Source organism: Hemibagrus wyckioides, linkage group LG19, assembly GCF_019097595.1.
Source record: "Hemibagrus wyckioides isolate EC202008001 linkage group LG19, SWU_Hwy_1.0, whole genome shotgun sequence".
Classification (NCBI taxonomy): Eukaryota; Metazoa; Chordata; class Actinopteri; order Siluriformes; family Bagridae; genus Hemibagrus; species Hemibagrus wyckioides.
Window position 1 is genome coordinate 996519 of NC_080728.1, and position 144179 is coordinate 1140697.

Sequence of the window (144179 nt, forward strand, 5' to 3'; positions counted from 1 at the left end):
ACTCTTATTTCATCTGTTCTTTTCACTTCCTGGAATAATTCGTCGATTTGTTTAAAGTAACACTGTAGATCATGCCAGCTGACCCGATCATATATCACTCCGCAGTTCTCTTTGTTATCAGAAGGGCAGTCGCCGGTAGTAGAAGTGGAAATATGCAGTAAAACCTGGTCCTTGGAGAAATTAGTTGCTCTGATGCGGTACACCTGTTGTGGAGATGTACTGTTTTTCCACTTCCGTTTGTAGGCCTCTGGTGAAAAGAAATCCATTCTAACAATGTACTCAAAGTCCTTACACCATTTATGAAACTTTTCCCAGTCACACTGATCAAAAGTTACGATTTCAGTAATGCTCCTCCAGTGGATGTGCCCCGGTCCAGATAACCTGAAAAGGTCTACGTCTGTTGATTCCGCATTGACAAAAACCCGGCTGTACAACCGTTTGACAACGACCAATACTGAATATGTTTATGCTCTAAAATTTTTTGCAAATCTCCCCAAAGTAGATTTCAGCTTCTTTGGTGCATCAGGACAAGTGGCCATAGTTGCGCTCAAAGAATCACCAATATTTCACAAGTAGAGACAGAGTATTTCAAGGGAAAAATGGTGGGTGTGTCTTTATTTTTCAAATTGTGTGTGTGTGTGTGTGTGTCTGTGTGTTTGGCTGTAAATCCATTTAAAGTAATGACTTTAGACCTCCATGACGTTTTAACCGGAAATCCTAATTATTATTTGATTATATGACCAATGTTTGGAAGTCATTACATACTCATTAGTCATTAACATTTGACCTTTTTAATACTTACTTTTAATTACATATCATTAATCATATGGTATCTCTGTAATGGGGGCTATTCAAGTTATAAATGTTGACCACTCTGTTGACCGCCATGTGAAAGTCATTACACATTCCTTAGTCATTTGATCTTTGACCTTTTTGTAGCCCCCCTTTGTTGACCACTCTGTTGATTGACATGTGAAAGTCATTAAACACCTGACCTTTGACCTGACCTTTGACCTGACCTTTGACCTGAGCTGTCAAAACCAGTTACAATATATGAAAGGTAATTCTCTCTGATAGATTTCTCAATATTTCAATTTATCACATACATAACAATACACAGTATTAAAATGCTTATACTACTGTCTTCCCAACAGAAAGACTAAAGCAGGAGTTAAACAAGAATGAAATAGTAGCACAGAGTTACAGAACAGTACCAAAGTAGAGTGAAATTAAGAGTAAATAAATAGAGTAAATAAAGTAAAAGTAAGTAAAATATGCAAGAATAAATAAAATTATATAATTGTTTAATTATATAATTATATTGCAGTAGGTGCAAAATGGGCTTTGTGAAAATAAGCTTAATGCAATAATGGGTAGAATGTGCAATATCATGATTGTCCAGTCTTTGGTCGGTTGAGTGAGTGTGTGCGTGAAGAGTCAAGTCTGGTTGTATCTCAGTTCTTGGTGTGGGTTGAAGGCCAGAATAGCCTGCAGGAAGAAGCTCCTCATTCTCTCTGTGTTGGCCTTTAGGGAGCGGAAAAGTGGTAATTATCCAGAGTGTATTTTCATACAGAAGAAAAAAGCATTATGAGGGGAAAAAAGTTAAATACACAAAGGAGTTGCTTTAATACAGTGGTTTGTACCTTAGATAGTAGAGTCTTATAGTGCATGACTCCGATCCCACTCCAGAGAACAGGCACTGTATAACTTAAATTTAAATTTTAATTCCTTTGGATAGTTATAGTTTAATCTGTACACATGATTAGGTAAGCATTAGATATGTCCCTCAGGTGACGAATGACCACTTGATCAATCACCACAGAAACACCGAGATGTCAGTCACCATACCCTTGATCACATCTTCACTGTCACTAGGTGTTATAGAATGTCATTGTCCTTTTCCTTTGGTTTGTTCCCTGTAAAATACAGTACAGTTAGAGAAGCACCTGTTAATGAACTGCAAATGGAAAAGGTATCCAATACATTTTTACATCCATGTGCTGTGTTTGTATGTTTTCTACTGGTTTCTCTCTCTCTGTTTTATTTTCACTTTCTAAGATTCCACTATTCACACAACAACAACAACAAAAACATAAAATATAACCTTCAATCACTAACATACAAATTCTAATATGTGTAAAAACATTCACATCTTTATTCCAGGCTGTGAAAATAAACAGTGACTTTTAGCTGCTAAGCTCTGTATAGTGTCGTTTCTCATCCTGGTCCTGGAGACACCCAACACTACATATATTGATGTTTCACTTATACAAAAACATTTCAGGTACAGGAATTTTAACGAGCTGAATCAGGTGTATTTGTTTAAGGAGACCTCTGAAATACATCTCACTACAACAAATCAAACCTATCTCCCCTACCAATTCCACCCAGCTGCCACCCTCCCCGTTACATACTGCCCCTCACAGAAGCCCAGGTGAGGAAGGAGCTAAGGAGGATCAGGAGGAGGAAGGCTACAGGCCCAGACGGCATCAGCCCCAGGCTCCTTAATACCTGTGCAGATCAGCTGCGTGGCATATTGTTGTACATGTTTGTCTCTGAAACTGGGAAAAGTGCCACAGCTGTGGAAGACATCATGAGTGGTACCTGTGCCAAAGACGTCACACCCTAAGGATTTTGGGGACTATAGACCGGTATCTGATGAAGCCGCTTGAGAGGCTGGTACTTACTCATCTCTGACCTCTGGTGAGCTCATCAATGGACCCCCTTCAGTTTGCCTACCAACCAGGCAGAGGTGTTGAAGACATTGTCATCTTCCTTCTTAATAGGGCTCTTTCATACCTGGAGAAGGCTGGGAGCACAGTGAGAGTCATGTTTTTTGACTTCTCTAGTGTGTTCAACACCATCCAACCTGTGCTTCTGAGGAATAAACTGGAGTACATGGGTGTGGACCATTGATTGTCTATCTGGAAACTAGAATACCTCACAAACTGACCACAGTATGTAAGGGCTCCTGAATGTGTGTCTTATATGGTTGTCTACAACATGGGAGCCCCGCAGGGAATGGTCCTGGCCCCGCTCCTCTTCACTGTCTACACTGCAGACTTCATGTTCAGCCTGGCATCCTGTCACCTACAGAAGTTCTCTGACGACTCTGCCATCATTGGCCTGATCTCAGATGATGATGATAGGGAACAGAGAACTGGTCCAGGACTTTGTGGACTGGTGCCGACAGAACTGCCTCCAGATAAATGCAGGAAAAACCAAAGAGTTGGTGGTGGATATCCACAGGCACAAACATCCTTCACTACCAGCAGTGAACATTCAGGAAAACTTATACAGGGCTCCAGACTAACTCTTATTACATAGTCGTGTGTGTGTGTGTGTGTGTGTGTGTGTGTGTGTGTGGTGTGAGACTACAGGATTACATTAGTTGACTGACTTTAAAATGTTTATACCTCACATATCAAGAAAACAGAAGTATTTGGTTTGAAAGAATAAGGTTTTTAAAAATATTTTTATGTTATACTGACTTTTCCCTTGTGGATAAATTTTGGATGATAGTTTTTCTATAAATATAACAGAAATCTTAAATGAAGTGTAGTGAGTTAGTTAATAGTTATATGTCAATCATGTTACAACTTAATATAATCTAAATTATATTTTGAACAGGCTTCGACAGCTGTGTTGTTTTAGGTGAAAAACAACATTTATCATGCTTTAAATCCCAGGTGCATCAAGCTGCCACCTTGTGCAAGGCCCTTAACTCTCAATTGCTTAGTTGTTTAAATGAGATAAATATAATTCGCTCTGGATAAAGGCATCTACTAAATGCATAATTGTAAATGTAAATAAAACAGGATATAAGTTGATTGTCATATTATGAAATCTAAATGAAAAAAGAAAAATAATAGTTGACCTAAAATGTGTTCAGTGAGGTAACCTCTAGGGTATTATTAACCCTAGAATGCATATGTTGGTCAGTCACCTGTATGTGCTTAATATTGTACTGTATTCAGAAGCAATTAGACTGGTATAACCCAGAAATTGCTATTTTCAACCTGTTTTATAATGTGTGTATATAACTCTTTTTCTTTTTTTTTTAGTCTCCGGGAAAAATGAATAAGGAAGACATTTTCAAGAAACCTCATCACTGTATTCTTTTAAGGATGACATTTTTGTCCTATATCTATTTTTCTGGTTATTAGCCTGCTAACTGAGAAGAGAGAGATAGAAGAGACTGTGCTCATTCTATTAGTTATAACAATTCCTTCCTGTCTTAAAATTCTTTTTTTCCACATTTAGCAACAAATGGAAAATGCTTTAACAGTGAAACGTGTATATGATTACCCAAAGACACCTGCAGAGAAGGACAAAGTTGCCTTAATATCACTACCTGAAACTCCTACAAAGAATCCACAATCAAAGAAGCAACATCCCAGCCAACATTGCAAGGTGGGACCCATGTGGGCACCATATGAGCTTGAAACATGGGCCCCATACGGGTTTGTCCGTGGGTTCCACGTGGGCCCCATCTAAATTAGCCCATATGAATCTTGAGAATTTCTGACAGAAACTTTAAATTATATTCATAATTGATCCTGATTCTCAATTCTAGAGCTAGCCTCATGGGATATTGTACCAGTTTTAGGTAAAGTTTATAAAATCTAACAATCTATAAAGCTAATCCTGAGTCCAGTACCCATTGAAAAACCTATAATGGGCCCTTGTATATACCACATGGGCTTCACAAAATGGGACCAATATGGGCCTCATGTATGTTGCCCATTTGGGCCCCACATTTGCCCCAGTCAGAATATACGTGAGATTCATATGGGCTAATTTAGATGGGGCCCACATGGAACCCGCGGACAAACCCATATGGGGCCCATGTTTCAGATGCACTGTGTATTCTGACACCTTTTTATCAGAACCAACATTAACTTCTTCAGCAATTTGAACAACAGTAGCTTGTCTGTTGGATTTGACCACATGGGCCAGCCTTGTAACAATGCCTGCGGAACCAGATCACCAGAGGGCGCCATCACCTGAGTTTTGACAGTCTCTAATTTGCTTCCGGTCTCACTCGGGTATTTAAAAAGCTCTGCCTAGGTGTTCACTGAGAAGTATCATTCTCTAAGATTGTGTACCAAGCCTTGTATTTACTATTGTGTCTACTACATGTATGATCCGTGCCTGGCCCTAGTTCTACGATTGTTCTGTTTTGCGATTTTGGTTTTGTTTGCTCAGTGTTTTGTTTCCCAGGTTTTTGACCCTTTTTGCCTGACCATACCAATACCGATACTTGCCTGCCCATTTTGTTATAATAAAGATCTGCTTATGGATTCTGCTACACCTGCCTCCGGTGCATCCTTACAAGCCTTCGCTCCCCACGTGCATCAATGAGCCTTGACCGCCCATGACCCTGTCTCCAGTTCACCACTGTTCCTTCCTTGGGGCACGTTTGATAGATACTGCCCACTGCAGACAAGGAACACCCCACATACAGTGAGGGAAAAAATGATTTGATCCCCTGCTGATTTTGTACGTTTGCCCACTGACAAAGAAATGATCAGTCTGTAATTTTAATGGTAGGTGTATTTGAACAGTGAGAGAAAAGTTATACATTGATTTGCATTTTAATGAGTGAAATAAATATTTGATCCCCTATCAATCAGAAAGATTTCTGGCTCCCAGGTGTCTTTTATACAGGTAAGGAGCTGAGATTACAGTAGGAGCACTCTCGGGGAGAATCTCAGCTCATTAACTGTATGAAAGACACCTGTCCACAGAAGGAAGCAATAAATCAGATTCCAAACTCCCCATCATGGCTAAGATCAAAGAGCTGTCCATGGATGTCAGGGACAAGATTGTAGACCTACACAAGGCTGGAATGAGCTACAAGACCATCGCCAAGCAGCTTAGTGAGAAGGTGACAACAGTTGGTGCGATTATTCCCAAATGGAAGAAACACAAATGGACTGTCAATCTTCCTCGGTCTGGGGCTCCATGCAAGATCTCACCTCATGGAGTTTCAATGATCATGAGAACGGTGAGGAATCAGCCCAGAATTACACTGGAGGATTTTCTCAATGATCTCAAGGCAGCTGGGACCATAGTCACCAAGAAAACAACTGGTAACACACTACGCCGTGAAAGACTGAAATCCAGTAGCGCCCGCAAGGTCCCCCTGCTAAAGAAAGCACATGTACAGGCTCATCTGAAGTTTACCAGTGAACATCTGAATGATTCAGAGGAGAACTGGGTGAAAGTGTTGTGGTCAAATGAGACCAAAATCCAGCTCTTTGGCATCAACTCATCTCGCCGTGTTTGGAGGAGGAGGAATGCTGCCTACGTCTCCAAGAAGACCATCCCCACCGTCAAACATGGAGGTGGAAACATTATGCTTTGCGGGGGTTTTTCTGCTAAGGGGACAGGACAACCACACCGCATCAAAGGAACGATGGACAGAGCCATGTATCGTCAAATCGTGAGTGAAAACCTCCTTCCCTCAGCCAGGGCATTGAAAATGGATCATGGATGGATAACAACAAAGGCAACAAAGGAGTGGTTCAGAAAGAAGCACATTAAGGTCCTGTAGTGGCCTAGCCAGTCTCCAGACCTTAATCCCATAGAAAATCTGTGGAGGGAGCTGAAGGGTCAGCCACAAATCCTTAATGACTTGGAGAGGATCTGCAAAGAGGAGTGGGCCCAAATTCCTTGAGATGTGAGATGTATGAAAACCTGGTGGCCAACTACAAGAAATGTCTGACGTCTGTGATTGCCAACAAGGATTTGCCACCAAGTACTAAGTCATGTTTTGCAAAGGGGTCAAATACTTATTTCACTCAATAAAATGCAAATCAATGTAGAACTTTCTTGAAATGTGTTTTTCTGGATTTTTTGTTGTTATTCTGTCTCTCACTGTTCAGATAAACCTACCATTAAAATTACAGACTGATCATTTCTTTGTCAGTGGGCAAACATACAAAATCAGCAGAGGATCAAATAATTTTTTTCCTCACTGTAAGCTGCAGTTTTGGAGAAGCTCTGATCCAGTTGTCTAGCCATCACAGTTTGGCCCTTCATCAAAATCCTTACGTGTCCATTTTTCCTGCTTCTAACACATCAACTTTGAGGACAAAATGTTCACCAGCTGCCTAATATATCCCACCCACTAACAGGTGCCATGATGAGGAGATCATCAGTCTTATTCACTTCACTGGTCAGTGGTCATAATGTTATGCCTGATTGGTGTAATGGCAATTGAAAAATCTGTTTCATGTCACTCAAGCCACGTTGCTGAACTTGGATCTAAAATTGACATGATTTCTGAAAAGGCTGAAAAGATGTAACTGTAGTGCGATGAAGGACCAACTTACCTCCCTAAAGTCTGAAAACAAACAAGTTTGGGAAAAGCTGGATGATTTAGAGGTTTGCAAAAGGTGGTGGAACTTTGAGATTACTGGTATCTCTGAAGTGGAAGGTGAAAAGGTAAAAATGGCAGTATTGGAAATATTGTGGTTTGTTTTGCCAACCCTAGCAGATGTTCTCCATCTTCCATCGATGTCGTTCACAGGCTCAGCAAGAATGGACTCATTGTCACATTATTGTGCAATTTCAGGGTTCAACTGCTGTCATCAATGGGAAGGAAATCACAGTGGACATTTAAGTGACGGTTATATACAGAGCTTTGTTATTCTCTTGGATTTTGTTATTTGTTATGGTTCCATCCAATTATTTATCCAGTTATTCATTTTATTCATTCATTCACTTCAGTTAAGTCGACATGTTTTTCACTCAATGTTATGGGAATTCCAGACTTAACCAAACATAGTTTTTGTTTTGTGTTTTTTGTAAATCAAAAAAACAGAGACGTCTACTTTTTGCAAAAATCATACTCAAACTTGAAAGATGAGTCTTTTTTGTCAAATCAGAGGGGAGTAAAATTATGTATTGCCATAATTCTAATAATTCTGATGGAGTTCAATAACACTGTACTTGAATCACATTGTCCAAATGAAGCAGAAGATTAATTACTCTTATTTGGTTTGGGAAAAGCATTGTTATACTCCACCTGCTCCATCCTCCCTGGCCACTGAAGATTTTGCCACTTTTTACACAGAGAAGATTGAGATTGAGATCTGCTAGGCCTTCACGTCTGCCCCAACTTCATCTACATTACACAGCCAGGACTCAGCTACTCCTTCACTGAAGCATCTCTCAACCATAGCAGCAGAAGAGGTTTTGCAAATCATCCACTCCTGCAATCCTACCACCTGCCCACTGGATCCAATCCCTTCCACTATGCTCCAGACCATCTCACCTGACCTCTGGCCCTTCATTACCACCGTCATCACTGGATTCATAACATCAGGACAGGTACCAACTGCCTTTAAGCAAGCAAGGGTTATCCCTATACTGAAGAAACCTGCTTTGGATCCCTCTGACATCAATAATTACAGACCGATATCACTTCTCTCCTTTCTTTCAAAAATTCTCGAAAGCATTGTTTATAATCAGCTGTCTGACTATCTCCTGCAGAATAACCTCCATGATCCCAACTAGTCTGGCTTCAAAGCAGCACATTCCACAGAGACTGCCCTTTTGGCGGTCACTGAGAGACTACATACTGCTAGATCAGCCAAGCTGTCATCGGTCCTCATCCTCCTTGACTTTTCTGCAGCATTTGACACAGTTAACCACAAGACTCTCTTGTCCACTCTCAGGAGTCTTGGAATTTGTGGAACAGCATGGAAATGGTTTGCTTCCCACCTTGATGGTCGCTCATATCAGACAACATGGAAGGGATGGACATCTGCTCCACACAGACCCTCTACTGGTGTCCCACAAGGCTCAGTACTTGGTCCTCTCCTTTTCTCCCTCTACACCCACACTCTTGGCAAAGTGATATCCTCACATGGCATTTCATACCACTGCTATGCTGATGACACCCAACTTATCTTCTCCTTCTCTCCCTCAGATACCACAGCTTCTGCTCGGATCTCAGCGTGTCTGGCGGACATTTCATCTTGGACGACAGCTCATCAGCTGAAACTTAATCCCAGCCAAACTGAACTGCTGGTCATCCCAGGTGATTCATCCCCAGCCCAGGATCTTGCATTATCTCTGAACAACTCAATGATCTCCCCTTCAGCCACTGCTCACAGCCTTGGGGTGACCATGGACAATCAACTGTCCTTTTCCTCCCATGTTGCCATTGTGACATGCTCATGTCAGTTTCTTCTGTACAACATTAGAAGGATTTGACCATTCCTATCCACACAGGCTACTCAAGTGCTTGTTCAGTCTCTGGTTATTTCAAGACTGGACTACTGCAACTCTTTACTGGCAGGTCTTCCTCTGAATGCAATTCGTCCACTGCAAATGATCCAAAATGCAGCTGCATGGCTTGTTTTCAACCTGCCTAAGTTCTCCCACACCTCCCCACTGCTGCGTTCCCTCCACTGGTTTCCAGTAGCTGCACGCATCAGATCCAAAGCACTGATGCTTGCCTACAAAGCCAAGAATGGACCAGCACCATCTTACCTCAAAGATCTTATTACTCCTCACACTGCACCTTGCTCCCTCCGGTCCACTAGCACTGCCCGACTGGTCCCACCATCTCTCAGGGTAAAAGGTAGGTATTCATCTAGACTCTTCTCTGTTCTGGCACCGAGGTGGTGGAATGAACTTCCCCTAGATGTCCGTACAGCAGAGTCTCTGACTGTCTTCAAACAACGTCTTAAGACCTACCTTTTCCTGAGGCACTTAAACTAGCTCTTATCTTTCCCTGTTTATGTATTGTAAAAAAAAAAAAAAAAAAAAAGGCTAATGGTGTTGTATCCTAAGCCTGTGACCTATTGAACCAGTGTTAATGTATTCAATGATAGAGACTTAAAGCACTTTTGTATGTCGCTCTGGATAAGAGCGTCTGCCAAATGCCAGAAATGTAAATGTATTCTTACAAATGTCTATGGCTTTAATAGACCCAATCTCAATACTCTTTTTTTCAGATTTAAATTCTAAATTAACATCTTTAAAGGTAAAATTACCAATGTTTCTTATTAATTTTGGGTGTGGGGACTTTAATGAGGCTGCTGATTTCTTTACTAATTTGCTATTTCTTTTCTTTACTACTTCTAATAAAATAATTTGCGATATATGTTCTAATCTCTCATTGGTAAATATCATTTTATACTATGTTATTGTAGTGTGTTTCTCATGTTCTGTAAAGCTGCTCTATGACAATATCCATTCTTAAAAGTGCTATACAAATAAAATTGAATTGAATTGAATAGAATATCTACAGATTCTTACATAACGACTTTCCTTTTTCCATATTTTGGGTTAATATTTATGAAGGGGAGAAATATTTCAAATATCAGACTGGTGTTAGACCTTTTAGATTATTTAGATTTAGTAAATGAGGAAGCATGCAGAATTTTTTTTTAGATTTTTACAAGGCTTTTGACACTGTTGAGCACAATTTCATGTACAGACCCTTAATCATTTTGGCCCAACCTTTAAAAATATGATGCACACATTTTATAATAATATTTCAAGTAGTGTTTCTTTATCTGGCGGTACAGCTCCTTTTGTTGTCCAAAGAGGAATTTGACAGGGGTGCCCTATTTCACCGTATTTTTATTAGTAGCAGAAACTTTGCTCTCAAATCAAAGGTATCAAGATTTGAGATTTCACGTTACCGTTTAGTCAACTTGCAAATGACACTTGTTTATTTCTGAAGAATAAAGATTAAGTCCCTTTATTTGGAGGCTGTTAAGTTGTTCTCGGATGCCTCAGGTTTATCAGCCAATCACTCGAAAAGAGAAATTATGGCACTTTACCACCAGGATGACTCATGTATATCTGGGATACAGGTTAAACAGGTAGTTAGATACTTGAGTATTGTAATTAGTAAATAAGCCTCAGAGAGAATTGCAGAAAATTTCTCACAAAGATTACAAAAGATAAGAAATATTTTCAATTGTTAGCTCCAAAGAAACTTATCTATTCAAGGTGGAGTGTTGATCTCCAAGGCTGAGGGGATTTCCAGACTTGTATACCTTGCATTATTCCTTTATGTAGACTCTAATGTGTTTTCCACAACTGACACAATTTTCTTTTTAATTTCATCTGAAGAAAAGACAGAGTACGTTTAAAGAGAAACATTAATTAGAAGTGGATCAGGAGGAGGATTAAATGTTTTAGATTCTAACACTATTAACAATGCCTATAAATCTACTGGATCAAGCACAGTCTTGAGCAGGGCCGTGCACAGACATTTTAAAGGGCAGTGGCCCAAAACAAAAAAAGGGCAGTTACAAAATACCCAAATAAAAGACAAGACACCAGGCACTATATAATAATAATTTTCTGTCTTTATTGTAGATATTTTAATGATAAATTATGAATGCAGATCTCTGATAATACCATGAACTTTTTACATGTTTTTCTTTGTCTCTCAGTATCTCTTAATTTCACAGCAAAACCTTTCTGTTTGGTACCATTTCCTGAAAGATTTTGATAACCTCATCTTTTATTATTGAGATGTCCTTCTCAATGGCCAGAAGCAGAAGATCAGAGAGTCATTCTTGTCCACACAGATTACGAAGTTTAGCTTTTACCAGCTTCATCTTTGAGAATGTGCATTCTATAGTACCTGTTGAGACTGGTATTGTTGCAAAGATTTTCAGCAGCATAAAAAGTGTTGGAAACACAACATGGGCATCAAATTCTTTGAATGTTTTCAACATTGCATGGGCACTTTTTTGTGAGCATGTGTATGAAGAGTGGAAAACTCTAAGCTCAGTTTGCAGCTGTTCCTCCTCCTCCTGAAAACCGTAAAACTCACACAGACTATAGGCAGCATTATGTGCTTCATCATTTAAAGTATCTTTCCACTTTGATGTGTCAAGCAAGCCTTTCATTGATGTAAGGATTTTGTCAGTGTTCCCTTTCCCTTGAAATTGTCTCTGGAGTTCCTGAATCAGGGAATCCAAAAAAGTGAAGTACATCTTTCCTCTGTAGTACTCCTCTAAAGTCTGTGACTGTTGGTCCTCTGTTGCTGATGTGGAACAGTACTTAAATTTTGCAGGTACTTTTCACCATCTTGCTTGCCCTGGAATTACCTCAGGCACTTTGATTCCACCTGCCTCTGCTTGAGTGGTAGCATTGTGATATATTTCCCTGAATTGCTCTTCGTTCCTCTGTGTGTTCATTCTGCTAATGAAACCATTTACAACAGTGTATGCTGCTGCCAAGTCCAGGTTTTGCTGCTGAAGAACATTTGAAGCAACTGCTGTTTCCATAAAAATAGTTATCTCCAAACAAAGGAGGAATTCAAAGTTAATGCTATGCAAAAGCATGTTAGCTTCTCCTGCAGCTGGATCAGGTGGCTCAGACTTTGTCAGATCTTCAAGGAATTGTACAACTGCAGGGAGGCATTTTTTGAGAGTCTTCAGGGCTCTTTCCCTGCAGCTCCATCAGGTGTCTGAGAGCTTCTGTAACTCAAGGGGATGCTGGCCTGGATTCATGGTTTGCTGCGTTTGGAAAAATGCTGCATGTTGTTTTGTGGAATTGGCAATGAAGGTGTATAGTTTTTCAACTACTCTAAAAAAAAAAAAATTGAGAAAGTGTATGCTTGACTTTGCACTCTCCACTAACACAAGGTTCAAACAATGAGCATGGCAATGCACATATAAGGCTTTTTCATTTTGTTGTAGTATTCTGGACTGTAGTCCTTTGTATGGTCCGCTCATATTTGCTGCTCCATCGTAACCCTGGCCACAGATGTCATCAACTTTCAGCTGGTTCTCCTTCAGTATGTTCAACACAAGATTTTCAAGCTCTTCTCCTGTTGTAGATTGAATATCACAGAGCTGAATGAAGCGTTCTTTTATGGTCATGTCATGTACATAACATACCACAAAGCACACCTGTTCAACGTGTGAAACATCAGTACTCTCATCAAGCAAAATAGAGAATCTTGATGCTTCCCTCAATTCCTTCAGTATGACCCGTTTCACATATGTAGCCATTGCTTTAATTAGGTCATTTTGTATTCTGTTGGAGAGGAGAGACACCTGTGCTTTTTTGTGTGTTTCTTGTTTTTCCTTTGACACTGTCAAGATGAAGTTTAAGAACAGTCATATTTGGCAAGCAATTCCACAAGCTCTAAGAAATTTCCTTTGGTTGAACTTGAGAGACTTTCATTATCACCTCTGAAGGCCATGCCTTGTTTTGCCAAGTACAGTATAATGTCAATCAATCTGGAGATAATTTCTCTGTTGTTTTGCCTTTCTCTTTCTTTGGCTGCTTGTGCTACATAGTCAGCCTTTTCCAAAGCTGTATCCAATGCCTTTCTTTTAAAAGCATTCCACCGAATCATGCCTAGCATGTGTGCCTCTGTTCTGCTAAGCTCCTTCATTTTCCCTTTAGCCTGCTTCCACTGACATACCCCAACTGACTTCCATCCTGTCCTGCTCTTATATTTTTCATCATTCATAAAAACTCTGCAGCTGAAACAGTACATTGCATTGTTCTCCGGAGAATATTCTAACCAGGGATGTTCCTCATACCACTGGCCCTGAAATGACCATCCTTTCTCATTTTTGGAAAACTTTAAAATTGGATGACATGGTCCTACTGAATTAAAAAATTTTGTGAAGGCCACATTGTACTCTATGTTGTATTTCTTTACATGGGCAGGATCTGATGGATTTTGTAACTGAATCAAAAACTCATAATCTTCTGTTTCTTTATCTCTTGCTGTGGCTGCCTCACTCTCCATATATTCTTGTTCTGCTTCTGCCTCTTTGCTTTCTGCCTCCCTCCCTTCTGTTTCAATCATAATTATCTTTTCTGTCTCTGGCTCACTTCCAAGACCTTCACTTTGATGCTTTTGAGCTGAATCTGAGATGGTGTCAGCATCTTAATTTGGAGAATGAGTAAAAGCCTTTTACAATCATTAATCATATAAATAATAATATAAATATACTAGTTACGTTTTGTGCTAATTGAATTAAATAACTTTTCTATTTAAATAATCCAATATCCTTCATCCAATCACACTCCAGGTGATGGTCAAACAATTCAATTCAGTTTATTTTGTATAGCGCCTTTTACAATGAACATTGTCTCAAAGCAGCTTTACAAAAGAAGAAAACAGAGAAAGGGGAGGGGAAAATGAAAAATAATAATAAAAAATAACTAATTAACTAGAAATAAGAATAAATTATTAAATTCTATAATTAGACTATTTTATCCTATTTTATCCCTAATGAGCAAGCCTGTGGCAACGGTGGCAAGGAAAAACTCCCTGGGATGGAAAGGAAGAAACCTTGAGAGGAACCAGGCTCAGAAGGGAACCCATCCTCATCTGGGTGACACTAAACAGAAAATAATGTAACTGTAGCTAATTAATGTCCTTTCTACAACAGCAATCAATGACCCATGAGGAACTATTAGGTCAGTGTAGTTTCTAAGGTCATTATAAACACTAATTCTTTGCTGTCACAAGCTGACAGATGAAATGGCAGATCTGTGATGGTGTGAAAGTCCCCAATTGGCTCTGTCCATGGCTGTGTCCTGGTCCACACAGATCCATCCACAGCATCAGTGGGCACCATCAAGCGGCGAGACTCAGACCAGGGGTAGGGCAGCGGTCACACTGGAAACTGGCAAACACTGGGACCTCAGGAGTGGGGTGTATAGCACGACAGAGAAGGTAGAGAGAGAAAGAGAAAGATATTAAGTTTTTGATCATGTGATGCTTAAAGACAATGTAGAATTATGTGTAAAGTGCAGGCAGGGACTCCGGCAAGACTAGCTATGACATCATAACTAAAAGGGAGAGCCAGAAGGTCACAGACATGAAGGCTTCCCGGGACATAAAGCATCCAACCACTTCACAGTCAGCAAACCTGAGTGACCATGTGAGGGTGGTAAGATGACAGCATCCAACACATCCCAGTCACCAAACACTCTATGACCATGAACCTTCCAGATCTGCTCCTTTACCTAAGAAAACTATACATTAAAAGCTCGACTAAACAAATGTGTCTTCAGCCTAGACTTAAACATTGAGACTGTGTCTGAATCCCCAACACTAATTGGAAGGCTGTTCCATAACTTTGGGGCTTTGAAAGAGAAAGCTCCGCCCCCTGCTGTAGCCTTTGCTACTTGAGGTACTACCAAGTAACCAGCACCCTTTGATCGGAGTAGGCGTGGCGGATCATAAAAGACTAAAAGATCGCTCAGGTACTGCAGCACAAGACCATTTAGTGCTTTATAGGTTAGTAACAGTATTTTATAATCAATGCGAAATTTGACTGGGAGCCAATGTAGTGTGGCTAAAATAGGAGTGATGTGTTCATATCTTCTGGTTCTAGTTAGGACTCTAGCTGCTGCATTCTGGACTAACTGGAGCTTGTTTCTGCTCCTACTGGAACATCCAGACAGTAAGACATTACAATAATCCAACCTAGAGGTAAGAAAAGCATGAACTAATTTTTCTGCATCATGAAGCGACAACATATTTCTTATCTTAGCAATATTCCTAAGATGGAAGAAGGCTACCCGAGTGATATTATCTACATGAGCTTCAAACCAAAGACCAGAGTCAATAATCACACCAAGATCTTTTACTGCTGGACAAGATGAAACCAAAAGACCATCCACCATTACTCTGTAATCAGAAAGCTCACTTCTAACTGCCTGTGGTCCTAGTACAAGCACCTCTGTCTTGTCCGAATTAAGCAGGAGAAAGTTAGTGGCCATCCAATGTCTAATGTCCTTTACACATTCTTCTATCTTAATAAGCTGGTGTCTCTCATCTGACTTCGCTGAAACATATAGCTGTGTGTCATCTGCATAACAGTGGAAGCTAATACCATGTTTACGAATAATTGCACCAAGGGGTAACATATAAAGGGAGAAAAGCAGTGGGCCTAAAACAGAACCTTGTGGAACACCGAACATAACCTTGGTATGCATGGAGAAGTCACCATCTAGATCTACAAACTGATAACGGTCAGTCAAATAAGACCTGAGCCAGGAGAGGGCTGTTCCTTTAACACCAACAACATGTTCTAGTCTATCAAGTAGAACAGTGTGGTCAATGGTGTCAAAAGCTGCACTAAGATCGAGTAACACCAGTAAGGAGACACAACCCTGATCAGAAGCCAGTAACAGGTCATTGACCACTTTAACCAGTGCTGTCTCTGTGCTATGATGAGGTCTAAATCCTGACTGATACGTTTCATAAATGTTATTTCTATGCAGGTCTGAACATAACTGCTGTGCTACAGCCTTTTCTAGGATCTTGGAGATAAAGGGCAGGTTTGATATCGGTCTATAGTTAGACAGCTGACAGGGGTCGAGGTCCGGTTTTTTAATCAAGGGTTTGATAACTGCTAGCTTAAAAGATTTAGGCACATAGCCAGTGCTTAGAGAAGAATTAATTACTTTTAGAAGGGGTTCAGTAGCTACTGGTAATATCTGTTTAAGGAAAGACGTGGGTAAAGGATCTAGGATGCAGGTTGAAGATTTTGAAGAAGAAATTAGTGAAATTAGATCAGGCTCTTGAAGTGGAGTGAAGCACTCTAAGCTCTGATCAGAAATAGTTATATTATCTAAAGGATTATCTATCAAATAATATGGTTTTAAATTAATAGTCTGAATTTTTTGCCTGATATTGTCAATTTTTTCATTGAATAAATTCATGAAGTCATTGCTGCTAAATGTAGATGGTGTGAAACGTTTCTACAGTGGTTTTACTCCTAGTTAGTTTTGCTACAGTGCTAAATAAAAATTTTGGATTGTTTTTGTTATCTTCGATTAGGGCAGAGAGATACGCTGATCTAGCAGTACTAAGAGAAATTTTGTATCTCAGAAGGCTTTCCTTCCATGCAATCTGGAATACTGCTAATTTAGTTTGACACCATTTACCTTCTAGTTTCCTAGCTGATTGTTTTAAAGCTCGTGTGTGGTCATTGTACCAGGGTGCTAGTTTCTTGTCTTTAATTTTTTTCCTTTTAAGTGGAGCTACAGTGTCTAGGGTGTTCCGAAATAATGACTCCAAGTAATCAGTCGCCTGGTCAAGTTCTGTGGGGTCGGAAGGTGAACCAGTCATGTGTGATAATTCTGGGAGACTATCGGTAAATCTCTCTGCAGTAACAGACGTAAATATATGCTTCATGCGGTAATGCAGCAAGTTGCGCATCTCGTGACTAAGACACATTCTAAATGAAACTAGATCATGATCTGAGATAGCTTCCGACTGTGGAAGAGTGACTCTGTTTTCTATATTTAATCCGAATGTAAAAATGAGATCCAGAGTGTGACCTCCATTATGAGTGGGTCCTATTACATTTTGATTAACACCTAATGAATCTAAGATGGACACAACTGCTGTTCTCAGAGGGTCTTCTGGCTTATCAAAATGAATGTTGAAGTCTCCGACTATTAATGCTTTGTCTAAAGAAACAACAAGGTTTGAAGTAAAAAAAAAATTTGAGTATGGCCCTGGGGGTCTGTAAATAACAATTAGTGGAATTGAACTTTGAACTCTGAACTCTGTGAACTTATTATTAGTACTTGCGTACGTTAGGTTAGAATAAAGAACTTCGAATGTGTTGAATTGATGTCTGGGTTTTTGTGTGGCACTTAGCTTATTATCATGAATAACTGCGACACCTCCTCCCCTGCCTGTTAGACGCGGTTGATGTATATATAGCTATAGCCAGGCGGACAAGCTTCATTTAATGCTACGTACTCGTTTTGTTTAATCCATGTTTCTGTTAAAGAAAGAACGCTGAACTCCTGATCAGTAATCAGTTCATTAATTATAAGTGTTTTAGTTGACAGATCTTATATTTAATAGTCCTAGCTTCAGATCAAAGGTGCTGGCTGTGCATTCACTATCATCTAGTTTTATGTTAATCAGGTTATTAAAACAAATTTTCTGATTGTTAAAACATTTTCGTTTGGTTCGGGGAACAGACACAGTCTCAATGTTATGAACCCTGAGTGACGACTCTTTGCAGCCAGCAGACGGTCGGATTAACCTGCTTGTCTGCTCCCTGGCCCTGGCCCTGGCTTGTCACCGATTAACTAGATCTGCTCTAAGACTATGTGCTATGCTGCAAGAAATGAGAGCAGCACCCTCCCGAGTGGGATGGACACTGTCCCGTCCTAACAGGCCAGCCTTGCCCTCAAAAGAGCTCCAATTGTCTATGAAGCCCACATTGTTTTCGGAGCACCACCTGGACATCCAGCAGTTCAGCGACCATAACCTGCTGTAAGCTACATCACCACACCGCATTGGGATGGGGCCAGAGCATACTACAGCATCGGACATCGCCTTCGCTAATTTACACACCTCTATAACATTACTCTTAGTAACCTCAGACTGACGAAGGTGTATATCATTAGCTCCTACATGGAAAACTATCTTGGAGAACCTGTGCTTGCTGAGGACCCTAAGATTACCTGCAATGTCCGGCGCCCTGGCTCCCGGAATACACCTAACCTGTGCTGCAGGAGCCCCTAAAGGCCTAGCTAATTTCACATGCCTTAAAATTGAGTCTCCTATAACCAGAGCTCTTTCAGGTTTCTCAGTGGGTTCTTCACTGAGGAGAGCAAACCTGTTGGTCATGTGAAGCGGAGAGGAGTGGTGCTCCCGTGGGCAAGCCTTAGCGTTAGCCTTGGCTGCGCGACTCTGCCGCCGAGTCGTCACCCATTCGCCCCGCTGTGAGGGCTCTAATGCCGGAGTTGGGGGGTTACTTACTCCACCTAAGGCATCCAGACTTCCTCCTACAGACACTACACTGCTCTCACCATCACTAACCCTCTCTAGAGTCTGGATGCGCACCTCTAAAGCTAATATCTTCTCCGTCAGAGAGCTAACTAGCGTACACTTATCACAGGTATATATATATAAAATTCACCCGAGAGAAAAACAAAAGAACAATTAACTGCGATATGCAAGTAAAGATTTAGCAAACGAAACCTGGCAGAGTAAGAAATTTAGGTGAAAGAGAAAAAGAAACAGACGATATAAACTTCGAGTGAAAAACGCCAACACAGGCAAGAACTCGCGGTAAGCGCTTCAAACACAGGAAGTGAACAGTTATCTTATCTGTAACTGCCTGCTCTGGCTGATGATCAGTGGGCTCTCCCTCACTCTCTGAGTCTCCCTCTGCCTCATCTTGAATAAAGGCATTATAAATGCAATTTCATTATTATTGATACTACATTACTGCTATACAACACGCGCACACAGGCACACACAGCTATGCTATATGCTTAATTATATATTTTTAGAAGAACCATACTTCAAAAGTGTGACAAATTGCTTGCTAAATGTTTTGGTAAATGATTGACCTGCTGGCTTGCTGGAGGTTTGAAACCAGCTATGCAAGGAACTTCTAAATACGCGAATATTTCGTAACACCGTTACTAACTGCACTAACAAAAGACCAAGAACAAAAACAATTCATTACCAACAGAACTATAAACAGTGTATTAAAATAATACTTTTAAAAACAACACTATTTTGGTATTTTATATACCTGTGGACTGGGCGAATCCAGTGACTGTGTGACTGACCGCTCGGGACTGAGTGAGAAATAGCGGAGTGGAGTGCGGAGTGACCGGGAGAGACTGCGGCTGCTGGGGGCGAGAGAGAAAAGTAAAACCCGGAGTGGAGTCGAAAAATCTTTAACGTTCTCTAAGGGCACCTCGGCCTGTAAAGGCAAACGGGCAGGGGCTCAAGCCACTAATTTTCAGTTATACTGTTTCATAGACTTATGCATTTTTGTACGATTTTGTATTCCCCTATTGTTATTTAAAATAAAATCTATATATTTAAAAAAAAAACTTCATTATAGACTGCACAACAATCCAGCAGGTGGCGATATTGTGTAGTTAGTATGCGAGTCTCCAGTGAACCGAAAAAAGAAGAATGCAGTACACCAGGCTGTGCTAGTGTCATTTGTGGGGTTTTGAGTGAGGAGTGAAATGTATTTTTTTATCAGTTTTTCTGAGCGGATGCTAGCTCTGTGTTCTGCAACAGCTAGACCTGGAGAAATGGAATAGAACAACTGAAGACTTTTTATTTTTAGCTTTGCATGGCATTTTTTGGAAAATGCAAAAAAAAAAAAAAAGGCTCGTGTTTAGTCCCCCTGTTGAATGAGTTGCATGAATATGCGGAGATGACCCAAGGAAGGGCTCCTTTTGAGCTTTTATTCTATAAAATATAACACTTATAGTAAGAATTAGACATTTTATAATTAGACTGTTGTGCCCAAACTCAAGGAGCCATCAGGATGCAACCTGTGATGAACGTGTTTGGTTAAACTATACTTTAAGAGAAAATTGTGTGATAATTTGGTTAAAGTTTATGTTTATCAGAAGGATCTAGGTAATTTTCTCAGTCACAGTGTTGGAACAGTGATGATGTGTTGTGGCTTTTAGGGCCATACATTATTATTTTATTGAGTTATGTTTTATTTGCTTAAAATAGCCCTTCCTTCTGTGAAGGTGTTGAGGTGAAAATGGACTTTTAAAAGATTTAAAAAATGAAAAAACTACGATTTGTGGAAGAAAGATTTGTGCTTAATCTGTCATAGGTCACATGACGATGCCAACATGGCAGATGTAGTGATGAGTACCAATAAATGTACTAGGTACTCTCAAAATAATGGTTTCAGACAAAAGTGTAAATACATCAGACACTGACAGAGTTTCCAGTACGATCATATATATATATATATATATATATATATATTTTTTTTTTTTTTATTTCTGTTACTTGTTAGTTTTTAAATTTCTATTTTTCTTAAATCTTATTTATCTATTCCCTAATTTTTATGTATATGCACTTAAATGTATTCTATTCTTATTTCTCTTGGAACAAGGACAGTTGAAAAAAAAGCATTTCACTACATGTTGTACTGTGCATGATTTTCTGTGTGATAAATAAAATTTTAATTTGAAATAGGACAAACATAAACCATACCGACATCGAATAAACAGAGTACAGCATTGAATTCTGTCTATTTGGTCTTTTCTGAAATTGTTATATCTGTTATATCAGTACTTGTATATCTTAAGTAGTGTTATGTTTTCAGTTTCACAAAAGTTTATAGCCCAGAAATTTTCATTGTTAATCATCTTTTCCAGTTAGCTGAGTGTTTTGCCACTCCATTCAGTGGAGCATTTCGTACTAAACCCTCATTACAATTATTAGATGTAAAGATTTATGACTGTGCACTGTAAAATTGTCGAGTATAAATAAATACTTTAATCACAGTGTGATTTAGTACATGCAAGTGACAAATATTTGTCAGATGATGTGTGTGATATTGATAATATGCTTATACACAATTGTGATTAGTTAAAATCTTTACATTTCTTAATCAGACCTGGATCATCTCATCAGGTGAACAGTAAATTACTTTCGGACCGGAAATGGGAGCTTCTACTGGAGCTTTCTAGGAAAAGAGTAAGCAAACACTATCAACATAGTGCATGAGCCCCCTCTACTGCCTGATCATGGTAATGTAATATTTTTTGAGGCTTGTTTAACTATGTAAATGATTGTAGCTCAGCTGAATTAAGCACAATTTTAATCTTTTAATCGTGCACACACTTGATTTCGTTGGAGGACTGTATGTGTGTGCATCAAAAGCATATAGATTGGTTACAGCTGTGAATGGTTGGATTTTTAACATGTGATTAAATACTGCATGTTTACCTCAAATCGCATACATTTTAATGTTTATGCTGAGTTTACTCCATAATTGTTATGAAAATAAAACCTAAAATAAGTGAACGTTCTCTATAGGTTTGATTCAGGTTACTGAAAAAACTTCCTGCACCGTTCTGGGAAGTTTTTTGGCTACAAAAAATAACCATTAAAGAACGTTCCTAGAATGTATTTGGTTCCCAAAAATAACCAAATGCGAACCCTATGATAGCGTCATTGGAACGTTCTGTGTTTGCTGGGATGTTCTAAAGCTACTGAAGACAGAAATCTGAATTTGTGTTTGTGAAAGTAACTTTACTGCTGTCTCTTTTTTATGTGATAAAGGATAAATCTCTTCCCTATGTAAGTGCACAGGGAAGATAAATGACTGATAGGATGTTGCACTGTATCTGAGTAAATGTATGAGAAAAACATGAAATACTGATGAGTCTTAGACAAAAGAATTACAGGAGTTTAGATTTGGTCAGACAGGTCCAAAAAGATCCGATTCAAAGAGTCGAGTCGACTCATTCCCAAACGATTCATCTTCTCTAATGACTCCTAATTCCTAAAGCGAAAGAGTTTCTCACTCAGACTCGACTCCATTTATTGGAGTGTTCGGAAAATTAAAAACAAAAATCTTTAAGGCAGAAACGGTGATTAATGTCACACAACAAGGACTAGTGACTAAAGGAGAATGATTTTCTTTATTATAAATGACTTTATATCAGAATAATGCGGATATATTATGAATAAAACTCGTGTAAAATCAGCTGTAGGAAATCTGCTGCGCGTGACTGCTACAGCATGTAGGTCTATATTTCAGTTTCCTCTTTTCAATTTTACATGAAATCAGTATCTAAATTGTTTGGAGATTATAGTTTTATCAGTGTGGAACAAACATATAATGTGTTTTAAAATATATTTGGTGACATTTCTCTCGGTTGCAGTATAGAAGCAGTAGTTATGGTGTTTCTGTAATCTGTAAACAGTATCGGTGATAATCTGTGAAATCAGAGTCAGCAGGACCTGAACCTGAGTCTGTAATGTTAATGAGGGGAAAACAAGAAAAATCAAGTTGTGTAGAATTTAAGCAGTTTCACGTTCACTGACTGAATAATAAGTACATCAAAATAAACATCCAGGATATTCAGAAATAGAAGAAGCGCCAGGCTTAGCCAATCACGACACAGCTGTGAGCTCATGGAGGCGGGGCTTCATTTTGTATTCATATTGTATGGTGAAGCATGGTGTCAGTCAGAGGAGCAGCTCAGTGGAGTTTACACAGGTTTAAGATGATTGCGCTGTTTTCTTCATACAAAATCAAATTAAATGACGTTGCAAATTATCTGCTAGATTTTTTAGCAGATTTAATTCTCATTCATTTTGTGTGTGTGTTTTCTAGGAGTGTGATCTATTCCAGTAGAAGAGATCAGACTCTTCAGGACTCAGCTGTGTGTTTGTAGAAACTTTACTAATATTCAGAGATGGAGACTCCTGATCTGGACACAGATAATGTTTCTCCACCATCAAACAACTGGTAACCTACAACATCCTGGTGTTCTAGTCATTAAACATTCATATCTAAATTGTTTACTGAGTACATATGGAAAAAAATGTATTCAAAGATTTTACAACTAATAAAAATTTAAGTCAATTCTTAACAGAAAAAATATTTTATGTTTATTGTAATTAAAATTAAAATTAAATCCTCATTAAATTAAGAAGTAAGTTAAAACAGTAAAAAGTGTACATAAATGAGTAAAGGACTGTGTATAATGTTGTACAGTAAACTCCAGGGAGAGAGATCAGAATCACCAGCACCCAGCTGTATCTCCATGAAGAGTGATGAGTCTATGCATCATCCTCTGAGGTTTAAAGTTGGAGACTCCTCACTTCTACACAGGTAACATCTCCTCACTGTTAATGTCACTGATAAAGACACACTTAAAGGCAAATTTAACTAGATAAACAGGATGGCAAAATCAGTACTAAAACACTGTAACTGTGATCTTAATGAAGGCCCTAAGTGTCTTTTTTGTCTTATTTAAAGTCTTATATTTTGCTGAATGTTTTTCTTAAAACATTTGTAATTCAGTGAAATTCATATATTTGTTAGTGTGGCTTAAGTGTCCAAATACTTTTTTGGGGCTGGTGTATGTCCGTCATTACAGACTATACCAGTGGTGGACCATCAGGGCCAGTAAGTCCTTCTCTGCTGGCCTAAACAGCAGTGATCTGAATCACTGACTTGCATTTTAATATATTTAATATATTTTTCCATGAATGTGTATTAAATTATTCCCAATAGTCTATTCTCTACATTTCATAGCTTTTCTCTCAGTTGCGCTGCTTCCAGTAGTGTATATTTATCATAAGAGTATTTATCCAATCATATTTCAGACAGTGGCTGACATCATGTGTCGCCCGGCCGTAAGGCCTCCAGAATTAATAGTGCAGGCGCCCGGAGCTTAAAATAAGTGGCAATGAAACTGTTCCATTAACCAATCAGATTTGGAGTTTGTGTGACTGAGGCCATCTAGCAGGCATACGATTACGTCAGCAATTTCCCGTCCTTTGATTGGATAATTGGAGTAGTCAGAGGCAGTGACCCGCCCATATACAGTGTTTCTATATTCGCTGCGTCTCATTTCGGATGCTGCGTCCTCCGGAGATTGCAGTTTGCTGCATACGGCATCAAGAATGTCTTTATAGAGAAAAGTAACCGTAATAAAATGGACTATTCCTTGTGAGGTGTGAAATACTTTAGAATAATTTCTTTTTTACTTTGTTATTTAATGGGAGAGTAGTATTTATTGCCGTGGCATCCAGGGGTGATTCTAGAATTTTCATTTAAGGGGGGTTCAGCCCCCAATGAGGGTATAATAGTAAAAAAATAAATAAATAAATGAAATAAAATAAAGGTTTGGCTGACAGGGTAGGATGGTAAACTGCAGCATTCCACTGTATTGTACAGATGTATATAAAATTTGAGTACTGAACAAGCTAAATACGAGTCTTCCTGATCAGACACACACACACACACACACACACACACATACACTTGTCCTCTGATCCCCGCTCTAAAATGCGGATTGAAGAACGAGCTGAAAGACGGGGAGAAGCCGAAGTCTGCCGCCGTTTCCATATGAAATTTAAAGGGGACTGAGGAGATCACCAATTTGTGTAGAGTTTATGGAGAATCACAGAATCACAGAATTACAGGAGGGCTGAGTAGAAAATGTCAGGGGGTCATAATGATGGTATAGAGGTGGATTAATTCAGGAAGGACACCAGTGAAGGCCTAGGTGTGAAATGCACGGTCCGCCACTGGACTAGACCACCACTTATCATTTAGCCAGTGACAGGATACCTTCCTCTGAGAGCTTCTTGTTATATTATTAGTAGGGCTGGGCAACGATTAAAAATTTTAATTGCGTCTCTCTCTCTTTCTCTCTCTCTCTTCGCTCTCTCTTCGCTCCGTCCCTTTCTCCGTCTTTCTTTGTCTGTCCATTGTAGTTCTTTCCTGCTTCCTTTCAGCCCCGCGGCAGTCTTACGCTTATCCCAAATGCTCTCATTGGTTCTGACGTGTCATAACGTTTATCCCAAGCCAATACGGATCAACATCCCAGCCCTCCCATCACCCGTGGTTTGTCTGTGTGTGTATTCAGAGCCGCTGAGCAACAGACTTTTAAAATAATTTACAAAATAATAAAAACTGCGTTATCGCGCGATAAAATAATTGTCGGCATTAATTAATTTGAGTTAACGCAATAATAACGCGTTAACTTGCCCAGCCCTAATTATTAGTAACATTTATTTACATAGCTTATTGCCATGAATCAAACCAACTGATTAAGATATTTTTGTATGAACTTTAAAAAAATGTTGAACAGGTATATTTTGCAGTAAGAAGTATTTTAAATGGACATAAGCAGCATGTTAACAGTGGAGTCGAGGTAACTGATTTAACCCAACATGGGTTTACTGACTAGATTTATCACTTATTATTGTCAGATTTCCTTTATTTACATGGATTCTATTATTTATCAGCACATTGTTCATGACAGTCCCACACATACCCTGATGACTTCAACAAGGGGTGTGCCATGAAACAGACATAAAAATGGCTTATTCAGCTGATGTCCTCAGCAAGAATGAAAAAGAATTTTATTAAAAAAGGGAAGACTTTGCTATTGAAGGTGCTATTAATTTTGGAAACAGAGACCTGACACTGTATTGGACTTTATGGGATTAAAAAAAGAATATTTTTATGGCATTCATATACATGTGGGAAATATTAAAGTTCTTTACTCTGAAACAACAGCTGCACTAATAAGAAATGTCTACAGCACACTGGTCCTGCATCGTTCTGCAGCAGGACAGATTCATTCACCGCTTTTACTTTGGCAGCATCAAAAATTTATTCCTAACACTGTCCAATCCCCAACAGCTTTCAGGTTAAAAGTATCCGTCATGTGTTTTCTTCATCCTTTATACAAACTACTTCAGTTTCTGCTTATAGATTTAAGTTTCTGTAACACTTCCATGTCTTGTCTCGGTGCTGTGTGTGAAATGGATTGATGAACGGCTGGATTACACTGTGTGATTCACGTGGATGTGTGGAGGAGCATAGAGAGAGAGATGGGGAGTATATTTCATCAAACTGATTTTGACAGGTCTGACAGCCAATCAGAATCGTCCACGTCACAATGTCCCGCCCCTTTCAACCAATCAGAATCGTCCACGTCACAATGTCCCGCCCCTTTTCAACCAATCAGAAAAACGTATCCGTCACATTATCCCGCCTCCTTCTCAACCAATCAGAAAAACGTATCCGTCACAATATCCCGCCCCCCTTTCATCCGATGAGGTTGATTGTTGGGGTGGGGTTACATATTCCCTTAGTCATCAGAATCTTAATCACACACACACACACACACGTGTGCACAAACCGTCAGTACGTGACACACACACACACACAGATGCACAAACCCCCCTGTACGTGACACACCTACGCACATAAACATATGAACAAGTATGTTTCTACTGATAAAACATAGACGTTATAAGTTTATCTCCTGAAGGTTACGTATTCCATAATCACCCCACAATCACCCACACACATACAACCCCTTAACCCATACCTTGACACACACACACACACGTGCACAAACCCAATGTTTATAAAAATAAAGTTTAATTTGTTTTTAGTCTATTGATTATTTAAAAAAATGTTTATAAACAAAGTTTAATTTGTTTTTAGTCTATTGATTATTTGAAATTATTATTTAAAAAAATGTTTTATAAATCGTTGGGTCTCCCTGAACATGACACACACACACACACACACACACGTGCACAAACCGTCAGTATGTGACACACCTACCTACATAAGCATGTGTTTTCTACCGATATGGTATATTGTATAAGTTTATGTCCAGAATATTCCCTTAGTCAGCTTTGGGTCTCCCTGAACGTCACACACACACACACACACACACACACACACACACATGTTCACAAACCGTCTGTACATGACACACCCATTTTCTCCCCTTGAAATACTTTATGTTTCCACATACAGAATATCGTAGATTCATTGAGCGCAACTATGGCTACTTGTCCTGGTGCACCTAAAAAACAGAAATCTACTACGGGTAGATTTTCAGACATCTTAGAATGCGAAAATGTTCAATACTGGACATTATCAGAAGACTGCACAGTCGGTTTTTATTTCAATGTAGATTCAGTAGACGTAACGCTTTTCAAGCTATCGGTACCGGGACGGATTCACTGGAGCAATGCCACGGAGATGGTGGCTTTTGACCTGGGTGACTGGGTGAAGTTTCGTAAATGGTGTAAAGACTTTGACTACATCATTCGGATGGATTTCTTTTCACCGATGGCCTACAAACAGAAATGGAAAAACTACACATCTCCGCATCTGACATACCGCATCAGAGCAACAAATTTCTCCAAGAATCAAGTCTCACTACATATTTCTACCACCGCTAAGGCCAAAGCCTACACATCTGAAGACGGAGAGATCTGTGAAGTGAGTTTTGAATGTGCCAGCTGGCATGATCTAGATCAGTACTTTAATCAAATCAGCAAATCATTCGAAAAAGTGGCGAGAATCAAAGAAATGGAAGCATTACGTGTAAAACTAGAGGAACTTTTAAAACCTGGTTAGTGAAATCAACCAAACGATGAGAAACCATAATATCGACATGGAGTTATCCTATAACCCTATAAAAAATAAAATACGTATTATATGCCAATTATCGCACACATTCAGCGCTAATGGAAACCTGGCCTATATGCTGGGTCTACCCCCAGACGGTATATTAACGTTTGAAGCTCCAGAAGCACCCAATCCTGTTGATATTCGTGCAGGATTTTACACCATGTATGTTTATAGTGACGTCATAGAGTATCAAAGAGTCGGTGACAGCTTTGCCCCATTACTGAGATGCATACAAATAACGGGAGAAAAAAATAAAATAGTTAGTATAGCGTATGATAAGCAACACTACACACGTGTAACTAAGAACCACATTACAGATATCGTGATCGAAGTCAAATCGGATCAGAACAAGCATATACCGTTTAGTTACGGAAAGTCCATAATTAAACTACACTTCAGACCTGCTAGACACTCGTTCCGCCTGTGAAAATGTTAGATAGGGGTTATGCAGACCCGCATGCTTATGTGAATTACTACGTCAATCAGGCAGGAAATGGACTCCCTGGTTTTCAAGGCGCCCCTGTCATGTATGGGGCGGGTCTAGGAGGCCTGTTTAAAGGGCTTTTTAGGATGGCTATTCCGTTCCTCAAGAGGGGGGTATCTATTGCAAAACCTCATTTAAAAACAGCAGCCAAGGGTATTGTAAGCGATGCAGTGACCAACATTATGAACAAGACGCAAACTCAGAATCAGGAGGGGTCAGGTCTCGCGATGCTTTCACGTAAAAAATCTAAAAGACCCCCGGGGCAACGACACACGATTCCAAATAAAAGACGTAGAGTAACTAACATCAAAACCAGTGTGAAAAAGACCAAGCAGAGAGACAAGAAGCATCCTCCCATCTCCCGCAAAAGAAAGCAGTTGAACATTTTCTATCACCATAGCTTTCTTACACAGTCTATCCACAGAGTGTACAAAGTCCGAGCTGGATATTTTCACATTACCTTATACACAGACTAGTATTGAAAAGTACACTTACGTCGAAATACCACCACTTTCTGCTCTGACGGACAATGGGCCCTTGGAGTTCTTCGTGGCCGGAATCGGTGAAGAATAACTCGATTTGAAAAACACGTTCCTACATCTCGCATGTAAAATCACCAACGCTGATGGGACCAACATAGATGACGATGCTAAGATGGGGGTTGTAAATTACCCCATAGCTTCTATGTTTTCACAAGTCGACGTCATGCTTGGGGACCGACTTATTTCACGATCAAGCAGTACTTATGCTTACCGCACTGCATTTGAATGTCTGCTCAATTATGGTAAAGAAACGTTGGAATCACAATTTTGTACAGGATTATTCTATAAGGACACCGCAGGACATATGGATGCCACTGACCCTGAGGGGCGAAATGAGGGTCTTAAGCGAAGGGTCCGATTCACCGTTGAAAGCAACACGTTTGATCTGATCGGACACATTCACTCGGATATATTTTTTCAAGATAAACTGTTGTTGAACAGTGTGGATTTAAGAATTAAAATGGTTCGTAGTAAAGACGAATTTTGTTTGATGAATGAAGGCAACGGAAGTTTCACTCTAAAAATTATCAACGCAGCCCTGTTTGTCAAGAAAGTTACCGTTTCTCTGCCTATAAGAATAGGTCACGCGAGAGCTCTTGGCACAGCCACGGCTAAGTATCCGATCGAGAGAGTTTGTATGAAAACCTTTAGCTTACCAGCAGGGAGTCACCATTGTTTTCAAGAAAACGTCTTTCTCTGACCTTTACCTAAAAGTTTAATTTTCTGTTTAGAAGACAACGACGCCTTCAGCGGGGCGTTCAATAAAAACCCTTTTAATTTTAAACCTTATGATACAGAGTTTGTGGCTCTGTACGTGGACGGAACTCAATACCCTGCAAAACCGTTTCAACCTGATTTCCGATCCGGTAATGTGGTTTGTGAATTCTATTCTTTAATTCAAGCATCTACGAAAGCAACTAAAGGATCAAGCGCTGGCTTTAAACAGAGAAGAGTATTCGAACGGATATACTTTATTTGCATTTAACCTCAACCCCGACGATGATTGTGGTCAACATTTGTCATTAATAAAGTCGGGGAACATGCGACTGGAACTCAGATTTCGCGTCCCCCTACCGAGAACAGTGAATCTCATCGTCTACGCCAGTTTTGACAGTATTCTTGAAATAAACAACCGGAGAAACGTGCTCATCGATTACCAGTACCTCATGGATACCGAGGAACTAACAGCCGTTATGAGAAGTTGCTGTGAGATAGATAAAATATTTCGAGGTGTGATGGCCTGTGATGAGCTACCTGTGAGTACTATTAAAAATTTTCCGGTGCTATTTATTGTTAATACACATCCGAGAAATATGCCTGGGGAAAACTGGTTAGCTTTGTGTCCTAATGATGAAACCTCCGGAGAGTTTTTTGACTCGTACGGACACCCGCCAGACTATGAACTCTTTCCTGAATCTATTCACTACTTTTTGAGAAAGAACTGCCGCGAAATAAAATATAACCCTATACAGGTTCAAGACTTTACTTCAGTTTGTTGTGGACAACTGTGTATTTTTTCTATGTCACAGAGCTAAAGGTTTTTCTTTTAACCGTATTATGTCTAAGTATAGTGATGATTTAAAACGTAACGATAACGCAGTCGTGTCTTTTGTTAAAAAAATATACCCTAGATCAAATAAAGAAAGGCACACATATAGATGTGTGCAGTGTGTTAACTCTTTGGAATTGTTTCATTCACACGTGTAGTAAAGTATTTAATCACGACGCACCACACGATATTTCTTCATGATTGTTATTTTTATTGAAATAAAGTATTTAATCACAATGTATCACATGATATTTTTTATGATTGTTATTTTTATTGAAATAAAATGTTACAAATTACATTTAAACAAACATAGTACCTCGAAAGTCATTTCAAAAATCAATCCATTCGGGGGGGGGATGGGGGAATTAAAAACAGGGGACAACAAACTGTAGACTTTTCTTCTTCTTCTTACAGGGGGTGGGGAAGGGGTCAATGAACTGTAGTCTTTTCCTCTTATAGGGGTTGGGGAATGAGACACGGGTCGAGAAGGATACGGATCCTTAGAACTTTTTATGTCTGATATTTTACGCTGAACACCTCCGTTAGGTATCGTTGAAAATGGTATATTTAGACCAGCTACTGTATGCAGTAATTCTGTCCATCCTAAAGGTCTCCGGTCGTCAGAAACTTTATGAGGGGTGGTGATATTTCTAAGTAGATCCACCATGTGGGACCCTTTGATTGTGTTTCCGTTAAAAATAAATTCATCAGCGTCATTCCACGACGCAACATCGTCGGATTTTAAGATTTTCTCCATAATGTACGAAGCATTTCTTTTGCCCTTCGTGGGGACATTGGCAAGCACTTCTTGTACAATTCCATCTTCTTTAGGTTGTGAATCTTCAATAGGTGTCGATCCCGCTGTTTTATTATCAGGTAATTGGGGGAGGGATAGAATCAGCTGCGTTGTTTCGTGATCTCCGAGTTTAACCAAGTTTAAAAAATTTTGCAGGGCCATCGCGTAGAGTTTTGCCTTCTCATGTTCGTTCAGATCCGTTCTTGACAAAACTTGACGTATCCCAACGTCTAAGTTGTTTTCAGCAGTCTTTCTTAAGTTTTCTTTCTCCGCAGTGATGTTTCTAAGCTTATCAATCTGATGCTGTGGAACTAAATACATTTTCTCAGCTGTCTCCATGTTAACTGGTGCTAGATGAGATTAAACTGCTTATAAAAGGCACTGCTATGCTAAGTAGTGGGAGAAGAAACCCACCAGATTGGTTAATAACTTTCCTCTTGGTTTCTACAGACGCTCTTTTATTAGCAAAAAGTTTGATCCATTTTTTCCGTTTTTTTAATTCCTTGTACTGCTTTGATGTTAGTGGTATGTTCCCTCTAAGAAGATTCAATGACAACTCACAGATGGTGTGAATGAGATCAGTGGGTGCTTCACGTAATATATATTTTCTCTGAGTGGGGGTTGACTTGTGTAATGTTTTCAACAGCGGAAGGTTTTTTTTTAACCGAGCAGATATTTTAAAGATATTTCTTCTTCTTCTTCTTTGGAATAGAATCAACCGGACCATAGTCACAAGTCTTCTGGTGTGACAGTTTTAAAGCTGATAATTAAATACCCCCCCCCACTCGTAAAACATTCCGGAAAGACCTGCTGATACATCCATTACGTTTGCCGAGTCAGTATGTCGGTTTGTATTTCATCTCTAGTATTTTAAACAGAACCATATAATACGTAGTAAATACTTCTTAACGGTGTTTGAATTGTGCGTTGTTTTCATCAGCGGAAGGTTTTTGCTCAACCGAGCGGGTATTGTTTTAAACATATTTGTTCTTTTTCTTTGGAATATACACAACCAGGGTTTCTTGCGGAAACAACCCAGACCGTAGTCTAAAGTCTTCTGGTGTATTAGCTTTTAAATCGACAAATAAATAACCGTAAGGTTTAATTGTAGCGTCGTGAAAACTTTCCAGAAAATATTTGCTATTATCTGGATACATTTGCCGAGCTAGTATGCTGATTTGTAATTTATCTCTAGGATTTTTAAAAAGAACCATATAATTTGTGTTTAAGTTAATGATTCTACTACTTTTTCCTTGAAAAAACAAATTCTGTACCAGATAGATAACACTTAGATTTCTGTGGTGTGTGTATTTTGTGAATGCCTTCTCTACTTCCTCGTTTTTACTGGCAGACTCCATTAAATCATCTATCACCAACAAGTTTGTCTTGTTAGTAGGTAAAAGTTCATCATCACACAATGAATTGGGTATTCCTTGAAGAAATTTTATGTTTATTTTGGTCATCAACTCATCGTACAAAGGTTGCCAACAAGAATAAATCCACACAATATTTTCAGGTACTTTTGACAACACTTCTTTACTGTTTTCCAGCAAAAGTTTGATAAAAAAGATTTACCGCTATTACTCGATCCACACACAATACATGAAAATGGCATTTGCAACCTCGCATCAAAAGTAGTCACATTCATATTATCCATGACTAGTGGTCAGATTGCCAGAATCAATCAAAATGATCTTTTTATTATACATACATAGATTCATATACACACTCATAAACATGATCAATCTTAATATCCATAAGTGAGAGTTGTAAATTCAGGTAATAAAACACGTTTGTCATACACAACTCTGAATCTTTTTATTTGTGTTTGATTTCTCAAATGAAAACCCTTTTTATCTCGAATGATTTGTTTGTGCGATGTTATAAGTTGACTGATTTTATCCAGATTCTTCACTCGATCATCCACCAGCTCAGTAAACGATTTCAAATTGACAACTTCGAAACTGGAGTAATTTAAAGTGATACCTTTTGCTTTCATAGATGTTTTTACGTTTTTAGTATTATACCCATAGGTTTTAGGACCGGCACTGACAAACTCGACAATATGATCACCATCCTCTAGCTCGCTGGTAAGACCCCCCAAATAATCACTTAATGGAGGCATCCAATCACCTTCACTGCTTTTAAAAATGACGCTGTCTGTGTCTGTGTATAAACAACGCTGTTTTAAACGATCCAACAGATCGTACAGTTCTAGTCTCGCATATGCTGTAGTAAAAATTCCGATGAATACGTTAGCATTACCTGGTTTAATCAGTCTGTCATCCTTACAGCGCCACTGTGTGAGAGTGACCTCATCTGACAGGAAAGAGAAATGGCTAACATTGAAGAGATCAGAGAACATAAAGTTAAAAAACTTGATCAGAGATGTGTTTAATCTGTCAGGTTTTTTGGCACATTTTACCCCACAGCGAATTTAACGCGAGTTTAGCCACAGATCTTTTTGCGGGGTTGACACTGATATGTTCAGGATTCAAATCGATACCCTCGTTATGCTTGTAATTTTTAATGTATGTGTCTTTTGTTTTCATCGACTACCCATGATGGGTAGCTTGAACTTTCCTGATTGGTTTTGAGAAACATTTTAATATACTTGGTAAAGAGACTGTTAGATCTATTGGGGAAGTGCCAAACCTCAAACACTTTTAAAATTTTGTAACCCTTTTCAACGGCCTTAGCTATTTCGACAGATGCCCAAGTTCCGATAAGAGCTCGGTCTTGTTCTGAATGGCGACACTGCTTTTGCTGTTCTTGCTCACAGCATGTTTTACACAGAGGGAAAAGAAGTTTGCTTCTTACCCTGTAAGGAAGAACAGGAGACCACAGACCTCTAGGCGGTAATACTTTAGCTCTAATTATCCCGAAATAATTCTCTAGAGGTTCAAAGTCACGGTAAATGATGACTGGGTGACCGATTGGGTAGGTTTTTGTCTTATTCACGTAGGGATAAACAGAAGTGAAATCATAATAATCTATTCCCTCCCCTGCTTTTACTGTGTAAAATGTAAAATGTGTAAAAAGGTTTATGCGCTCTGGAAAGTCAAACTCTTTTAGAAAGTTTACCACGTTGTTATCACATTTCTTCATTTCACTCCACTCATGCTCCCAAATTGTTGTGACATGTAAATTGCGTATCTCTTGCAAATACTTAATTTTCTCCAACGTTTTTTGACGGACATCCCCGTAGCTAATGTTGGTGTTAAAGGGGAAGGGGGCCGTTAAGGGATAACACTTTTCACACCCATGATAAAAACAGCCGAGAAACTCGAATGCCTTTCGCGTCTGACCCACTTCACAATACCCATCAACAGAATGAATGCCAAATGTTGCTTCACCTTCGTTCAGAGCGTGTTGAATGGGAAGGTTTTGTGTGGTGGAAATGTATTCAAGCCACTGAATGGATGGTGTTGAGAAAGATTTCTGGCTATTGATGTAATTATCTAGTGGTGGGATAGCTAGTGTGTCTTCATCGAGAAATAATGTCCGGAAGATTTTCATGCATACAGATGCGATTGTTATACATTTAAAGGGATCAACTTCTGTACTTTCTAGAATTTCATTTCTGAAAGCTAAACACCCCTGTCTCAGAATGTCTACATCGTTCATGCAGTATTCACGCATCTCTTTCTTTAAATTAAAGACTTTGTCAGTCACGGTCGCGTACCACATAAAAAAAATCCTCCCTGTCCTTAGGCTATCCACACCGTAAAACTCGGGCTCAGGATATGGTCCTATGTAGTCTTGGTGTTCTATTGTGTTCCAGAAATGAGGAAAATAACCTTTCTTTTTTTCTGAGAACCCCATGGCTTTAGGAAGATTACTTAGCTTCATGGGTAAGAAAGACAGACTATCAATGTACACTATATTGCCAAAAGTATTCTCTCACCTGCCTTGACTCGCATATGAACTTAAGTGACATCCCATTCCTAATCCATAGGGTTCAATATGACGTCGGTCCACCCTTTGCAGCTATAACAGCTTCAACTCTTCTGGGAAGGCTGTCCACAAGGTTTAGGAGTGTGTTTATGGGAATTTTTGACCATTCTTCCAGAAGCACATTTGTGAGGTCACACACTGATGTTGGACGAGAAGGCCTGGCTCTCAGTCTCTGCTCTAATTCATCCCAAAGGTGTTCTATCGGGTTGAGGTCAGGACTCTGTGCAGGCCAGTCAAGTTCATCCACACCAGACTCTGTCATCCATGTCTTTAAGGACCTTGCTTTATGCACTGGTGCACAGTCATGTTGGAAGAGGAAGGGGCCAGCTCCAAACTGTTCCCACAAAGTTGGGAGCATGGAATTGTCCAAAATGTCTTGGTATGCTGAAGCATTCAGAGTTCCTTTCACTGGAACTAAGGGGCCAAGCCCAGCTCCTGAAAAACAACCCCACACCATAATCCCCCCTCCACCAAATTTTACACTTGGCACAATGCAGTCAGACAAGTACCGTTCTCCTGGCAACCGCCAAACCCAGACTCGTCCATCAGATTGCCAGATGGAGAAGCGCGATTCGTCACTCCAGAGAACGCGTCTCCACTGCTCTAGAGTCCAGTGGCGGCGTGCTTTACACCACTGCATCCGACGCTTTGCATTGCACTTGGTGATGTATGGCTTGGATGCAGCTGCTCGGCCATGGAAACCCATTCCATGAAGCTCTCTGCGCACTGTTCTTGAGCTCATCTGAAGGCCACATGAAGTTTGGAGGTCTGTAGCGATTGACTCTGCAGAAAGTTGACGACCTCTTCGCACTATGCGCCTCAGCATCCGCTGACCCCGCTCCGTCAGTTTACGTGGCCTACCACTTCGTGGCTGAGTTGCTGTCGTTCCCAAACACTTCCACATTCTTATAATACAGCTGACAGTTGACTGTGGAATATTTAGGAGCGAGGAAATTTCACGACTGGATTTGTTGCACAGGTGGCATCCTATCACAGTTCCACGCTGGAATTCACTGAGCTCCTGAGAGCGACCCATTCTTTCACAAATGTTTGTAAAAACAGTCTGCATGCCTAGGTGCTTGATTTTATACACCTGTGGCCATGGAAGTGATTGGAACACCTGATTCTGATTATTTGAATGGGTGAGCGAATACTTTTGGCTGTAACGTCCCGTCAGACGTATGAGTATTAGAATCCATACGCGGATGATGTAAAGGGCCAAAGGCTAAGATCTTGGTCGAGGTCACGGAAAAGATAACCAGAAAGCAATGAAGAGAAAGTCAAAACCAATACGCTAGTCCAAAAAACGAAGTCAGAAGAGAACGAGCAAGGTCATACACGAGGAAACGAGACTATCGATAAATCAAGGTTTGGCAGATAACACAAAGGAAACAATGCTTCGCAATGAAACTAAGATAGCGTGCAGCTTATATAGGTCATTGAACCGGAAGTGAGCAGAAAAGTTAATATTCGGGCGATGGCTCCCTCTGGTGTTCAGGCCTCGTGACATTGGCAATATAGTGTATCTCTGTCGAAAATCTGTATAAGAAAAACACAGAATTTTTCCACCTTGTGCAATGATATCAGGGGCGATTCCTTCTTTCACTAAATGATTCAACAAAAGGTATGAATCGAACCCTCTAGCGTTATGCACTATAAATGTGTACCCTCTGTACTTTTTACAATGGAAAGCCCTAAAAAATGCTGCAACACACCCCTCCCCTTCAAACACCCACAACATACCATGACAATTCATACAACATAATAAATTAGCAGTATGAGTTCCTGTTTCCTGTCTAGTCTCGAAATCATAAAAGATGTATTTCATATTTGGCTTTTCTTTCCTTAACGGCTGTATATAACAGAAATGCGCTGTTTCTGAATCCACTTTTTCACCACAGAGTTCACAATGTCTCTCTAAGCACACATGATCTCTCCAGTTAAAGGGGTTCCAATACTCTACGACATTACAGATACTACAATAGAACCCCGTTTCACACAGAGAGTATACACCTCTTTCTGACCAGCGTTTTACTTTATGTATGTCGAAACAACGTTTTGACTTACACAACCTCGAACAATCAGGACATTTAATTATACTCTGTCTATGTTTGTAGCAATATACATCACGACAAATGTTACAGCTAAACTCACACTTGTGAGCTCTGGCTTTCTCATACCCCGAATGACAGAAACGACAGACATGACCACGCCCCAAAAGTCCTGTAATGCTTTTAACTCCGTAATAATGATTGTCAGAATGATTACGGTGTATGATTACGATTTTACACTTCAGATGCTTCTCAAATTTAGATACATCAGCAAATGTGACAGCTGTGTTATCAGTTAATCCTACATCACGGAGGATTTGTCTAGTGATTTTTTCAGTTTGAAGGTCATTATTTTGAGGGTTCAAAAGTTGTGTAACACATAGTGTAAAACACATGTCTTTATTATGAAATATATACAGATGTCTCATCTTCTTCTGTATAGCTTCCGAAGTGAATAATGTGCTAATCTTCCTTCTATATGAACCACCGCGAGGTAGTCGAACTATTTGGATTACTATTTCGAGTGTGTTATCTGAAAAAATTTCACATTTACTTTGAATAGAATTTTCAAGCATGGTCAGAAAAGACTGTAATTCAACGGACCCATTAACTAGTTGAATGCGTGACGATACGTCGATCGTATCACCTCTAATTTCAACCGTTACTATGTCCTTTGGTGAAATCATTTCATTAGCCACTTCTATCAAACTGTTTAAGATTTCTAAAACATAATTATAAAAATCCGCAAAGCCGTCTACAGTTGCGATCGATGAAAAATTTACTCTTCTCCTAATTTCAGTATTATTGAATCGGTCGCGATTAATTATTCTAATATTAGGATCAATTCCGTTACCAGCTTGCACGTTTTCTACATTAGGAGGGGCTATGTTCTCGACATTATCTGTTTGCATGTTTTCTATGTTAGGAGGGGCTATGTTCTCATCATTATCTAATTGCATGCTTTCAACACTAGGGGGTTGTATGTTAACACCACCGAATACTTGCATGTCATTACAGCTTTGGGGGTTTATGTTCTCAGTATTAGCTGTTTGTACGTCTTCTACATTAGGAGACTGATCATTTTCTGTTTCAGTCCTGTGTTCATTTACAGTTTGAGTGTTTTGTGAAGCAACGGTATCGAAAAAGTTTACAAAACCCGCATTTAACATAACGAGGCTTTGGTTAAGATTATGAAATCATGTGGAGATAACGGTGTATGATTATGTTCGATTTCTGAAGTAGAGACCTTGTTGATGTTTTGATCTGTGGCTAAAGCCAAACTATCATTTAATTGATTAACCACATCTAATAACTCAGGATTCAAGGGGGTAGAGTAACTTTGTTCATTTAGACTATTCTGTAATGCTAGCAGACTCTGGTTAAGTTCACTGAATATGTCATGTTGAATATGTGGTGTATTTGATACATTATGATCTGAATTATGATTGGAATGCTCAAATTGGGTATTAACCGGCTCAGGACTTCTTAGACTAACATTCAACTGGTTAACAGCATCTATTAATGAGGGATTCGACTGTGTAGAGTAACCTTGTTCATTTAGACTCTTCTGTAATGCTAACAGAGTCTGGTTAAGTTCACTGATTATGTCGTGTTGTTGTGTCTCAGGTGTAATGATGTCACTATAATCTGTAATAGGGGTCTGCCTAACAAGCTGCTGTGATGGTCCTAAACTCTCTTTTAACTGGTCGATGGCGTCTGTTAAATAAGGGTTCAGAGTTGTGCATGAGTTGTGCTATGACAAACTACTAGAAAAAGTTTCATCAAAACCGATATCATAAAATGGTAGATTATTTTCACCACGTATTTTCTTAGCCCCTGAAAACTGTGTGAGATTCACACGCTTCTGCGCTATGTCTATTGTGAAATCTTTTTAACAACTCTATATTCACAGCAACACAGCTATTCAGACATTCAAGAGTATCATATAAAGATTGAAGATATTCAATACCTGAAGTGTTGTCAAGTGTAATAAACAGACATTCAAAGCTTCCAAATTTTTTGTCTCTTAGTCGAAAGAATCCGTTCAGTGTGATGAAACACTCCTCAGGGTATGTAGCCGCTTGATCGACGTTATTTTCTCCTCCGTCGAAAACGTGGCCTATGTCTTCTTTTTCTTCTTGTTCTTCATCAGTATCACTCACTTCTGGATTAGAAAGGATATTATTAATAAATTGTATAAGGGTGAGCTTTTTCAACCCTTGAATGGGTTGGTTACATTTTTAGAATATTCAATATTTATATTTTATGTCATGACTTACCATCCGCATAAGTGGGTTGTTCTAGATCATTAAACACTTGATTCAAGATGTTTTCTCCTTCGAAAACACGGCCTATGTCCACTTGTTCTTCATCAACAAATAATAAATGTATAGGGTAAGCTTTTACAATCCTTGAACGGGTTGGCTACATTCTTTAGAATATTCACATTTTACGATATGACTTACCCGCAATTTGAGGAATTGGCTTAGGTCACGGATATACTAAATCGGTAGGCTGCCCCCAAATTGTTGTGACATGTAAATTGCGTTGATGTTTCAAAACACTCGCCATCTGAAATAATCACTATGCTGTTGTCTAAGACATCATAGGAGAAAGATTCTATTAGTATTCCGAGTTATACATTTCATCTTAAAACAATGTTCTGTGAGACATAATGAAAATACCTAATGCTGATTGATTTCGATTTCCTAGACACTACTGCCAGATATGTATAGTCTGACCTTGTTCTGTAATTAAATGTATCAAATTAAACTTTATATATCTGTTTCCATCTATAAGTAAATAGAACAAGATATTCTTTCTAATTATATTATTCTAATATTACTATTATTAATGACATTCAATCTAATACACATAAATGAAATGATTCAAGTTAGTGAAAAGTTCTCACCTGCAGAAAGGTCCGTGATCTCTAAAAGTTAGATTGGAGAGCGTGAAAGTTCTGTACCCTCTGTCAGATCCTCTAAGTTGTGAAACCACTTGGGAGAATATTCTGGACATAAACTTATACAATATACCATATCGGTAGAAAACACGTGCTTATGTACGTAGGTGTGTCACATACTGACAGTTTGTGCACGTGTGTGTGTGTGTGTGTGTGTGTGTCATGTTCAGGGAGACCCAACGATTTATAAAATATTTTTTTAAAATAATAATTTCAAATAATCAATAGACTAAAAACAAATTAAACTTTATTTATAAACATTTTTTAAAATAATCAATAGACTAAAAACAAATTAAACTTTATTTATAAACATTTTTTAAAATAATCAATAGACTAAAAACAAATTAATCTTTATTTTTATAAAACATTTTTTTAAATAATAATTTCAAATAATCAATAGACTAAAAACAAATTAAACTTTATTTATAAACATTTTTAAAATAATAATTTCAAATAATCAATAGACTAAAACAAATTAAACTTTATTTTTATAAACATTGGGTTTGTGCACGTGTGTGTGTGTGTGTGTGTGTGTGTGTGTGTCAAGGTATGGGTTAAGGGGTTGTATGTGTTTGGGTGATTGTGGGGTGATTATGGAATACGTAACCTTCAGGAGATAAACTTATAACGTCTATGTTTTATCAGTAGAAACATACTTGTTCATATGTTTATGTGCGTAGGTGTGTCACGTACAGGGGGGTTTGTACATCTGTGTGTGTGTGTGTCACGTACTGACGGTTTGTGCACGTGTGTGTGTGTGTGTGTGATTAAGATTCTGATGACTAAGGGAATATGTAACCCCACCCCATCAATCAACCTCATCGGATGAAAGGGGGGCGGAATATTGTGACGGATACGTTTTTCTGATTGGTTGAGAAGGAGGCGGGATAATGTGACGGATACGTTTTTCTGATTGGTTGAAAAGGGGCGGGACATTGTGACGTGGATGATTCTGATTGGTTGAAAGGGGCGGGGCATTGTCACGTGGACGATTCTGATTGGCTGTCAGACCTGTCAAAATCGGTTTGCTGAAATATACTCCCCATCTCTCTCTTTGAGCATGATTTTTCTGAGGGGCCAGATATATTTTTTACATGTTTATTCGATATTAACATGATCATTGTGCTTCACTGGGATGAAATTTAAACAGGTTTATTGAATTAATTTGCTTTTATCAATTTTGTACAAATTCTATGAAACTTTAGTTGAGCTATCCCTGTTCAAAGGGTTACACCATTTGAAAGTGTTAGCCTAGCTGAATAACACTGTCTGTCATCTGTCTTAATCCATGATAATATGTGGATAATGTGGATAATGACAGTGAAATGATTACATGTCACTGAATAACATGGCAATAATGAGGGAACATTCTACCTTATCTTATAAATACAGATCTACATTTCTTCTCACTGCAGTAAAACTCCAGCAGGATACTTCACAGACTCTCTCCTTGACATCTCTTGATATCTATAGTGTAGCTCTCTGGATAGTAGCTTTCATACAGAAGTGGGGAAAACTAATGAATTAGATAATTATGTTTCTAAATGAATGCATTAATTTAATGAAAGTATAATCAGTATAGTAACTGTTATCATGTAATAGTACATATACTTAAACAGTTTTTTAAACTTCTCTTTATCTTAGAAACATAAATTATTGGTGGTAAATAATAGAATAGGTTCTTCTTCTTCTTTCGGCTTTTCCCTTCAGGGGTCGCCACAGCGAATCGTCTCTCTCCACCTATCCCTATCTTCTGCATCCTCTACACTTACACCCACTAGCTTCATATCCTCATTTATTACATCCATATACCTCCTCTTTGGCCTTCCTCTTTTCCTCCTGCCTGGCAGCTCCATGTCCAACATTCTCCTACCAATATACTCACTCTCCCTCCTCTGGACATGTCCAAACCATCTTAATCTGTCCTCCCTAACTCTGTCCCCCAAACGTCCAACATGAGCTGTCCCTCTGATGTCCTCGTTCCTAATCCTAATCCAACCGTGTCACTCCCAAAGAGAACCTCAACATCTGCATCTGCTACCTCCAGCTCTGACTCCTGTCTCTGTCTCAGTGATACTGTCTCTAAACCATACAGCATGGCTGGTCTCACCACTGTCCTGTATCACCTTCCCCTTGATTCTCGCTGAAATTTTTCTATCACACAGAACTCCCGACACCTTTCTCCACCCATTCCAACCTGCCTGCACTCGCTTCTTTACCTCTTTCCCACACTGTCCATTACTCTGGACTGTTGACCCCAAGTACTTAAACTCCTGTACCTTCTTCACCTCTTCACCCTGTAATCTTACTGTTCCACTTCCCTCCCTGTCATTCACACACATGTACTCAGTCTTACTACCACTGACTTTCATTCCTCTTCTCTCCAGCACAAACCTCCACCTCTCCGGGTTTTCCTCCACCTGCTCCCTGCTCTCACTCCAGATCACAATGTCATCTGCAAACATTATTGTCCAAGGAGACTCCTGTCTGACCTCCTCTGACAACTGTCCATCACCATAGCAAACAGGAAGGGGCTCAGAGCCAATCCCTGATGCAGTCCCACCTCCACTCTGAACTCCTCTGTCTGACCTACAGCACACCTCACCACTGTCCTGCTCCTCTCATACATGTCCTGCACCACTCTGACATACTTCTCTGCTACTCCTGACTTCCTCATACAGTACCACAGCTCTTCTCTTGGTACCCTGTCATACGCTTTCTCCAAGTCTACAAACACACAGTGCAACTCTCTCTGACCATCCCTATACTTCTCCATCAACATTCTCAGAGCAAAAATTGCATCTGTTGTGCTCTTTCTGGGCATGAAGCCATACTGCTGCTCACAAATTTCCACTACCTTCCTTAACCTAGCTTCCACTACTCTTTCCCAGAGCTTCATTGTATGGCTCATCAACTTTATCCCCCTATAGTTGCTGCAACTCTGCACATCACCCTTATTCTTAAAGATCGGCACTAATACACTTCTTCTCCATTCCTCAGGCATCTCACTCTCTAAAACCCTGTTAAACAAACTAGTTAATAATTCCACTGGTGCCTCTCCTAGACACTTCCAGACCTCCACCGGGATGTCGTCAGGACCAACTGCCTTTCCACCTTTCATCCTCTTCAAAGCCTTCCTGACTTCATCCTTTCTAATCTTATCTACTTTCTGTTCCACAGAGTTTACCCCTTCTACTCTTTTTTCCCTCTCATTTTCCTCATTCATCAGCTCTTCAAAGTTCTCTTTCCATCTCCTCTGTACACTCTCCTCACTTGTGAGAACCTTTCCATCTCTATCCTTAATAACTCTAACTTGCTGTACATCCTTCCCATCTCGATCCCTCTGCCTAGCTAACCTGTACAAGTCCTTCTGTCCATCTCTAGTGTCTAACCTAGTGTACAACTCATCATATGTCTTCTGCTTGGCCTTAGACACCTCCATCTTCACTCTGCACTGTAAGTCCTTGTATTCCTGTCTATTCTCTTCAGTCCTGTCCATGTCCCACTTCTTCTTGACTAACCTCTTCCTCTGAATACTATCCTGAACTTCCTCGTTCCACCACCAAGTCTCCTTATCTTCTTTCCTCCTTCCAGATGACACACCCAGTACCTTTCTTCCTGTCTCCCTGATCACTTCTGCTGTAGTTTCCCAGTCATCTGGCAGCACTACCTGCCCACCCAGAGCCTGCCTCAACTTCTGTCTAAATTCCTCACAACATTCCTCCTTTTTCAGCTTCCACCACTTGGTTTTCTTCTCCATCTTTATCTTTGACCTCTGTTTACAGACCATCAGATTCATCCTACACACCACCATCCTATGCTGTCTGGCTACACTCTCTCCCACTACCACTTTACAGTCACTAATCTCTTTCAGATTGCCTCTTCTTCATAGGATGTAGTCTACCTGTGTGCTCCTACCTCCACTCTTGTAAGTCACTCTATGCTCCTCCCTCTTCTGAAAATCAGTGTTAACCACAGCCATGTCCATCCTCTTAGCAAAGTCCACTACCATCTGTCCTTCAAGGTTCCTTTCCTTAACTCCAAACTTGCCCATCACCTCCTCATCACCTGTGTTCCCCTCACCAACATGTCCATTAAAATCTGCTCCTATCACCACTCTCTCCCCCGTGGGAATACTCTCTATCACCTCATCTAATTCACTCCAGAATCTCTCTTTCTCCTTTAACTCACAACCTACCTGTGGGGCATAACCACTAACAACATTCAACATCATCCCTTCAACCTCTAACTTCAGACTCATCACCCTGTCTGACACTCTCTTCACCACCAGAACATTCCTCACAAACTCTTCCTTCAGGGCCACACCTACCCCATTTCTCTTACTATCCATACCATAATAAAACAGCTTGAATCCTGCTCCTATACTACGAGCCTTGCTACCCTTCCACCTGGTCTCCTGTACACACAGTATATCCACCTTCCTTCTCTCCATCATATCAGCCAGATCTCTACCTTTCCCTGTCATAGTACCAACATTCAGAGTTCCTATTCTCAGTCCTACACTCTTACCTTTCCTCTTCTCTCTCTGTCTACGCACTCTCCTTCCTCCTCTACTTCTTCGACCAACAGTAGCCCAATATCCACTGGCGCCCTGTAGGTCAATGACGCCGATGGCGGTCATTGTTAACCCAGGCCTCGACCGATCCGGTATGAAATTTAGAGTACTGACGATTCACATGGTTAAATTTGGCAATGTTTTACGCCAGATGCCCTTCCTGACGCAACCCTCTCTATTTATCCGGGCTTGGGACGGGCACAGAAGTCACTGGACTGTGACCCCATGGCTAGATTAAATAATAGAATAGGTTAAATTAAAAATGTTATTAAAATAAAGAGTTTCAGATTACAGCTCTTGGGTGTCTTAGAAAACACCCCTCATACCCCAGGAATAGTGAGGTAGTGGTCAGGGCTCTGAGCAGGACACTCCAGTTCTTCCACTCCAACCTAAACACACCATGTCTTCATGAAGCTGCTTTGTGCACAGGTCCAGTGTCATGCTGGAGCAGGGTTTGCACTCTTAGTTCCAGTGAAGTTAAACTGTAATATAATAAATCTAGTGATTACATATGAAAGGAATAATTTAACTAAAGATTCTACTATTAATGTGAAGCTGAAGGACAGTACTGACCATAAAATGTTATATTCTGTTTATTGTAAGTAAAAATAAATCCTTATTAAATGAAGAAGTGAGTTAAAAACAGTAAAGAGTGTATATAAATGAGTAAAGGACTGTGTATAATGTTGTTCAGTAAACTCCAGGGAAAGAGATCAGAATCAACAGCACCCATAAATACCTCTTAATTTGATGTTTTGTTTTTTTAATGCGGTGAAATTTATACATTTGTGTAATTTATACATTTTCATTACAAGTGTGGCTTAAGTGTCCAGATATTCTGTTCAATTAAATTCAATTCAATTTAAAAAACCTTTATTTATCTCCAAGTGGCAACGTAGAGTAGTTTAAAAAATGAAGATCAGTGCAAGTACAAAATACAGTAAAAATAACATAAATAAAATACAGGCTTCCGGGGAGGGTGTGAGGATGTAAGGACGCGTTGAGTTCTGCTCCCGCAACTTTTCATTTTATAACTGCTTTAAATCCCACAACTTATTTCTATTTATTTGCTATTTGAGCACTATGGTTAATGGGCACATGCCTATATTGAAACATGGCAGCTAAACAAACCAAAAAAAAAGGATCAAAAAGCTGAGCTGTGCAGAGAAGGCGATACAGTAGTTAGCATGGCAGCTATCACTAAACTCCTGGAGGAACACCGGGCTGCTCTCTCTGCAGACTTTAAAACTGCTGTTTCGACACTGGAGGTAAAGTTAAACCAAATTCAAGTCACAGTGACAGAACATGCCTCGAAGATTGCTTCGCTCGAGACCCACGCAAACTCACAGGATGAACGTACAAATGCTCTGGAAACTACCTGCGCTAAGTTAGCAGAGAGCAATGCTAAATTGCTTGCTAAAGTTGTGGATCTCGAGTCTCGCAGCCGGCGTAATAACATAAGAATCATTGGGTTACCGGAATCCATTGAAGGTCCTCGGCCCTCTGCCTTCTTCTCTGAGCTGCTCGTGGAAGTGTTTGGAGATGGAGTCCTGGAATCTCCACTGGAATGTGATAGAGCACACTGGTCACTGTCTGATAAACCGAAACCTGGGCAAAGACCCAGGCCCGTTATCGTCCAGCTTCATAAATTTCAATTGAAAGAAAAGATCATTCGTGAAGCTAGAGCGAAGAGAGGAAAGCTTAATTACCGTGGCAGTCCTATTGCTATTTCCGAGGATTATGCTCCGGAGGTGGTGGAACAACGTTCCAAGTACAGAGAGGTGATGTCTGAACTTTACAAACTGGGCCTGAAACCGGCGCTGATGTTCCCGGCTCGGCTCACTATCTTAACAAAAGAGGGTAACAGGAAAACACTTGCATCGGTCGCTGAAGCCAAGGATTTTATTGTATCTTTACGTTCTGCCGACGATTAAACGTCGTGACTGGTGCAGTAATCCTTGGCTGGTTCGGTTGGTGACTTAATTTTAGCATTAGTTAACTGTTTTGATTCCTATATAGACTTCAGTGGCTGTCGTTTGATTGACGCAAGTTAACAAACGTATGTTCTGGACATTTTAGCCTTATTAATGCATCCTGTTAGCCACTATGGAGAGGCTATGTGCATTTTGTGTACCCTCAGGCTCACTTTGGATTTTTTGGTTGCTGTATATGCACCTGTTGACTAGACTTTGCTGCAATGTTTACAGTAGATGCCAAATTTCATATTGGTTCTGAATAGTTTGTTTACTCATTGAATGCTCTATGGGCATGTGTACATATTCAGTTTAAATTTTCTATGCCTAAGTTATAATTCTTAGTTCAACTTTTAGTAATATTTCATTGTTTACTTTTACAAGATGGTGGGTTGACCCTTATGTATGTGGCGGGAATAAGATGTTGGAAGTAATGGAAGCATTGAGCTGTGTTGCTCAGAGAATACTAGTATTTCGGAGGGGTGTTTTTGTGGCCACATCTAGGGTTGTGCTGTTATGTGTGTGTGAGTTATGTGTGTTTTTTTTTCTCTTTTTTTTTCTTTTTATTTATTTATTTACTTATTTATTTATTTATTTTTTTCCCCTCTGTTCTCTCTTCTGTCTCTCTCACTCAGTCTCCTTTCCTTTTCTCCCATTGCAGAAGGCAATTCAGTCTCCAGTCTCCTTGATTATACAATTCATTCTAGATGATTGCTGACACTGCAAGTATGGGTAAAGGTGTAAGCCTGATATCATGGAATACCAAGGGAATGAACAAGGCCATTAAGGTCGGGAAGGTAATGACACAGTTGCAGCATTTGAAAGGGGATATTGTATTTTTACAGGAAACACATCTTAGAACATCAGAAGTCCAACAACTTAAAAAAGGTTGGATGAGTCATGTGTTTCATTCCAAATTTTCTACTAGAGCTAGAGGGGCTGCTATAATTATTAGTAAGACTATACCGTTTGAGCCAGCGCAAACTATTGAGGACATTAATGGTCGTTATGTCATTGTGTCAGGCTTGCTACAGAACTTTCCAGTGGTCCTAGTTTCGATCTATGCTCCGAATTGGGATGATGAGCAATTCTTTATTAACCTCTTTGCTAAAATCCCAAACAGTGACAGTCATCACATTTTGATAGGTGGCGACTTTAACCTGGTGCAAGACACAAGCCTTGATAGGTCATCATCTAAACAAATTAATATATCGAGTTCTGCTAAAGTAGTGCTTAGTTATTCATCCCATTTAGGAATTTCAGACCCCTGGAGGTTTAAAAACCCCCACAGCAAAGCTTTTTCCTTTTTTTCTCCCCACATCAAAGCTTTTCATGGACTGACTTTTTCCTGATTGATAATAAACTGCTACATCTGGTTACCGCTAGTGAGTACCACCCAATTGTTATTTCAGATCAGGCCCCCACATCACTTGATATTAATTTCCCACTTAGTGTTGCTTGCCCACCTCTGTGGAAATTGGGTCCTCACCTATTAGCGAATCACGAGTTTAAGAATTTTGTTGCCACTCAAATTAGTAACTACGTTGACTTCAATGATGCACCTCAGGTTAGTAGTGTTTTTTTATGGGAAGCTCTTAAAGCTTTTGTTCGGGGTCAGATTATCTCTTTCACTTCACACTTGCGTAAAACTGAAAGGGTTAAAAGGCAGGACATTTTGGATAAGATCTTGGAACTTGATGAAACATATGCGGTCTCCCCCTCCCCCTGCCTTTGCAAAAAGTGACTTGTATTACAATCGGAATATGACTGTCTGATGACTCCTGTTGTAGAGAGACAACTACGACAAACCAAGCAGCGTTTTTTTGAACAAGGCAGGTAGACTCTTAGCTCAGCAGGCTCGTGCAGCTAGCGCCTCTAGATTAATTCCAAGAATTATTTCTTCTAGTGGCAATCTTACAGCAGACCCGGCTGTCATCAACAAGGCTTTTCTAGGTTCCTATATTAACCTCTATACCTCAGAATACTCTTCAAGCTCAGCGATGATCCATAGCCCATTAAACTCATTAAATTATCCCAGAATTGACAAAGACACAGCTATGAAATTAGGCAGCCCCATTTCTTCTCAGGAGGTTCAAGAGGCCATTGGACTGATGCAGAATGGGATATCCCCAGGCCCTGATGGGTTTACAGTTGAATTTTATAAGGTGTATTCGGATTTACTAGTTCCAATTCTGGTAAGGATGTATAATGATTCCTTTCAAAAAGGTAGATTGCCAACAACTCTGTACATGGCCTCCATATCTTTGCTCTTGAAGAAAGATAGGGATCCCACTTATTGTGGCAGCTACCGTCCAATTTCCTTGTTAAATGTAGACTGTAAGATTTTAGCTAAAGTTCTCTCTCTTCGCCTCCAGGATATTATGCTATCCATAATTTCTTTGGACCAGACAGGCTTTACAGTGGGGAGACGCTCCTTATTCAACACTAGAAGACTTCTCAACATTATTCTCTCTCCCTCATCTTCTATTCCGGAGGTTATGGTTTCATTGGATGCGGAGAAAGCATTTGATAGGGTAGAGTGGGATTACCTGTTCTTTGCGTTGCACAAGTTTGGCTTTGATCCTACATTCATTTCCTGGATTCGACTTTTGTATGCTTTCCCAACTGCATCAGTGCACACCAATGGTGTTCGTTCTTCACCCATCTTGCTCCAGCGAGGAACTCGTCAAGGGTGTCCACTTTCTCCCTTGTTACTTAATATAGCCATTGAACCTTTGGCTATTTGGCTTCGCAGCCATGATGCATTTAAAGGCATCATCCGCCATGGTCAGGTTCATAAACTTTCCCTTTACGCAGATGATTTGTTGTTGTACATCTCAGACCCAGTGGCTTCTCTCCCTCCTATATTGTCTATTTTGGACCAGTTTGGCTGCCTATCAGGTTATAAATTAAATCTGCAAAAAAGTGAGTTATTTTGTATTAATCAAATGGCTAAATCTCTTCCTCTTTCTTCTTTCCCCTTTCAGTTAGCTTCAGATGGGTTCAAATATCTGGGCATATTTGTTACTAATTCGCTTAGAGATTTGTTTTTTAAAAATTTTATAGCACTTTTGGATAAATGTAAAACAGATATGGCAAGGTGGAGCACCCTTTCCTTATCTTTAATTGGCCGAGCAAATCTCATTAAAATGGTTATTTTGCCAAAATTCTTGTACCTTTTTCAACATATCCCAGTTTGTATTAATAAATCCTTTTTCGTAAATTTGGATCAACTATTGAATAGGTTTCTTTGGAGTAATAAGCCGGCTCGTATTAGAAGGTCGGTTTTGCAGCTTCCCAAATCTGAAGGGGGGTTTAGCACTCCCTAACTTCCGGTTTTACTTTTGGGCATGTAACATCAATAAATTACTCTATTGGGTTGGCCATAGAGGTTGTGCTTCTAGCCCACCCTGGGTACACATAGAGATATCTTCCTCTCGCTCCCTGCTTTCTAATATCTGTTCTCAGCTCCCTCTCAAGTTACATCAAATTTCAGGCAACCCTGTAGTTTTTAACACTATTAAGATTTGGCTTCAATTCAGGAAACAATTTGGTTTACATAAAGCTTCAATACATATGCCAATCTCAAATAATCATTTATTTCCCCCGTCCCTTTCAGGTGGTGTTTTTAATATTTGGGCAACTAAAGGTCTTTTCACTTTGAATGACTTGTATGAAAAAGAAGTCTTTTCCTCTTTTTCTTCTCTGTCAGTTAAATTCGACCTCCCTAATAGCCATTTTTTTCGTTTCCTTCAGGTGAGGCACTTTATTCAGAAGCTATTCCCCTATTTCCCAAATCGGCCCCCTGAATCAGAAATTGATTTAATTCTCACCCTTGACCATGGCGGCTGATATCTGCTATTTACAGTAAAATAGTTTCCTTCACATCAACTTCACTTGACCCCCTTAAACAAACCTTGGAACAAGATTTGGGTACCAATATATCTCAGGACCAGTGGAAGAATATTCTTAGTTTAACTCATTCTTCATCTATCTGTGCAAGACATGCTCTAATACAATGCAAAGTTCTTCACAGAGCTCACTTTACCAATGCTAAACTGGCCAAAATATTTCCTAATAGAAGTGATGCCTGTAATAGATGCAAACAATCTCCAGTGGATCATTTACATACGTTTTGGTCTTGTCCAATGTTAATGGACTACTGGTCTGAGGTTTTCAGAACACTCTCACCAGCCCTTAATATAACTATTGTTCCCAACGCATTGACTGTCCTGTTTGGCCTTGACCCATCTTCAGTTACACCAGGGGGTTTTGGGGGGGTTGTTAAGGGACCTTTGTTGTTTTTGTTTCCTGTTTTTATTTTTTTATTATTATTTTTTTTTCTCCCAGGCATCTTGTCATTCTGTAACTCATGTAACACATTTTCATATGTCTACAAAATTTAATAAATAAATGGGTAAAAAAAAAATAAAAATAAAATACAATTGCTGTATGATGATAAATGGAATAAGTGCATTAGTGCAAAAACTTTGAATACACATCTGTATAAAATATCTGTAAAAGTAAACATCTGTATACAATATAAAATATCTGTAAATAAATATAAACTGAAGAATAAACTAGAAGAAGGTAAAATAGATGGATGCATATATTAATAAATTAAGCTAAAAATGAGAATATTGTTGTGCAGTGTTGTAAATTAACCGAAGACCAGTAGAACAGCGATCACGGAGACTTGGACGTATGTTGCAGGAATCTTTTATTGAAGATTAGAACACACTCAGAAGTGCTGTGGTCATCAAGATCTCCACAGACAGACAAGAAACCTCTGGTATTTATACAGACTTTGGTGGCTGTCCTTCAGGTTGTGTTAAAGCAGACCCCTCTTTTCCCACACCAACTATTAGAGACTATGTTTACGTACTAAGATTTGCGACCCATTTGGTTGCGAGAAAGAATGTTTATGACCTTTCACGACCAGGTTAGTGATCCTTCCTCTGCGAGAACACTAGAAAATTTGTTTCCCACAGCAGTATGTATACATTGGTATGTAGCAGCAACATTAGAGATATTGTCAAGGCAGAGTCCAGATCTCTATATGAATATTTTTCACAGATTGAATATATGAGTATGAGAGTCCATTAGTCTATTTGAAAGAGTGTGGATGAGGGTTATAATGTGGGTTACAATGTGGAGAATGGTGGTTACTGAGCTGAGCGGAGGGGAGGGAGGGACATGGATAGTTGTGAGTTTAGGAGTTGAACAGCCCTGGGAACAAAGTTTGTTCTCCTGCCCTGAATCCTATAGCTGGGGCATCGTAGCCATCGTCCTGATGGAAGCCACTCAAATGCGGGGAACAGGACATAAGAGGGGTCGTGTAAGATCTTGCCAGCTGACCTCAGTGTCTGCTGCTCACAGAGGATGGAGAGGGCTCTGACTGGTAGTCCAATTATTCTGGAACACACCTTGACTGTGTTCCCATCTGCAGAACACAGTCAAGGTGTGTTCTAGAATAATTTTTCTACTTTTTTTGCACTGCTGTGTGTTCAGTCATTGCAGGCTAGACCACCGCTTAACATCATTTATCCACTGACAGGATACCAAGCCATAAGAATCTTCTAGAGTTACACCAGGATTCAGTCAGTAAATCTACAGAGCTGCTGTGTGATCACTGTAAGATGTGAGCAGGGATGTGGAAACTCTCAGTGGATAAATTTTAGATTTAGTCTGGAGTTTCCCTTTAAAGGCCACGTTACACAGTAATTAGCAGCAGTTTTGATAGTTATGATTATTAGTTTTATGATACTTTCACTTAATACAGAAATACATGTAGTGTGACTTTAAATGTGAGTCTAAATGTGCTCTAAATATTTAATACCTATTTTAAAATTAATAGCAAGCTAAATTTAAGGATATGTTTTTGTATTAAACTCTAGGGAAAGAGATCACCACTGGTTGGTGGTGTGTCCATGAAAAGTGATGTGTTTTTTTTATTATTTTACTTAAATAAAAAAAGAGTCTAATATATTAACACACAATGACTTTTTTTTCTTTAATCATGTACTTGGTATTATAGCACAAACTTAATAGTGAGACAGAAAAAGGAACTAAGTGAAAATTTCAGAAGTCATACAGAAAGATAATTAATGTATCTGCAGACTGAAAGAAATGTGTTTTTATTATTGAATAAATGTTATTTTGAAGAAATACAGGTTGCTGCCTCACAGTCCATGTAGGTTTCCTTCAGGTTCTCCGGTTTCCTCCCACCTCCCAAACACATGCCAGTAGGTGGACTGGTGAACATGAATTGCCCCTATGTGTGATGGACTGGTGTCACATCCAGGCTGTAGTATTATACTGGATATAGTTAGAGATTTTATACCTGTGAACCTTTCTGACAAGATTTCTGAAAAACTGTATCTGTATATGTATCTGTTTAGAACACATTACCTGTTCATTCAGAGTGAGGGATTCAGTCACATCCCTAACAGCCAAACAGAAATAAACCTTAAATAACTAATTAAAATGGGATTCATATTTAATACTGTGTTAAATGAATGCTGAAGTGAAAATGATCAACTACATTTTTTGTTCACAGTGTTCTACAGAAGGCAGGAGACAGAACAGAAGTGGTCATCACAGATACAGGGTAAGATCCAAACCAACATGACTGTGACACTGACACACTGGTGTTATAAACCTCTCTGCTGTTATTAACTACAGAGTGATTAGATTGTAGAAAACATACAGTAGATGAAGACAAACACATAGTGAGAACATCATAAAGAACTATCTGTGGTAACCAGTTAGAAAAAAGTGATCTTAAAATCTAATAATTGAAGCCCATGTCTCACCACATCTTCCTGCTTCACCATATCACAGGAACCACCCAGAATCTGCTGCTGTAAATGAAGTCCAGAAAAAGTTCAGATTAAATCTGATGAAGAAGTTTCAGTGTTTGAATGGAGTGATGATAAACCTGGGAACCCAAACACTCCTGAATGACATCTACACAGAGCTCTACATCACAGAGGGAGACAGTGGAGAAGTCAATAATGAACATGAGGTGAGACAGATGGAGGCAGCGTCCAGGAGAACAACAACAGAGGAAACACCAATCAAATGTAATGACATCTTTAAGCCTTTATCTGAACAAGACAAACCCATCAGATCTGTGCTGACAAAGGGAGTCGCTGGCATCGGAAAAACAGTCTCTGTGCAGAAGTTCATTCTGGACTGGGCTGAAGGGAAAGCCAATCAGGACGTCCACCTCATATTTCCACTTCCTTTCAGAGAGCTGAATTTGATGAAGGACCAGAAACTGAGTCTGATGGAGCTTCTTCATGTCTGTTTTAAGGAAACTAAAGAAACAGAAATGTCCAGTTTGGAAAAGGTTCTGTTCATTTTTGACGGATTGGACGAGTGTCGTTTTCCTCTAGATTTCCAGAACACAGTGAGAGTGTGTGATGTAACTGAATCAGCATCAGTGCAGGAGCTGCTGATAAACCTGATCAAAGGGAATCTGCTTCCCTCTGCTCTCATCTGGATCACCTCCCGACCTGCAGCAGCTGATCAAATCCCCTCTGAGTGTGTGCATCGAGTCACAGAGGTACGAGGGTTCAGTGACCCACAGAAGGAGGAGTACTTCAGGAAGAGAATCAGTGACCAGAGCCTGGCCAATAACATCATCACACACCTGAAGTCATTAAGAAGCCTCTACATCATGTGCCACATCCCAGTCTTCTGCTGGATTTCAGCCACTGTTCTAGAGAGAATGTTGGGTGAAGCAGAGAGTGGAGAGATCCCCAAGACTCTGACTCAAATGTACACACACTTCCTCATCATTCAGACAAACATCATAAGAGAAAAATACTCCAAGAAGCAGGAGAGTGATGAAGAAATGCTTCTTAAACTGGGACAACTGGCTTTTCAGCAGCTGAAGAAAGGGAACCTGATCTTCTATGAGGAAGACCTGAGAGAGTGTGACATTGATGTGAGAGAAGCAGCAGTGTACTCAGGTGTGTGTACACAGATCTTCAGAGAGGAGTTTGGGCTTCACCAGAGTAAAGTGTACTGCTTTGTTCATCTGACCATTCAGGAGCATCTCGCAGCTTTGTATGTGCACCTGACCTTCATGAAGGAGAAGAGAAATGTTCTTATGAAGAATCAGGAGAGAAAACAAATTACAATCTCAGCTGTACACAAGAATGCTGTAGATCAGATTTTAGAAAGTCGGACTGGACATCTGGATCTTTTCCTTCGCTTTCTTCTGGGTCTCTCACTGGAGTCCAATCAGAAACTCTTACATGCTTTAGTAACACAGACAGGAAGTAGCTCCCAGAGCATGAAGGAAACCGTTCAGTACATTAAGAAGAAGATCAGTGAAGATCTTCCTACAGAGAAATCCATCAATCTGTTCCACTGTCTGAATGAACTGGGTGATGATTCTCTAGTGGAGGAAATCCAACACTACCTGAAATCTGGAAAACAAAGTGACCTCTCTTCTTCACAGTGGTCTGCTCTGGTGTTTGTGTTACTGACCTCAGCACAGGAGCTAGAAGAATTTGACCTAAGTAAATATTTCAGTACAGATAAGATAACAGAAACTGTTGTTCTGAAGATGATGCCTGTGATTGCAGCATCCAGAAAAGCAATGTAAGTAAATCTGAATATAACTGTTCTACTGTTACAGTGTTAGAAAGAGAGAAACTGAAAACACTCTGAATAATATGGACTTTGGGATGTTTTGACCTTAAAGTCATAAAGGATGGAGATAGATATATAGATAATTAATGAAAATTGCTTGAACAATTAGCCAATAAGACTGAAGGGCAGGTATTAAACATGTGGTCACAGGTGATTACATTTGTGGAGAAAAACAATAACCTTTTTAAATTATGATTCAGTATCTTAAAATGTGTTAATGATGGAACAAGTATAGATTTGGCTACAGGAAAGAAATCAGTTTTAGATCTACCTTATGTCTCAAAGTCTAGCTAGAGTTAGTGATTGGAGAGTATTGAATAGTAATCCAGTGGGAAGTGATCACTTTCCTATTATATGCAAATTAGGGGTTGAAGTAGCTTTAGCAAATAGAGAATTTATACTTAGGTGGAAGTTCAGAACAGCAGATTGGAATGCTTTTAATGGGAAACATGAAATATTAAATAAGTAAATGTAGACATTGAGGAACTTAATGGTAAAGTATGTGGAGTTGTTATTAATACTGCAGAAGAGATTACTGGAAAAAATAAAGGAAAGTATGAGAAGAAAACAGTCCCATGGTGGACAGAAGAATGTAGTATAGTAATAAGAAATAAATTGTACATTAAAAGGAAGGAAAATACAGTGAGGGAAAAAATTATTTGATCCCCTGCTGATTTTGGGACCTTGCGGGTGCTACTGGATTTCAGTCTTTCACGTCGTAGTGTGTTACCAATTGTTTTCTTGGTGACTGTGGTCCCAGCTGCCTTGAGATCATTGACAAAATCCTCCAGTGTAATTCTGGGCTGATTCCTCACCGTTCTCATGATCATTGAAACTCCATGAGGTGAGATCTTGCATGGAGCCCCAGACCGAGGAAGATTGACAGTCCTTGTGTTTCTTCCATTTGGGAATAATCGCACCAACTGTTGTCACCTTCTCACCAAGCTGCTTGGAGATGGTCTTGTAGCTCATTCCAGCCTTGTGTAGGTCTACAATCTTGTCCCTGACATCCATGGACAGCTCTTTGGTCTTGTCCATGATGGAGAGTTTGGAATCTGATTGATTGCTTCCTTCTGTGGACAGGTGTCTTTCATACAGTTAATGAGCTGAGATTAAGAGCACTCCCCGAGAGTGCTCCTACTGTAATCTCAGCTCCTTACCTGTATAAAAGACACCTGGGAGCCAGAAATCTTTCTGATTGATAGGGGATCAAATACTTATTTCACTCATTAAAATGCAAATCAATGTAGAACTTTTCTGAAATGTGTTTTTCTGGATTTTTTTGTTGTTATTCTGTCTCTCACTGTTCAAATACACCGACCATTAAAATTACAGACTGAACATTTCATTGTCACTGGGCAAACGTACAAAATCATCAGGGGATCAAATCATTTTTTCCCTCACTGTATTTGAATTTGATGGTTTCATTAAATATAAAATCAGAACAAAATAAGGTAAGAAAAGTGATAACAGATGCTAAAAGAAATTATTGGAGAAAATTTTGAGGTACTGTAGGAGAAAAGGTAGACAGAAGTGATTTATGGGGATTGGTTAAGAAATTGGGTGACCCTCCAGACTCTGTTCATAACTCAGCACCTAGGAATTCTTTTTGTGGATTCTTGCCCATGTGGGGATTATGGGAAATGAAATAGATGATGAGTTGGTAGAAAAGTATTCAAGAATAAATGTTAATGTCACTCTGGGGAAAACTGAAATGAAGGGGTTAATTGAAAGATTATTTAAGAAAAGATGGCAAGAGTTATGCACACAGGAAGGAAAGGGAAGATACAGGAAATAAAAAAAAGAAGTAGGAAATGTGTGACAGGTTTGTGGCAAAAGAAAGAATGACAGGATAAAATCACAACTCTGTGTTGGACACACAGTATTGAATCAATAAATAAAATACAGGACTGTGCAGCAAATGTGGATTTCCACAGATCTCAGATCATAGAGGTAGTTTAGTCTGTAGGAGTAAAAAAGTTATTATTAAAGTTCTTCCTGAACAGTAATTCAACAATGACCAAAGCTTTATTAGAATATCTTAAGAAAACAAGTCTGATTAGAAGAATTTAGGAATTTAGTTTTTTCAAATTATATTTATATTATATTTATTTTCTTTCATTTGTTGTCACACTCCACTCCAGTAGGTGGTGGAAATGCACCAAAGCTGGTTTTCCAACCTCCATTAAATCCAGATGAAGTAGATAGTTTGGTTTTGCTGAGTGATCGCTAGTTCGCTAATTTTCATTACACACATGATACACCTTTGTTAGTATGGTGTGTATGTACTGACTGTCATTATCCTCTTCTACGATGTTGAATCATTGTTTGAGTATCAGTGTTATGTTCTGTAAAGTTTAATGTGAGAGCTACCGCTAAGTTGCTACTACTTAAGTTGGTAGCCCGATGCTAATATGTGACTAGCTCATTCACAGTTCATGTGGGGATGTGAACATGTGACTGAGTGAATCAGAGATCTCACACCATACAGGCTTAAGTTTAATACACAGTGAATATAATATGTGACGTACAGTATGTACAATATGTTCATTCCTAAAACTACTCAATGCTGAGATTTTGAAATGTGAGCTCATGCAGCACGTGTACATGCTAATTCTTGTGAAACTGCTTTAATTTTATTCACCATTATAGTTTTCTCACCACTGTGAAGTGTATGTATGAAATAATGTGCATGAGAATACAGGACAAATCACATCCCCTATTAACTCAATAAGAGACACAGTGGTTTATTTTTAATACGAGACAATCCCATATTATACAGGACAGGGGGACAACCCTACTCTAGATACTAGCTAGTTAGCTGTAGATAACCACTAACTTTACCCATTTTAATGACATCAACATATGTAAGCAAGAAAGTGAACACATTGACTGAAAGTAAGTAATTAATGTAAATTATTATGTTTTGGGTTTTTCTGTTTTTTCTTTGTTGTGTTTTAACACACCAGATATATCACCAAATGATAGTAAACTCATGGTGTCTCCTGGTGGGCCAGAGGCCCTAAGCTAACATTTATACCACTTACAGGAAGAAACAGCCCTGAGGATGTTTACAACAGATGTATTGATGGTTCAGTTTTAGATGTTGTCTGCAGTGTCCCTTTAATCATATTGTCTAACTGGTGTTTGTACTTTCAGTGTGAGTTCATTATGTTTTATTTTATTTCCTTCAGTATCAGCTGTGATTCACTTGGAGTGAAAAGTTGGTCAGCTCTGGACTCAGCACTCAGATCAGAAACCTCCAGTCTGAGAGAACTGCATCTGACTGTGAAAACACTGGATCTGACCTGGTATAAACTAGGAGTCTCAGTAGTGAAGAGTCTCTCTGCTGTACTGGAGAATCCTCACTGTAAAGTGGAGACACTGGGGTAAGATCATCTCTCTGAGAGTCACAATAACTCAATAAAAGCAGCAGCAGTTATATACAGTGTTGTTTTTAACTTGAAATTTTCTGTAACAGTACAACATGCAGAACAAATAGATTAGTCATTAAAGTAAACCTTAAACATTTAAGCAGTTTCCCCCTTGGATTAATAAAGTTATTTGGATCATGAATAAAAGATTACGTCCGCTTTGAAATAACACGACCGCTCAAAAAATTTCCTTTAAAAACTCCTGAGCGATTGAAGCTGTGGTTGCTCACTCTGCACCTGGACATCAACACAACATACATTCTCCTTCTATTTTGTTAGTAAAGAGCGTTTGACTTATTTGCACTTCCTGGTCTTTACATGTTCGCTTTGTTAACACTGGGTAAACATTCCGCCTATGTCATGCGTAACCTTTTGATGTGATTTATGTAGTATGCAGTGTCGTGGACGCGCATCCTAGAGCTAGTGCTAAATGAGCTTTTGTGGTTAAAAAGTGTAAAATGTTTATTTTTCTAAGAAAATGACCAATTGTTTCACTAGATAAGACCCTTCTTCCTGGGCTGGGATCGTTTAGAGCCCTCTGAAGCTGCATTTAAACTGCATTCTGGAAGTTCAAACTCGTGGCCACCATTGAAGTCCACTATATGGAGAAAAATCCTGAAATGCGTTAAAAAAAACATAATTTCTTTATGACTAAATGACAGGATGACAGAATGACAGGAACATCTTGGATGACGAGGGGGTGAGGAAATTATTTGTAAATTCTGAAAGTGGAATTCTCCTTGAAGTGATAATGATTTATCTCCAGAATCACTTATGCATTAAAAAAAAGGAGTAAATGAAAGAAACGTTTCTACAAAACCTGTGTAAGAAACTACAGACTGCTTCAACCCAGATTCCACTCCACAGAACACATCTGAAAGAGCTCATTCCCCAAAAGGCTTACATATCATATAGGAATATGTTTAATTCAATTCAGTTATATTTATGGTATTTTTACATAGGCTTAAAGCAGCCTTACCAAACATTTAGAACACTTAATCCAATCAATTATTAGTTTGGAAGAGGCAGCAAGATATCAAAAACCATCACTGAACAAAGGGTATATGTGACCGTGACCATTTAGTATCACCGACCATTTCGGTGATAACACCTAGAACAATACCTAGCCAAGGTATACGTGACCATGAGTACCATTTAAGGACATCCGGCTAGATGACAGTATCATCCAGCCATTTTTGCAGTTCTTCTAATAGACTGAAAAGAAAACAATTTTTGATTTCTCAATTTCTTCTGAAACAATATTTTGTCCTAATATCACTGGTTAGATTTTCCTCAGAATTTAGCATCATAACTTAGTGTAACATCGGACCTGGCATCAGGCCAACAGAGGGAGCCATCTCCTGAGTTTTGATGCTTCCACGAAGGAGAACGTTCTTCCGGTTTCAGCCTTCTTATGCAGAGCATTTGCAATGCCACAATGCAAAGTATTGTTCTTAGAACTTACAAAGCCTTGTCGGATTACTGCCAGTTTGGGTTAGGGTTAGGGAGTGAAGCGGCCGCGCAACCACAACCAATGGCTGCCCCTCCCCCTGCTCCCGTTGCGGCTACCCCACGCTGTGAGCCCTTTCGGATGGCGCTTCCTGAGAAATTTGATGGCTCCGCGGGCCGCTGCCGAGGCTTTTTCCGTCAGTGTGAGAATTACTTTGCGTTTCAGCCCGATGCACATCAGGAAGAGATGGCCAAATGTGCCTTCCTCCTCTTGCTACTGACGGGGAGAGCACTGGACTGGGCCTCTGCATGACGTGATGTGGGATCATGACGCTCAAGTAAGGTCTTCCATTACCTATTTTGCGGGGCTGCTAAGGGAAGTGTTTGAGTATCCCTCCGGGGGGAGGGCCCTGAACCCATGCAGCTGGGCCAAATTTCACCCGAGGAACGACAACACCACGATCGCCTGAGGCTGTGTTTTTATTGTGGCGGTCAGGGTTACAGAGTGGCAGAGTGCCCGGAGCTGCCCGCTACATCTAAGGTGGGAAAAATTTTGCATCACTCCTCTTTGAATCTACCTGTAAGGCTATACACTGAGCACATGTCCTATGTTGTCACAGTGCTGATTGACTCTGGGGCGGCCGTCAACCTGATCGACCAATGTCTCGTGGAGAAACTCAACCTTCCCACCATTCGCTGCACAACCCCTGTACGAGTGACAGCCATAGACAGTCAAGCCATCGGGGAAAGATACTTGAACCGCCAAACCATGCCTCTCACTCTGCAGATCGGGCTGTTCCACACCGAGAAGCTGGCACTCTGTTATTTCTTCCCCCAAGAACCCCATTATCCTTGGTTTTCCTTGGCTTGAGCACCATAATCCCAATATGTCCTGGAAGGAGGGGGAATTAGTATGCTGGGCACCTCATTGTATCACAAATTGTTTCCAAAACCCTGTATCACGTGCTTGTTTTGCTACGTCGGTGGAAAGCCCCGAAGGAATAGGAGTGACTAGCATCCCAAGAGAATACAATGACCTCAGCGAGGTGTTCAGTAAGTTAAAAGCTACATGCCCCCCCCTTCACTGCCCCTGGGACTGCACTATTGATCTCCTGCCCAACACCATGCCACCCAAGGGCAGGATTTATCCTCTCTCGCACCCTGAAAGTAAGACTATTGAGGACTACATACAGGAGGCATTAGAGGAGGGCTATATTCGACCATCTACCTCCCCTGCTGCTGCAAATTTTGTTTTTGTCAAAAAGAAGGACAGGGGCTTACAGCCATGTATAGACTACCGGGGACTGAATGCCATCACTGTCTGATACCCCTATCCACTCCCTCTAGTTCCAGCAGCTCTTGAATAGCTCTGTGAGGCTCGCTACTTCACAAAACTAGATTTACGCAGCGCATACAACCTGGTGAGGATTCGAGAAGGCAATGAGTGGAAAACCACCTTTCACATGACGAGAGGCCATTATGAGTATCTAGTCATGCCCTTTGGGCTTACCAATGCCCCAACAGTGTTCCAGGCCTTTATCAATGAGGTGCTTAAGGACTTGTTGGATAAGTACGTCATCACCTATATAGATGACATTTTGATCCACTCCCCCACCTATCAGGACCATGTGCAGCAGTACATGTTCACACTGTACTCATGTGCTTGTTGCAACATCAGCTCTATGTCAAAGCAGAGAATTGCAAATTTCACCGGAGCACCATCACATTCTTGGGGTACGTGATTTCCCGAGGGGGAGTGGAGATGGATGCGAGCAAAATTAAAGCAGTGTTGGATTGGCCTGAACCCACCACCATAAGGGAATTACAGCGGTTTTTGGGATTCGCTAACTTTTATCAGCAATTCATACAGAATTACAGTATGATCGCAAGCCCCTTTACTTCCCTGTTGAGAGGGAAACCTAAGAGACTTTCCTGGACCAAGCAGGCTAGAGCGGCATTCAAGCAATTAAAACAGCGATTCACTACCGCGCCCATTCTCCGCCACCCGAACCCAAATCATCCTTTCGTAGTTGAAGTGGGTGCCTCCAGTTGAGGGATGGGGCAGTCCTGTCACAATGCCATGGGGACCCCAGGAAATTGCATCCATGTGCGTACTTCTCCAGGAAGTTGTCCCCGGCAGAAGTTAACTATGATGTGGGAAACCGGGAGCTGTTGCCAATATAAGCTGTGCTGGAAGAATGGAGGCACTGGCTTGAAGGAGCACAGCACCCCTTTGTTGTACTAACGGACCATCGTAACCTGGAATATCTGCTCAACACCAAAAGACTAAACCCTTGTCAGGCCCGCTGGGCCTTGTTTTTCACTCGTTTTCACTTTACAGTAACCTACCGCCCTGGTACTAAGAATAGTAAAACTGATGTGCTATCCCGCCGACGTGACTCCATAAGCTCCCCAACTCAGCCAGAAACCATCCTCCCTTCATCGATGATCCTAGCTCCAGTTCTTTGGGATTTAAAGGAGATTCAAAGAGCCCACACCAGGGAGCCGCCCCCAGTGGGTACATGACGCCCCCAGCTCAGGTCATCCGGGCATCCATCGCACCATCACCCTGCTAAGAAATAAGTTCCCTAGCTCCTGATGCCAAAGCTTATGTCCAAGCCTGTTCCATCTGCTCTCAGTCCCAAACTAATTGTCAACTCCCCGTAGGCTTACTGGAGCCCCTGCCCATACCTAAACAACCCTGGTCCCACATCATGATTGATTCTGTTACGGATCTACCCAGCTCAGGGGGTTATGACACCATCCTAGTGGTTATTGATCGATTCTCTAAGGGATGCAAACTGGTGCCGCTAAGAGGTCTACCTACTGCTATGAAAACAGCCACGATGTTTTTTCAGCATGTTTACAGAAACTATGGTTTACCAGAAGACATCAGACTGGGGCTCTCAGTTCACCTCTTGGGTGTGGCAGGCCTTCTGCGACCATCTGGGGATTAACATAAGTCTGAGCTCGGGCTACCACCCCCAAACTAACGGGCAGACGGAACGCCTTAATCAAGAGCTCACAAGGTATCTCAGGGGATACTGCAGTCGAGAGCAGCACTGGTGGAGTGAGTTTCTACCATGGGTATAAGGGGAATATGCACAGAACTCTCTTATCAGCTCCTCCACAGGCTTGACGCCATTTCAGTGCACCCTGGGGTTCGAACCACCATTATTCCCCTGGTCTGGCGAACCTTCCGATGTCCCAGCCGTCGACAATTGGGCCCGGCGTAGCCAGGAGGTCTGGGAACGAGCACATGTGCGGCTACAAAGAGCCATCTGTCGCCAGAGGTTTCAGGCCAACCACTGTAGACGCCCACACCCCAATTGTCAGGTGGGACAGTAGAAGAGTTTCTACTTTCCTAGTAGAAGAGTTTCATCAGTTGAACCCCGATCGAACAGCTCCTCGCCCACGGGGTCGCCCTCCACGTAAAACCCCTGGAGGGGTTCGTAGAGGGGTTTTCTCTTAGGTTTCGCTTGTGTGTGTGCACATGTGTGTGTGTTTGTGTGTGTGTGTGTACTCTACATAAACAACTCGTAAATCAAAAAACCTCTTTCAGCTCATTGGTCACTTTTTACAGTCATGTAAGTTCTTTTGAGTGACTGCTGGATTTTGAATTTCTTTTTAAACCCACCCTGTTTTCCCCAGGCCCACCCACTGTTCACCATCTGACACCAATGTTCTGCTCAGTGTTAATTCTACCTTATATAATAAAAATCTGTTGATGAAGAGTGTGTCATTGTGTCTCTCTACAGGTTGCGTGATTGTGGAGTCTCAGATGAAGTCTGTGCTGCTCTGACTTCAGCTCTGAGATCAAACCCCTCACACCTGAGAGACCTGAATCTGTCCTTTAATAATCTAGGAGACTCAGGAGTGAAGAGTCTCTCTGCTGTACTGGAGAATCCTCACTGTAAACTGGAGACACTGAGGTAAGATCATCTCTCTGAGAGTCACATGACCTGTTCCTCAGTAAGACACATGCTCTAATAGTGAGACTGGAGCAGAAGTTTTAGGTTCATCATCAATGTCCTGAGGAGGAAGATTGTTTCTTTTCACTGCACACTGATGATGTTTCACAGACTCTGATGTGACTGCAATGTGTCTGAAATTACTGTGAAATTTACTAAAACATCTTAATTAATCACACAAACAGCAGCTGAGGCACAAACTAAACGTACTGTGTGATCTGCAGGGGTTAAAAGCAGCAGTGACATGGAGATGATGTAAAAAAAAAAAAAAAACTGACTGAAAGAGTGTATGCTTTAATTTGGTGATCTGCTGCTGCTGTGCTCTTCACGTGAAGCCATGAACTTCTGTGACTCTGTATTTCAAATCGTGCTTGAAAACACAACACTGATTGGTCAGTAGTGAACTTCCAAAGAGTGTGATCTGTCAGTCGAGAAGAATATTTAAAGATCAGTTAGTTTTTATGAATCACTGTAAGAGTGAATTCAGGCTAGAAAAAGCTGTTGATAAAGTTTTCCTTGATAATCTGCCTCAGGTATCTGCAGAGGCTAATTTTGAGATCAGTAAGCCTGTAACTTTGAAAAGACACGTCCATGATCTCACTTTGTTGCCAGAAAACTAATCTAAATTATATTAAAAATTGGAGATTGATGAGTTTGTTAAGCAGAGATTATGAATTGCTCTCCAGGGTTTTAGGCAACAGACTGAGAGTGAAGTCTTAGAACAAGTCCTCCATCCTGACCAGACAGATTGTGTCCTAGGAAGATGAATTTTTGATAATATTATTGTATCAGGGATATTTTGGATATCAGTAAGAGTCTTAAGCTGGATTTTGGTCTAGTGTCAGTAGATCTAGAAAAGGTTTTTGACAGAGTCGAGCACAACTATTTATGGAATGTTTTAACAGCATTTGTTTTTGTCCTGATTTTGTTTCCATGACAAAGGTTTTGTACAGTGATGATGAACGTGTACTGAAAGTTAATGGTGACTTATGCTCTCCTTTTAAAGTTCATAGAGATGTTAAACAAGGTTGTGTCTTGTCTGCTATGTTGTATATTTTAACAATAGGGACACTTCTAAACAGTTTGACATCAGATTTGTGTGGAGTATGTATTGAGAATTGTGTTTATCAGCATATGCTGCTGCTGATGTTTTAATTAGTTGTCAGAGAAATGGAAATTTATTGTTGGAAATATTAAAAGATTTTTAAAAATTCTCTGCTACAAAAATAAACAGATTTAAAAGTGAAGCTATATAGGATGGGAGAGTGTGTAATGGAGAGTAAAACCTCCTGGAGTTTTTTACCACTTTTACCAGAGAGGGTTTTAAATATCTGTGAGTGTTTTTAGGAGATGGAATGTTTATGCAGAAAAAGTTGAAAAGGTAAAAGGTCACCTTGATGAATGGAAATTACAAAAATGTCATACATAAAGGCTGAATATTGATCATTAACATCTGCTGTCTGACATCAGCTAGCTTGTGTTGATCCAAAAATATATATTTAATTTTAGTTGATATTTTGGGGGGAGAAATTGCAGTAGGATCAAAAAACTTCTGTGAGTTTACTCATAAAAAGAAAGAGAACGTTGTCTTATACATGTGCAGAGCAGATCAGCAGCCTTTCAACTACAATTTGTACAAAGATTAACTGGTCTCTCTGGTTAAGTAGATTCAGAGATTGTTTATTTTATTTTATTTTTTACAGGTTAAGCTAAAATTGCTCTATATTATACTAGAAAAAACTAAAATTGAACAGAAGTTGTAATTTAGAAATAACGTCTTTTAATCTGGTGTAATCTAGAATTTTAAATGATTTCCAGTATAATAAAACCATGATTAAAGTTAAAGTTGATGGTCAGTCTGCTGTTCTCTGTTCAGCTTCAGCTGCTGATAGTTTAATATCACACACAACAGATACTAAATCTAACACTCAGTCTGATCATTTTAATGACATTGTTCATTAGAATAAACAGGAGATATTAAATCATGTCTTTCTGAATAATAAAATCATTTACAAGCACATCATATTTAAAGTAAGTCTTAAACCAAGATAATAATCTGTTGAAGAGTGTGTCATTGTGTCTCTCTACAGGTTGTATAATTGTGGTGTCTCAGATGAAGGCTGTGCTGCTCTGACTTCAGCTCTGAGATCAAACCCTTCATACTTCAGATACCTGAATCTGTCCTGGAATAATCTAGGAGACTCAGGAGTGAAGAGTCTCTCTGCTGTACTGGAGAATCCTCACTGTAAACTGGAGAAACTGGGGTAAGATCATATTTTAAAACATTAATGATAAATCATGGTCTAATCTTCATCCAGGTCATAATAATAGATAAAGACATTCTGTATAAATAAAACACAGTCACAGTTCTTGTTGACACATGTGCATAACCATACACAGTATGACTTGTCAGTTAAGTAGTATATACAAAAACACACACAATAAACACAAAAAATATATAAGCATGTATGTATATATATATATATATATATATATATATATATATATATATATATATATATATATATATATATATATATATATATATATATATATATGTATATGTGGGGGGGATCATTCAAAACTTAAACATGCATTGTTCTGCATTTATAATTTGCACAAGTGCATTCAGTACACATTATTATATTATTTAAATTTACATATTTAGGTTTACAATAATATATTTAATAAAACCAGGATTTCCACCTATATGTAGAAAAGTCCATAAAAAGTCCAAGTTCTAGTCTTATGTGTTGTCCTGGTATCTAAAGACCTAGTGTGTGTTACTCAGTCCACAATAAGACAAACTGTCTACAATCAGGGTCGTCACTCGAGCTGCAGTAAAATGTTCCTGATAGATCAGTGTCTCATGAGGAAGATTACTGTAGATACGTCTGAAAATAGACTTTTCTACTCATCAATCTTAACATTTGCATCATCTAAATAATTTAAAACATGAAGGCTGATTGTAACACCAAATGAAGCAAAAATATCCTGTGCATCATCTTCAAAATATACTGTGCTTCTTAAACTTTTCTCAGTGGAAACCTTAATTTGCAGTCAGACTATAAATAATACACCATTGTAGCCGAGGACTGAGGAGTTGTGGATTTTTTTTATCTATGATGTGTATAAATGTCTTCTCTAAATCTTCTCAAGAAAAATCTGTTCATGTGAAAGAAAAAAGAGATTTTGTTGAGATGTGTGAAGCAGGGAAAAGTTACTGAAAACACTTCAAAATCAAATTTTATTGGTCACAGACATAACATTTCACTACAGGTTGTACTGTATATAGTTTTTCAACTGTGACTTAAAATTAAAATAAAATAGAATTTAAAACATTAGACTAGAAAATAGAATAAAATAGTTCACAAAGACTATTGTGAATAAAGTGTAGATGTTTGCAATAACTGTATAATAGTATAACACTATAGCTGAGGACTGAGTAGAGGAAACTACCAGACTAATGCTTATCTCTGTGCTGATGAGCAGTATGTAGTAAGTTACTCACACAGATTTAATCGATAATGTTAATGATCGTTAATGCTTACGCTCTCATTATCTCTTCTCATCTGTAAACTCTTCTAAAAGCTATGTGTGATTTAGTCATCAAGCTGATTAAACTGATTAATACATTTAGGGGGCTAGTTACTTAGTTTGCCCACAAAAATACTGGTTGTGGATTTTAAGTTTTTTGTAGATTTTTTAAACGTGTTATAAAAAGTTTACGTAGGCAATTTAGCAAAGCCCTTTACAGCAAGTTAAAATATAAAATATAACTGAAATAAAATATAAATGAAATAATTTGCAGCACATACTTACATTAATGTTTGTCACATAATATGATTTACAAAACCCACAAACAAATAAACTGAATAAATTGTTTTCCTTGATAATCTGCCTCATATACCTGAAGAGGCTAATTTTGAGTTCATTAAGGCTGTAACTTTGGAGGAACTGGAAAAAGGTGTCCAAGTTTGGAGTGTGGTAAAGGACCTGGAACTGATGGGTTATTGATTGACTTTCATAAAACTTTTACTTCCTCTGTTAGAGGTATTTAATGAACGTTTAGCCAATAGACAGCTGAGATCAAGCTGCTGGAGTGCAGGTCTCACTTTGTTGCCAGAAAACTGAATGAATTTTTGATATTTCTGTTATCAGGGATATTTTGGATATCAGTAAGAGTCATAAGCTGGATTTTAGTCTAGTGTCAGTAGATCTAGAAAAGGTTTTTGATAGAGTCGAGCACAACTATTTATGGAATGTGTTCACAGTATTTGTTTTTGTCCTGATTTTGTTTCCATGATAAAGGTTTTGTACAGTGATGATGAACGTGTACTGAAAGTTAATGGTGACTTATGCTCTCCTTTTAAAGTTTATAGAGGTGTTACACAAGGTTGTGTCTTGTCTGGTATGTTGTATACTTTAGCAATAGAGAAACTATTAAACAAGTTAAGAACAGAGTTGTATGGATTTTGTATTATTAAATGTGTTTATTTGCATACAGTGAGGAAAAAAATGATTTGATCCCCTGCTGATTTTGTACGTTTGCCCACTGACAAAGAAATGATCAGTCTGTAATTTTAATGGTAGGTTTATCTGAACAGTGAGAGACAGAATAACAACAAAAAAATCCAGAAAAACACATTTCAGAAAAGTTCTACATTGATTTGCATTTTATTGAGTGAAATAAGTATTTGACCCCTTTGCAAAACATGACTTAGTACTTGGTGCCAAACCCTTGTTGGCAATCACAGACGTCAGACATTTCTTGTAGTTGGCCACCAGGTTTGCACACATCTCACATCTCAAGGAATTTGGACCCACTCCTCTTTGCAGATCCTCTCCAAGTCATTAAGGTTTTGTGGCTGACCCTTCAGCTCCCTCCACAGATTTTCTATGAGATCAAGGTCTGGAGGCTGGCTAGGCCACTACAGGACCTTAATGTGCTTCTTTTTGAACCACTCCTTTGTTGCCTTGGCCGTGTGTTTTGGGTCATTGCCAGGCTGGAATATCCATCCATGATCCATTTTCAATGCCCTGGCTGAGGGAAGGAGGTTCTCACTCAAGATTTGACGGTACATGGCTCCGTCCATCGTCCCTTTGATGCGGTGCGGTTGTCCTGTCACCTTAGCAGAAAAACACCCCCAAAGCATAATGTTTCCACCTCCATGTTTGACGGTGGGGATGGTCTTCTTGGGGTCATAGGCAGCATTCCTCCTCCTCCAAACACGGTGAGTTGAGTTGATGCCAAAGAGCTGGATTTTGGTCTCATTTGACCACAACACTTTCACCCAGTTCTCCTCTGAATCATTCAGATGTTCACTGGCAAACTTCAGATGGTCCTGTACATGTGCTTTCTTTAGCAGGGGGACGTTGCGGGCGCTACTGGATTTCAGTCTTTCACGGCGTAGTGTGTTACCAATTGTTTTCTTGGTGACTGTGGTCCCAGCTGCCTTGAGATCATTGACAAAATCCTCCAGTGTAATTCTGGGCTGATTCCTCACCGTTCTCATGATCATTGAAACTCCATGAGGTGAGATCTTGCATGGAGCCCCAGACCGAGGAAGACTGACAGTCCTTTTGTGTTTCTTCCATTTGGGAATAATCGCACCAACTGTTGTCACCTTCTCACCAAGCTGCTTGGAGATGGTCTTGTAGCTCATTCCAGCCTTGTGTAGGTCTACAATCTTGTCCCTGACATCCATGGACAGCTCTTTGGTCTTGTCCATGATGGAGAGTTTGGAATCTGATTGATTGCTTCCTTCTGTGGACAGGTGTCTTTCATACAGGTAACGAGCTGAGATTAAGAGCACTCCCCGAGAGTGCTCCTACTGTAATCTCAGCTCCTTACCTGTATAAAAGACACCTGGGAGCCAGAAATCTTTCTGATTGATAGGGGATCAAATACTTATTTCACTCATTAAAATGCAAATCAATGTATAACTTTTCTGAAATGTGTTTTTCTGGATTTTTTTTTTGTTATTCTGTCTCTCACTGTTCAAATACACCGACCATTAAAATTACAGACCGATCATTTCTTTGTCACTGGGCAAACGTACAAAATCAGCAGGGGATCAAATCATTTTTTCCCTCATTGTATGCTGGTGCTGCTGTTTTAATTATTAGCTACAAAAATAAACTAATTTAAAAGTGAAGCCATTTTGGATGGAGGACTGTACTATGGAGAGTAAAACCTCCTGGAGGGTGTAACTTTGACCAGGGAGAGTTTTAAATATCTGTGAGTGTTTTTAGTAGATGGAATGTTTATGCAGAAAATTTTTAAGGAGTTGTTGAAAAGGTAAAAGGTCACCTTGATAAATGGAAATGACAAAAATGTTATAATATACATAAAGGACTTATTTTGATCGTTAACAATTTAGTAACATCTGCTGACTGACATCAGCTAGCTTGTTTTGATCCTCCAGCAGATTTATTGGTGAAAAATACATTTAAATTTAGTTGATTTCTTTCGGGAGAAATTGCAGTGGGTTCCAAAAACTGCTGTGTATTTACCCAAAAAAAAGAAAGAGGACGTTGTCTTGTACATGTGCAGAGTAGATCAGCAGCCTTTCAACTACAATTTGTACAAAGTGTTGTGAATTCACCAAAGCAGACCAGGGGACTTGGAAGTAGTGTTCAGCAGGAATGTTTTATTGTAGATCAGAACACACTGCGGTGGTACTGTAGTCACCAAGTCCAGTGAAAAGAAGCTTGCATTACAGTTTTAAAGGCCTTGAGTGGGCAGGCCTTGAAGGTGTGACAATACAAAAGCCTTGAGGCGATACTCTTAAAGAAAACATTGAAACCCTTGGAGTCGACCCCTAACTGTGAGCTGGTTCAAAGTTCCTGATAACCATTTGCTTCAATCCCCATTTGGTGGTGAAAGCTGGGGTATGTAAATGATTATTCAAAGTGAAATGTGTGTTACAATAGATTCTAGAGTGACCTCAAAATATGTTTTCCTACAAAAGATTAACTGGTCTCACTGGTTAAATAGATTCAGAGATTGTCTTTTTGCTGGTTAAGCTAAAATGGCTCTATATGATACTATAAAAAACTAAAATTGAACAGAAATCAAGCTATAATTTAGAAATAGTGTCTTTTAATCTGGTGTAATCAGGAATTTTAAATGATTTCCAGTATAATAAAACCATGAAAGATCTTGTTTCTTTTTATTTTAGTGTTATTAAGGGCTTTGTGTGAAGTGATTAAAGTTAAAGTTGATGGTCAGTCTGCTGCTCTCTGTTCAGCTTCAGCCGCTGATAGTTTAATATCACACACAACAGATGAGAGAAACTAAATCTAACACTCAGTCTGATCATTTTAATGACATTGTTCATTGGAATAAACAGGTGATATTAAATCCTCATGTCATTCTGAATAATAAAATCATTTACACACACATCATCTTTAAAGTAAGTCTTAAACCAAGATAAAAATCTGGTGATGAAGAGTGTGTCATTGTGTCTCTATACAGGTTGTGGGAGTGTGGTGTCTCAGATGAAGGCTGTGCTGCTCTGACTTCAGCTCTGAGATCAAACCCCTCACACCTGAGAGAACTGAATCTGTCCAGGAATAATCTAGGAGACTCAGGAGTGAAGAGTCTCTCTGCTGTACTGGAGAATCCTCATTGTAAACTGGAGACACTGAGGTAAGATCATATTTTAAAACATTAATGATAAATCATGGTCTAATCTTCATCCAGGTCATAATAATAGATAAAGACATTCTGTATAAATAACAGTCACAGTTGTTCTTGTCAATACTGAATAAACCATTTACACTTTCACAGTCTGGGTTTAAAAAATACACTAATGAACTAACAACTTCTCCAAAAACTAATTAGAGTCTGACCCTGTTTCAGATCTGATTACTGACATGTAGAATTAGAAGTAGAATAGAAAAGTCCAAGTTCTAGTCTTATGTGTTGTCCTGGTCTCTAAAGACCTAGTGTGTGTTACTCAGTCCACAATAAGACAATCTGTCTACAATCAGGTTCGTCACTCGAGCTGCAGTAAAATGTTCCTGATAGGTCAGTGTCTGATGAGGAAGATTACAGTAGATACGTCTGAAAATAGTCTTTTCTCTTCAAACATTTACATTATTTACATTAAATAAAAGTCTGATTGTAACAGCAGGTGAAGCGAAAATATCCTGTGTATTTTCAATCATAAACCCCGCCCCCTCTCACTGTGCCCCGCCCCCTGACTGTACCTCTCTGCTACAACTTTGTAGCTGAGGACTGAGGAGTTGTGGACTTAAGGTTTTCAAATATATTTTTAAAAATGTGTAAAAAAGTTTATGTAGACAATTTTAGCAAAACCCCTTTACAGTAAACTAAAATGTAAAATAGAGCAAAAATTAATAAACGAACAAACAAACAAATAAACACAAATAAATAAATATTCTCAATGTAAGCAGAATTGAACACTTTGGTGTCATTTTTGTAATAAATAAATAAATGGACTTTTTACTTTTATAAAATTCTTGTGTGGTCTGTGCTCCAGTACTGATCAAACTCTAGAAACATCCGTGTAGGGGAGAGCGGGGATGGTTGCAACATGGGGCAGTTGCAACAAGGCTTATTTCTCTAATCAGGAATGAGCTAGAGTGACAATACTCATACTGCACATACTCAGTGAGCCCCTTCCCTCATTTGCAAGAAATCAGACTTGTGACCATTCCTTCTAGAAAAAGCAAAATTCAAGGTAAAAAAGTATTTTTTTTCAACCACTGCCACCTGTGCTGCCCGCACCTGCTGGAACTGCCTAAGAGACACCTTCCCGTATTGATTTCTCACTTGAGACCCTACAACCTCTGTTAATTTTATTACTCTTTGTCTTTATCAGTTTAACCAATTTAACTCTGTCTGTTCACAAATAAAATAAAGAAATTGCAGTATGATGTTATATAATGTATTTTTTAATTACATTTTAATGAATGTTTCAACTGTCTCTGTGGACTGTAGCAACCGTCCCCTGTTAGGGGGTCAGTTGCAACATTTCACTTTGTCTGTTAAAGTTTACATTGTTCATATATTATTACACGTACGGATGTTACAACAATGTGGGTGAGTATCTGACAGATTTAAGTGTAATATATTAAGATTTTGGCTTTCTACTAAAAACGGTCACTGAGAAACTGAAGAAAATACAAAAAGTGTTTCAACTGTCCTCGCTCTCCCACCAGTGAAGAGTGTGTTATTGTGTCTCTCTACAGGTTGTGTAAGTGTGGTGTCTCAGATGAAGGCTGTGCTGCTCTGACTTCAGCTCTGAGATCAAACCCCTCACACCTGAGATACCTGAATCTGTCCTGGAATAAACTAGGAGACTTAGGAGTGAAGCGTCTCTCTGCTGTACTGGAGAATCCTCACTGTAAACTGGAGAAACTGAGGTAAGATCATATTTTAAAACATTAATGATAAATCATGGTTTAATCTTCATCCAGGTCATAATAATAGATAAAGATAAAATTCTGTATGAATAAAACACAGTCACAGTTGTTCTTGTTACACACGTGCATAACCATACACAGTATGACATGTAGTGAATACCACTTGTAAATACACCACACACACAATAAACACAATAAATATATAAGCCTGTGTGTGTCTTTCTTGATGTGGACAGCCCTTTAAAGTAGTCAGTGAGAAGCAACACCTATTAACTGATCTAAAGCTAATAAATCTAAAGTTAATTAGATTTAGTTTAACTGAAGAAGCAGATCTCTAATGCTTTGCTATTATTGTGTAAACTGCAAGGTAATGAAATGTGCTTACAAATGTAAATGTCTGTTATTCTGATGAGTGGTAGAAGTACAGAAACAGGTTTGACACAGCCACTGTTTTAAATAAATATTAGTAAAGTAATTATTCACTCGGTGAACCACAGCTGAACCATAAACACTCATATTGGGATTGGGGATCACAGGCAATGGACTAAACCACTGTAAATATTAATATTTATTATTAATATAATAAATAATTATTATATTATTTAAATTTACATATTTAGGTTTACAATAGTATATTTAAATAGAATGTTGCATTTCCAGAAGAAAATGTGAGTGTGATTGCGAATATATTGCTTAAACTATTGTAAGACATGCTCAAATAATAGCTCACAGTTTAAGGTAGTTTATGTGGCTGTAGAGTAAGAATTCAAGCTGTAGGAACAGTTTAAAGACGATGCGTCCTTAAAAAAACCTCTTCCCTCACTCTAGCTGACGTCTCACACACACTCACACACATATACACACACACACACAGTAGCGGTCTGAAGTCCGTGAAAAATCCATTTACAAATCCATATAAAATACTATAATACTTATCAGCATGAAAAGTAATAGCACACCCAAGCAGCATTTCAGCGTTGGAACCATGTTTCTACTTATTAATGTATTATTGGGCGCTACCAAATAAGCTAAGCTGCAGCTTATAATACTACTGAGATCAATGCAGTAATGTTTTACATGCTTGTTTATGGCATCTACAGATGCTTATTTACGGCACCTACCAAAAATCTCTGAGAGAGACCGAACTGTACGGAAACCAGGAAGTGAAGTCCGTAAAAAAATGCATTTAAAATTAATATAAAATAAACTACAATTCTTATCAGTATGAAAAGTAACATCACACTTAAACAACACATGATGAACATTTTAGTGTTGGAACCATGTTTTTAGTTATTACCGTTTAGGACTAGTAGTGAGTCCAGGAAACGGCATAATAATAGTAATAAATAGTGACGATAACGAGTGTGATTGCTTACGCAATCTCACTAATAATAAAGGGTGATGATAACAGGAGTTTAAATAAAACAACCTTCAGGAAATGTCCCCCCGTTCCCACCGGGATTTCCACCTATATGTAGAAAAGTCCATAAAAAGTCCAAGTTCTAGTCTTATGTGTTGTCCTGGTATCTAAAGACCTAGTGTGTGTTACTCAGTCCACAATAAGACAAACTGTCTACAATCAGGGTCGTCACTCGAGCTGCAGTAAAATGTTCCTGATAGATCAGTGTCTCATGAGGAAGATTACTGTAGATACGTCTGAAAATAGACTTTTCTACTCATCAATCTTAACATTTAAATAATTTAAAACATGAAGGCTGATTGTAACACCAGATGAAGCAAAAAATATCCTGTGCATCATCTTCAAAATATACTGTGCTTCTTAAACTTTTAAGTGAAATGTGAAAGAAAAAAGAGATTTTGTTGAGATGTGTGAAGCAGGGAAAAGTTACTGAAAACACTTCAAAATCAAATTTTATTGGTCACAGACATAACATTTCACTACAGGTTGTACTGTATATAGTTTTTCAACTGTGACTTAAAATTAAAATAAAATAGAATTTAAAACATTAGACTAGAAAATAGAATAAAATAGTTCACAAAGACTATTGTGAATAAAGTGTAGATGTTTGCAATAACTGTATAATAGTATAACACTATAGCTGAGGACTGAGTAGAGGAAACTACCAGACTAATGCTTATCTCTGTGCTGATGAGCAGTATGTAGTAAGTTACTCACACAGATTTAATCGATAATGTTAATGATCGTTAATGCTTACTCTCTCATTATCTCTTCTCATCTGTAAACTCTTCTAAAAGCTATGTGTGATTTAGTCATCAAGCTGATTAAACTGATTAATACATTTAGGGGGCTAGTTACTTAGTTTGCCCACAAAAATACTGGTTGTGGATTTTAAGTTTTTTGTAGATTTTTTAAACGTGTTATAAAAAGTTTACGTAGGCAATTTAGCAAAGCCCTTTACAGCAAGTTAAAATATAAAATATAACTGAAATAAAATATAAATGAAATAATTTGCAGCACATACTTACATTAATGTTTGTCACATAATATGATTTACAAAACCCACAAACAAATAAATTGAACTGAATGCTTCTCAGGTGAATGCTACTCCTGTGCTCCAGTAGTGATCAAACTCTAGAAACATCCCTGTGTACAACCAGTGAAGAGTGTGTCATTGTGTCTCTCTACAGGTTGAGTGGTTGTGGAGTCTCAGATGAAGGCTGTGCTGCTCTGACTTCAGCTCTGAGATCAAACCCCTCACACCTGAGATACCTGAATCTGTCTGATAATAAACTAGGAGACTTGGGAAAGAAGCTGCTCTCTGCTCTTAAGGATGATGAACATTACAAACTACAGACTCTGATGTGAGTAATGACCTTTTAATAAAAGTTCAGCCTCATTATCATTAGTTGTACATTTCTCTTTAGTTCCAATAAATATCAGATTATCAGGTTAGGAAATAAAACCAGTTTTAGAAAATGTCACTATATTCTATTTAATGTGAATTTTTCTAACAATTGTCTTTAATGGTGTTTTGTGTTCAGTAAAATGTGTTGATTTAAAATTCATGTGAAGACAGAAAACAGGGATTCAGACAGAGTCTACAAAATGTCCCAAATGAGTGCATGAGAGTGATTGTAAATGAACATTGTGTCTTCTGTCATTCCTGTAAAATTCACCTCAGCTTCTTCCTAAAGTCTGCACTTTAATATAAATGTAGAACAAGAACTAAATGACACAGTAGTGTTCGTTATTTAAAAAAGCTCCTGTGATTGGATAAGAGCAGTGATGTGATGGGTAAATATCTGCTCATTATCCTGTTAGAACTTGTGGAAGTTCTCATTTGTTCTAGCTAAATGTTAGAACACAGATGTTAGTAAGAATGAAGAAATGTTGAATGATTAATTATAAACAGGAGATGATGATGTTTCTCATGGTTTCTCTTGATCATGAAATACCACAGTCCACTTTGTGCTGATTTATTCACATGTTTTTCTTTTATATTCAGGATGTAGGGAATATCTGTGTGAGATAAAGCAGGTGAAAAACCTCTATTATAACACTGAACATGTTCAGGACATTAGTAGAATTCTCATCCTTTTTTGTATAGTAATGATTGCATTGTGGGTAATCAGCAGCAGAATGAACAGCTATTGCTGCTGGTAAGTTGGGCAATTAGCGGTCTACAATAAAAGGTATTAAGATTCTGTTTTTATTGAATTGCAATATATGTTTATAATTCACAGTAATTATAAAGTATCCTATCTGCTGTATAAATCACGTTTTACTGAAATTTATGCTTATTTGTAAGCATATTTTCTACCCTGTGCAGTTAAATATATGATGTTATGGTTATGATATGATAACCATATGATATATGATATGATATTAAATATGATGTAACTGACTTATTTTCAATTAAAAAAAAGTGATTGTGGTCTGGATTTTTTTTTTACCTTTTATCACAGTCTTGTAAATGTCAAAGGTTAGTTAAAACATTGGATTTGATGCATTGTTAGGGTTTTTTTATTATTTTTAGATTAATTTTTTCTCTCTCATTTACTATTGGTGGCGGTTTTTGCCCCATTGACTTATAACGACATTTTTTTGACTGCACAGCCATGACACCATCTAATCATGCATTCCTGATTGTTGGTGCTTTTCTCTGTTTGGAAGAAGTAAGATTATAAAGGTTATTTTTACTGTTGGCGACCAAGTGGCCCCATTAATCCTTTACATAGGCTTGTGTATGAAGTGCTTGTCTTTTCTTGATGGAAAAGACAGTTTTAAGTTGTAGAACAGAAGAAAGACTTTCACATTCAGACTCTTGCTCAGCCTCAGTAACATACCATTTCCTGTTACAAGAATTCAACATCACATTTGTGAAAAAATAAACATTTCTTTAATATTAATTTAATTTTATCTCAGCAATTAAGGATTGTATTGTTTATGTGAATAAATCTATCATTATAATAGTTGTCATGCATGGCTAGTTCCACTTTAGTTAGCTAAGTAAGCTAATATAATCAGTAACACTTGAGCAGCAGTCTGTATTAATGTTACTGATGTTATACAGCAACACAATAACCCAAGAGCTCAATACTGTTGATATTTGACCAGTCACCAAGTAAAATGTCTTTTTCCTATTTTTTTTATGTAAAGCAGAATAAGATTACTGCACAAATACTGTAATTGTCCATCACACACCAAAGCATTAGTTACTGAATACTGAAATATTGACTGAGGAGTGTCCAGCATACAGTTATTCTGTATGAGTGACCAAGTCAGACTGTCCCGCTGTAGCGCTTCATATTGTCTTCTGCTGTGATGTTTATATTTCCATAAAATCCAGTAGTGTTGACATCAATCCCAATCCAGATTCAGTATACAGTCTGCTACATAAGCATTTTAGTTGTTAACAATTTTCACCCCTCCCTTTGCAAGACTTTTACACTACTCTGCATGACCACAGTAAGACCCCTACAATTACTGGCTGCACCTGAACCATGCTGCTGATGTTGATGTTCAGGATTCAAGAGGCTTTTATTGTCATTTCAGCCACAAATAAAAAAACACAGAAAAAAAAAAACAACACAGAGCTAGGACCAAAGTTTTTGTCCTTGCCACATACAGTGTAAAGTGTGCAACTAGGTGCAAACAGAGCAAAGACAGTACAGTGCAAAAACAGTAGGTACAAAAGAAAAAGACAACACAAAAACAAGACACTTAGCGCCAAAAAAGAAAAAGAACGTGTAGTGAAATGTAAAAAAATGAAATGAAATAAAAATGAAATGATGTACAGAGTAGCAGTGGTTGAGGTAGTGCAAATAGAAATAGACATAAATATAAACATAACAGCATAATGAAATAATAACAGGTTTTGAGGTAGTTCAATAAATAGTGAACAATATAACTTGTGTGTGTGTGTGTGTGTGTGTGTCCACACAGGTGAAAGAGAGTGTGTGTGTGTGTGTGTGTGTGAGAGTTTTGTACAATTCAGTCCTGGGTGTTGAGGAGCCTGATGGCTTGAGGAAAGAAACTGTTACACAGTCTGGTTGTGAGGCCCAAATGCTCCGGTACCTCTGTCCAGATGGCAGGAGGGTGAAGAGTGTGTGTGAGGGGTGTGTAAGAGTGTGTGTGAGGGGTGTGTAAGAGTGTGTGTGAGGGGTGTGTGGGGTGTGTAAGTGTGTGTGTGAGGGGTGTGTAAGAGTGTGTGTGAGGGGTGTGTGGGGTGTGTAAGAGTGTGTGTGAGGGATGTGTAAGAGTGTGTGTGAGGGGTGTGTAAGAGTGTGTGTGAGGGGTGTGTGGGGTGTGTAAGTGTGTGTGTGAGGGGTGTGTAAGAGTGTGTGTGAGGGGTGTGTGGGGTGTGTAAGAGTGTGTGTGAGGGGTGTGTGGGGTGTGTAAGAGTGTGTGTGAGGGGTGTGTGGGGTGTGTAAGAGTGTGTGTGAGGGGTGTGTGGGGTGTGTGAGGGGTGTGTGGGGTGTGTAAGGGTATGTGTGAGGGGTGTGTGGGGTGTGTAAGAGTGTGTGTGAGGGGTGTGTGGGGTGTGTAAGAGTGTGTGTGAGGGGTGTGTGGGGTGTGTAAGAGTGTGTGTGAGGGGTGTGTGGGGTGTGTAAGAGTGTGTGTGAGGGGTGTGTGGGGTGTGTAAGAGTGTGTGTGAGGGGTGTGTGGGGTGTGTGAGGGGTGTGTGGGGTGTGTAAGAGTGTGTGTGGGGTGTGTGGGGTGTGTAAGAGTGTGGGTGAGGGGTGTGTGGGGTGTGTAAGAGTGTGTGTGAGGGGTGTGTGGGGTGTGTAAGAGTGTGTGTGAGGGGTGTGTGGGGTGTGTAAGAGTGTGTGTGAGGGGTGTGTGGGGTGTGTAAGAGTGTGTGTGAGGGGTGTGTGGGGTGTGTAAGAGTGTGTGTGAGGGGTGTGTAAGAGTGTGTGTGTGGGGTGTGTAAGAGTGTGTGTGAGGGGTGTGTGGGGTGTGTAAGAGTGTGTGTGAGGGGTGTGTGGGGTGTGTAAGGGTGTGTGTGGGGGGTGTGTGGGGTGTGTAAGAGTGTGTGTGAGGGGTGTGTGGGGTGTGTAAGAGTGTGTGTGGGGTGTGTAAGAGTGTGTGTGAGGGGTGTGTGGAGTGTGTAAGAGTGTGTGTGTGGGGTGTGTAAGAGTGTGTGTGAGGGGTGTGTGTCTGTCCTCACTATCCGCTGAAGGGTCTTGTGATCTGAGACGGTGCAGTTCCCAAACCAGGCAGTGATGCAGCTGCTCAGGACGCTCTCCATGGTCCCTCTGTAGAACACAGTCAGGATGGGGGAGGGAGAAGGGCTTCCTCAGCCTCCGTAGGAAGTAGAGGCGCTGCTGGGCTTTCTTGGTGATGGAGCTGGTGTTGAGTGACCAGGTGAAGTTCTCTGCCAGATGAACACCAAGGAATTTGATGTAGTGTATTGATGTAGAGTGTCTTAAAGAGCAGGGTAAATTGCAAGACAGCCAGTCTATTGAAGTCTGACGTATTGGGCACGTTTTATTGCCCAAATTCAGATTTAGCTCTTATATTTTGTTTTAAAACCAGCAACAAGTGATAATCTTATGAAGTGCAAGTCTTGAATTAATACCATTTTGGGAAATTCATCAAAGCAGCAGCAAGGTGAATTCTAACCCAACCCCACTGTGTAGCACTCAGCCTTCACCACACTGATCACTCCATTTTAGAGAGGTTTATTAATAAGTTGGAGGAAGTCTGCATGAATAATACTGTGGGAGATAATTCTGTAATTGAGGATATATGTATGAGGTGTGTGTTTGATGTTGTGTGAAATAATCAGGGGACAGCAGGAGTGAGTTCTCAGGTAAGGTTTATTCGTTACATCGTTTGAGCTTGAGAACAATATAGGGTTTAACGCGGCATGTAGCTCTGTCGTGGGCCTTGCATACAGGCTGCAAGGGCTTTGGAGAACAAGCGGTACCAGGCTTCCCAAACTTGGACCAATCAATGGCAGAGATGCACCCTAGATTATCATGGCCAATCTTCGCTCCACTGGTACCTTGAGCGGCAGTGATCTCATTATGAAGTAAACGCAGCGCGTGCTGGACGGCGATGGTGGTACCAGGTGAAATATCTAGATTACATACGTGGAAGACAGCAGATAAATCAGAAAAGCCGTGAAATGTAGAGCGTAATGTAGGAAAAAAGTAAAGAAGGGTGTTGGCCCCTGAAGAACAGAGAACTTACCCATGCTGTCTCCTGAGGAAGAATGAGGTGTTGGAGAGAGTGAGGCCGAAGACAATCCCACTGGTGGGGGCGGAAACGCCCAATTTTTTAATATAATAATTTAGGAAAGTTTGATTATAATGGTATCCGAGAAGCTGTAAATTTGAAGATAATGGTGTAAAAAAGAACTCAAAAGGCCCAAAAAGAAAATGGGTGGGATTGTCTTGGCAAAGAACCAGTGACGTGTTACATTTGGAGAGATAAGGAAAATGTATATAAAGGCTGTAGGTGGAGTTCCCCTAGCAGAGGTTGTTGGGACGTTCATGCGTGAGCATCTCAATTCTTGTATCAGCGCTGATTGCAAATAAAATCTCTTATCTGCATTCATCTAGTCTGCTTGATTGGCTTATTTAGTTAGGAGTCTTAGCTAATTGAGAGTCTCGCTCAGACTGAGCTGTCGGGTCAGTGTGGAGCTGGAGTCAGATTTGTTTGGTAGTGAGTACAGTAGATTTTTATTCCACAATACTCAGTCCAGATCAGTTAATAGGAATACTAGCAACCTAGCTCAGATTCCAAGCCTAAACAATATGCCATGTTTAGTATGTAAAGACCCCTTAAATTCTGCTCTGTCACAATGCAGAGATAACAGACTGTGCTTTCAGTATTTTTCACTTGACCACATGACAAACAGATGTCCACACAGAGAAAGGAGTGCTATGTTCAGGAGAGGACTACATAGAGCTTAAGAGTGAGCCTCCCACCTCTAGTTTTGAAGCGTTTTTTTAGATTGAGTCTTTAAGTCAGTTGTCCAGTACTGATATTTCCTCAGACAAGACGATCATTTTTCAAAATACCTAGTTTCAACATTTTCACAGTAGTTTCAATTGAGAATGGACTCATGTTTTAAACCTTTATTGATAGTGGATCCATGGAATGTATCCTTAGTGAGGCCACTTGTGAGAGACCATGCAGTGCACTCCATCCAGCTATGAGGTACTGTGAAATAAATAAATACTTAAAGAAATTACCAGTGGTGGTGTCTTATTTTTAAATGAATATACATAATTACAAAAGCAATTAAATGAACAAAAGACAAGATAGAGATGCAAAATGAGGAGTGAATGTGTATGTGTGCATGTGTATATATGTAGATGTACAGGTGTAGATGCAAGAGCACATTACTGCTCAATGTGTGGCCGATGACAGGCCATCACACACTCCCCATCTTTGGGAATGTCACTGGCAGAGCGGGAAATATAGCCCGCAGTCACATTCTCCTTGCCAGGGAAATGTTGGATTGAGAAGAGAAAAGGCTGAGCAACTTCTACAATATTGGGTTACTTCTTCCATCAAGCCAGGCCAATGAAAATATCTATTATTCAGGGCAATGGTCTTACCTTTCCCTAGGTGGCCAGCCCAAGGAATCAAATGACCCAGGATTAGAATGACCTGATGGACACACTGGGGTACCACCAACTGTATCACAGACCCAAGACGAAGGTAGAGTATCCCTTGTTGCAGGAATTATCTCTCCGTTTTGTTATCACTGTCAACCTCATTCCCTTCACCTTCCAACTTTGCCCTGTCCAGGAGAGGGTGAGACTGGCATCTTCCTGTTGTAACTGAGCTATGTTAGTGGGCACCTGAAACTTTAGGAAAAAGTCATGTACAGATTCAGCTAGTGTTTTAGAAGCATTGTATTTAATCTTCTCCCACCTTTTCTGTCGATGAGATTTCCTGGGCTTTGCAGAATCAGAGGTCTCTATATCTACGTCAAAGAAAGGTAGGACACTAAATAATGGTTTCTTTTCCTCTGGTTTGTTTCCATTCGATCTGGTGACTACCAAATTACAGTTGGGTCATATTACATATAAGTCCCAAAGCATTGGCAGGTCATGACCCAAAACCACAGGAAATGTTAGGTTGTCTGCTACACCCACATCTAAGCAGTTTGTTCCTAAGTTTGTTCCTTTACCTTAATGTACACCTCTGCAACAGGGAGCACCATGAACACAGCGTATGGACTTCTGATCACTAAATCAGAGTAAAGTAGGTGGAACATAATTCTGATGAACCAATGTTTGATCGCTACCTGTATCAAGAAGGGTCTTCAACTTTACATTCAAATTCCATTTACCTCCACTGTCATGACCTGTGGCAACCATTCTGACTTAACTGGTGGGGTCCTGCAACTGCTGGGCAGATAACACAGGTGAATAGTTTTGGCAGCACTTTTAGAGCACATTAGTTTGGTATGTCCCTCCTGACCACATAAATAACAAATTGGCATTTTCCTTGAACCCTTAAGAGACCTTAGAGATTCAGGACCTCCTCCAGGAGGCTTACCAACACTAGAGAAGCTCCTAGGGGTTTGTTTGGGAAGGTTTAGTTTGACAGCGTCTCCGGTGGCTTCCCAACACCATGGCTGGCCCTTCTTCTGTGCAGCCATGAACACATCAGTAAGTGCTGCAGCTTGTGAGGCAGTTTTGCAATCATGTTCCCGGATCCAAACCTGGAGCTCAGGAGAAAGTATTCCTAGATACTGTTCAAGTATTATGATTTCACCAATTTCATCAACTGATTTATGTTTAGGTTGAATCTTTGGGGCTCTCCAGGGGTTCAACCTCTAGAGAATGAAACCTTTATCTGTACATTTCTTGATTGATGTCATATTTTCTTAAGATGACAGATTTAACTTCCTCATACTCAAGAGAATCATCCACATCAAAGTGAACATAAACAGCTCTAGCCTGGATGAGATGAAATGCCCAATCTTCCTTCGGCCACCGGCAGGCTGCTGCAGTTGTCGCGAAGGTAATTAAAAAATGCTCAATATCATAAGTTTCAGACAACTTCACAAGTTTAGGGTCTTTAAATTGGCACTGACCTGCAGATCGAGTTTTAGAGCAATCCTTCCCATATGTAGTGGACTGAGACTGTGGGAGGCTAGTGGCAGCCTCCTCCTCATCATCCTCTGGACTTTCTGAGAGGTCTCCCACAGTCAGCAATGGATCAGGAGTTGGAGGTGTGCGAGCCTGCACTTCCAGGTGCAACAGACTAAACTGGTGCTGTAAAGCTGTAAAGTGACGCTCTTGCTGGGCACACTCTTGAAACCTCTGGCCTTTCCTGGAATCTATTTTTGCCATATGAGCCCAAAACAACCCAGTCAAGTCAGCAAGTGTCAGCTCCCTACTTTCAGTCTCTAGCTCACCAACCACTTCCTGTGTTCCATCCTCGGTCAGCCCTTGGAAAACTCCCTCAGGTGGCCTGGAGTTTTTACACCCATCTTCTTTCCTCCCCGACTCATGGCTCATGGAGTAGGATGACAAAATAAACTAAATTATGGTTTGAAACATCTATGCCCCTTACAGGCTATCCCACTTCTGACACCACTTGTGAGGGGCCAATGTGTGGCCAATGGCAAGCCATCACAGCGCTGAAGCTAACTTGCTCAAATACAGTCTAGATATTATGAAGCAATCAACTGTAGACATTGTCATTACTGGCTGTGGAGGCCATCATGTCTATCCAACTGCTATTTACATCCTACAAGTCACCGTATATGGCTATTCCATGACTGTGTCCACTTTGCCTAGAGATCATCCTGGGTACCAGTCAAGTGTCTTTTGATGCAGCTGAGAGAAATGAGTGAGAAGTACTTGTGGCTTATATACACACCCAGTCATAACCAGAGTGAACAGCGCTGTGAGCTTTTGTCCCCTTTCTCTAACACTGAAAGGTGGAGAGGTGAGTCAGTGTTAGGAAGAGTAGGCAATGTAAAGCTCCAGAGCATGACACTGAAGCTGCAAACAGAGCATCTGGTTTGGGGTAGTCTTTCCAGGTCTTAAATCCTGTCTGTGGGCAGCACATGGTTGAGCCAACCATGTCGAGGTCAGGGTCAAAGTAGATTATGATGGGCAAAGTAATCACACCACTTTGGGGAAATGGTTCTGTCCCACTAAGAGTTATGAATCCCGTCCATCACAGAATTGTGTTGAGAAGAAACACCAAGATGTTGCATTGAAAGATCCGCTGAAGTCTGAGCTAATTGTGTTAAATTAGCAGTTTGCTGAAAATGCTAGCCTCACTGGTATACCCAGATCTAGTAAAGAGACGAGTGAAGAGATGACCTAATTCCAGGCAGCATTGACATATAGTCTATAGAGGTCTCAGTGCACTCGAAAGACAGTGCACTTGCTTCATGTCAATGAGAAGTCTGAGTAAATCTTCTCAAGAGACAAATTAGACTGTGGGGAAACCAGATGCTACATCCACTATATTCACTTGACTGATGATAAATCTTTCTGCCTGTCATACAGATGAATACCACCAAGCCAATTTACCAAGCTAAGAACTGCTATGAATGAGATGGAGGTGAAAGGTATCATCTGCAAGTTACACAGTGATTATGCATCTTCCCTTATATTGGTTTGGGAAAATAATGGTGACTTAAGGATCTACACTGACTTCAGGTGGCTAAATGCACAGACAGTCAGAGACACCTATCCATTTCCCTACCAGTGATGTATTAGATGTTCTCTGTGGAAGCGCCCTTTTCTCCACTGTGGACCTGTCATCAGGTCATTATAGTGTTCCTCTAAAAGCACAAGAAAGCCTTCTCTTCTTCAGGGTCTCTACAACAGTCCTGCCACATTTACGAAGATGATGATGTCCATCTTTGGAAATGAGGATTTCAGTAGTGTTTTGTGTTACCTGGAGGACCTCATAGTGTTTGCCACTTCTGAGTCAGTGGTCATCAAATGCCTATAAATGAACTTTTGCCATCTGTCCAGACATAACTTAAAATTGCCCCCAAAGAAATGTTTCTTTTTCAAAAATATGTAAAGTTTCTCAGTCATATCATTAGTGAGCAAGGCATTCACACTGATCCAGGGAATTAACAAAGTCCAAAGAGTGGATTTAATAGAGCCAGATGGAAAACACACTGTCCATAGAAGATCAGGTCGTTCTTATGTATGGTTCTGTGTTACAGAAAATTTATTAAAAGATCAAATCTAAGCCACTATTACGTCTGACGGCTGGGTCCAGCAATCAGACTACCATAGGGAAAGGGCAAAAACCTAAAGCTTCAATCTGAAGTATGTTCCTGAACTCAGGAATGTTGTTGCTGATGCCTTGAGGAGGAAACATTTGTCAAGTCCTGCATTCTGGCATTTGGCAGACGCTCTTATCCAGAGTGACATACAAAAGTGCTTTAAGTCTCGATCATTGAATATATTAACACTGGTTCAATAGGTTACAGACTTAGGATACCATTAGCCTAAAATTGGACCAGTTTTTTGAACATATAACAATACATAAACAGGGAAAGATAAGAGCTAGTTTAAGTGCTTCAGGAAAAGGTAGGTCTTAAGACGTCGTATGAAGACAGTCAGAGACTCTGCTGTACGGACATCTAGGGGAAGTTCATTCCACCACCACGGCGCCAAAAGAGAGAGAAGTCTAGATGAATACCTACCTTTTGTCCTGAGAGATGGTGGGACCAGTTGGGCAGTGCTAGTGGATCGGAGGGAGCGAGGTGCAGTGCGAGGAGTAATAAGATCTTTGAGGTAAGATGGTGCTGGTCCATTCTTGGCTTTGTAGGCAAGCATCAGTGCTTTAAATCTGATGTGTGCAGCTACTGGAAGCCAGTGGAGGGAACGCAGCAGTGGGGTGATGTGGGAGAACTTAGGCAGGTTGAAAACAAGCCGTGCAGCTGCATTTTGGATCATTTGCAGTGGAGGAATTGCATTCAGAGGAAGACCTGCCAGTAAAGAGTTGCAGTAGTCCAGTCTTGAAATAACCAGCGACTGAACAAGCACTTGAGTAGCCTGTGTGGATAGGAATGGCCGAATCCTTCTAATGTTGTACAGAAGAAACCGACATGAGCGTGTCACATTAGCAACATGGGAGGAAAAGGACAGTTGATTGTCCATGGTCACCCCAAGGCTGTGAGCAGTGGCTGAAGGGGAGATCATTGAGCTGTTTAGAGATAATGCAAAATCCTGGGCTGGGGATGAATCACCTGGTATGACCAGCAGTTCAGTTTTGCTGGGATTAAGTTTCAGCTGATGAGCTGTCATCCAAGATGAAATGTCCGCCAGACATGCTGAGATTTGGGCAGAAGCTGTGGTATCTGAGGGAGGGATGGAGAAAATAAGTTGGGTGCCATTGGCATAGCAGCGGTATGAAAAGCCATGTGATGATATAACTTTGCCAAGAGTGTGGGTGTAAAGGGGGAAAAGGAGAGGACCAATTACTGAGCCTTGTAGGACACCAGTAGAAAGTCTGCATGGGGCAGATGTCAATCCCTTCCATGTTACCTGATATGAGCAACCATCCAGGTAGGAAGCAAACCATTCCCATGCTGTTCCACAAATTCCAAGACTCCTGAGGGTGGACGAGAGTCTTGTGGTTAACTGTGTCAAATGCTGCAGAAAGGTGGAGGAGGATGAGGACCGATGACAGCTTGGCTGATCTAGCAGCATGTAGTTTCTCAGTGACTGCCAAAAGGGCAGTCTCTGTGGAATGTGCTGCTTTGAAGCCAGACTGGTTGGGATCATGGAGGTTATTCTGCAAGAGATAGTCAGACAGCTGATTATAAACAATTTGTTTGAGATTTTCTTTTCCAACTCTTTTTATTAGACAATGTTAACAAGCAGACATACAGTGTGAAGATAACAAGAGACATATACTGTATAATAAAGGTACAGTTGTATGTCAGGTCCCGTATTCCACCCACCCTTCCCGTCGCAGGACATCCCCCAATGAACAAAGACATGCAGACATACACTCATAGCATTCACATACACACATCCAGTATTAGTACTTAAAATAATGATGAATAGGAAAATAGTTGTATGAAGCAAGATATATTAAAAATAAATAAATAAAAATAAATAAATAAATAAATAAATAAATAAATAAAAATAAATAAATAAATAAATAAATAAATAAATAAATAAATAAATAAATAAATAAATAAATAAATAAAAAACTTCCCTGACCTTCCTCTAAGTCTTGGGGATGGTCAAGTGAGGTAGTTACTTTCAGAAAGAGGTCCCATGTCTTATGGAACTTCCCAACAGAGCTCCTGAGAGAAAATCTAAGGTTCTCAAGTTGAGAGAACCTCCTTGACCCAGTGTTTATGTGATGGGGGATGGACAAGCTTCCAATGGAGCAAAATTAGATTTCAGGCTAGCAGGGTGGTAAATGCAATGGGGCAATAATGTGTAGGCCCTGCTTAGAGTGTCAAAAATGTGTGTCCAGAATGATGTTAATTTAGGGCACAACCAGAGCATGTGGACATGATTAGCTGGAGTTAAACTGCACCTGTTATAGGCTTCATTAACAGAGGGAAATATTCTAGCCAGTCTTGCATTGGTGTAGGGGTTTTTATAAAGAACCTTACACTGGATCAGCCTGTGACGGGCACATATGGAAGACGAGTGTACTAAAGATAGTGCTGTCTCCCATTCATTTTCTTCAAATTTAATGTTAAGACCGTCTTCCCATGCAGCTCTAACCGCAGTGAGAGGTTGTGAAGAGGCTGGCCACATAAGACCATAAAAAACTGAGATGGATCTCTTAGTGGCAGCGCCCACTGTCAGTAGACTTTCTGTTAGATTTTCAGGGGGGTGATTTGGGAAATGGGGAAACTGCTTCTTTACGCAGTCTCTGATCTGAAAGAAACAAAACAGGTGGTGACTCGGAAGGTTATATTTGGATGAGATTTGTGTGAAAGATGAAAAAATACCCTCAGTGTGCAGATTTGGAGGGTTCAAAACTGCAGTTCCTGTTAATTGAAGCTAAAATAGAGGGACCTGAAAGACCAAAGTTTTTCCTAATCTGACTGCAGATCTTCAGAGAGACAGAGACCACTGGGCAGCTACTTAGGTGTGAGAGTGAGAGTGGCAGCTGCAAACACAGTACAGAGGAGAGAGAAAATGGTGATGAGTCTCTTTCCAAACATACCCACATAGGCAAAGGCTCCTGCTCTTCCATTCACCATAGGAGTTTTTGGATGTTGGCTGTCCAATAGTAATGTCTAAAGTTAGGAAGGGCAAGGCCCCCATTCTTCTTATGGGACTGCAAAATTGACCTGCGAATTCTAGCTGGTTTACCATCCCACAGGAACTTGGAGATCAGCTTGTCGAGCCTGTCAAAAAATTATTTGGCTAATAGAATGGGAATGTGTTGAAACAAGTAAAGGAACTTTGGGAGAACCACCATTTTAATTAAGTTTATTCGGCCTATCAGAGATAGTGGCAAAGCCCTCCAGAGGTCAAGGTCCTTCTCTGTTTTCATAACTAGCAGTAAATAGTTATTACAAAACAGGTCTGACAGGGACATGGAGACATGAATGCCCAGGTAATTCATACTGCCTGCTTAAATGGTGCTATAGAGTGTGGGAGTTCCTTGGCTAATGCATTGATGGGCATGAGCTCGCTCTTTTGATAGTTAAGCTTATAGCCAGAGGCTGCTCCATATTGGTCCAGAATATTAAATATTGCAGGAAGAGAATGAGTTGGGTCTGAAACATATAAAAGCAAGTCGTCTGCAAATAACGAAACTTTATGGATCGTGTTGCGATGTGCTATGTCTCTGAAGCTTGCCTCTGATCGTAGCCAGAGAGCAAGGGGTTCTATCACAAGGATAAACAACAGTGGGGACAGTGGGCATCCCTGTCTGGTGCCTCTGTGTAGGAAAAAGGAAGGTGAAAGCATGTCGTTTGTTCGCACTGAAGCTTTTGGTGGAGAGTACAGGAGTCTGACCCAGAGTGCAAAGCCCTTGCCCAGCCCAAACCTGTTCATCACCTCATGAAGAAAAGGCCATTCGACCCTGTCAAATGCCTTCTCCACATCAAGATATACCACAACTTCAGCCAGGTGCATGAATGATGTTGAAAAGTCGTCTGCTGTAATGTGAAGATTGTTGACCTGACATAAAGCCGGTCTGATCGAGTGCAATAATAGATAGGAGAACCTGTTGTAGACGAAAAGCCAGGATTTTGGAAAGAATTTTGAAGTCTACATTTAAAAGCGATATTGGCCTGTAGCTGCTACAAACGGGATCTTTTTCTTTTTTAAGAATAAGAGAAATATTGGCTTCCGACAAGGTGTTTGGGAGGCGCTGAAGGGCAAATGCTTCATTATACTTGTCCCTTAGTCTAGGAGCAAGGAGGTTAGCAAAGGACTTGTACTTGTATTCAGCTGTAAAACCATCAGGACCAGGTGACTTACCACTCTGTAATGACATAATGGCCTCTTGAACCTCAGCTGTAGCGATAGGCCCACCCAGACCCTCCACCAAATCACTTTCTATCTGAGGGAAAGTGATGGCATCTAGCATGTCATCAGGGGATGGAGGGTGGTCAGAGGCATCGAGGTTAGCATAAGTCCCATTGATTTCAGTCAGATCAGTAAGGATCTCTCCCAGGGTGGATTTAATAGTGTGGAATAAAAATCTACTGTACTCACTACTAAAATCTGACTCCAGCTCCACACTGACCCGACAGCTCAGTCTAAGTGAGACTCATAGTTAGTAAGGCCTCAAAACTAAATAAGCCAATCAAGCAGACTAGATGAATACAGATAAGAGATTTTATTTTGTAATCAGCGCTGATACAAGAATTGAGATGCTCACGCATGAACGTCCCAACAACCTCTCCCCGGGGAACTCCAACTACAGCCTTTATATACATTTTCCCTTATCTTCCCAATGCAACACGTCACTGGTTCTTTGCCTAGACAATCCCACCCATCTTTCTTTTTAGACCTTTTAGATTCTTTTTTTACACCATTATCTTTGGATTTACAACTTTTCGAATACCATTATAATTAAACTTTCCTGAATCATTATATTAAAAATTGGGCGTTTCCGCCCCCACCAGTGGGATTGTCTTTGGCCTCACTCTCGCCAATACCTCATTCTTCTTCAGGAGACAGCATGGGTAAGTTCTCAGTTCTTCAGGGGCCAACACCCCTTTCTTTTATTAACTTTTACACCTCACGGATTTTCTGATTTATCCGCTGTCTTCCACGTATGTTCTCTAGATATTTCGCCTGGTACCACCATTGCCATCCAGCACGCGCTGCGTTTACTTCATGATGAGCTCACTACCGCTCAAGGTACCAATGGAGCGAAGATTGACCACAACAATCTAGGGTGCGTCTCTGCCATTGATTGGTCCAAGTTTGGAAAGCCTGGTACCGCAGAGAAAGCCTGCCAGACTGACATCATTGATACAACTACTTGTTCTTCAAAGCCCTTGCAGCCTGTGTGCAAGGCCCGTGACAGGCCAACATGCCGTGTTAAACCTTATATTGTTCTTAAGCTCAAACGACCTAACGAATAAACCTTACCTGAGAACTCACTCCTGCTGTCCCCCTGATTATTTCACACATACCTTATACATATATTCTCATTTACAAAATTATCTCCCACAATAGCCGGAATAATCCTTGATGATGCTTCAGCTCTGGTCTGGTGCGCTAGGAGTTTCCCAGCTTTATCACCAGATTCATAAAAGCACTCTCTGGATTTAAGCAGTAATGTTTTAACTTTGTTGATAGAGGCAAGGTTAAACTCTGTCTGCAATCTGAGATGCTCTTTGTAGAGAGAGGGGTCCGAACTAGCAGCATAGCCGTCGTCAACAGCTTTTAAGTCTTTAAGAAGTTTATCAATGTGTGAGGTTTCAGATTTCTTTATGTGAGAGATAAAGGAGATGAGTTGACCCCTGATAAAGGCTTTCAATGCCTCCCAAACAGTTCCCCTACTCATCTCAGGCAGATCGTTCAGTTAAAAAAATAACGCAATTTGGGAGTGCAAAAACTGCTTGTAGTTGTCTTCCGCCAAAAGGAAACTTCCATAATTTTAAGGGGCTGGGCCACATAACTAAATTTAGATCAAGCGAGGTTGGGGTGTAGTCTGATATTGCAATGTTGTGGTAGTCCAGAGTGAGAACTTTGGAAAGCAGTCTCAAATCAATGTGGAAGAAATCTATGCAAGAGTAAGTATGGTGAACGTGAGAGAAGGAATAAGCTTTGGTTGTTTTTGGTTGGAAACCTGTGCCTCCATGGGTCTGTGAGGCCGCATTGGTGGGCCATAGTGTATAAGGTCCTAGCTGAGTTGGACAAGGGGACTGGCTTGTTAGATGACCTATCCAAAAGCAGGTCCTGAACAAAATTAAAGTCACCTCCCATAATTATGAAATGTTTCTCTAAATTTGGAAAAGATGTGAATAGCTTGGTCACAAATAGGGAATTATCCCAATTGGGGCTATAAACACAGATCAGTAAAATGGGAATGTTTTTAAGTGTCCCAGAAACCATTACATATCATTTGTCCAGATCAGAGCTGCACTTGTTTACTATAAAGAGGAGATTTTTATTAATTAAAATGGCAGCACCTCTAGCTTTACTGTTAAATTTGGAGTGGAAAATCTGTCCAACCCAGCCTGTCTTAAGCTGTGGTATCTCTCTATTACAAAGATGAGTTTCTTGAATGAAGTATATATCTCCCTTAAGATGTTGAAAGTGGGCCATAATCCTTCCCCTTTTGGTGGTGTTGCCCAACCCCTTAACGTTCCATGAAATTACCCTAACTGCACGGTTTGTACTAGACATACCTTAATATATTTAGTGAGTTGGAGGGGAGGAGATAAGGCACCTGGGTGGGAAGGAGGGGGAGAAAAAAAGGGCGGGGGCACATACACATGCAGAACCTATATATACATATACACACACACATAGAAACAGGCCTGAACTTCCCATAAACAATAACAAACATTAAGTGACTGATGCACAATGGTGCTTATAAGCACTGATAGAACTTTCTGAGTTTCTAATAATTCCATGTCCCGAAAGAGTAATTGCTAAACGAATTGGTCATAAGGATATCTAAAGCAATTAACCCAGCAGATTATAGTAAAACACACAAAGTGCTGTAGAACCAGGAACAAGCAGATAACTTGGAATTAAAAGGGGCTGCGCTACCCAGCGCAGCTACAAAAACCAGTCTTACTCTAGTCAACAGTTAGTGGCTGTCAAGGCATAAGTTATACAGTGGCAAGATTAACAGTGATCAGTTTCCACTGTTATATAAGGTTATATAACAGTGGAAGGTTTAACAACTATAAGGTTTTTAGCATCCCCCACAGAGGACAGATGTTTCCTGGAGCCGTCCTTCGTTACAATGGATAGCTTAGCCAGGTAGCGCAGGGAGGGTTTCAGACCGAGGCTATACAGTTCTTTCATAACATCTGAGCATGTTGCTCCGAAATCTCGGGGCAGTAGTCCTCAAAAAGGAATTGGGGAGTCTTTGTACTTCATTTTACCCCACAACTTCCAGGCCTCGTGCAACACCAGTTCTCGGATTTGCAAGCGGAGGAAGCATATCACCACGGGTCTGGGTTTCTCAGAAGGCCCCGGTTTAGCAGCTAGTGCACGATGAGCATGGTCTAGCTCTGGTGGCAAAGTCAAAACGCTGTCACCAAGCACTTTGAATAACATTTGGGAGATAAACACTGTCGGTTGAGGGCCTTTGATGTTTTCAGGAATGCCTATTACCCGTATATTATTACGTCGGCTTCTGCCTTCGAGGTCGATTAGCTTAGCTTTTAGCTTAGCATCCTCTGCGGTCATTGCGATTAGTTTCACCTCGGCAGCCTGCCAACCCAAGTTGACTGAGTTTGCAAACAGTTCCAGTTTTGAGATACGTTGCTGGTGGTCTGTAATGGTACCTGGGAAACTGTGAATCTTGGCTTCGAGCCTTGAATATGAGGTTCTAATCTCCACTAGGATTGCTGTTCTATGCTCCTCAAACATTGGGGCCAGCAAGGTTGCGATGGTGTTAGCCAACGAGTCTTCCCATTCCTGTTCCTCCTTCCTTGTTTTTTTAGACATTTTCTTTCCAAAATAAAAAGGTGGACTAGTACACTGTAACCATAAACCTGTGGGGTATTGCCTTTAAAGCTGTTCAATGACCATGTGGAAACTAAAAAGTCTGGGAGCTTGGGTCAGGGCGACTACTCCATCTCACAGCGTAACCGGAAGTCCCCTCGTTTGAGAATTTTTGAAAGAAAAGTAGAGAAGTAATACTGGTCTGTAGTTACTGATGTCAGAGGGATACAATCCAGGTTTCTTCAGTATGGGGATAACCCTTGCTTGCTTAAAGGCAGTTGGTGCCTGTCCTGATGTTATGGATCCATTGATGACTGTGGTGATGAAGGGCCAGAGGTCAGGTGAGATTCTGGAGCATAGTGGAGGGGATTGGATCCAGTGGGCAGGTGGTAGGATTGCAGGAGTGGATGATTTGCAAAACCTCTTCTGCTGCTATGGTTGAGAGATGCTTCAGTGAAGGATGTGAAGTTCTGGCAGATCTTCTCAATCTTCTTTGTGTAAAAAGTGGCAAAATCTTCAGCGGTCAGGGAGGATGGAGCAGGTGGAGTTGGAGAGTTAAGTAGTGCAGAGAAGATGTTGTTTAGCTTTCGGGGATCTTGTGCAGAAGCCTCAAGCTATTCCTTTCAAGAAGTCTTGGCAGAAGTCATGTCCGAAAAGAATCTGGACAGAAGCATACAATAAAAGGTGAGATCTGCATCCAGTCGAGATTTCTTCCAAATTCCTCTCTGCTGTTCGTAGTTCTCTCTGATTGTTGCGAAGCACATCTGACAGCCAAGGAGCAGGACAAGAAGTCTTCCTGTGTTTAGTGGATAAAGGGCAGAGAAGGTCCATGGTTGATGAAAGAATAGTGAGAGAATAGTGTCTGTAGCTGAGTCTAGGGGTATGGAGGAAAAGGAGTCATAGTCAAGAAGAGATGAAAGAGTGCAGGAAGCTACAGAGGAAGGATAGATAGAGTGACGGTTCCGGCGGATGAGAGGGATGCTGGGAGTTATGTTTGGCTAGGACAGGGAGAATGATAGTGAAGGATACCAAGTGATGATCTGAGATGTGAACTGGGGTAGCAGTCATGTCTGTAGCTGGGGAAGGGCAGGTGAAGACCAAGTCTAGGATGTTTCCTCCCTTGTGTGTTGGAGGGCAGCTGTTGAATGACAAGGAGAATGAATTCAGAAGATTCAGAAGGCCAGAAGACTGAAGCTTGTCGGATATAAGGTTGAAATCTCCAAGAACTGTCAGAGGGGTGCCGTCAGAAGTGAAGATGCTGAGGAGAGGTTGAGTGGAGATGTAACTGAAACTGCATGGAATGCAAAAGAAGAGATGGTTAGATGAGACAAGGGGAGAGGTGTGAAACACCATCTCCAGGACAACAGCAGACCTGTGCCACCACCACTGCCTGATTCTTGTGGTGAGTGAGAGAAAGCATAGGCAGAGGATAGAGGAGTCGGTGTATTAGTGTTCTGTGGGGATATCCAGGTCTCGGTTAGTGCCAGAAAATCAAAGGAATAGTGGGAAGCTAAAGCTGAGATGAAATCAGCCTTCCTTACAGCAGACTGGCAGTTCCAGAGCCCACCTACCACTGCTGTTTGAGACTGAGACAACAGGGGAGGGTAGATGAGATGACACATGACCTTTGCTTTGTGGGTAATAATGCCTGTGTCTGCAAGAGGTAAGAACAGAGATGGGTTTGAGGCACATGTCTGTGGTTTGGTCATGAGGTTGAGTATGTGACCCCAAGTGAGGTTAGGTATGAGTTAAAAATGTAACAGGACAAGAAAAGTATGATAGTAGACACTTACTATTAACAGGTCTTGACCGGGCTGGAGAGCCTTCAATATAAATTGGTAAGCCCTGCCCACAATTCACACCTTAACAGAGACTGAAACTACTCTTGATTAATCACCTGAGACAACTAAGAAGCATAGACCAACACTAAAGGATGAACAAGCTATATAATATAACAGTTCAAATAACTCTAGAACCAACCAAGTTAAACAAATAGTATGAAAAAGTCAGAATCCTACCTTACCAGATGGAATAGATACAGATGAAGAGCTAAAGCACTTGCTGATGACAGTACAAAACACCTTCAAGTACACCAACAACCACCAGGTGGTACTGAGATCCACTAAAAGTAACACATGTGTGATGAAGCTTCAACCACTGGTTCAGTCTGAGCGCAAGAGATTTCAGCTGTGTTGGATGCACACTTGATTGGCGGTGTGAGTGAAGTCATTGGAACAAGCCCAGCTGTCCCTCAACTGCAGAATGTTGACTCCCCCATTCTGCACAGTAGCCTTCTATACCAGAAGGGACAAGTACCATTAGCAGAGTCCTGTACTACCTTGATAGAAATCGACTAATATCTAAATGTAAATGAACAGGTGAGTTTTCCAATATATGTCAGCTCCTGAAATTCTGGAACAAGCTGGTTATTCACAATGGTGTGCTATGCAAGGTGAGAAGAGACCTCAACATGAACAGATGACTTTATCATAGTGCCTAATTCTCTAAAAGCACAAGTCCCCAATAGGTTACATGGTGCAGCAGGTCATCAAGGGAGGGCCCGGTCACTGTCTCTGGCAAGGCAAATATTCTTTTGTGTTGGAATGAAGAGAGACATTGATGACCATGTCAAGAATTGTCAACACTGTATGTTAAGACACCAAAACTCTATGCATGTGCTCCTTTGGATACAGCTGATGGAGCTGGTCTGCATTGACCTTTGTCCTGCAGAAGTCAATCATGGGAAGTCTGTGGATGTACTGTTCATAACCAATCACTTTTCCAAAAAAGCCCATGTAAGAATCAGTCTGCCAAGCAGGTAGCTCAAAGACTTCTTCTCTTCTTCCTGATTTATGGCTTGACCCTAGCGGGTGTTGAAAAGTCACACACAACACCATACCACCCCATGTGAAATGGCACTGCTGAAAGATTCAACCGAACCCTTGGCACAGTTATTAGTACATTGCCTCCTAAGTAGAAAGCAAAGTGGCCTAAGATGCTACAGCTGCTTACCCTCATTTTCCAGTTGACCTCCTCTTTCAGCATGAACTGTCTGATGATGTACTGGTGACCAACAAAGTGTTTGTGACTTGTCTGAGAAAAGATCTGTGGGAGTTAGATATGAACTGAAAATTAAGCTTGTTTACTTAGACACACTTAGTCATGTATCATACTGTATCTCCTTTGTATTATTTATTTTGATCAGTTTTATTATTTTACTGTTTCATCATTTTTTCCTTTATTATTCTAATTACTGGTACTATTTTCAGTAAAATTTACTAACTAAAGAGTAGTCTGGTGGACAATTTTAAGGTTTGTTTTGTCTCACTGAACCCTGTGCAGAGTGTGAATAAATTACACCATCCACCAACCCAAGTGCTCAATGTGTACTGCATAAGGACTAGCCAGCTACTATTTCTAGCAAACACAACACAGATAACAGTAGAGCCATGGCTCCCGTGACAGTATAACCAAAACATTCACAATACATGGACAAATTGATTGAATTGTCTGTCATATACCGAACTCAGTGAACCAATATCCCAGTTCAGGTCACCAATTGCTGAGGCACTGAAAACAGCAGGATGGTCTTCTGGAAAAACTGAAACAATTGAGAACAAAGTCTGGAGTAATACATAAACTTTTTATTTCCATGTCGCCTTCTAATTCCCTGCACAGGGCAAGAGTTGATTACATTCTCAGACAAAAGCACAAAGTGTTCTCAAAATTTATGTGCATTTGCTCTATCACTCTGTGGCAGTGTGCATATAGACTTGGCTTAAATAACCCAACAGCCCTAATCCCTCACCTTATTATTGGCCTAAACATGGAGGTAATAACTACTTGGGCTGCTAACTAAAGTAACCAACTACTCCAACCCAGGGGCCTGTTACTGGGAACTCACCCTTAACTTAAGTTTACAGGACACACAGGCTTATTTATGAGTCAGGTGTAAGACCAGAGATAACTACACAATGGACTTGCTATTTCAAATAGCAAATAAAATAATTTCAAATGAAGCAAATAGATAATCACAATTATAGTCTCCAGAATTGGGTGCTGGCCTGCCTAAGCCAGAGGACACCAAACTCATGTGCACCCCAACAGCACAACACATACACAACACCACTGTGAGCACTGCAGCTGTCAGATACACCACCACCAACACACAGAAAGGCATACACTCTTGCTATAGCTGTCTGCCCCAACAAAATGTTTACAAATATCAGCACAACGTGTGCCATTAACAAAAAAACAAAAAAAATAAAAATAAACCAGTAACAAACTGAATTGAGTTCACTCATCAGAAAATAAAACAAACAAAAACACATACACAACTGCTTGAAAAAAAAAAGATAAAAGATAAAACAAAAAAAGAATAAAGATTAAAGACAAAACAGAAATTCAAATGACAAAACAAGATGGTGACACCTTATGTGCTGGCTGAACACACCAACATGCCAAGGCTTCAATTTAATGTTACCCTCAACCATTTAAAATGAAGGATTATAAAGGACTCAATGCGCAGATTCAGTGGTGAATCCACTAAATGCTGCCAACGGCCGGTTCAGTTGTACAAGCACACCAGTCTCATGTTGTTCTGATGACCGGTTATGAAGAGAAGATAAGTCTCTTTTATGCAGTCTGGTGTCCTAGTAGTTTACCACAAGTGGACGTAAATGCAAATCGCCCAGCCTGTCAATCGAAGACCAAAAGCCCGAAACCTGCTGCAACATCGCTTAGCCAACCATTAGCTGGGTAGATACAAACACACCAACAAATTAAAAGTTGCTAATTAAGCTATTTAAAACAAACCCTTATTAAAAATTATGACATAACTGTTAACTGGCAATTTAACCCACACAAGGATGTCCCCTAAAGATTACAAGTGTCCTGCCAGGCTCCTCAGTCCACATGGTGCTACGAAAATTATTCAATTCTAGGTAGGGGCTCCTTCAAGGCTGTATGATGTACCTGATGAACCTTAGCCAGGTTGCTCATTTGGGGCCACTGTATACATATTATGGGGAGAACCACCATTATGGGGAGCTTTATCCACCAGGTACACAGTAGGACTCCACAGATCATGGATCTTGTGGTGACCCCAAACCCTATAGTCTTGCAGGTAGACCAACTGACCCTCTCTTAATGGCAATTCCCTCACCCGCTGATCGGCAGATTGCTGCCACCGGCAGCCGTCCTTGAGCACCCTCTATGGCAACCTGTAACCGTGCCTGATGCTCGGCCATTTATTGGTGGACTGTACCTGCCAAAAGCTCTTGGACTCAACCCAGCAGGAAGTCTATGGGCAGCCTTGGTTCTTCCCCAAACATTAAAAATAAAGGAGATTCACCAGTGGCCTGAAGTGGAGTCATGTTATAACAAAACAACATCTGCATTAGGCAAGACCCCCAGTCCCTCTTTCTTCCAGTGGGCAAGGTTCAGAGCAAATTGTGCAGGGTCTGATTGAACCTCTCACACTAGCCATTAACAGCCAGATGGTAAGGAATGCTTCAGGAATGATCCACCTGATAGAGGCTACACAACTTCTGAATCCAGTTACACTCAAAGTTACAGCCCTGGTCGGAATGAATCCTCCCATAGACCCCAAACTTATAAAAACACTCTTCCACCAAAACACAGGCCACAGTCTCAGCCCACTGGTCCCAAGTGCCACTGCGAATTTGCTAAATACATCTGTCATTACTAACGCTTTCTCCTGCATAGAATGGGATGGTTCCAACACTGTGAAATCAATGACCACTACCTCATTTGGGTGAGAGGCCAACAAATGCCCCATATAACTATGGGCGATTGGTGCCACATCTTTGTATTACTGACCCTGCTCACACACTTGAATCCATTGGGCAACATCAGCTGACATACCCCGCCAGTAGCACTGCTGACGTACCAACTCAAGGGTACGTTCAGTGCTTTGGTGTCCACAGTGTTGATGTAATTGTGTAAATACCTCAGACTGTAAAGTCACCGGCAGCACCAACTGAAGCACCACTTCACCACCATCAGGACAGAAAACCCTATGATACAATATACTCTTGCTGCACCAACCAATGACATTTCCTGAGAAACATAGTCACCAACTTAGAGTTCGCCGCTCTTGTGGCGCTGCCAGAAAGGCTTCCCCTGAGTCTGGGTCCCACTTCCGCAATACAATAAGTTCAGGCACAGAACAACTTGGCCAAGCCTGCATAGCCCTTACTGTAGATACCTGGTTCTATAGCCACTGCTTGCCTCAACAACTCAGGAACTACCATTCCTGAGGAACTACTCTTCTCACTAGAATATATCCATGACAATGCGTCTGCATTTTGGTTACTTTTACCTGGCTGATACTGAACCATGAAATCAAAGAAGCAGGAATCAAAGAATCCCCAAGCTTGGCTCTGTGGGCAAATGACTCAATGGATTGTTATTTGTGCATACAATACACTTTTGTGCTAACAAGAATCACACAGAATTTTTCACAGAATTTTTCGGCAATTGCCCACTTAAGCACCAAAAACGCATGAAACTATATCTAGCCTTATTGTGTTCAGCTGGCTAAAGACTATGGCTAGCATAAGCAATAGGTCTGACCTTCCCATAAACCTCCTGTGCAAGAGCTGCTCCAAGCCTTGCATGGCTGGCATCATCTTCCAGTATAAATAGTTGCGTTGTCTACATATACTAGGGCAGGTGCAGGGGTAAGCTTATGTTTTAGAGTCTGAATTGCTCACATTGCTCTGTCCATACTGTTGTCAACTCCTGACTACATTCACCAGACTTGCCCCTGATTAGTTCTGCTACAACTTTGCTACAACTTAGCAAACCCTTCCACAAAATGCAGAAAGGTTCACAACTCCGACACCATCCTAGGACGGGGCCACTGAGCCACAGCTTCAACCTTACTTGGGTCCATTGCTATGCCCTGGGATGAAATTATATAGCCCAAATACCATACCTCCTCTCAAAAAAATGCACATTTCCTTAATTTTACTTTGAGGCCTGCATCTTGTAGATAACCCAACACCATCTTCAGTCTCTGCAGATGTTGTTGTACCAATCAGGCATAACATTATGACCACCTGCCTAATATTGTGTTGTTTTGCTGCCAAAACAGCCCTGACCCATCATGCACTGTGTATTCTGACACCTTTCTATCAGAACCAGCATTAACTTCTTCAGCAATTTGAGCAACAATAGCTCGTCTGTTGGATCAGACCACACTTGCCAGCCTTCGCTCGCCACGTGTATCAGTGAGCCATCCATGACCCATGATCCAGAGATCCATGATCTCTCCCAAATAACTTGCACATCAAGTTACTGACTAATATAAGTCTTTACTAGCTCATAATCAAGTCGTTTATAGTGTTGTTAAAATGGAACATCATTAAGTAAGTGGAATTCATGGGAAAGAAGGCTTGTAAATGAGCATTAAATTCCCCAATCACTGAAATGGGTCATCACATTTACTTCCAGCCATAGAGGGTGGTGTTGCTATGAAATACTCAAGAAAGGATTTTATTATTAAATTAAGCCAAATGTTACTAAAGAACTATTTATTTGTTTATGTTTTGGTTGACCAATGATTTTCGCAGAATACTTAATGTGGACATTGTGTTCTTATTTGTCCTACAAGAGGTTACGTTTCTCTCCACACACACTTTTATTTTGAAATCTGGAAAAGGAAGTGCAGCAGCGCTGTGTGTGTATGTTGGCACTTTTTTGTTTGTGAAGTGTCATTCTGATTAACGTTACTGGAGAAGAAAGATGAACTTTTGGGTACATTATACATTAATAATATACATTTAAAGGGTTTTTCCAGATCCTTTAGCTCCTGGCTGATGAAGGGCACAAGGTACCATTTTAATTTCATGCTGTATGGTAAACATTGAAAGACTCAATGTTTGAATCACTCAATGAAGTGTTTATTATAGTGATCTCCTCTGAAGTTGTTAACTAACTTTTAGTGAGTCGTTAGCATATATGCAAGTTTTGAATATCAGTGATGACCATTTAATTTGCTAATGTTATTCAGAGAGTCATTTTACATGTTTTATGTTTTTCTCTCTAATTTGATATCATCAGTTGTACCAAAATTAATTCATAGTTAACTCAGGTGTTTCATTTAGTTGTCATTGCACTCTAAAGAGAGACTGTTGTGATTTATAAAATTGTATAGGTCATACAGGCAGCACTCATTTTTTGTTCAGTGATTTATCTGTATTAAATACTGTTACTATCAGTGTTAATAATTCATATTATTCAGGCTTATTACAGTACAGTAAGACAAGGTTATTAACTTATTCTATATACTTAAAATGTGATTTATTGTCACTCTGTTTATTGTGTGGACCAATTAGATAGCAACTGTGTATCCATTATTTTATAGGTTTGTTATTTATAATTTTCAGGCAGATGTCTAATGACTGTTTGTTTGTTCATATTCAGCTCTTACAGTCTTTTCTTTGGAAAGTAAATCATTTATAAACATCAGTTTCTGAGAGTAAAGTGCATCTGTTCAGCTGGGAATGCTACAAGGTTAGTACAACCCTTGTCCCCTTCATTGGTTGAGAACACACTTTTGGACTCTCGGAGGAGAACGCTAACCTGCTTCTGATCTCTGTCTGATAGCCCTCCTAAATCAACTGCTTCAATTTGCTCCACCACTGATGTAGCTGTCACAGGCACGACGGACTCCACTCCTCGCCAGCACACTCACTCACCTGAGTTTTGATTGAATTCACCTGCACCTTGATTTCAGAGCACACTCACTCCCCTATTTAAACTTCATGTTTTCACTCTTTCTTTGTTTGGTCAGACGCCAACTCGCTACCCCTCGCTCTAACATAAGTCTAAAGTTTTTTGCTATTGCTATTTCACTAATTGTCTTCAGTATTCCCTTCTCCAGCTCCACTTACCTCCATCCCCAACGTGGACTTCTCCTGGTTCCTTCAGCCTCCATTCTCCGATTGCTGTTGTGTGCTGGGCTGAGTATTCATCACTTTCCTCTTTCCACCCATTTTTCGTTGTTCTTAATAAACATACCTCTCACGGGGTTTAAACTCCCAGTTTGTTCCCATCTGGTATTTGTGACAGTAGCAGAGACTTCACAAGAAAATATTTGAGTGTTCACTGATGTAACTTCAGTCATGCCAACAGGAAGATCCACCAAATACACTTCCTGCAATTTATCTATAACCATAGTGGGATAGAGGACTTCATCAATGGTACCAACATTGCCTACCGGCACCAAAACAGTAGCCCCAGTTACCTGCAACCGAGAAGGGGTGGCCAACAGGCCCACTGGCAACCCAGTCTCTAAGGGCTCAAACAAGACTGTTTTGCTCATGAACAAAGATGAACAAGTGGCAGTTACAACTTTTAATGTGCCGTCTGGAACACAACACAACACACGACCCCATACCTTCACATTACCTCTACAGTGCAAACCATGCATGACTTGCTGGCTGTCTTGGAATACCCGAGAAATTTTTGAATGCCGTGTGATATATTCTGAGTATATCTCGGCACACTCTGTCCTCTGACTCTGGCCCTTGGCTGAGTGTATGTCACCATTTGTTTATGACCTCATCTTATTACCGTGATATCCTTTGTTTTGTCCTAGATATTCTTTCTGTTTTGAGAACATGTGCTGAACACAGACACTCAGTGACAGTTCTGTCTTCCATACCTTAGATAGGCCTTTTTGTAGTTTTTTTTTTTTCTTAGCATTTGTCCCGCACACTTGCAGGGTCCGCTGTTTGTAGTGGATCAATCGACCCGTGTGATTTGGCACAGGTTTTACGCCAGATGCCCTTCCTGTCGCAACCCTCCCATTTTTTAACCAGGCTTGGGACTGGCACTGAGAGTTAACTCTTCAGCAGCTGGGGTGGTGCCCTGCCGTGAATCGACAGGCGCAATCAATGAGAGCGTGCGATTCTGCCGCTGGACCAACAGGAGGCAGGCCTTTTCATAGTAAACTCACAAAACTGCCAGTGAACACATCAACCACCACGTCTGTTTCTGCTGATATCTTTTGTTTACCTATAGATAATAATGAAGATTATACCTTTTTTCTGTATAAATATTCCCTGTTCATCTCAGTAAATTTCGAAGAGTTTTGCTATTCAGTCACTGTCTCTGTGTGGTTCTTTGGCAAAAGCTTCCCTGATATCAGTAGAGGCAGTGGCAGCAGCGCGACTCAGGATTCTTAAACTCCAGTACCCCACAACCAGACACTACACTGCCACACAATTCAATATCCAATTCTATGTAACTTAGAAATTTCACGTCTATTAGCTGCTCAGCGCTGCAGCCAGTAACAAGACTGCAACTGATCTTGGCCCCAAGGTTCACACCAAAATCAGCTCTATGTAATAGTGGACACCATGGAACCTGTGTCGATCAGACAGGGTATTGGGATGTTCCCAATATTAACAACAAGATGAGGACATGAGGAACCCAAACGGGTTACTGACTAATTACCCTTGAAAACATGCAAGGCATAAGTGCCCTCTACCAAGCTGTGACTCTGCAGCCCAGTGGGAATTAGTTTTACGAAGGATTAAGACAACATGCTGGTCCTGGGGTGCTGGGCAATGGCACAGCAAGAGGACATGACTGAGAGCAAGGGGGACATTGTTCACCGTCACACTCATGAGCAAAATGACCAAAACCGCCAACAAGTCACTGAAGTGGAATGAGACAAATGACCATATGCAAAGGAGGTGTGATTATCGGCCAAGGTTTGAGTAAGCTGATCTATCTGCTGTTGTTGCTGACGCACCAGCTCCTACAGCTCGTTTAATTCAGATGATGGATCACCACTAATTGGACCTAACCAAGAACATCCCTGCACCCCATATTGTATCCCACTTAAGACAGGTACTGACTGTCTCCAACCCCTTCCCCCACCTGGAATCCCCTCCCTTTCCCAGTGAATTGCTTCCCCACAGACCTCTAATAACATTGCAGCAGTCTGGTATCTTATTACTTGCACTTATTACTTCCAGTCTCAACGAGGAGCATTATCAGACATATATTCAACAAACTTATCCCTCACAATAACATCTGCAACTGAAATAGGGTAGCATGAATGGCTTTTCACTTTCTCAAAAAGATTTAGCACTTCTTGTAAGGCAATATACGACTTTGTGCACCCATATAGCGAACTTAATTTTATATGGATCTTAGCACTCTAACAAAATATTTAATCTCATTTTGGGCCTCCTCGTCAAGATGATCAAACAAGAAAAAGGCCTGCTGAGCAGGTGCTACATTACATACACGTATACACCCATTCTTCTATACCGATCCCTGATACAAATAGTAGCACAACACATGCCATTAACAAAAGTAAAAACAAAACAAAACATGAAACCAGTAACAAACTAAATTGAATTTACTAGTCAGAAAAATAAAATAAACAAAAACACATTACTGCTTGAGAAAAAAATATATATATATATATATATATATGGAAGTATTACATGTGCTCATTGTAATACATATTAGGTTGAGTGCTTAATTTGTTCAACAGTTGTCATATAATAACAACACATTGTCAATGTTGAGACATTTCAGATCTAAACACCAGAACACGTCTTCAGAAGATGGACCAACAGCTACAAGCAACCAAGGTATAAGACTTCTGGTTAGTTTGTCTATTGCAGTGTTTATAAAAGGCTCTTCAAAAGGCTTCATCACCTTGCCCTGAAATTTTTGTACACTCCTGCCTCCTCCGTCTCATGTGAGAGAATATTCTTAAAGGCAGAGGAAGTAATAAATAAAAAAAGAAATAGACTTAGCCACAGCACTGTTAAACAAGTTCTGTTACAATTAAAAATCTTTAATGTCTTCCATTCCACACTTAATAAAAGATTCCCCAGTTTACAAGCAAGCACCTTCACTGCCCAGTTCACAATAAACTATTTATTTTGATCACCATGTATACTCCTACTCAAGCCTTGCCTATGAAGTCATAGGTTTAGGACTAAGATAAAACTGTATGTAAACAAGGCTGTAAGAGTTGATCAAAGCAGATTCATGTGAATTTCTACAGTACAGTTCTACAGTTAATTCATCCCATTTATCAGTTCTTTCATTAATTCAGTCATAGATTCATTTATTCACATAGTGTGTAGATACATCAACACTGACACATGAAACAATAATTATTTTAATTTCCTTTATTGTTTTAAGAGCACAAAGTGGTTGATTTATTACATGTAAAAATCAGAAATGGTTGCTTCTTCAGGGGCCTAATGGCAGCTATTAAAGGTTTTGACCACAAGATGTCACTACTGAGCACTGTGTTGAAAAGCTTCGAGTAATGAACCATTTTATGATACAGTTGAGGGGAAAGCCTCGGTGCTTGGTGCGATTTCACCATCACTACAAAACAGAAATTCAAATGACAAAACAACATGGTGACACCTTGTATGCTGGCTGAACACACCAACATTCTCTAGTCCCGGCTTCAATTCAATGTTATACCTTCAACTGTTTAAACTGGAGGGTTATAACGCACCAAACACCATTATTGGTCGGCCCAGTTCCACAAATCTTGCAAGCTAGAACAGAAAAAAAGTTAAAGAGCACCAACAGTGCAAATTCAGCATTGAATCCGCTAAATACTGCCACACCATGGCCTGGTCCAGTCGGACAACCACACTGGCCAGTCTCACACTGTTCTGATGATCAGTTACAAAGAGAAGATAAGTCTCTTTCATGCAGTCTGGTGTCCTAGTAGTTTACCACAAGCGAAGGTGAAAGCAAATCTCCCAGGCAGTCATACAAAACCCAAAAGCCCAAAACCTGCTGTAAAGTTGCTTAGCCAACCATTAGCTGGGTAGATACAAACACACCAACAAATTAAAAGTTGCTAATTAAGCTATTTAAAACAAACCCTTATTAAAAATTAGGACATACGTGTTAACTGGCAATTTAACCCACACAAGGATGCCCTCTAAATATAGCCATTACAAGTATCCCTGCATAACCAACAAACAATCCACCATATTGACGCAACAACAACTCTTACCTCACAGACATTCACATGGCGCTCCGGAAATAAGGCAATGCTAGATAGGGGCGCTCTCCTATGATTTCACTAACACCAGTTTTATATCTTTGGAATGAGAGCCCAATTAAAACCCACCTTGGTTACTTATATCATACAGATCATACAGCTACAACTCCATGGAGATAGACAGACAGACAGAGAGACATAGACTGCTCAGCCAAGAACAGGAATCTGAGGCACAGGCTCACCAAATCTGAGAAGGTGAAGAAGGCCATGTTTTTCCATTCTTCAGCTGACTAAAACAAGATACATCTTGAAATAATTGTTTGGTAGGATGCAGCCAAAATCTTTACACGTGTTTGATAAATACTGTTGGACAGACTATGCTGAGTATCTTGACACCACAATTTGGAAGAAAACACAAATTATAAGCATAAGATTGGTTCGGGTAAATTTTCCAAAAATGAACATTTTTTGTTTTATAAGTGCCTGAATCAGGAGTAAAATGTATACTTGCTCTGCACATGATGACATATTTCCCCTAAAATATTCTTGTTTTTAGTGGAAATAATATATAGTGCCCTCCAGTGGCCAATTTGACTAAAAACACAACTCTAGTTTCTGGGTCACTTGAGGGATTGCTTATTTTGAACCCTATTAAATGTTTACTGAATCTGTCTGCCAAAATTTTAAGCAAACAGGTTGTCATTAACAATGCACCTACACATTAGGATAAAGATCCAGAATACCCTGTTTCAGCTCAATTGAATGAACGTAGCTCTGCTCTTCATTAATGGACATGCTGAGATCTCAGCAGATATCATCAGAAAGAATCCTAAGTTACAGATCTCTGAGTAAATAAGACTGCCCCATTATAAGTGATTGGCAGGTGGCAGCCATCTTCTTAACAAAATTCAACATGATTTTGACCCCTGCTATTGGTTAGTACCCTGTTCAGGGTGTCCCTCACCTTGTTCCCTGAGTCCCATGGGATACAAAACAGCAACCCTGTGTAGGATAAGTGCTATACAAAATGGATGGATGGAGATTTTTGACTACTATAAAGAGAGAAAGTATCTTCAGCCATTTGACAACTTTGTGAACTAGTTCCCAAAAGATGTTTTGTCATATTATGGAAACAAGGAATCACTAGAATAAAGAATTTTGTCTCCAGGACTCTCAGCTTTCAAGATATGACCTAAAATGGGAAAAGATGTGCTGTAGTGCCAGCATTCAGACGTTCATGCTCATCTTTTTGGCTTGATGACTACAAACTTGCCAAGATTCAGGTCTGTGGTATGTACTATTTGGTCTGCATATCCTTCTAAATATTTGTCCATTCAAAAAATGGATTTAAAAATGGCTGGGAACAGTACAAACAAACAAACAGCTGTATACAAGCACACATTACAACTATATGGTACAAACCAAAAAGCCAAAATATATATATATGGTGAAAAACAGTGAAAAACTGTTGAACAAGTATGTCCATTCGTCATTACATCATATGAGGTAAAAAAAAAAAAAAAAAGATTTTATGTAGTGATTCATGTGAAGCATTTAAATGGATTATTAAACAATTATTTGTGGAATGGTAACACGATTTATGGTGTAAAGACATTGTCTACTATGAAACATTATTACTAATATAGGCCATAGGTGTGAAACCGTATCCACAAAGGGCCGTGTGGTTACAGGTTTTCATTCCAACCGAGCAGAAGCCACACCTGATTCCACCTGTTTAATCAACTGATCTTGGCTTTCAGTAGACTCAGGTGTGGCTTCTGCTCGGTTGGAATGAAAACCTGCACCCACACGGCCCTTTGTGGATCCGGTTTGACACTTCAATGTGTCAGGATCTGTGTCTTGTTCTGGCCACTAGAGGTCCTCGTTGTGTATTTTCAGTATTTTATTTCTTTTTGATTTATAGACTTGTTTGGCCACTAGAGGTCCTCATTGTGCATTTTCAGTTTTTTATTTACTTTAGATTTATGGACTTGTGTGGCCACTAGAGGTCCTCATTGTGCTCCTTTTTTGTGTTTTTTGTCAATTATTACTAGTCCTTATCCTCACCTGTGCATTGTTTTCTGTTAAGGTATTTTAGTAGCCCTGTTTTCCCTGTTTCTTTTCTCAGTGTTTATTTTGTCCCCGGCTTCTCCAGTTAATTTCACGCCATAAGTATCATGAAGTGCTCGTGAAAAATAATAATATGCTCAAATCACAGAATTGAATACAAAATAAAAAATAACTAAAAGAAAAGAGCACAAAATTCTGTTTATTTTACTTGCTTAATTTACTCAGATACTTGTTCTTTCTGCTATTTTTTGCTCGTAATTTAATTTTCTCTTTATTCACTTAGTTTTCTTTGCTCTTCTTTTTCAAGTTGTTCACTTTCGATTCCAAAAATCACAAGTAGAGTTTTATGCAGATTAGGGGGCGGGGAAAAAGTCTTCATTTGTCCACTGCTTCTCAACTGACCTCCTCTGGCCAATCAATTAAGTGATGTCACTGAGGCACGGTTCTAGTGTTTGAATCTTAAACAAGTCTTAAAGAAGTGAGAAGATAAACGATTCCTCACAGCTACATGTAATCAATATAAACTTATCTTGGAAATGTCATTGATATGCTTAAGGCTTTTTATATGTTTGTCTATTGTAGTACTGGACAAGTGTATCATTATACCATCATTAGCATCACAGCATAGCATTATTGTTGTGAGAGTGATGCTCTAGCAGCTCTAGATGCTCTAGGTGTTCATCAAAATGATGAAATGTAAACCTTTAATGCAGTCTAAGTCACTTTGTATTTACTAGGTAGAATATTTAGAGGTGTTTTTTCAGCACAGTTTTATCTCTGTATTAACCTTAACTCTTAATCAGAGTCCTGTATCACTGCATCCACAGGCTCAGGTCAGTCAGATACAGGGTCAGAGGCGGACACATTCACTGACCAGGAGATGGCCAAGTGTATGCTGGTGGTATAATGAAGCATAGATTGCCCACGCAAAGTTTTCAAGATGAGCATTAATAAAAGCTAGATTTGCAGTCTGCTGCATTTCTCTTTATGATATTTTAGCTTTTTCCCCGATATTTTCAGGAGGCAGACTGCCTGTGGAAAAGAAGAGTAAACACTGCTTCCAGAAACCAGGAAAGATAACAAGGGTTCGAGTCAAAAGAGTCTTGAGTTAGTTTGAATATTCAGGGCAGTCATTACAGCAGTGTTAGTGCTGATACAAGATGTACATGTTTGATTTGTAAAAAACTGTTTTTTGTATATTGTTTTAAAAGTATTAGAGTCTGTATTTAATTAAGCTGTAATATAAAATACAATTTTTTGTTTTTTTGCATAATGTTTTAAAAGTATTCGACAGAGCAAACACACATAAATTTTGAGAACACTTTGTGCTATTGTCTGAGAATGTAATCAACTCTTGCCCTGTGTAGGAAATTAGGTTTATAAGTTTTTAAAAAGTTTATGTATTATTCCAGACTTTGTTCTCAATTGTTTCAGTTTTTCCAGAAGACCATCCTGCTGTTGTCAGTGCCTCAGCGCTTGGTGACCTGAGCAGCGATATTGGTTCACTGAGTTCGGTATATGGCAGACAATTCGATCAATTTGTCCATGTATTGTGAATGTTTTGGTTATACTGTCATGGGAGTCATGGCTCTACTGTTATCTGTGTTGTGTTTGCTAGAAATAGTAGCTGGCTAGTCCTTATGCAGAACACATTGAGCACTTGGGTTGGTGGATGGTGTAATTTATTCACACTCTGCACAGGGTTCAGTGAGACAAAACAAACCTTAAAATTGTCCACCAGACTACTCTTTAGTTAGTAAATTTTACTGAAAATAGTACCTGTAATTAGAATAATAAAGGAAAAAATGATGAAACAGTAAAATAATAAAACTGATCAAAGTAGATTATACAAAGGAGATACAGTATGATACATGACTAAGAGTGTCTAAGTAAACAAGCTTAATTTTCACTTCAAATCTAACTCCCACAGATCTTTTCTCAGACAAATCACAAACACTTTGTTGGCCACCAGTACATCATCAGACAGTTCATGCTGAAAGAGGAGGTCAACTGGAAAATGAGGGTAAGCAGCTGTAGCGTCTTAGGCCACTTTGCTTTCGACTTAGGAGGCAATGTACTAATAACTGTGCCAAGGGTTCGGTTGAATCTTTCAGCAGTGCCATTTCACATGGGGTGGTATGGTGTTGTGTGTGACTTTTCAACACCCGCTAGGGTCAAGCCATAAATCAGGAAGAAGAGAAGAAGTCTTTGAGCTACCTGCTTGGCAGACTGATTCTTACATAGGACCGCATGGGCTATTTTGGAAAAGTGATTGGTTATGAACAGTACATCCACAGACTTCCCATCATTGACTTCTGCAGACTAAAGGTCAATGCAGACCAGCTCCATCAGTGCTAATGTATACAAAGGAGCACATACTTAAGGTTTTGTTCCAGAATTTCAGGAGCTGACATATATTGGAAAACTCACCTGTTCATTTACATTTAGATGTTAGTCGATTTCTATCACAGTAGTACAGGACTCTGCTAATGGAACTATCTTGTCCCTTCTGGTATAGAAGGCTACTGTGCAGAATGGGGAAGTCAACATTCTGCAGTTGAGGGACAGCTGGGCTTGTTCCAATGACTTCACTCACACCGCCAATCAAGTGTGCATCCAACACAGCTGAAATCTCTTGAGCTCAGACTGAACCAGTGGTTAAAGCTTCATCACTCAATGTGTTACTTTTAGTGGATCTCAGTACCACCTGGTGGTTGTTGGTGTACTTGAAGGTGTTTTGTACTGTCATCAGCAAGTGCTTTAGCTCTTCATCTGTATCTATTCCATCTGATAAGGTAGGATTCTGACTTTTTCATACTATTTGTTTAACTTGGTTGGTTCTAGAGTTATTTGAACTGTTATATTGTATAGCTTGTTGATCTGATCCTTTGGTGTTGGTCTATGCTTCTTAGTTGTTTCAGGTGATTAATCAAGAGTAGTTTCAGTCTCTGTTAAGGTGTGAATTGTGGGCAGGGCTTACCAATTTATATTGAAGGCTCTCCAGCCCGGTCAAGACCTGTTAATAGTAAATGTCTACTATCATACTTTCTTGTCCTGTTACATTTTTAACTCGTACTTAACCTCACTTTGACCAAACCACAGACATGTGCCTCAAACCCATCTCTGTTCTTACCTCTTACAGACACAGGCATTATTACCCATGAAGCAAAGGTCATGTATCCAGCAATCTCATCTACCCTCCCCTGTTGTCTCAGTCTCAAACAGCGGTGGTAGGTGGTCTCTGGAACTGCCAGTCCGCTGTAAGGAAGGCTGATTTCATCTCAGCTTTAGCTTCCCACTATTCCTTTGATTTTCTGGCACTAACCGAGACCTGGATATCCCCACAGAACACTGCTACACCGACTGCTCTATCCTCTGCCTATGCTTTCTCTCACTCACCATGAGAATCAGGCAGGGGTGGTGGTACAGGTCTGCTGTTGTCCCGGAGATGGTGTTTCACACCTCTCCCCTTGTCTCATCTAACCATCTCTTCTTTTGAATTCCATGCAGTTTCAGTTACATCTCCAATCAACTTCTCCATCATTGTCATCTACCGCCCTCCTGGTCCCCTTGGAGACTTCATGGAAGAAATGGACACACTCCTCAGCATCTTCCCTTCTGACATCACCCCTCTGACGGTCCTTGGAGATTTCAATCTCCCATCCGACAAGCTTCAGTCTTCTGGCCTTCTGACTCTTCTGAATTCATTCTCCTTGTCATTTAACAGCTGCCCTCCAACACACAAGGGAGGAAACATCCTGGACTTGGTCTTCACCTGCCCTTCCCCAGCTACAGACATGACTGCTACCCCAGTTCACATCTCAGATCATCACTTGGTATCCTTCACTATCATTCTCCCTGTACTACCCAAACATAACTCCCAGCATCCCTCTCATCCGCCGGAACCTTCACTCTATCTCTCCTTCATCTGTAGCTTCCTGCACTCTTTCATCTCTTCTTGACTGACTCCTTTTCCTCCCTACCCCTAGACTCAGCTACAGACACTATTCTCTCCTCTCTTTCATCAACCATGGACCTTCTCTGTCCTTTATCCACTAAACGCAGGAAGACTTCTTGTCCTGTTCCTTGGCTGTCAGATGTGCTCTGCAACAATTGGAGAGAACTACAAACAGCAGAGAGGAAGTGGAAGAAATCTCGACTGGACGCAGATCTCACCTCTTATCGTATGCTTCTGTCCAGATTCTGCCAAGACTTCCTTCTACAAGGAAAAGCTTGAAGCTTCTGCACAAGATCCCCGAAAGCTCCACAACATCTTCTCTGCACTATTCAACCCACCGACTCCACCTGCTCCATCCTCCCTGACCGCTGAAGATTTTGCCACTTTTTACACAGAGAAGATTGAGAAGATCTGCCAGACCTTCATGTCTGCCCCAACTTCATCTACATTACAGACCCAGGACTCAGCTACTCCTTCACTGAAGCATCTCTCAACCATAGCAGTAGAAGAGGTTTTGCAAATCATCCACTCCTGCAATCCCACCACCTGCCACTGGATCCAATCCTTTCCACTATGCTCCAGACCATCTCATCTGACCTCCTGCCCTTCATCACCACAGCCATCAATGGATCCATAACATCAGGACAGGTACCAACTGCTTTTAAGCAAGCAAGAGTTATCCCTATACTGAAGAAACCTGCTTTGGATCCCTCTGACATCAATAATTATAGACCGGTATCACTTCTCTCCTTTCAAAAATTCTCGAACAAATTGTTTATAATCAGTTGTCTGACTATCTCTTGCAGAATAACCTCCATGATCCCAACTAGTCTGGCTTCAAAGCAGCACATTCCACAGAGACTGCCCTTTTGGCAGTCACTGAGAAATTACATGCTGCTAGATCAGCCAAGCTGTCATTGGTCCTCATCCTCCTCCACCTTTCTGCAGCATTTGACACAGTTAACCACAAGACTCTCTTGTCCACCCTCAGGAGTCTTGGAATTTGTGGAACAGCATGGGAATGGTTTGCTTCCTACCTGGATGGTCACTCATATAAGGTAACATGGAAGGGATTGACATCTGCCCCACACAGACTCTCTGCTGGTGTCCCACAAGGCTCAGTACTTGGTCCTCTCCTTTTCCCCCTCTACACCCACACTCTTGGCAAAGTTTTATCCTCACACGGTTTTTCATACCACTGCTATGCTGATGACACCCAACTTATCTTCTCCTTCCCTCCCTCAGATACCACAGCTTCTGCTCGGATCTCAGCGTGTCTGTCATCTTGGATGAGAGCTCATCAGCTGAAACTTAATCCCAGTAAAACTGAACTGCTGGTCATACCAGGTGATTCATCCCAGGATCTTGCATTATCTCTGAACAACTCAGCCACTGCTAGCAACCTTGGGGTAACCATGGACAATCAACTGTCCTTTTCCTACCATGTTGCCATTGTGACATGCTCATGTCGGTTCCTCTGTACAACATTAGAAGGATTCCACCATTCCTATCCACCCAGGCTACTCAAGTGCTTGTTCAGTCTCTGGTTATTTTGAGACTGGACTACTGCAACTCTTTACTGGCAGGTCTTCCCCTGAATGCAATTCGTCCACTACAAATGATCCAAAATGCAGCTGCATGGCAAGTTCTCCTACACCACCCCACTGCTGCGTTCCCTCCACTGGCTTCCGGTAGCTGCACGCATCAGATTCAAAGCACTGATGCTTGCCTACAAAGCCAAAAAAAAACCCATACAATTTTAGGCTAATGGTATCCTAAGTATGTAACCTATTGAACCAGTGTTAATGTATTCAATGATAGAGACTTAAAACATTTTGTATGTTTAACATTTTGTCTGGATAAGAGCGTCTGCCAAATGCCAGAAATGTAAATGTAAATGTCATTTTGGAACAGGAAGGGGTCATCCCCAAATGTCATTTTTCCACGAAGTTGGGAGCATGAAATTGTCCAAAATGTCTTGGTATGCTGAAGCATTAAGGGTTCCATTCACTGGAACCAAGTGTCCAGCCCCTGAAAAGCAACCCCTCCATCAAATATTACACTTGACACAATGCAGTTAGGTAAGTACCGTTCTCCTGGCAAATTCCAAACCCAGACTCATCCATCAGATTGCCAGAAAGAGAAGTGTGATTGGTCAATCCAGAGCTTGATTTTATACACCTGTGATCTTGGAGGTGATTGAAACACCTGAATGAAATGATTTGGAGGAGTGTCAATTCACTTTTTATTGTCACTGTTATAATAACAGAGTGTAAATAACAATGAGATATCATTAAAGCATCATCTTTCTAGGCATATAATAAAGTGCAACCATAGTGCAGCAGTGCAGTACTCATAACGGTTATGTCAAAAATATAATATGGGGGGAGGGGTCGAACCAAGAAATTGTGTTTATTATGTGTAATGCAGCAATGCAAAGTCCAGTTCACAGTAATTGTCATAGTGATGTGTGGTATATAATGATAGGTGGGGGCGGGGAGGGGGGGATAATTGCTCATTCAGCAGCCTCACAGCCATTGGAAAAAGGCTGTGGGACAGTCTGGTGGTTTTAGCTCGTATGGACCTGTACCTTCTACCCGAGGGCAGTAGCTGGAACAGGTGATGTGCAGGGTGATGCTGATCATGCAAGATGTTGTGCACTCGACGAAGGCATCGTGTGGTGTAGATGGTACTAATCTCTGGGAGACTAGTCCCGATGATTTTCCCCACTGCTTTCACCACCCAGTGCAGTGCCTGCTGTTCCTCCTTAGTGCAGCGGGAAAACCACACCAAGAGTCCGTATGTCAGCACACTCTCTATAGCACAACGGTAAAAGTTCACCAAAAGCTGCCAAGAAAGGTTGGTTCTTTTCAGTTTCCTCAAGTAGAAGGAACGCTGCTGGGCCTTTCCTATGGCAGAGGTGATATTATTACCCCACGTTAGATCCTCTGATACAGTTAGGCCGAGAAATTTTAAACTGGTGACCCTCTCTACCGTTCCATTACCAGTTGTAAGTGGTAAATGAATAGTCCCCTTATCTCTACAAAAATCCACAATCATCTCCTTGGTCTTCTTAATATTGAGGGCCAGATTGTGGGTATCACACCATGCTGCCAGATGTTCCACCTCCCTTCTGTTTAAGGACTCATTGTTGTTAGTAATGAGACCTACCACCGTAATGTCATCAGTGAATTTTATGATGTAGTTAGAAGGACAGGAGGCACAGCAGTCATGTGTGTAGAGTGTATAAAGTTGAGGACTTAGTACACATCCCTGGGGGACCCCAGTGTTAATACACACTGAGGATGATGTGTATTTGTCTACTCGCACACACTGTATGCGATTCGTTAGAAAGTCCATAATCCAGTTACACAATACAGTGCTTAGTCCAAGCTTACAAAGCTTAGTTTGGAGCTTGTTTGGCAGGATGGTATTTAATGCTGAATTAAAATCAACAAAGAGAAGCCTAGCATATGTATTTTTGTGTTCCAGATGTTCTAAAATGGAATGGAGCACAATAGCCACTGCATCCTCTGTTGATCTATTTGCTCTGTATGCAAACTGGTAATGGTCCAGTGTGGGTGGTATGACATCCTTGATACGCTTAATCACCAACCTCTCCAAACATTTTGCAGGTATGGGTGTGAGTGCAACCAGTCTGTAGTCATTTAAACAGGTAATGTTTGATCTTTTGGCAATGGGAACTATTGTAGTGTTTTTGAAGCATGCTGGAACCCATGATGTCGACAGTGACAGATTAAAGATGGTGGCGAAGACCTCCGCCAGTTCAGCTGCACAAGCCTTGAGCACCCGAGCCGGCACTCCATCAGGTCCTGGGATTAATGTTGCGAAAACACCGTCTTACTTCATGGCTGCTCAGGAATGGGGCAGTATCATCAGAGGGAGGGTGGAGCAGTAGTGGATCTCTGTTGCCCCTATCAAAGTGGGCATAAAAGATAGTCAACTCCTCCACTAGGGTGCCACAGTTATTAAAAGAGAGAGGTGTTGTCCTCTTATAATCCGTTAAGACCCTAATTCCCTCCCACACCTGCTGGGAGTTGGTGGAGCTGTTAAAATGAACCTCAATCTGCTGTTTATATTGGGTTTTGGCCAATTTTATGTCCCTCCAAAGTGCAGTCCTGGCAGTACTATATTCTGTCCTGTTCCCTGATTTAAATGCTACATCCCTGGCTCTGATCAACAGTTGGACCTTGTGTGTCATCCAAGGTTTCTTATTGGGAGACACACGTATCTGCTTCCAGAATGTAACATTGTCCACACAGTAATTGATGTAATTTAAAACCGATGAGGTGTATTCATCGAAAGACTCACGTGTGAGAGGTCCATGGTCCATGAATATGTCCCAGTCTGTGGAGGAGAAGCAGTCCTGGAGCCTGGGGATGGCATCATCAGGCCATGATCTTATAGTCTTTACAGTAAGCCCAGCAGTTTTATTCCTTGGGGTATATCTTGGATGTAGCAGTAGTGATAAATGGTCAGACAGGCCGAGGTGGGGATAAGCCTGTGCCTTGTATGCATCTGCTACATTTGTGTATACCTGGTCCAGAGTCTTATCTTCCCTGGTTGTGCATTTCACATTGTGATGGAATTTGTGAAGGACAGACTTCATGTGAGCATGATTGAAATCTCCCGCTGCTATAAAGACACTGTCCGGATGCATAGCCAAGCTGTTGTTTATACTATCGTGTAGCTGTGTTAGCGCTAGCTTAGCATTAGTGTCCGGTGTTATATACACAGCACAGATGTAAACAGATGCAAATTCACGAGGAAGATAAAACGGTCTACACTTAAGCAGCATTAATTCCATGTCCAGACAACAAAGCCTATCCATTTCCATGGTCTGTGTGCACTAAGAGTTGTTAATGTAGATGCACAGGCCCCTGCTGGTCTTTTTACCCGAGTCTGCCGTCCTATCAGCTCGGTGCGCAGTGAAGCCTGTCAGCTCAATAGTCGCATCTGGGACAGTGCTATCAAGCCAGGTCTTGGTGAAAATCATGCTGCAACAGTTTGCCAAAATCCTCCACGTCGCCAGTCCCAGTTGTATTTCATCCATCTTGTAGCGGATCGATCGGGCATTAGAGAAAAAGATGGATGGAATTGGTGGTTTAAAAGGGGTTAGCCTTTAGCCTAGCCTAGCCTTTATGCCTGCTCGCTTGCCTCTCTTCCGCCTCTGCTCACAGCATCTCCTCCTCCGGTTCACCGCCGCAGGAGTTCCCGGTGGTGATGAAAACATCAGGGCTGAGATGGTATACAGCACTGCCGACGCTGAGGAGTTCAGCACGGCTGTACCGAAGCACCTCAATATGATAACAATGCGCACAAACACTCAGTAGCAATAATAGGATGAAAAAACTATGCCAACAAAGAGAGCTCCTAGCTGCTGCGTCTATGCGTGCTGCCATCTTGTCATGGAGGAGGGAATTATCGATTATTGTCCCAAAACTTTTGACAATATAGTGTAGATCAACATCATTATGGAGTTGCAGATTACCATAAAAGCTGCAGAAGGATTTAGGGTCATTAGATGTAAGCATTGTTGAGTGATGCTATAAATTTAATTAAAACATTTATTCCACGATTTGCTGCACGGAGTTCAAAACTAATACTTACAGATCTTGTCTAAAGTCTCAGTATGGAGAATTTGTATAAATATCTGTCCTAAATTGTGTCTGTGGCCACAGCATACACTCAGTCTCTGGGACCACAACCCCAGCACTCTGCTCCTCTAGGAGGAAAGCAATGTCATTAACTTCATCCACACTGTGAAGCTCTTACACGCACTAAAAACATTTAAGAAGCACTTCAGACAAATTAGATCTGATTCCTTGCACAACCAAGGCAGCTAACTAACATATAAAATGATATTGATTACAACGCAGAGTCATGCATAAGTGATGTCTCTTTATTGATTGGCTAGAGAAGGGCTGTCAGTTGAGAGCCAGTGGACCAATGGAGACTTTTATCCCAAATGAAATTAGTCAAAAAATAGCAGAAAGAACAACTATCAGAGTAAAGTTAGCAACTAAAGTTAGTGTTCCTGATATTAGCCTATTGGTCCTTTTCTACTTTCTTTATTTTTTCTGATGCCTTTTGGTAAGATTGTTTTTGTAAATTTTCAAGAAACCTTGTTTGTTTGGGTTTTTTTTTTTTTTTAGATTTTTTGTAAGCCATTTTTCTTTGATTTTTTCAGAAAATGTTATTTTTTCTCTTTGGCTTTTGGATGCCCTTTTTTAATGAATCTTCAACAACTATTTTAGTACTGCCACTCACCATAGCACGGCATAGCTTGAGTTCTTTCTCTGAAACATAAAAGTAAAACATTTTCTCTGAATGATGATATTAGCCTTTTATCAGCTTGTTTTTTCTGTCTTCTTCTTGGAAACTATTAAAGAGACATTTGAGTATACTCTGTGCCTTTGCCATCTGAGCCAACATGGACCCAGCTAATTCAGCCCATGCACTGGATCTAGCTGCGGTGGTTACCCCTTGAGACATTGATGGCTAAACACAATGCCCTGCTGTCAGTGGTGGGCAGTAACGGAGTAAATATAATCTTTAAAGTATAGATATTGGAAAAAGTATTTTTTCCAGTATCAGTACTTTACAAAAGTAAAAAAATATTTAATTTCACTCCACTACTCTTTAAAGTAACATAGCTTACGTTTGACTCCACTACATTATCCCAGATCTTTCATGACTGGTATACCAAATAAAAAACAAACAAAAAATTGTTGTCCAATTAAACTACAACAATCAATCGAGGTGTAGTGTAGGCATTATATTTGACCTATGTTTTTAGTTTTACAAAATGCAGTGAGCACAAACAGTACAGTACCAGTAAAATTGCAGTGTCACAGCCTGAAATACTGTAGCCTATGATGAAAGAAAACCCTGACCCCATCCCATCACCTGGACACTCATGATCTTACTTGCAGGATTTGCTTCAAGTTGTGGAAGATAAGAAAGAGTCTTTTATATTCAGATGCCTGCTTTACCTGCCTCAGTAATGTACAATCATATCCCCATCATATTTAAGAAAACATGTAGAGGTGAGCATGTCCTGTAGTATTCATAATAGCGATTTTCTTTAACATAAATTTCTATTTTTACTAGAGTAACATTACTAGGGTCATCAATTAGGGTATAACTAGGGTATCTGTCACACTGTCCTGGTATGACCATAAACACTCATTGCAAGCCTGGGTGGATTCCTAAGCCTGGGAAATTTCCTGGACTTGTCCTTAGCTAAGGAGCTCTGTATCTTTTTTGACTCCCTGGCCTTCCCTCTCACTATCACTGCCCTTGACAGTTGACTGTCAGGCCTTGGAGAGATAACACATCAAATGTCTCCACTAGGTCTCTGTCGTTTAACCCCAGGAGGGAGTGGCATTCCATCTTATTAACTCCCCTAACTTCCCTGTAGTCTTTAGTCATTCATGGCCTTTGCAGAACAGTTATCCCAATATGGCCCAAGAACCCCTAGACCTCTCTTGAGTTCTTCCTATGTATCATGGTCTTTAGGAAGTATTTAGCAAAAGCATGGCCACCACTTTACCCCCATACCACTGTCCCTACAATTATGATTAGAGAAAATGTTCCAAATTCTCTTAGACTTATGAGGTTCAGGAGGCATTTTAATAACCTTATTTCTGCATTTCTCCCCTGCCCAATCTTGAATTTCCCTGACCCAGAAAGGCCTTTTGTGGAGTAGGTGCCATCCTCTCTCAGCAAGGGGAGGACAACAAGCTACACCCTTGTGCTGCCCTGTCTCGTTGTTTAGCAGCTGCTGATAGACACTATGACATGGGAATAAGGAATGATGCATGCAAGCTAGCACTGGGAGATATTGGGAGATATTGGGTTGAGGGAACTTTCACTTCTCATTAATTACACAAACTTGATATACATCAGGTATGGTAATGGCTCAACGCTCAATAAGCACCCCTCCAACCAAAAAGACCTATCATCCCAAACTCCAAGACAATGGCTTTTGTCAGGTGGGATATCGGAACTATAGTTAGAAGGGCTCAGGCTCAAAAACCTGAATCTTGAGGGGGTTGCTAACTGTGCCCAGTTCTGTCCATTCCCAGGTCATCCGCTGGGGTCACAGTTCCCACGTTACCTGCTACCCAGCCTCTGCATGAACGCTTATGTTCCTTCTAACATGGTTTTTGTGGCCTACCATCAAGGAGGATGTCTGGGCATTTGTAGCTGCATGCCCCACATACTGTATAACCAAGGAAAGGTGTTTCATCAAACTACTTACCCACTGCATAGCCTTGGTCTCACATCTTTATGGACATTGTTACTGACCTCCTACCCTGTGTGTCTCAATGTAGTGTTCTATAAGGTTGGTGCAGCCAAGGAGAAGTGAGAACACATAAGAAGATCCCATTTACAATTCAGCAACCTGCATGCTTCGGAGGTTCACCAACCTCTAAACAGTGAAAGGTTGTCTCCACAGGGGACTAGTGTGATAGAGTTGAAGGCTGATTTTAAATTTACTTTCAATCCCAACTCTTCCCTATTGGGAACTCTCATTGCTAATGCCACAGGGATGAATTCCCTCCATGGTTTTAGGTGGTTGATGAGATAGATTTGCATTAATCTCATAGTCGATATCCCCAAATTGCCATGTGACCTTAAAGGGCCCTTGCCACTTGACGAGTAATTTGGAGCTTGATGTGAGTAATAATTAGAGAACTTGTCTCTTTGGAGATTTTGCTCTCAGGTAAAAAACATAATTTCGTTTTTGCTAGTGCAAGGTACCTTCTCCCAGTTTTTCATAATAACAACTAACACCCATGAGGTCTCCGCCCATAGAATACTGCAAATGGTAAGAACTCTGTGGAGGCTTGTGGGACTTCTCATACTGCAAATAATAGGGGTTCCAGCCATTTATTTAACTATTTATTTATTTATTTAACTATTTTACTTACAATTTATGTTCATGGCATCTTATTAAGTCGCCCAACAGTTCAAATAGCTCACATAGTGTATGTGACACAAATGCAGTACTCTTACCAGTCAAGATCTCTTTCAGGATCCTGACATGCTATGCACTGAGATCATATGCAGAGGCACTGCTTTTCGGTATTGTGTTGCACAGTTTACCAGAACTAACATAAAATGATGCCCGTCAGATCGTCTTAATAAATGCAAGAGCCAAACTGTCAAAAGCCATCAGAGAAGCAAAGTGCTCACATGCCCAGAGAGTCCACGGCCACTTCCAGGACAGCGGTGACACCCAGCACATGTGAAAGAGTGTCCAGGTGATCACTAACTACAGAACTTCACTTGCCTCGACTTCTATGCTCAATTTGAGGCACATCATGTTGCGCTCATACACATCGTGATGAAGTGCTCAGAGATATTTATCATGAGGCACATCAAGACCCAGCTGCCACCATCACTTGACTCCTTGCAGTTTGTGTATCATCCAAACCACTCCATGGACAATGTCATCACAACAACCCTCCATCTGGCCCTCACCTACCTGGAAAATAAAAACACATACGTATTTATACTGTTCATAGACTGTTTTTTCTGACTGGGAGACCTCAGTCAGTCCGCCACACTGAGCACTGGGGCCCCTCAGGGCTGTGTGTTCAGCACACTGTTGTTCACTCTGCTGACTCACAACTGTGGAACAATGCATAGCTTGATTCAAATCATCAAGTTTGCAGATGAAATAACTGTGGTGGGTCTCATCAGTAAGAACCATGAGTCAGCATACAGAGAGGAGGTGCAACAACTAACAGCCTGGTGTACAGCCAACAACCTGTTTCTGAACATCAACAAAAGTAAAAAGATGGTTGTTGACTTCAGGCGAGCATATAGTGACTAATCACCACTGAACATCAACGGATTCTCTGTGGAGCACCAAATTCTCCTGGCAGAGAACTTCATCTGGTCACTCAACACCAGCTCCATCAGCAAGAAAGCCCAGCAGCATCTCTACTTCTTAAATCAAGCACATCTCATTTCACCCTTCCTGACCATGTTTTACAGAGAGACCATGAAGAGTATCCTGAGCAGCTGCATCACTGTCTGTTTTGAGAACTGCACTGTCTCAGATCTCAAGACCCTGCAGCGGATAATGAGGATACCTGAGTAGATCATCTGAGCCTCCCTTCCCGACATTTACACTACACACGGCAGCCACAAAACCAACAGGATTTTGGGATGACATCATACACCCCTCACACACACTCTTCACCCTTCTGAAAAAGATACCAAAGCATTTGAGCTTTCACAATCAGACTGTCCAACAGCTTTTTCCCTTAAACCATCAGGCTCCTCAACACCCAGAACTGAACTGCACTGAACTGACAAGCACACACACACACACATTCACTATGCTTCTACAGTATATTTACAGCACTACACATATAGACACTGTTATGCACATTTACTTTAATGCTGTTCTGCATTTCACAATTCAATGCTGCTCAAGTGAAGTCAAGAAGCTTTTATTGTCATTTCAATCTCATAGATGACACAGTACATAGTGAAATGAAACAAAATTTCACCAGGACCCTGGTGCTACATAAACAATTATTTTAAGTGTACATATGTTTACACAACCCATTTACTGTTTACAACCCTCTTATTTGCAAAATGCTAAATACAGTCTGTACAGTGGTCAGTGCTATTTTATGAATCTGTCCTGTAGTGTATCGTATTGTCTGGCTGCAATATCTGTCCCTCACTGTTTTCACTAGGTTTCACAGTATGCACATTATGTAGCTAGGACAACTTATTCTTAGTCCTTAGCTCTGTGTCCTTTTTTGTTTTATGTAGCCCTGTGTTGTCTTATGTAGCACCATTTTTCTGGCAAAATGTTTCATTTCACTATGTGTTGCAACAGCTATATATTGCTGAAATGACAATAAAAGCTTCCTGACTTCTTAACATAAATTGACAACTGACATGCTGCAAATATAAACAACACCATGAATACCTAGCCAACAGAAACTAATGTGGCGCATCAAGGATGCAGACCAGCGATCCCAACTCTGTCATCTGTCACTGGTCCTGTAAGTACACAGCCTCCACGAAATGCCAAAAGCCAGCCCAGGCCACACTCCTGCCTCTGTGCTCTCTGGTGCCAGTATCCCAAACCTGCAGGGAAAAGGAAGCAGAAACAGGAAAAGGAGAGGGATGTAATATCTGTGACTGGGACAGCAGTCTTCGGGGGAATTGACCATTCTTCCACAGAATCAATGGGGTTTGGGTGGGCAGAGGTGTTTGTGTTTAGTGTGGGAAAAGTAGAGGGCTCACCTGCCCCAGATACATTCCCAAAGTTTCATTAATGGGCCTCAGCCACTGGACGCCATGGTTTAGAAACATCATATGGTGGTACTGGACCAATTCCACTGTCCCTGCTGGCAGTCAGCCAACAAACTGCTTTAGTAAAGTTAGTTCAACCACTTTGTCAGTGTCACTGCAGGCCAGCAGCCACTTCCTGCGGGCATCCCAGAGCTGCTGGGTAAAAGCGAAGGGTCGACCCATGTCCTGAAATGCCAGCAACTGAAATCAGTGGCAATGCTGTTCCTGGTTCCTGGACCAGTCTCAGGTCTGGAAACTCCAGCATGTCTTTCCTGGGCAGCACTGGAAGAAGGTGAGATGTCCACTCTGGCTCTGGCCAGCCCCATGCATCAGTCATTCACCCAAAAAGTTCAGGAAGGCTTTGTCATCATCCTGCAAGCCCATTTTGCTTATTGGGCTGTAAGGCATGGCTGCTGGGGTTGCCACTGGAGTACCCTCATGCTGCAGCAGGCTTTGGAGCAGCTTCCATACATCCCACTGGGCCTGGAGTAGGGCCTGGAAGACTGGAGGCAGGCTTTTCAGCGATTTAAATGTTTGCACACACACTGCTCTCTCGGCACTCAGCTCTCTCTTTTGTAAGTGAGGGTGATTTGTTATCAACCCTCACTGCTGCCACTCACTTACTAACAACCCTAAACAACACTAATTAGCTTCATTCATCACAGGTGCATGATCCTTTCCATGCTCCTGCCGGCTCTGTCCTCCTTTTCTAAACTAGCCATGCCTCCACTTCCCAAAAATAACAATAATAATAATAATACAGTAATACCTTGACTTACGAGTTTAATTCGTTCTGTGACCGAACTCGTAACTCAATTTGTTCGTATATCAAATGTCCTTCAGGAAGGACACCATTGAAGGTCTAGGTGTGAAATGCATGGCCCGCCACTGATATATATATATATATACACAGGGGTTGGACAATGAAACTGAAACGCCTGGTTTTAGACCACAATAATTCATTAGTATGGTGTAGGGCCTCCTTTTGCGGCCAATACAGCATCAATTCGTCTTGGGAATGACAGATACAAGTCCTGCACAGTGGCCAGAGGGATTTTGAGCCATTCTTCTTGCAGAATAGTGGCCAGGTCACTACGTGATGCTGGTGGAGGAAAACGTTTCCTGACTCGCTCCTCCAAAACACCCCAAAGTGGCTCAATAATATTTAGATCTGGTGACTGTGCAGGCCATGGGAGATGTTCAACTTCACTTTCATGTTCATCAAACCACTCTGTCACCAGTCTTGCTGTGTGTATTGGTGCATTATCATCCTGATACACGGCACCGCCTTCAGGATACAATGTTTGAACCATTGGGTGCACATGGTCCTCCAGAATGGTTCGGTAGTCCTTGGCAGTGATGCGCCCATCTAGCACAAGTATAGGGCCTAGGGAATGCCATGATATTGCAGCCCAAACCATCACTGATCCACTCCCATGCTTCACTCTGGGCATGCAACAGTCTGGGTGGTACGCTTCTTTGGGGCTTCTCCACACCGTAACTCTCCCAGATGTGGGAAAGACAGTGAAGGACTTCAGAGAACAATACATGTTTCACATTGTCCACAGCCCAAGATTGCTGCTGGCACCATTGAAACTGACGTTTGGCTTTGGCACGAGTGACCAAAGGTTTGGCTATAGCAGCCTGGCCATGTACATTGACCCTGTGGAGCTCCCGACGGACAGTTCTGGTGGAAACAGGAGAGTTGAGGTGCACATTTAATTCTGCAGTGAGTTGGGCAGCTGTGGTTTTATGTTTTTTGGATACAATCCGGGTTAGCACCCGGACATCCCTTTCAGACAGCTTCCTCTTGCGTCCACAGTTACTCCTGTTGGATGTGGTTCGTCCTTCTTGGTGGTATGCTGACATTACCCTGGACACCGTGGCTCTTGATACATCACAAAGACTTGCTGTCTTAGTCACAGATGCGCCAGCGAGACGTGCACCAACAATTTGTCCTCTTTTGAACTCTGATATGTCTCCCATAATGTTGTGTGCATTGTAATATTTTAAGCAAAACTGTGCTACCTTCACACTCTGCTCTTACTGGTGGAATGTGCAATCAATGAAGATTGGCCACCAGGCTGGTCAAATTTAGCCATGAAACCTCCAACACTAAATTGGCCAGTGTTTCAGTTTCATTGTCCAACCCCTGTGTATATATATATATATATATATATATATATATATATATATATATATATATATATATATATATATATATATATATCCCCTCCAGTTTTGTGTTTGTGTGATATGTGTTGTGTGCAGGGAGTGTGAGGGTTTCTGAGACAAAAAGTTGAATGGTAGATATAATGAGCCACTACCTGACAAGACATCATACTCAGATTTCCCCTCAATCACATTGCAGCCAGTAGGCTAGCTGGAAACCCCAGATCCGTCCGTTTACTTATCGACCCAAGCACGTCTTAGTAGGAGGTTGGTGGCCCTTCAATGAATTGATGGGTGGATTCACCAGATACACCAACAACACACTGAAACTGCAGTAACACACCAACAGCATGGCAACACAAACCAATAGCATATGATGTTGGTGTGTGTTAGTGTGGTGTGTGTTAGTGTGCTTTTTTAATACACACCACATTAACACACACCAAAACCATGGCAAAACACACCAATAGCACATATCTATCAAACACCTATCAAAAACTACCAACGCTGCATAAACACATCACACTAGCACACTGCACTAACACAGAAGAATACTACACAACCACTGCAATAACACACACTGTCAGTACTGTGCACATGGCCCATCCAAACCAGAACAGATTAAATCAAATTCTATTACATTCCAAAAACAAAACTATTTTGGAGAATCCAAACACAAGCACAAAGTTAAATTATGAATGAAATTAACACATTCTAAATTCAAAATTCTAGCTTTGGTTGACCACAGTGTTTTATTACATTAAGTTTCTTTTCTTATGCACTGATTATTATTATTATTATTATTATTATTATTATTATTATTATTATTATTATTATTATTATTTTGGGTTCACTTTTTGAGATTAATGATTTTTTTTAGAGTTTATTGAGACAGACAGGGAGGATTTATACAAACTAAAGACATGGTTTTTGTCATGTACTGAGTGTGCAATAAAAGGCACTGTCCATGGGTAACAATTGGCATCAAAGGTGTCAACAGAGACGGTTGCAGAGGTCACTACAGGTGGGCAAATGACAAAAAGCGTTGTCCATGGATAACAAAAAGCATTAACAATGGACATCAATGGTGTCAACAGAGATGGTGGCAGATATCTCTACAGGTGGGCTGATGATGGAGTGTCTGTGTTTCACACATTCTTTATTTAATCAAAGCGAAGAATTTCTTGGTCTTACACAAAGGAGATTGTGATCATAAACTAAGGTCATAGACAAAAGACATCATGGAATCAGCACAGAGCATGCCAAGATATATTCAAATGATATCAATATCTGCTGAGTGGACAGACTTTATATCTGGAGACTGAGTAGGAACTGAAGAAGGCAAAACTTAATGTTCATGACCGCACAAAGATACCGGCCAGAACTTATAATCACGCTACACATTCCCTAAAAGAGACTTTTACAAAGACTCTAAAGTCTAAAATGACAGGTTATTAGATTAAAGTAAGTTTTGTATTTGATATGTCTATACATTACAGTAGGACAGTCAGGCTGTTCCTCTCTCTCATTCTCACTCAAAGACAAAATACTGACCAGGGATTTTACTCTGTCGCTGATCTTGTCACATGCTTCCATGTGGCTTGATCGTATTCCAGAAGGTAAGAGTGGATCAATACATGCTAATGTGAGACAGAAAAGCAAATGCCAGATTAATTTTCCAGGGATGTCAGCAGGCAATACATGCTTGTTAAATAAACAGGTTTCCTGTTACTAAGCTATTTTGCATACACAGTGGAAGTATGAACAGTAGAAGAGCAGATCCTTTCTGAGCCATTATGTTTCCCAGTCAGTTTCAGTCGCTACTCTGCTGAGGTTCTAGATGTCCTGCTCGTCCCACTGCTCAGTACAGATATATGACATTTGTTGTCTACAGGACATGAGGAAAAGGAAGCACATGAAATAAAAAATTCTTAGTAAATGAAGATATGAATAAATCTTCAATTAAAACATATCGAGGCGAATTTCCACTAAATTTCTATTGGCTGATTTTCAAAATGTGCTTCTTTCTAGAAATAAAGATTTGAAAAAAGCAAATAAGTGTCTACCAAAGGAACAGAAATCTAATAAAGACATTTAATGTTAGTTTAATTTTTCCTTTAAATGTTTTAAAATGCTTTAAAAAATAGCACACTGCAAAATATTTTGAATATTGATCTACATTTTTCCTATAATAAGATTATACCTTAGATACATCTAGACTTTCTTACTCATTACAGGGTTGTTTTTTCACTGTGATACAGATGTATCCTGTAGAGTTTGAGATATCATGATTACAGAGATGACTGAGGTACTGAGGTGGTGTAAAAGAACATCTGCAGGAGAAAGCTCACAGCTGGATTAGGGAGTTCTGAATTGCAGTAATGTTTTAGAAATTTTTTCTAGAAACTAGACGTTTGTGATAAGAACTTGCAATCGCAGGAGACTTCTTTAGCAGCACTTGATCAGCTCTCTGGTGGAACACTTGTTAGTGTTCCTTTAGGAATAAAATCTATTAAACAGAGAGGAAAATGGCATCTGAAGTGATTACAAGCATCATAAACAGTGCTTACTGCAGTAGGTACTGAGGCCTCAAAAGTGTTGGATGAGACCTAGAAGGTTGTGAATAAGATTATTTAGGAGGATTGTGTGTGTGTGTGTGTGCATGCACTAAATGTTCACTGTGTTCTGGGTAGTCATAAGGTGCCTCATTAGCACTGCCATTTCACTCTGGCTTAATTTCTATCACAGAGAAAGGCTACATGGCAGCCAGCGTCTGCCAAACCCACACAGCCTCAGGGACAGAGGAGGTACAGACATGCTGCATCCAAGCAAAACATGACACTCCTGGACCAACTCCTGGTTTAAACTCTGCATCTGTACAGAACTCTACTATTAGACAGATCCTCCAGCCAGTGGTCAGCAGACATGGCATCACCCACACTCACACTAGACAGAAGTTTTCCAGTGGGTCTCTAAGTACCCCATAGTGATCAGCATCCTCTGGAGGAGTCAAAGAGTAATAGAAGTTATCTACTGTCCACCTCAGAGATTTAAGCTATGAAGGAATATAGTGAGGAAACTCACAAACACCCATCCACCTCTCCTGCACTGGCAGACCTTGTATAGTTTACAGAACATTGAATAAAATAAGCATGAAATATCACTACCTACTTTAGACACTAGAACAGTTGAACACAAATAAAATTTCTTCCAAGCTTGACCTAAACAGCATTTGTATCACGAATAGAAAACAGCTTTTAGCACCACCTCTGGCCACTATGTGTACTGCATAAATAGCCTACATTGATGACATAATGATTTACTCCCCTCCTACAAGAAGGAAGTCTTGATCTTCCTCCTGCAAAAAAACATATCTGTGTAAAAGCAGCAAATATGTGATAGACAAGTTTATGGGATTTCTGTAGATTATGGCAGGATTGCTTGACTGTAGATCAATAATTTAAAAAAAAAGTCAAATGACTGTCTGGATGAACACAGTACTCTAGTACATGTAAGTGTACAGATCACTCAGTTGTTTTATTCAGCATATTTACTCCACCCTCCTGAAAAGAGTTTCAGAAAAATCTTGCACACTGAACAGGTGGATAGTAACCTTGGGGAATCAGTAAATATCACTCTGAATCCACTTTCATTAAACTTTTAAATGCCTTAATCAACAACACAATCAGAATTAAAGGAGAGGATGAGACCGACAGACTGAAACGTGAGTCTCAGGAACACAACTCCAGTAATGTACAGTAGAGTGATGATAAATATATCATTTCTACAGTTTCATGTTAGTTTATCTTTGTGAACCTGGCAGGCTGATCGATCTGGAACTATGGCACAGTGTAATTAATCATTAGTGTAACTGTGTACATGCATCTTCAGCTAATAACTCCAGGACCCACAGGCAGACTGTGTGTAGGGAGAGTTATAGATACTCATTCCAAGTCCTGTTCAACTCCACAACCTCATAACTGAGTACAGGACCAGGCAAAACTGGACCTAAACTCCCCTTAAGATTATGGGAATTTATTACAATCTTATAATAGGATTAGAAATGTAGATAGAAGTGACTAAACTCAAGATTTTTCATTTCTGAAGACATGATGTTCAGTGAGGTCTTTGTCAGTGTGGTGTACAGCTGAGCACATGAGAACCCAGAAGAGAAACCATCCAAATCCAAGCTGGGCTGAACATTCATTAGACTATCTGCTGTATCCATCTGGGATGGGTTTTTTTTTTCATTAAAAATGTTCTTATGGTGTTCCCACACTGATCCATCAGCAGCTTTGTTTCCACTTTTCATAAAAATGAAGAGCTGAACTAATACTTATCATCTAAAACAGAGCATGGATGATTGAAATTCAGTGTTGGTTTGAAGTTCATTACTCTGCAGTTGGACTATTCTCAGAGACTAGGTCACTCCAGACAGTGTGCTATAAATAGGCCTCTGGACTACTTCCTGTCCCTTTGGAAAGCATTTTGTCTAGAGGCTGAAAGTCATCCCACAACACAACACTCCTCTTCTTTCCTGGACTTCACTCATGTCAGATTTCATTTAGTATTTCTTCAGAATTTCATAATTATCATAATGTTCTACCACTGATCTGTTCTCATATACACACATTTATATTTTCCATACATAAAGTAAATACTATTTTAGTCATTCTATTATTAGTAGATTTTATTGTTATTGATTCTACTTTTATGCCACAGATAGTTTTTAAAAAAAATATATATTTTTTGGAAAGCACACTTAAGCACTGAAGTTTATTTGTGTCCTTATACATTTTAGAAAGATTATAATAAACCGAGTATAATAAACCAAACTATTTAAAACTATTTTACTTACTTCATATTTATTCATTTCTTTCTAGAAATTTCTCAGAAAAACAAATATTACACAGATTTCCCCATATTCAAATTAAAATTTTACATACATAACCATATACCATGCAACTTCCCATCAGAGAGACTAAAACAGGAGTTAAACAAGAGTGAAATAGTAGCACAGATTTACAGAACAGTATCGAGGTAGAGTTGTAAGTAAAATTAAATTCAAATAAAATAAATAAAGTAAAATGAAGTAAAATATGCATGAATAAATAGTTCTTGGTGTCCAATTGGTTGAAGGCCAGAATGGCCCGAGGGAAGAAGCTCCTCCTCATTATCTCTGTTTTGGCCTTTAGGGAGCGGAAGCACTTTCCTGACTGCAACAGAGAGAAAAGTCTATTGTTTGGATGGCCGAGGTCCTTAACTATTGCTGGCCTTGGTCCAGCACCGCTTGCTGTAGATGGACTGCAGGTCAGGGTGCTCAGTGCGGGTGATGTGCTCAGCTTATCGCACTACTCTCTGTATAGCTCGTCTGTTCTGCATGGTTTTGTTACCAAACCAGACTGTGATATTCCCTATCAGGATGCTCTCTGTGGTGCAGGTGAGGAAATTCCCAAGCACCTCTCAGGGTCTGAGATGGTATAGGCACTGTCAGACCTTCCTCACTATGGTCTCAACGTGAGTTGTGGACACCAAGGTACCAGAAGTTCTGCACTCTCTCCACTAAGGTCCCATTCAAGATGGGGAGCTGGTAGTTCCTCTCCTGCTTTGTGCTAAAGACAACTATCAGCTCCTATGTTTTGCAGATGTTCAGGGGGAGATTGTTCTCTCAACAGCAGTTCTCAAAGTGTCTAATCACCTCTAGATTAGATTAGATTACATTATATTCAACTTTATTGTCACTGCACATGTGGGTACAAGGCAACGAAATACAGTTAGCATCTAACCAGAAGTGCATTTTCACAGTGCAGATAATTAGCATATATGATAAGTATATAACAATAAATAATTTGCATATATAAACAATATACAAAAAGCAGGCCATCTCATCTTTCTCTGTAATCAGGCTCACCACAATGATGTCGTCTGCAAACATCACAATGGAGGGAGTCGTGGCTACACAGTTGTAGGTCTAGAGTGATTCTCAGCTCGTCCACTAGAGAGTCTGTGCTCATCATTCTGGTGCTTGGCAGTTCATAGTCTGTTATTGTCCTTAATCCCTGCCACAGGAGTCACTCTGTTGGAACTGTGTCTCTAGTTTCTTCCCTTAGCGCTGCTTTGCCTTCTTCACCATTCTGCACACATTGTATGATGCAGCTGTGTAGTTGTTCATGTTTCCGGAAGCCAACCCCAAATTGTAGACAGCTGTGTGAGAGCTCAGAGCATCACGGATGATTTAATCAGCCCACAGTTTCTGACTGGGAAACATACTGATGGTCTTTTTTTATCAGTGGTTTTGGTACTTCTGTAAACATGTTAACATCATCGAAGCTGCATCAGAACATGTTGTAGTCCATGTCACCCAATGCGTCCTGCAGAGCACCCAGTGATTGGTCCATGCAGCGTGCAACCTCCATCTGAACTAGAGCTTCCTGTTTCAGCCTTTGTTTATACACTATATTGCCAAAAGTTTTGGGACACCCCTCCGAATCATTGAATCCAGGTGTTCCAGTCACTTCCATGGCCACAGATGTATAAAATCCAGCACCTAGGCATACAGACTGCTTCTACAAACATTTGTGAAAGAATGGGTCGCTCTCAGATCAGTGAATTCAAGTGTGGTACTGTGATAGGCTGCCACCTGTGCAATAAGTCCATTCGTGAAATTTCCTTACTACTAAATATTCCACGGTCAACTGTTAGTGGTATTATAACAAAGTGGAAGTAATTGGGAACAACAGCAACTCAGTCCATGAAGTGGTAGTCCAGGTAAAATCACAGAGCGTGGTCAGCGCACGCTGAGGAGCACAGTGCGGAGAAGTCACCAACTCTCTGCAGATTCAATAGTTAGAGACCTCCATATGTCATGTGGCCTTCAGATTAGCTCAATAACAGTGTGTAGAGAGCTTCATGGAATGGGTTTTCATGGTCAAGCAGCTGTATCCAAGCCTTACATCACCAAGTGTAATACAAAGCGCCAGATGCAGTGGTGTAAAGCACGCCGCCACTGGACTCTAGAGCAGTGGAGATGTGTTCTCTGGAGTGACCAATCACACTTCTCTGTCTGGCAATCCTATGGACAAGTCTGGGTTTGGTGGTTGCCATGAGAATGGTACTTGCCTGACTGCATTGTGCCAAGTGTAAAGTTTGGTGGGGGATTATGGTTTGAGTTTTTTAGGAGTTGGACACTTAGTTCCAGTGAAAGGAACTCTTCACAGAAGAGTTGAAGCCGTTATAGCTGCAAAGGGTGGGACAACTCCATATTACATTCATGTGCATGTAAAGGCAGACGTCCCAAAACCCTTGGCAGTATAGTGTATTTCAGCATGAGGAAGACGGCAGCATGGTTTAATTTCCCTAACGGTAGACAAACCTGCACCTGGTAGCTGTCCTTGCACTGGGTGTAGCAGTGGTCCAATGTCCTTTTGGCTTGGGTGGGGCAGGTGATGTGTTGGCAGAAGTTGTAGGTCACTGTACATGTGAGGGTGGCACTATTGAAATTCCCCATAACAATGAGTACAGCATCCCGGTGCTGTGTCTGGTGCAAAGTGAGAGCCTCATGTAACTCACATAAGGCAGTGTTCATGTGCACTTGAGGTGGAAATTAAACAGTTCTGATAATGACTGAAGTGAATTCCAGAGGGGGGTAAAACAGTTGACATTTGAGGGTCAAAAGCTCCAAACTGGGTGTGCAGGAGTGGGTGAGGGGCACAATGCCAGTGCTCTCGGATCCAGCTACTGCTCTCCATCAAACACACTCCACCTCACATTGAATTCCCTGACACTATTGTTCTGTCTGTGCGGTAAACCAAGAAAAACTCGGCTGGCTGGAGGGCACAGTCTGGCCCCTCTGGGTTCAGCCATGTCTTGTTGAAATATAGGATGTTACAGTCCCGAATGTCCCTCTGGAACTTGACCCTTGCTCCTGAGATCATCAAGCTTGCTTGTGTCCCTCAAGAATGCTGCTTGGAGTCCTTTGTTCATCCTCAGGATCTCACTCTGTCAACCTGGATCCGGTGATAAAAAGCTGTCAGTGTGTGTATATTGATTGTGGGTGCACAGTAGCAGCATTAGTGAATGGTCCTCTGGGCAGGAACAGGAGAGGTTTCACAGCACAAGCCTGGTGTGTTTCAAGATGGCTGCCTATTGTTTGTTAAATGGTTGACTGCTCTTCACTGCTACAAGCTTAAACACGACAGACAGATGGCATGTGGCATCATATCACCCAGATCTAACCGAAAGCATTACTATAACCTGCACAAAGGCTGGTGGGGGTGGGGGGTTACAAATCATCCAATAAATAACTATCAGAAAGTTCAGAAGTGGAATCGGCCAGGTGAATGAAGAGCAGGAGCTCTAGGACAAGACATCTGAAATAAAGTACTGAGTTAATTCATTTCACTTACATTTTGCAGAAAAAAAGTAAAAAAGATCTTATTAAGAATGTTGTATTTAAAAATAACAAGAAATCAAATATAAGATTATTAAAGGTGTTCTGAGACAGTTGGACTGGTTTCAAGCTTTATATTTTCTTCTTATACTCAGTACTGCTCTCTTACACTGACTTCTTCCTGTCTCTGTCAGTGAGTCTCTAAAAGCACAAAACACCCAGAATTCCCGGTAATAATGAAGTATATAATATGAAATCGTAGCCATGTTACTGAAATACATTGAAATGATTTCCTCCTTAGAACATGTTATGTTTATTGATCTACACTGAGACCGATGAGTGTGTGTGTGTGTGTTTCTTGTGTTAGCAGCAAAAAAAGAACTGAAATAGAGCTGGAATAATGGGTTAAACAATGCTGATAAAGCTAATGACTGGGTCTGGGGCAATACACACACACACACACACACACACATTGTGCAACAGCTCCTGTAGGGCCAGGGCCAGGCTCAGAGGAGCACCATATGCTCACTGATGAATGCAGAGAGAGAGAGACAGAGAGAGAGAGAAACAGAGAGAGCGAGAGAGAGAGAGAGAGAGAGAGAGAGAGAGAGAGAGAGAGAGAAAAACAGAGAGCGAGAGAGAGAGAGAGAGAGAGAGAGAGAGAGAGAGAGAGAAACAGAGAGAGAGAGAGAGAGAGAGAGAGAGAGAAACAGAGAGAGCGAGAGAGAGAGAGAGAGAGAGAGAGAGAGAGAGAGAGAGAGAGAGAGAGAGATCTTTGCATGCTGCTGAGAGTCTTATTTTAGTCACTACATGCACTTGAGAGTGCGACAAATAACTAGCTCAGAGTCGGTGTGGGAATTTGTAGGGTTCATGTTACAGACTCATTCGTACATGAATATCGGCTTTCTCAGTGAGTCGGCTATCACATATCTGAGCTCAGGGTCAGCCATGAAAGGGATAAGGGGGTTGCTTGAGGGCCCAACAGTGACCCCTAACCCCTCTGTGGTACTTGTGGTACTTATGGTACAAAATGACAGAGTGTAAATGCAGTGAGAGATCTAATTTGATGCCCGATTAGTGACTACACACAGATCAGGACGAGGGAAAGTATCATGTGATTATTTTTTCAGAAACTCTTTTCAATGAAAACAAACAGTAGTGGAATAATAGACAGAAAACAGTGAGGGGGAAAATAGCTTCTTTTTATTAGCATAGACAAAAGATTGGTATATAGTATGACCAACACAAAGCTTTCACAAACAGAAGGTAGGTCAAAATGCTGACTGTGTAAAGACTAAAAACTCATTCATGTGGTTGAGGCACTGAAAACACACTGTATGCTAAAGGGTCTGATGTGTTAATATGAATACATTAACTTCATAGTGCTGGGTTTCTCATCTGGCCAGGAAATGTTTAGGCATTTTAAGCACTTCTGTGAATGTGCACACACACACACACACACACACACACGTATTAACAATTGCAGTTAATTATAGAACAGAATGTTGGACATTTATCTGTTCATTGTTGTGGAAGACTGGAATTAAAAGCATGGAGACGTGAAAACATGAAATCAAATGATTATTTGTTCCCTGGAGTTTGGCTTGTTGTAAAGGGATCATGGGATTTTTGGAGTAACCCATAAAAGGATGTTGAGAGTCAACCCCCATCAGAAAACCCATTTTCAGCAAAAGAACAGAAAGTTGTCTAAAGCCAGCACTCCCAGTCCTCCCAGTGCTCTGTTATGACTCTTTGTTTAATGCATAAATGAAATGTAGCTGCTGCAGCTTTCTCAGTTCCTGCTTTATTGAAATAAATGCACTCAACAAGTAATTGTGTCGATTAAACGGCTTAAACTGAATAAAAAGAGGGCAGTGTTTATGGAGTATAACATGGGATGGGTTTTAATTAAATCCTGTGTGATGGCTAAGGAGCTGCTTGCCCTTTATCATTACCTCTGACTGGGTGTAAATGAGCACTTTTAGTAGTTTTGGTGACTAATTATAACTCGTACATGGATAAATATTACTGGGTTTAGCTACAAGACATAGTTTATAAGAGAACTGAGCTTCCAGTGGCTGGAGGACATGAAGAAAGAAAAACAACTTGATGGCTGAAGAGTTAACTCCAGCTCGCTTCTCCTTTTCCACTCCCCTCTGACCTAGTGATCCTTTACCAGGCAGCAGGGAGTAAGAACAAACACACACACACACACACACACACTTTTCTGGACAAACAGACCACAGAGACAGTGGTGAATAAAAGGAGAGTAAGCCCCCTCTGCAATAAAGTTTTAATAATATGTAGAAACACTAAGTCATGACCGGTCAGATATAATGCTGCATATGACTGACCTCAGAGTTTTAATTTCTGTGCGTTCAAGCTCCAAATAAACATGGATGCCTTCCCCTAGGTCATCTTCTGTTAGCAACAAGCTAAAAAGCAATTTTAGCAAGCTAACAGCTAATAAGTGATTTTAATAGAACAAGTGTTTGTGATGTTCTGCTAGCAGCCATGTGGATTTGAGGTCACCTGCTGAGGAACCTTTCGAGACCACACACAGAACACACACACATTGTTGGTTGTTAATAATGTAAATTTATTTACTTAAAGTTCATTTTGTTACAGTTAAGGAACATTTCCAGAGGTTCAGTAGATGAGGTAGTGCTCAGTTATGTATCTGATACAAAGTAATGGAAGAGTCCAGTCTGGCTGGACGGTTCCAGAACTGGGAGCTGTGGAGACCACGACAAGCAGCCAAAGAGGTGTTTTACGAATAAATTACGAGTTTAGTAGAACACAGCATAGATTCTAGACAGTTTATTAAAATAAACGACTGAATGAGAAGAAAGTTCTGTTGTAGCAGTTTATCCCTTTATGATGACAAACAGCTCCAGGTGCTCCATTAGAGCTTCAGTCACAGTACAGACATGATGGTTTATTCAGTTATATACTGTTCAAGCTTCCTTCAAATAACACCATTTAATGGTTAATGCATTCATTAATGTGAGTGAAATACACCTGCATGATTTAGGGTTGATTTGATCCATGAGATAAATTTTATTTCCTGTTTGCTTATGCTAGATAAATGTGATCTTTTATCTTGTGGGTTCAATCACTACATGTACAGCTTGTGCAAGCGTTACTATGACGTGTGACAATATAATATAATATGACACGATATTAAAAGAAAATATATAAAAGAGAAATGAAATCATGAAACAACATTTTCCGTCATTTATTTTGTATAAAAGAAGTAGTTTTGGCTCGCGCTCGCGCACAGCGCCGTCGCTCCGGGTCGTTGCCGTGCACGCGCGCCGGCGGCGGGCACGCGCGGCTCGTGCACCGCGGCTGCTGGCTGCTCCTCAGTTGTAGTGGAGTGTAGACATGGCGGCGGATCTAAACCCCGACTGGCTCTCCTGCCTACCTTCCTCCTGGAGTTACGGGGTGATCCGGGACGGGAGAGTGTTCTTCATCAAGTAAATATCATGTGGATTTAAAAACCTTCGGATTTGTGGGGGGTTTTGGGGGGAAGGGGAGGGGGGCTTGAATGCGAGCCTCCCGTGGTGGCGGACGAGTGTTTCTTTCTTTTTCTTTTTTTTTTTACATGCTCTTATTTCTTTTTTTTCACCCAACAGCGAAGAAGCAAAGAGTACGACTTGGCTTCATCCGGTGACCGGTGAAGCGGTCATTACCGGACACAGGAAAACTCCAGGTAATGCCTTATTTTCCGGGAGAGGGGAACGGCTGTGTGTGGAAGACGGAGAGAGAGAGAGAGAGAGAGAGAGAGAGAGAGAGAGAGAGAGAACGGAACAGAACAGAAGTCATGACGGAATTCTGCAGCAGTAGACGGACACACACACACACACACACACACACACACACACACACACACACCGTCCCGGTGCTCCACACTCACGTCTTTAACAGCATTCACACGGCCAGGGGTTTGGCTCTGGCGCCCAGTCACGTCGGTGTGGCTGCTTTGATTTACAGCTTACATCGCAGCGTGTATTCAGCTGACAGCCCACACACACACACACACACACACACACACACACGCGCGCGCGCGCTTTTAATGTGGCCTACGCGTTACAAAACCCCCAGCGACTCTTCTCACTGGTGTGATTGAAAGCCCAGAGCTTCAGCAGCCTTCCATCTGAGGCGTGTTTGTAAACAGAGCTGTGGTCCACTTCCACTTGGACACTGGACCATGGTGACGGTGTGTGATGATGTGTCTGAGAGTGGCCTGAAGCACAGAGATCCCCTGATCCGGAGCACAAACACTGCAGATCTGGGGCTTCAGGACCAGGCTAGCTCTTCTACACACACACACACACAAGCCTAGACCATGATGAGAAAAAACGTCTAATCTTTCCTGTTTATTTTTTATCCCTTTAGATTTACCGACCGGATGGGAGGAAGGATATACGTTCGAGGGAGCGCGCTGCTTCATCAAGTGAGTCTGATTCGGAGCTATTCACTGATCTTCCTCTCATCTCATGGTGCTGTTTGTGTCTGATTAGAGGCTGTGATTTCAGAACGCCGCGCCTACACACACGCGCACACACACACGCACACACACACACACACACACACACACACACACACACGTCATGTCCCATCGTGCACTGGAGGCACTCGGGAGAACTTCCTTTCCTAAGTGAGCTCGGTGTTGGTCTCCTGCTGGTGACTCAGTTGTGGGTTTGGCTGAACAGGTTCTTCTTGTCGCTCCTTCTCTCCCCGAGGACCTGAGACTTATTCATATTCACTCTGCAGACTCCTGTTCGAACTCTGTTGGTTTAAAAAGTCTGAACTAGACTTTTAACCCTGCAATGCAAATGTGTCCATGTTCTGATCACACAGAAACATCACTTTCAGGGAAAAAAGGCATTTTTGTGCAGCATGTGTATGTTACACACACCGGGTGCTGACGCTCGTGTCAGGGGGAAGTAGCTCATGCTGGCAGGAAGCCAGGTGATGACATCACAGACTGATTTGCATACAGATCTATAACATCTCATAACTTATTGTTTCCTTGAATGAAGAATCCTTTGGTCTGTTTATATTTACAATAGACTCCCATGTCGGTCAAGGTAGACTAAAGGAAGTGGGAGGAGTCAGGTAACGGGGACACAGGAAGTAATGTGGTTTTTATTACTGGAAATATTACCAAGAGGAGTGAAGGATGATGATCAGTGATTTCTCAATGAAAACAGTGGACTTCAGTGAATGGATTTTGGGATTCGTTAGTAATTGGACGTTTGGTAATCATTAGTGATTGTTAGGAATCAATAGTGACTAGATGTTAGGATTTATTAGTGGCTGTTGGAAGTGATTAGTTACTGTTTGTTGGGAATAATTGGTGATTGGACGTTGGGAATGATTAGTTACAGTGAGGGAAAAAATGATTTGATCCCCTGCTGATTTTGTACGTTTGCCCACTGACAAAGAAATGATCAGTCTGTAATTTTAATGGTAGGTTTATCTGAACAGTGAGAGACAGAATAACAACAAAAAAATCCAGAAAAACACATTTCAGAAAAGTTCTACATTGATTTGCATTTTATTGAGTGAAATAAGTATTTGACCCCTTTGCAAAACATGACTTAGTTCTTTGGTGCCAAACCCTTGTTGGCAATCACAGACGTCAGACATTTCTTGTAGTTGGCCACCAGGTTTGCACACATCTCACATCTCAAGGAATTTGGGCCCACTCCTCTTTGCAGATCCTCTCCAAGTCATTAAGGTTTTGTGGCTGACCCTTCAGCTCCCTCCACAGATTTTCTATGGGATTAAGGTCTGGAGACTGGCTAGGCCACTACAGGACCTTAATGTGCAGGACCATGTTTGACGGTGGGGATGGTCTTCTTGGAGTCATAGGCAGCATTCCTCCTCCTCCAAACACGGTGAGTTGAGTTGATGCCAAAGAGCTGGATTTTGGTCTCATTTGACCACAACACTTTCACCAGTTCTCCTCTGAATCATTCAGATGTTCACTGGTAAACTTCAGATGGTCCTGTACATGTGCTTTCTTTAGCAGGGGGACCTTGCGGGCGCTACTGGATTTCAGTCTTTCACGTCGTAGTGTGTTACCAATTGTTTTCTTGGTGACTGTGGTCCCAGCTTCCTTGAGATCATTGACAAAATCCTCCAGTGTAATTCTGGGCTGATTCCTCGCCGTTCTCATGATCATTGAAACTCCATGAGGTGAGATCTTGCATGGAGCCCCAGACCGAGGAAGATTGACAGTCCTTTTGTGTGTCTTCCATTTGGGAATAATCGCACCAACTGTTGTCACCTTCTCACCAAGCTGCTTGGAGATGGTCTTGTAGCTCATTCCAGCCTTGTGTAGGTCTACAATCTTGTCCCTGACATCCATGGACAGCTCTTTGGTCTTGGCCGTGATGGAGAGTTTGGAATCTGATTGATTGCTTCCTTCTGTGGACAGGTGTCTTTCATACAGGTAACGAGCTGAGATTAAGAGCACTCCCCGAGAGTGCTCCTACTGTAATCTCAGCTCCTTACCTGTATAAAAGACACCTGGGAGCCAGAAATCTTTCTGATTGATAGGGGATCAAATACTTATTTCACTCATTAAAATGTAAATCAATGTAGTGTTTTTCTGGATTTTTTTGTTGTTATTCTGTCTCTCACTGTTCAGATAAACCTACCATTAAAATTACAGACCGATCATTTCTTTGTCACTGGGCAAACGTACAAAAATCAGCAGGGGATCAAATCATTTTTTCCCTCACTGTACTGTTTGTTGGAAATCATTATGGATTGGACGTTGGGAATAATTAGGGATTGAATGTTGGAAATGATTAGGGATTGGATGTTGGGAATCATTAGTAATTGGACGTTGGGAATCATTAGTAATTGGACGTTGGGAGCATACAGCATACAGTTGGCCCTTCAGTGAGTGTTTCCCCACTTGGAGGTGAATTGAGTGAATCTGCTCCCTCACCCTGTGTGACCTGCAGCAGTGCAGTGAGCTGGTCAGCAGTACTGAGTGCAGGACAGTTGATGAGAAAGTGGAAGAGAAGGAATAAGCTGATGTGAGAGTCTCAGAGTTCAGGACATCTCAGTGATGGTGGGATTTAAAGTGGCAGTGATTGTCTGGGGGCAGGTTTGTATTAAGCAGAAGTTTTTGTTATTCGTTTTGTTTGCACACTGCACACCCAGAAAAACAAACCAAATATCCAAAAGAAAACTGGCTGTATACAACTCAGAAATCTTACACTGGGGAAGAAGACTGAAGAAATCTTTTCTGTGTGTGAACTCAAAACATCCCCCAGTCACACCAGATCTGGCACTCAGTTAATTCCTAGATTATTGTGTAATTATAGAAGGTGTTACTCAATCTGTTATAAATCACTGTATAACTAAATATCATTCAGATAATTATATAAAACAATTGCTGGAGAAATGACAGGATAATTATTTTCTGGTTTTGTTTATTGGTCCAAACAGAAGATGTGAGATTTCTGCAGCTGTACTGCTCTGTCCTGTGTCTCTTTCTGTAATTCTGCTGATGATCTGATCTCACTGTGTAATTAATTCACAAGGCAAAGTGAAATATTTGATATAAGGTTGATATCGCTGGGAGAAATTTCAGGAGAGGGAATAAAAATGAAAAAAAGTGTTGTTTATGAATAAATTAAAAAAGTATATGTGATGAATCTCTATGCTGCATCATTTATTAAGTGATTTATTACATATCCTGATGACTGTATCTTTTCCTGAGCAATCTCTGGATTGATGCTGGACCCCTGACCTCCATTTCCGTCACTCTGGTGATTTTGTGTGCGTGTGGTGGTCTGTTTAATTGCCCCTCAGTTCCTTTCCTGTGAGTTTGAGTCAGTAAGTGATGAGTGTGATTTGTGGTCTAGCCCTTCCCCCTCATCCCTCCGTGAGTAGTAAACGCTTGACTGGAGCGATTGGGCTCGGACAACAGCAATCACTTTAATGTACGTTCCCAGGCCGGACGATGAAGGTGCTTGCCTTTCTCTCTTCTCTCAGCAATTCTTCACCAGATAAGAGACCTTAAGTCCAGAGAGGCTGTGTATCGGTGTGTGTTTTCCACCACAGTGCCCCGGCGTGTATTCCCCAGTGATCTCAGATCACATCAATCGCAGTGACTCTCAGGGCCGTGCAGCACGCCATCGCTTTCTTCCTGTTTTTTGATAGGGATTATCTGTGAATGCCTAACCACAAAGCATGTACAGATTCCACCAGGCTGACTGTGGCTTCCTCAGAAGTGTTTTTTTGTCAATAAAGTCTTTATGTTTATCTAGAAGTGAGGCTAAGCCTGGTGACAAGAGAAATGACAAGCCACATCTTAGCTCAGCATAAAAGCCCAGATCCAGCCAGCGCCCTTTGACCGGTGACTGTGTGCACCAGAGAATTCCTTCAATTACAGCAGCAGAATATGGCAGACAGCCAGAGATTGAGAACGATATGGGACCATTCATTAATCCAGCTTGGGGGGAAAAAACACCCTCATGAAGAAGTGGGTTTCTGTATCTGTGTATTTCACTCCTGGTTTTGCACGTGGCTGCGCTTTCAGACGTCCATCAGCGTCTGCCGTTCGATTCCTAAATCGAGCACGCCACCGTGCCGAAAAGCCATCTCTTTTCTCCGACTCTTCTGTAACGTGGCCTGAAAAGCACACTGCAGATGCATATTCATCAGGCTGCAGTCTGAGGATCTGCTTTTTTCAATGTCACCTAGGAACAGTATTGTGATTCAGAGATTGTCTTCACAGCAGCTGCTCTGCAGCAGCAGGAGCTCATATGTGATTCCTTCTGTCCCTCTTGTTCTCTGGTCAGAGGAAAAGATGATGTAGAGCGTGATGGAAGTGTGTGTGTGTGTGTGAGACCTGGGATTGAGTAGCCAGGGATGAGGAACGAGCTTCACCAGTTGCAT

The 144179-nt window shown here is 40.6% G+C and overlaps 3 protein-coding genes across 14 annotated transcripts in view; 2 read left to right on the top strand and 1 right to left on the bottom strand.

Moving 5' to 3' along the window:
• Positions 1-11498: 11498 nt before the first annotated feature.
• Positions 11499-13972, bottom strand: LOC131369967 (zinc finger MYM-type protein 1-like). Its single transcript, XM_058416896.1, has 2 exons — positions 13108-13972; positions 11499-13051 (listed from the first exon to the last, which is right to left on the bottom strand). Exons 1-2 carry the CDS (start codon positions 13811-13813, stop codon positions 12447-12449), a joined length of 1311 nt encoding a protein of 436 aa, XP_058272879.1. The 5' UTR covers positions 13814-13972; the 3' UTR covers positions 11499-12446.
• An 8315-nt stretch (positions 13973-22287) lies between these two features.
• On the top strand, positions 22288-91785 carry LOC131369955 (NACHT, LRR and PYD domains-containing protein 12-like). Of its 6 annotated transcripts, XM_058416868.1 has the most exons (13): positions 22288-22521; positions 23118-23252; positions 23502-23618; positions 53053-53100; positions 53415-53465; positions 53699-55471; positions 58717-58911; positions 64164-64337; positions 66467-66640; positions 71857-72030; positions 73599-73772; positions 76383-76556; positions 91428-91785. In XM_058416868.1, the coding sequence occupies exons 2-13, from the start codon at positions 23200-23202 to the stop codon at positions 91480-91482; spliced, it is 3162 nt and encodes a 1053-aa protein (XP_058272851.1). In that variant the 5' UTR covers positions 22288-22521; positions 23118-23199; the 3' UTR covers positions 91483-91785. The 6 variants fall into 6 exon arrangements, with proteins under 6 accessions (XP_058272851.1, XP_058272853.1, XP_058272852.1 ...); XM_058416870.1 differs by lacking the exon at positions 66467-66640 and having other exon boundaries at positions 91428-91784; XM_058416869.1 differs by lacking the exon at positions 53053-53100 and having other exon boundaries at positions 91428-91783.
• A 46781-nt stretch (positions 91786-138566) lies between these two features.
• plekha5 (pleckstrin homology domain containing, family A member 5) overlaps positions 138567-144179 on the top strand; it is an 89569-nt gene continuing 83956 nt past the window's right edge. For all 7 annotated transcript variants that reach the window (XM_058416856.1, XM_058416858.1, XM_058416857.1 and 4 more), the window contains exons 1-3: positions 138567-138727; positions 138887-138963; positions 139650-139707. In XM_058416856.1, the coding sequence (XP_058272839.1) occupies positions 138636-138727; positions 138887-138963; positions 139650-139707 (227 nt within the window). In that variant the 5' untranslated portion in view covers positions 138567-138635. The remainder of the gene's footprint in view (positions 138728-138886; positions 138964-139649; positions 139708-144179) is intronic.

Excerpts from the sequence above, each read along its gene's own strand:
- LOC131369967 (XM_058416896.1), bottom strand. The coding sequence starts at position 13,813 with ATGATTGAAACAGAAGGGAGGGAGGCAGAAAGCAAAGAGGCAGAAGCA. Across the intron at positions 13,052-13,107 it reads ATTGCTTGCCAAATATGACT|CACAGGTGTCTCTCCTCTCC; the intron begins GTTCTTAAACTT and ends CACACAAAAAAG.
- LOC131369955 (XM_058416868.1), top strand. The coding sequence starts at position 23,200 with ATGGAGACTCCTGATCTGGACACAGATAATGTTTCTCCACCATCAAAC. Across the intron at positions 64,338-66,466 it reads TGTAAACTGGAGACACTGAG|GTTGTATAATTGTGGTGTCT; the intron begins GTAAGATCATCT and ends GTCTCTCTACAG. Across the intron at positions 66,641-71,856 it reads TGTAAACTGGAGAAACTGGG|GTTGTGGGAGTGTGGTGTCT; the intron begins GTAAGATCATAT and ends GTCTCTATACAG.